Here is a 102,458-nt window from a genome sequence, read left to right as displayed (position 1 = left end):
TCATAAGCATTTAAAAGAAATTCTTCATTCAAAACCTAAGAGCTGTGGACCGAAACAACCAGCACTGATATGAATCACTATATTGTGAAAAGTTATATATATATATATATATATATATATATATATATATATATATATATGTGTGTGTGTGTGTGTGTGTGTGTGTGTGTGCGCGCATGTGCATGTGTATATTATATAATCATAATTTATTGACTCCATTAAACCTGTATTAGACATGTTTAAGTCTATGTTTATAGCTTCAAGGTCATTTATATGCTTGTGTTCTCCTAAAAGCTGATAAACGGTTTAAATATTTACAGTCTTCTTGGGAAACAGACCAAAAATATCGATGACTTATCAATGACTTATCTCACCCTCAGTGGCATATACAAATATTTACCCAATAAAATGCCGTCTCAAGCCACCTGATTCTGATTAGCAATAGCAAATGGCAAAAACAATCATCAGTGACTATTTAAAACTCCCTGTCTCAATAGGAAATAAATCAGGAAAGAAAATGTTGCCACTCAAGCAAGTCTGTTTAAAAATATTGATGGTATTATTAAAAATCAGTTTCTTTGAATTAAGTTAAATTGTGAAGGAACCCTTCTGCTGTGCCCCATGAATGTCCACATTTAAACAGAGGTATATTAATAAATTCTCCACCTGTGAGCAGTTTCACATTGTGCCCGAAAATATACATGCCTGCTTTGTTGAATCGTTTCTACGTTATATGTACCGTACAACTCAGGACAGCATGGGGTATGCTGACCTAGGCTGCGTAAAAACATCGCAGCCCTAAGAAGATTGTAGAACCGCTGCCACCAATAGTCTTTACGATAAACTTAGCTTATGATGCTTTCGAGAAACACAGTCCTGATCCTTTCATGGCCCCGTAACTGCTGCCCTCCCGATGAGGACACACACAATATAAGCAGGGAACGTTCTTGTTAAGCCTTTCAATAATCCTCTCACAAAAACCTCCTCAGTGTTTACACTGCAGCTCTAAATGAGTTACAGTGCGCACATATGACCCGAGGCGCACCTGATCGGTCCACATCCGCAGGGGTATGCAACTAAACCTGACATGGGCCGATTTAAGAGGGAAATAACACCTGATTCATTTACACATGCGGGCTTTCGCTTTGACATATGACCAGAGCACAGTCAAAGTATCTACATTTAGTGGGATAATGTTTTAGAAATGTACGTGCTTGGTTCTTCAAAGAACATTAGGTTCAACGTTCTTCTGCAGCTCTCAAATTTATACTCATCCAAAAACAGGGTTTCACTTCATTGACTTGGAGATCTGTTTTAGGTCTGTTCTTTACAAAAATATATTATGGCATCAGGAGGCATTGCTGATATGATGGTTTTCTTGGCCAAAGCAGCAGTTTGCATCACTTTGGTTCAGACAAAAATAAATGTATAAATAAAATAAAAAAAGACAAAAAAACATGGGACTTTTCTGTTGGTTTTTGCTTTTAATGCAGCAAATAAGCTCTGTGACCAAGAAAAGTGTATGAGTCTTATGGTTCATCACGACAAGCTCCACAAATGTGTGTGTGTGTGTGTGTGTTGGCATAAATGCAGAGCATGAATTCTGAGTATTCTGAGTCACCATACTTGGCTGTATGTCACTTTCACTTTTTTTTATGAATGTCTGAAGTCCAATTACAATCACCAAATGTATAAGTTCAACAAATGATTGTGTTATAAACGAATGACACCCAAGATCACATGACTTCAAGTCAGCACCATTCATTTCCAACAACTCGTTTTCTCTGAATGTTTCAGCTAGAATAGCTTGCAAGAGTGCAGTTATAAACATTGAGGCTGTGAAAGTGGACTAGTTCCTGTATGGTTTGATGTCCTTGATGACCTCTGTAGTCCCTTTTAGCAGCCTCTTTTTTTCAAGACAAGTAGAGAATTATTTCTGGTTTTGTCATAGAATAAAACTTGAAAATATCTTGAGCTTGTGTTCACCACTGAACTTATTTCAGGCATTTAAGCAAATCCCATTAAAAAAAAAACATTGACATTGAGGATAATGTGTTAAAATGCTAACTCGCTTCCATGTTTTGGCCTACAGAAAAATGTCACCCCTACAGCACTCATGCGAACCAGTTTTACAGTTTTTTTGTTTTTTTTTTTTGTTTTTTTTTTGATGCCGTTACTTTTAGAGCTTGACAGAAACAGTCAATGGAATTGGAAAAGTTGAAACGAGACATCAAAAGTTATCATTGTGTGATCCACAAGATTTGATGGTGAGTAAATAGTCAATTCATTTAAATTTTTGGGTGAACTATCCCTTTAAGTAGCATTTGTTGCCCAGCTGATAAGGAAATTCATTTCAGATGTTGATTGATACACTTCAAAGTTCTTGTGCTTTGTTGAATTTTATTCTTGGAATCATTTCAGGTTGGCTTCAAAAAAGGTTCTTCTATAGCATCAGGCTGTAAAATTCTTTTTGGTGCAATAGGAACCTATGTGAGAATGAAACTCCCAGTGTGACGCTGAAAGCTTTGTAAGTTTGATGAATGGCAGTCAAAGGATGGAGGCGAAAGCCTAGCATGCAAACTGGTTTTAAAATGAGAGTCAAATAGCTGGCAGATTTTGCATGACTGGAATCTATGAGCGCACATTTGACTGCTGAATCATCCCTGCTGCTCTTGCATAATCACCACAAAACAGTACAAACACGCACATGTTTCCAAGCAAATGCTCTGATCAATATCAGAATATTTACAATTCTGAGCCGAAAATCTCCTCTCTTGACAAATCCTCAAAGAACCATATTGTGCCACCATCCGTGTGTTTTATGTTTGACCTGTGGTGTATTATTTATAGCATTTATATGTAACATATAATAATATAACATATGTAACACACATGCATATAATTTTTTTAAATTTGATTATTCACATTTCATGCTGAGATACCTGACTAGTAGACTTTGAATCTGAGCACAGTTTGAGACATTATTAAAACTAACCAATGTAATCAATCTCTCAATTTTTTTTTTCCTTTTTTGGAAAGTTATAGAAACGTTATCATGGATTTTTTTTTTCTTATGCTTTTGGGACAAATGAGACACAAAAATTATATTTCTTGTAGTTTCTGTTTACCACTATAGAAGTTTAACTATGAAAAGTGAAAAGGCTGACCATTTCACAGACCTGCTGCCTGGAATGAATATATTTTTGCGATCTCTTCTGAAACTCAGTAGGACGCATGTGTGAAATCTAATAGCAGACTGGTTTATTTTATTTTAATTAATTTTATATTATATTCTTTCATTTTACATTTGTGGCACTGTGTACTTTTCTTCTAATTAATATTCTTCGGTCATACCTGTATATGGCAGGCCATAGATCCAAAAATGAATAAAGATGGCACAATTATAGAGGTTGTCTTGTATAGTAATCTGACCAAATTTGCGGTCTCTAGGACCAAATCTGTTTTCTTTTGTTTATAGCTTATGAACCCATTGTCACAGAAATGTAAAATAAGATTTGCTAATATAAAAATGTGTCCAGCAAACTAAAATATATAAGCAAACTGGTTTTATTAGTCACACATTTAATATGACTCGACTGACCTGAATAAATTTAGTTGCACCAACCAATTTCATATATTCAGGTCAGATCAGGAAGAAAACAACAGCATTATTTAAAGAGTGTGGGAAATGCAAAATGTGTTTAAATAGAATTGTAAAGAATTTCTTCCAACAAAACATCAGTCAGCATTTTCCAGGCTTTTGAAACATGCGTTATCGTCATAATCAAACACATTATCTCAGCTGACCCTGAACTTTCCTTCGCTCGGGTTAAGAGTTCTAGTTGCTATTCCGTTCACTCCCTCTCTTTCTCATCGCACTCTTTCACACTGCTGGGAAATGGAAAGAGAAACCCAGCTGGCTCAAAACAAACTCTCCCCCCCTCTCAAAGAACCGGATCTATTGAGTAATCTTACCATCTATACACACAGTTTGAACGACACTGAAACACTTTTCAAAAAGGAAATTGAGAGTGAGAATATTAATAAGAGTGTGTTGTTGCGTTCAGACGGTTTCAGATCTCTCCCGCACCTGCAGGTGTGTCTGTGTTTGGCTCACACACTGTGCACCTGGATAATTAGTCCCATAGAGTCAAGAGTTTCTGCTACACATTCGGACAAAGTCATTGTGCCCTCCGTTTGATTAAACCCTGTTTGCTTCCCATGCATATGTGTGATTGTGTGAGAGGCTGTTTGCTCACGTGCCCAGCTGGATCCATAATCCCATATTCAACTAAACAATAATCATGCATAATTGTCTGCACAAAACCTGCATTACTAAAGCAACATGACATTCTCTATATCATTAGTTGCTCTTGTTAAGGCATTACTTTCGCTGCGTAAATTATTTAAACAAAACCCTTAACCCTGAAGTATAAAAAATGTAATTAATAAGTATAACAAAAAAACTTGCATTGATAGAGGGACATAAGCCATATCTAGACACCAGAATATCAGTGCGACTTGGGCTGCGTTGTTTAGAAACTACCCAACCTAGAAACTGTGCAGCAACACCCTGGCAACCACGTATTAAATATTGTTAAGGTTTGCACGGACATCTCATGTTTGGTCCAGGTCATATAGGGCCCAGAATATTAGAGAGATATTCTCTTTGGACTTAACTCTTTTAGCTTTGTCCACTACAAAACCACAACTGGCCCTGTTATAGTTAGAATTTTGAGTTTTGAATAAGAGTAATATACAATAATAATAATAATAATAATAATAATAATAATAATAATAATAATAAAGTAAAAACAAAAAATCTTTTTTATTATTCTTTTTTATTTTTTTTAATTATTTTTTTTTGGTTTGTCTTGCTAAAATGATGACTTAAGCACTCTAAAACTAAAACATTATTTTATTTTAGGAATATTTATGAACATTTTATTTAAATTATTTTTTTTCTTATGTTAGTTTTTATAACCATGTTTATATTTATTTAATTTATTGGTATATAATTATTGGTATAATATTATTTAACAATAACACCACAGAAATTGTAAAAAAAAATGAATAAATGAATAAAAACAGCAACTTGTGAATGAATTAATTAATAAATAAATAAATTTGGGTTGTAAGTCATTTTACAGTAAACCGTATCTTTTTGTTTCTAAAATGCTGACTTTTAAAAAAAATTAAACATTCTTTTATTTTAGTTATGGTTATGAAAATGTATTTAAGTTCAGTTTCATTTTTCTTATTATATTAGGTTTAATTTAAAGAAAATTTAATTTAAAGAAACAGAAGCCATTCGCCATATTACAATCAGAATGATTTTGAAACTGATAGTTCAGGGTAAAATTATTCATACAATCAGAATTATAAAAAAACACTCATAAAAATACTGTACAACAACACTGCAGGAAACTGCCCTGGACATCCTGGATAGCAACACCCTAGCAACCCCTCAGAACTCCTTAGCATTATTGAGGCACCTGTTTAAGTTTTTTATTTTTATTTTTTCTATATTACAGTGAAAAACCCATTGCAGTGGTGATAAATGTTATTCATCACATTAGCATGCACAGTGAGCCTCTAAAGAAGTAAGTGTGTGTGTGTGTGTTTTAAAGAACTGTGGGAGCGCGCTCAGTGCTTCCAGGCCGCTCTTCCTGTGTTTCCAGGACTCTACGGAGCTGCTCGGATAGGAATGTGCCTCTGAGAACAACACAGACTCTTTTTCTCATCCAAATCTGTTTCTACCTGTTAAAGTTTTTTCTTCCAAGCCTTTGACTACCCAGCAATCCTTTCTCTGTGACTCACTCGACTCTCAGAAATGAAGTACAGCACACTGATCGCAGATCAGCCATTTGAGCTAAAGGTCATCAGCCGAGAACAAACCTCGGCAACATTCCTGTCCATCCACACTGGGAGGGCACAGGAATCGATATCCTGACCTGCAACTGCAAACATGCGGCTGTTGACAATCCCTTTGTGATTCATCCTTTGGTAAATAGCTGTGTGGCGACAGTCAAGTTTGGACAGATATGAGGGCCGGGACAATCTTGTGCAGTTATGAGGATGGTTCAGTGTGTGTCCTCCTCCCCAACAGAAATTACTCACTGGAGTTTGAGTGACTTGAGAACTCCACTGGAGTCAGTTCCCATGGTGGAGAATGACGTGTGGTGGGCGGCATTCGTGCAAACTGGAGATATGCATTGGAATGATTGGGAATTTGAGATTTGGGAGTAGAATTAAACCTCTAAATTCTTGTCTGTTTCTCATGCTTGGGATGAGAGATTTGAACAAACCTCTAACCCTAACCACTAAACTATTGCACATCATGCAACGTTTGTGGTACAATCATGAATGATACTTCGTAGACCAAACTTATGATTTTTTTTTGCATGCCAGACGACAAAATATTCAGTTTAGTCCCTTTTCTCCCATTAAAGTTATTTTTATTCATAAATGTCTTGAAACTACTACCAGTCACAAAGGGCAACTTTTGATGTTTCTTTCAATATTTTGTTTTATTTCACAAATGAAGAAAACATTGAATTGATTTTTAACATATTTTTTCCGTCTTTTTCTTTTTCTTTTTCAAGAAATTAGAACATCATAACTAAAATAAAAAATATAACCCCAGTGATATGTTTAAATGAATGTAAAAATATACATTCTATATTAAAAATATTTAATTATTTAATTGTATTATTTATTGTACTATTTACACTTTAAGAAATTAGCATATTTAAAATATATTAAATAATAGAAAATTATTTTTGTAATTGTTTTAAATTCTCAACTTCATTACTAATTTTGAAATTATTAATTTTATTAAATTAGATATTTTTTCAACATGGTGGAAAAATTAAAATTTGCACAAATGCCTCTTCTTTGTAGTAGTAATAATAATAACACCAATTTTATTTATTATCATTATTATATATATATATATATATATATATATATATATATATATATATGACACTTGGAAACTAGAAATGTCATCCAACAATGATAGAAACATGGCAAAACGTTTTAGAATTTCAGATGCGTCAACATTTTTTCTAGAAGTTTCATAACAGAGTTCATTATGCAACAGAAAAAGAAAACTCTTTGTAAACAGAGTTTACAAACACAAACAGTTTCCTTTTGTACATCTGTTGTAAGACCTCCTACATACCGTGACTTCCCATCAGCCCCTCCTAGCAGGTTTCCCGTAAACCCTGGTATCGCTTCCTCATTCCTTAGCTTATATCAGTCAGATATGAACAAGTGAATACTTGCACCATCTTCCTCTTTTTCTCGGCTGCATCTCACATCTCCCTCTCACATCAGGTGGCTTCATTATACAAACTATATACTGAGTACTTTAATGCAATAGGACCCTTCTACATGCCGCACTTTACATTTTCACAAAATAAGGGATTAATAGCAACTTTGTGACACATCAGCAGTTCTTCAAGGTTTTGGGTACACGATGATTCAAATGGAAACATGGCTCTTGTTTTTGTCTTGAACATCTCGTGTACTGATGTGTCAATATAGTAAAGTTGAGTGAGTTCATCTGATGGTCAGATTATGGTGCAAAAAGTATGTGGATGCCTAAATTGCATTTCAAAATGTCTGAATGTCATATCTACACTGAAAAATGGTGTGGGATTTACTTTGAAACCGTTTTTATTCAGAAATTGCTTGCAAATTTTACACATCATTTCAAATAAATGCAAGTAACATACTGAATAAAATGTGAAACTTTAAGTAAGACTAAAATAGTACTTACTTGGAAAACATACTCGTTTACAACTGAAAAATCCTATTTTACAGTTCATATTAAAGCCGTTTACATTAAAGCTTGACTATTCTGAGGCACTGTCCATGTAGGCCAGGTTTGTGCTCAACAAAGTGCTTATGTAAACACTCAGGTCTGAACGGCACGTGATGAGATGTTATGAGCTCTGGTATTGAAGTTTTTGCAACAGAGGCACTTAAAAGAGTCCACACTTCCCTTACTGGCATTATGAGGCAAAGGACACTGGGGCACAGTTTCTACTTCCTGTCATTTTGTGTTACAACACAAGAACATCTGAAACTGCACGAGGACAGCGTGTGGCAATGACTCATTGTCACCCTAAAAAAATCATAATATTACTTAAGAGCCGGCTTGATAAAAACGTGAACTGTGATGAAGAGGCAATGGCTGAGATCACGCAGTTGCAATAAATGGCATAATAAAACGACATCCTTTATAAAAGTATACAGTGAGATCTTTGGCAACACTGTACTTTAGCCTGCATGGGTCTTTGAGCAAACCATGCAGGAGTCATGACTAAACCGTGTAAAACTATTAAGCCATCAGATCAGTGTGTTCTTTTTGTGTGATGGGTGGGTGTTTCCACATGGTGTCTGGCAGATTTACACACTTGCACAATATTCTCATCCAAACTTACTTCTGATGAGTATTACATTATAAACCACTAAATAAATCGCCCCTGCTGAGAATGATTTGAGCCAACACCTTTAGAACACTGTTGACTGTAAAGTGTGTGGTAACTGTACTCTTCTGCCCTAGCTCTGTAGCAATACAATGGGATTTTTACACTGGAATGCCCTGAGGGCAGTGTACACACACACACACACACACACACACACACACACACACACACACACACACAGGCACATGTATGCATGTGTGTACACAGAGATGAACTATAAAAAAAAATGCATTTTATATTTTTTAAAAAGGTCAATAAAATAATAATAATAATAATTAGTAATTCATGTATTATATTTATCTACCAAATATTAATTATATATAGACATAATGCTACAATTAAAAATAAATTAATTTAATAAATAAATTATTATTTTTAAAAATATATATAAAATAGTTACTCTTATGCTCACCAAAGCTGTTTTTTATTTAAAAATACAGTACAAACAGCAATATTCTCAAATATTATTATATTTTATATAATTTAATATTATTAGCTATTTTCTATTTGAATATATTTGAATATGAATTTATTCCTATGATACAAAGCTGAATTTTTAGCATCATTACTCCAGTCTTCAGAAACTCAGAAATCATTTTAATATGTTGTTTTGTTTCTCAAGAATCATTTAATATTATTATCACAGTTAAAAACAGATGTGCTGTTTCAATTGTTTGTAAAAACCACAATTCACTTTTTTTTTCTTTGAGTCTTTACTGACTCCAGACTTTTGAACAGTAGTTTATACATGTAAAATAGTCATTCTTTTAAGTTTTCTTACATAAAAAGACACAAAGAAGACAATTGTTGACATACTAAAATACTGCACACTATGTTGAAATATTTGTGATTTATATTTTGCTTGCCTTTTTTTTTTTTTATCAGACTACTACGCTATTTTTTAATGTTCATCAGTGGAAGAACATCCTTTTTTATCCCCGTAATGGTGTAGTTACAGTAGGGTCAAACTGGACCATAAAAGAAGAAAAATCTGAAAAGTAGGACACTTTAAAGTCTCCATTTGTTCTGCATTTATTCTCATTGCTGCCTAGTCGAAACAACTAATATATTAAAGACATCTCATTTGTGTTTCACCTTCCGATGGGATTTTTTTTTTTGCTTCATTCATTCATATGATTGTTTTAAATATAGCACATCTCAGAAGAGGAGGTGGGGGGAGCTTTGGTTTTTCCTCAGTTCCTCTGCTCTTCCAGTCAGTGCTCTGCCGTTGTAACCTACTTCCTCTGCTCCATGACCCACTTCCTGCACTTCCACACTGACCTACCACTTACATCCGCCGGCAGTGCCAGTCTCAATTAGGCCTCTTGTATAACGTGCCGCCTGTGAGCGGTGTTCAATCTTAAGCTGACACACACACACACACCCTCTGAGGCGGATGGAGTCAGTGACTAACTCTCTCCTCAGTCTGTGGGTGGCGCAGAAGGAGACTACATGTCCTTGGCATGGAGCTATTGTGTTCACACTCCTCATGGAAGGCGATATCAGTGTGTCAAGCAGGCCTTGGGGCAGAACAAGATGCTCTCATTGAGGAGAAAAGAATCTGCTTTAGTTCAGATTTTTTTCATTAAGCTAATAAAATGAGCACAGTGATGGTTTTATGTTGATTCGAGACCTGTTATAATGGGATTTTATCAACCTCAGGTTTGAATGAACTGCAAGGACAGGTTGAAAGAACACATTGAGATGCAATAATGTTTTAGTTTGCATGTATCATTTACAGTCAATGCCACAATATCATAAATTAGTTAGAGAGTTATTACATTAACATTTATGCATGTGACAGAAGCATTTATCTAGATACATTTAATAGCGATGCTGGTAGTTTTTTTTATTTTTGGAATTACTCTATTTAATATTATTAGATTTTTTTTTTTGCATAAAAAAAAAACATTGCAAAAAAAAAAAAAAAAAAAAAAGTTGAGAGGAAGAATTTATTTCTCCAGAATAGTACTGAGATTAAAATGGAGAGCAAACTAAGACTTTTGCAAGTATCCCGATAAAAATAATGCAGTAATTTCACATGTGGCTATCATTAAATAAAATGTAAAATTATTACAAATAATTTTCAGTAATTTAACCGAATTAGCATCTGAAGGATATATAAAATATTGCCTTGGCAACTAACTAAAATAAGTTAAATTTGAAGTACCAAAATGACTAAAACTACAATTACATTTATTAAAGCTATATATAAAAACATTTAAACATTTAACCGCATAATTATATGATATGCAAAGATACTCAAAATTAAATAAAAAATACTGGAACTGAGAAAAATTGTTCGCTTTTGATTTGATATCAGTTTTCAGAACAATAAATAAATAAATAAATAAATAATGAAAATGAAAAAAGCAATGAAAAAAATGTAAATATAACAAGAACAACTTGAAAAAAAAATATATATATATATATGCAATGATACTCAAAGTTTGCACAAAAAAACTAATACTGGAACTAAGAAAAATGGTTTGTTTTTTATTTGACAACAGGTTTCGGACAGCTTTCTCTAAATCTGAGCAGAGCTGAGTCAAATCCATTTACCACAGGACAGATTATTGCACCAAATTTTGGTCATAACTCAATTTTGACTAAATTTGAACATGTATAAAAATGCATGATTCACCTTTGTAGAGTAGTGTGTTGTCAACACTCATTTTATAGCAAAATAATCTCACTATATGTCCACATGTGCATCTTTTATGCCTCAGTTAAGTCAATGAAAGAGCAACCTCTGAGCAAAAGCATTCTTACTCCGAGTGAGCTATGAAGTGCTTATGTGGAGTTTTTACTTATAAATTCTCTTCGGAGAGTGACATACATTCTGCTGAAGCAGGATATTGTCTTTCAAGTCTTCCTGTCTCAGTCTGCTGACCAACGAGACAGAACCACCTGGTGCATGCACTCGATAACCTGACTCTGGGAGCGTGTGGTGCAGAAGAACCAACAGCACATGCACACATTTGCACTCACTCAACACAAACCCCCAAACACAGGGGAATTAGGAGGAAAATAAAGCAACATTCCACAGATGCCATGGCTTCCTAAGGATGCTGGCAACGTGACCTTTCATCTGTTTGTTTCATGTGTGGCGTGTGTGTCCGACCCTCTGAATGAACTCAAAGGAAGTGTTTTAACGAGGGGGCAATTCTTCAAGCGGATGGTCTCAAACACAAACACAGGAGTGGAGTGAACTCATTCACACCATTTAGCGCTCATTTCCACATCCATCACAGACACATGCATAACACTTCCCTTGCAGCTTTTTGTAAATGAACCGATGAACTCGATGTTGAGAGTAAGGTTACTGTAGGAAGTTCTCTTCTCAGGTTAAGGGCCCTTGTAGAATAACAATAGCAAAAGTTATTTGAGGCCACAGGTTCTATGAATCACAAGCAGCGCTTTATTTTCCATCTATAGTTCACAGGAAGTATTATGTCCAACTTTCCACTACGGATGTTTGTGTAATTGTTATGCCTTAGGCATGTTTTTTCATCATGCATCTGCAGCTGTTGTTATTTTTAACCTTTTTTTTTATTAATAATTATTCTAATAAAAGAAACATTTAATACTGCATTCAGTTCTCAGTCAATTTTTTATGGTACTATTAATTTAAAACCAGTTAATAGCAATTTACTTTACAATACATAACAATACTATAAAAGTACCAAGCTGCTACCTTAATTTTATTTATTTTTTAATTCTAAGAAAAGTAGGCTAATATATATATATATATATATATATATATATATATATATATATATATATATATATATATATATATATATATATATATATATAATTATTATTATTATTATTATTATTATTATTATTATTATTATAACTATTGCCTTTCTGATAATGTTGTGATTTAACAGAAGAATACAGTTGTGTTTTTAACGTATGCTATCAGACAGTAAGTCTTCGCAAAACCTAATAATATGAAGATGAATATTGCAGCAATTACAGGCTTCAGTACAGTAGGAAACTGTTACTTCATGAATTTCATGCAGAGCTAAGCAGAGCGCCATACATTTATGGGTGACTACTTCCATCTAGTGTACAAATTGGGAAACTGCGTAATGACACTTTTACCAATGCATTATTATTCATAATTGTTAAAAAAACAATCACATTTAATGTGGAAAAATAAACAATGGTATTATTTGTGAAATATTTATTCATCACGGCATTATTTGGTGTACTGCTTTTATTTTATGCCCATTAAAAAATTATTTATCATATCTGTATCGCAGCAATCTAATGAGAATAATCATTTGGAATAATGGCAATTACAAACAAATGTCAATGGTAGCAGGAATTTGTGGAACTTTTGGAATACAGATACGAGGCCATGCATCAATCATGCAATATTAATTAATTTTCTGGATCCTCTGTATTACACTACTGTCCTCTTTATGTTCTACAGTAGGCTCTGTACATTCTAAGTCGTGTGCATTCAAAACAACATTACAAGCAAACATCATTACATAAAATATAGTTGTTGTAAAAATCTAAATATAACAAAAAATACGCGTCTCCGTCTATAAAACTCAAACCCCATTGGTCAGGTCCCATGCACCTGTTCGTCATTTCAACCAATCACAGCGCGACCTCAAGCACCTCCAAGATGGCGACGTCCATCCAGAACCGCTGTAGGCACATCCTGTGTTGGCAAAATCCCCGCTGTAACTAATTGAAACAAAGTAAGACACATGCGGCAATACAACTAATAATATCGATTTAGCCGTCGGATATATGCACATGTCGGGTGACAGCGTGGCGTTCGCTTTCATGGCTCTTTTTGAATGAAATTGGGCGTCCACTCGCCATGGCCACCGACAACAGGATTCATTTCTGGAGGAGAAACCCAAAGGTTCCCGGAAGGTGAGTTTAATCAGTTATTTCCTCTTTGACGTAGTTTTAAGTGTGTTGTTTTGTATGTAAAAGGCATTTAATTTTAATGCATCCACTCTGACCAGCTGATTTGATTACTAGATAACATGCTATGTGCCAAAACATAGTGAACGGTCTATTTTGACATCATGCTGGTTATCCTGGAGAGGCTTTGCGTTATTGCTCATGTTGTAAAATTAAAATTAAGATTATTTGTGCATTCAACGAAACCGCTGTTGTGGTGTCCAGTTGTGGCCATATGGTAGCGAAGTTAGTTTTGGTTTATGTTAACCCTTAGTAGGTACAACATGGTATCTATCATCGAAAGGTTTTATTGTTACTAATATAACACTTTGGTAACTTGGGTTTTAGCTACTGTTTTAATCTAAAGCAAAAAGCCTCTTGCACTGTATGACCTCATCATAATTTAAGTTACAGTAATAATTCTGTACTAACTATGCAATTCTATCTATGCACTAATCAGTGCTTGTCATGGTCATTTTTGTAAAGGAAAAACAACTGTTTACATATGCATTGTTTTTTGGTTGTTTTCAAAACCATATTTAATCAAATAGTGTTTGAAATTGTTAAAGCAGGCATGTAGGTTGGTCCAGTTTGTCCTTGCTGGCCTTGCTTTGTTTAGCCTGGACAGAGTTTGCTGAGTGTGCTTCATTACGGGTTGTTTGGATTTTCATGGTTGCAGACTGAATCAGTTCATCTTACTGTGCGAACGCAAGCTTGTGATGACTGGACAGTTTGCAGTAGATCAGATTATATATATCGGGCCTTGCGTAATTTTGCAAAAGAGGAACTCTCGTGCAGTCTTTTTGGATGATTTTCTGCTGTTGGTACTGCTGATGCACAGCAGTCACAGAAATACACTTAAAAAAAATTCTGTTAGAGGTAATGTACACACATGATGGATTGATTTTCAGGGGCATTTTAATTACTTTTTAATGGGGGAATATTGATTTCAAATTTTGTTAAAATCGTGTTTTATATGTTTTTGTCCACTAGTTTAGTTTTTAAAGCATATATTAGCCTGAGCTATATTCATGGAAGTTGTCATCAATAAAGTTAAAGTTCCAGATTGTTTGCTGTTATCTAAATATTATCTCTGTATTATCTAGAAGTTATTGCCTGTAGGTTTTATGTTGATAACTTGCCATTGGCTTTAGCCTTGGATCTTGTTATTTTTTACTCCTAGATCTTGTTCAGTCTCTGGATTGGAGGGGGGCTAATTTATTTGTATGCAACAATCTGTTCTACGTTTAAAGTTAATTTTTGTTATTTTATTATTTCATTTTATTTTAAAGCAATTTTAATAAGCTGTGATTGAAAATTACACAATCTACGACCTTCATGCAATGCATACTATTGTAAAGACTACAAGTTTATCTTGTTTTCACTCATTAAATTCAATACGTCATCTGACCTGAATAAGGTTTAAATGCTGATTTGCAGCTCAAGAAATATTTCTTATGATTTATTTTTTCAGAGTTCTTTTAATAATACAAATTCAAAAGAACAGGTTATCTTTAAAATATAAAAATTTTGTACATTATAAATGTCTTTATTTTCAAAAAATCATTCATATTTTAGATCAAATTAATCAGTCAGTTTTTAAATCAAATGAATGTGTCCTTGCTGAATAAAATTCTGAAGTTTTCTTTAAAAAAAAATTGTGTGGACCCTGAAATTTTTTAATAAAATTAAATAAAAATAAAATTATTTTAATTTTAAAATTATTTTTTTTCTCATTTTAAATAATTACAAATGCCTGAACTGTAATGCCTTATCAATTGACAAAAAGTAATGACTTTTTGCAAGCAATTCTCTTTTTTTTTTTTATCAGTTCTTTTTCTTTGAAAATTGAAATGTGATCTAGTTTTCATGTGCACAATGAAGATTATGTTGGAAATGGACGGGATTCCCCTCTGTGATGGGAAAGATGAACAGGTTGAGCCGAAGCGGCCGTTATTGTTTGGGTGTGGTTGTGATTCCAGATGGTTTGAGTTGCTCGTTCGTGTGAATTGGCAGCAGTTGGAGGACACGCAGTGGGTGTGATCCGCCTGTAACATGAGTGGACGAGAGGTGTGGCCTCTTTCCCACCATTTATCTCAGTTAACAGAAGGGACAGAGCATGCTAAAGTGATACTAGAGATGCCTTCACACAACCTTGGTGTCATCCTAGTCAAAATAACATGACCTACAGCTGTAGAAAAGCAGAGTGTGTCTTCATGTTAGTTGATAACTCAATTCTAGACCTGTTTGATTCATTATAATAGCAAATTCTCAATGGAAATTATTAATTACATTGACAGTTTTCCCACTCTGTTAGCTTTTGTATGTAGATTATAGTGTGGAAAAGTCTTGTGTGTGTGTGTGCAGCAGAATGAACAGCATACATTTAAGATAAGGCTGCCCTCCGGGAAACTGCTTGCATAGCATACTCAAACACACTCCTAACTCGCAGCCCAATATTTAATGTAAATGCGAGCAGCTTGCTTCCATATCTAGAAGTAATTTACCTTTTATTTTCTACTCGCATGAAAATTGATGAACCGTATTTCAGGTGCATTGTACTTTTGCCAGTTATTGGTGGTCCCATTTGCACATAATGCATTTAGTATTGTGTTGATTTCACCAGAAAAGGGCCTTGTAACAAGCATACTGTTAATTTTCCTTTCAACAATATGACCACACACCTATGGCCCTGTGTGGCCCGTAAAAATTCTGCTTAGCACTGCAGTGTTTGAACTTCTCTCGGCATTATGCAGGATATTGCACAGTTAATCACAATAGCCTCTAATATTGTAGAGAATAATATTTATATGTCGTAGTGATGCACCCTGCAGTGTGCTTGGCTTTTAATTTGAGATGTATTTTTTGCTGTCAGCAAGCACTTGCAGGTCTATCCTGCTGCTCTGGAGCTGTTTTAAACTACCTCTGCATCTCCAGATATTTGTTTTTCGCTGTGTGTTTCTAACAAAGGCTTTGGGGATATATTAAATATTCAGAGTATATAGAAATGTCATAATGATTTTACTGCAACTTTTATTTGGTTGTTACTTCTAGAGGCAGTGTTCGGAATAGCATAATGCAATGATATTCTTACTGTTTCTGCAGTATGTCTTATATAATCTGTTCATAGCATGCAACTTTTATGTATGCATTGCATACATAGCTGACAGATTATTTGCCAAACATCCAAAATAGTAAGCGCACTGTCTGTACCTCATAAAACAGTGTATTTAACTTGACTTTAACTAGACCATTTCTATGTGCTGCTGATTAGTTTACTTAAGTGGTGTACACCACTCAGGTTTAAACTCAACTCTAACCAATCCATTTTTGATCAGTTGAATGAATCTGAAAAATTGTTTCTAAAAAAAGTTTTTTGAACGGTAGTGTATGTAATGTGATCTGAAACTGTTGCATGAGCTATATCATGTGGAATGCAATAAATTAGTATTCTGTCATGAAAACACCTGTGCCATTAACCTAGTTTCACTATCCCTCCTATTCTTGTACTTTTATGGTGCCTTTGATCTCATTTTAAAAGTTGATGTTCTCACTCTAAAAGTGGCCTCGATATTCTTTAGATTTGTACCTTTTTTATTCCATAGAAGAAGGAAAGTCGTACAGTTTTGGAAAAGCATGAGACTGTAAATACGTAAATATTGAGATGTATGTCAGGTACTGTCTTTATGATAAGGTTTTAAAAAGTCTGGATCACCCGGTCCTGTTTCTGACTCTTTGTAGCACACATCAGCTTTTGTTTTTCTTAGCTTACAGCCTGTATATGGAGCACAGCACCCTCCTCTGGACCCACGCAGACACCGTCTGTAAGTGTTGCTGCTAGCTGTCGACTGTCTGTGGGCAAATCAGCCATTTGTTTTTCAGTTATTTGTGCTTTATGTTTTCTGCCATTCAGTTGTGGTCTGAATCCATTTGAACATGTTTGAGTGCAAGATTTGCATAAACATTTTGCAACTTTTTTTTGTTTGTTTATTTGTCTTGCATGATCCTTTCTAACTGTAGCCAGTTCATATGTTATAGAGTGTGTGTGCGATATTGACATTTTCAAAAAGCTCTTTATTTGTTTCCCTACAGATTAAAAGATACTCCAAAGGCCAGCAGTTTGAACACCAAATCCAAAAAACCTTCCACTTTCCACGAATTTGCTCGGAGCACCAATGATGCATGGGACATTGATGATGAAGAGGATGACGGTATGTTTAGTCTCAAACAGCCCTCATCTTCACCTGTCCAATCACGGTCCATGCCTCAAACACCATGCGTCAAATTCATCAAAGCCCCAGAGGACACCGAGTCACTGCCCCGCCCACTGGACAGGCAGGAATCAATCAGCACAAACCCCGTTCAGGATCGTCTGGATGACAAAGGCAGTCCAGTCAATGGCAGGGTGGTAAAGTCTTGTAGCGACGCCCAGCTGAGTGTTAATGCAGGTATTGTGTTAGCTGTTGTTTTTAAGCTGCACCATTGTAAGAACATGTTAAAAATGCATATAAAATCATCAAGGTGTATCAGATGTGTTTTTTCCCACCTACTTTTAATCTGAATTGCTGTTTGTTATATGCCTGGCATAGATGTATAAATTAGTTTTTAACCGTCCAGTCACAGACTGATTGCAAGTAGATACTTTCAACGTAACAAGGTCTAAATTTGTCATATAGGGTTTGGATGCCTAACATTTAAAGAAGGCTAACTTGAGCTTATTATCTTCATTATAATTGAAAGTTTGTGTTGCTCATGTTTTATGAAAATGAGACCATGGGAAGAGTAATTCCTGTCAACAAAAAAATCTGTTAAAAAAAGGCTGTGTGTATAATATTAATGGTCGACTGATATATTTTTCAAATATCGGCATCAGCTGATAAGTTTTTCTGTTTTGCCGATGTGTGCGAGGTGGGACTTCTACTTTCAACTTTAAACTTGTGATTTCAAATTATGCTGCGCTTTATGCATTTGCCCACTGTCATATTGACATAATTTTCTCTGTGTGCTGTATGTAAAATAAGTGTTACCTTGGCTTAATTTGAAAAAATATGATTCCCAGTGCACAAAAACCTGACCTGTTCATTGGATACAATGTCTTCTAACTTTTTTATTGAAGTATTTATTTGTGAAAAAAAAATCTAAAGTCAGTTAATTTTACACATTTGTTTTATAATCCATTCTCAAATGATTTTAAATTTCTTAAATATGAATAATAATAATTTAATTTAATAATAATAATCAGCTTTAAATTAGGGATCAGCCCCCCTGCTTCCCAGGAAATCGGCATCGGCTGTCAAAAAAAACAAAATCGGTCAACCACTATATAATATACTATATCTATATTAAATGATTATTAAATTATCATATATTTTTTATTTAATAGCACCTAAATTAACACATTATCATATAGGATGTTTTTTATAATTGTTAAAATATTTTTGTTAAATTATATTTAAATATTAATGTTTAATATATGTATTTTTCTGTCCTGTTTAGCTCGTAATACCCTGCAGAAACAGCAGTCGCTTCCTGTACGGCACGTCATTCCATTAGTTGCCCGCATTTCAGATCAAAATTCCTCTGGAGCTCCGCCCATGACCGTGAGAGAGAAGACTCGATTGGATAAATTCAAGCAGCTACTTGCAAGTCCCAACACAGACCTGGGTAAGCTTTAAGACAAACAATCAGCGATTTGTGCTAGCATTAAAAGGAAAACAAGAGATAAGGTCTGTTTTGAGCAGATTATAAAAGTGGCCACTTGTGGGTTATGTGTATAAGATATTAAAGCCCATCCATCAGGGACCATCTCAAAACAGAAAGCTGCAAAACCCTCACATGTGTTCACACCTCATTCCCTCGCCTGTTTTTCCGCCTAGCTGAATCTCTTTGCCAGGTGAGACAGTGTGGGATGGCAGAATGGTTGAAAAGCGTCCATGATGTTACCCTAGTCTTCCTGAGTTCACGCTGAGAGGCCCTTCTGTTCTCCCCATATTCTCCAACCACTCGTTTCTTCGAGTGCACCTGCGAGCTGGCGGAACAAAAACAAGTTCTGTGTCTGCCTTCTCTCATTTGTGTCCCATAATGATGCTATCAAAGAGACTCGCTATTCTTTGCCTTATAACTAAGTTTCAGCCTCCGCAGGCTCTGAGCTTTCTGAGCGATAGGCTGAAATCACACAGGAATGAGAACCATCAGTCATTGGAGGGGAAAATAATGCTTATGCACTTCTTTCGCAGTGCCTTATGAAAAATGTGCTTGTGATATAGTTGGAGGGGCTTCCCTGCACAGTATTCTGAGTTCATTATAGCTTCTGAGATCTTTCATCATCCTGCTATCATATGACTGTTGGCAGGTGTCCAATACCATTAGTATTTTAGGAGCGCTTGGATATCGGTTTCGTGTTTGTTCTAACTCAAAAACGACCCAGGAGCAATCTAACCAGATGTTTCCCAGCAAGTCTTCACAGACGTTGTAAAAAGCGGTTTTGCATTCGCTGATCACGATGACCCAGAGGGCTTGGCGAGGGTTTGAAAAAACAATCCTTTTAAAAGTTGTGTAGATCTGAGCATCTGGACGTATTGATGATATCTAGTCTAATGGCACCCACCTGCAAAGTAATATTTACTTCATAACAAATGACAAAACAAGTAATTGCGAATGGTGGAGTTGAAAAGCTCCATTCAAGAAAAAAATTCAAGGAGCAGACAAAGAGAATTGTTGAAGTTCACTATGATTCATCTGATTGTCATGACAACAGTTATCTTTGCTCTTTATTGTAAGACTCGAAAGTACAATAGACTTATTTCTTTGTAGTGGTTATAGCAAAGACAAGAGTCATAATTACGATCAGTCGCATTTTAGCATGTAACTCGTCCTGATTTGTTTACTGATACATCTGCTTTTGTAACTGATTGGAGCTTTGGGGTTATTTTGGCTCAGTGCTGATTGGAAATCACCTAGCAACCCCACAGAATACCCTAGCAACCGCATAGCAACTAGGGCTGTCACTTTTTATTGGATATCCGAATATGCATTTGAACATGACATGAAATATCCGTAATCGAACTATGAAAAAAAAGATTTAAAATGCCCTGTGTAGCGCATTTTTTGCAGTCTGTGATTAGACCGTTTGTTTTTTATTTTATTCTTTGTGATCTTGTCCAGTAGAGGGCGCTCTAGACGTATTGTAGCGTAGGCCCATGACCAAATCAAGCGAATAATAGCTAATAGCCACCCTATTTTGAAAGAACGGCCAGCCTGAGCGGACAATTAAAACCCCAGCGCATCTTAAAAGTAGTGTCTGTAAACATTTTTGGTTCTTCACCGTAGACGGTAAAATAACGTAAAAGATAAAGTAGTTTGCCGAATTTGCAAAAAACGGTTTAAGGCTGGTTCACACGGCAGGATAATTGGGCCGATTTTAGCCCCGATTCAGCCCTTCCGACAATCTTAGGATGCTCCGATTATCGTAAAATAATCTGATCAAATATTCCTGCCGTGTGTGGTGTGTTAAGACTAATCTCCTCTGCTCGGAAGAATGTCGGGACCGCTCCGATCTCAAATCGGGGATATCCAACATGTTGGATTTATTTTGCCCGATTTCTTCTCGTGTGTGGTGTCCCCCGAGGACAAACAATCACGCAGCCTGTGGACTGTGGCGTGTAGCCAATCAGAAAGCGAGGTGACGAGGCAGTGATAGTACCGGGAAACAAAATCAAAACAGCCAGCGTATATAATATAACAAATACAAATAAAGTCGATGGGCATAACTACATCCACAACTGCAGTCCACCAGAGTACATGGAAACTAATATATGAACGTTTATTTCAACGGTTATTAATCTGTGTAGTACGTAACAACATTTCTATGAGATAAAACAACAACTTATCTCCATATCATGATATAGCAAGTATAGTCCATGCTCGCGTCGTCTCCACCTCTTTGACCATCGCCTTTTCTTATTTTTCTTATGTTTTTTTCCCCGTTAAAAACAAAGCACAAACAATGGCCACTGCATCCTCTTTGTCCGCCATGATTGTTTACTCTAAAGTCACGTTTGATCTCGAGGGATTTTGCGAGATTTCCCGTCTGACCTGGGAATGCTCTGGAGTCAAATCGGTTCGTGTGTGATGTGTTGATATTGCCGTGTGGCTGCACACCACACACGGAGCGACCAAAACTGTTAGACCCGTGATTTTTTTATCGCCGTGTGTGGGGTCTCTCAGGTTTGGAAAATCTGCCGACAATTTTAAAATCGTCCCGTGTGAACCAGGCCTTACTTACACATCATCCACATCCAGTCTTCGTGCTCACCTGTCGAGTAACCATCCAAAAGAGGCAAACAATATTAAGAAATGAATTAGGCACGTAGATATTCGGATATATTAGAATGCATTGCGTGATATTCGATATCCGTTCGTTGATTTTTTTCAAAAGTGACAGCCCTAATAGCAACACATATCATAGCAGATATGGCAGACAAATTTTCTGAAGAAATTAAACTTTAATAAAAAATAAACGCAAATTATTGTTTAATTGCTAATTGTTCTTGGAAAATAGTTTTTCTTTGTGAGATTAGTGTTCATTTGTCTAAAGTATTTGAAATCAGTAGCTCCCAAATCTCTAAAGTGAAAGGTTACAGCATTTATTAAATTAATATATTTTTATTCAGAGACATAGTGGAAAATAAACTGGCAAAATAATTTTCTTAATTAGTATTCGTGTCTTGTTTTCCAGTCAAACATCCTTCAAACAAAACAATTCTCTTGAGAAGCAAAACTTAACAAAAATAATTCATAATGTATTATTAAACGTATATATTTTTAAACTCCTGCTTAATAACATGTCTCGAATTAGGTTTATTTTTCTTACCCATCAGCAAATGTTTTCTCTTCTTTTAAGCATAAATCTAACATAATTTGAGATTTATACTTCTAACAAGAAACCGACAATGCAATAAGATATATAAACTTATTTCAGGATATATTCGCTGAAAACAAGCTTTGATTTCTTATGCAGTTTTCCTTCTCTAGTAAATCTTCTTGTAAGGAAGTTTAGAGATTTTACTGGAAAACATGAAAATTATTTTTAAGGTGCATTAGGAGAGAACCAGAATTGTGAAATAATGAAAACCGAGTTCGAATGGGCATTGTTCACATGAGCACCAAAGGAAAAACATGACAGCAGGCCACGATGCAGATGCTTTTAAGCTGTTTGTCTAAATGTGCTCCCCAAACATCATGTTGACATCCCAAGCCATTGCTCCATCACCCATGAATCGTGAACTTCCCAGCCATTACTTGTAAAATCAATGTGCTGTTATGGCTTGGTGTCTTATTGGAGTTAGCATAATTCAAGGTGACATGGTTGTGAAAACTGAATGTGTTTGCTAATTAAAAATAATTGTGTATTGATTATGTTGATTGAACTATAAGTAAGAATGTCACCGGTCCTGTGAAGGCCGATGACTGTTGATTTAAAGCATGTTTTTCTAGTTTTCTACCACAGCATATGAACAAACATGTTTTTACTTCTGATTAAGGCTGTGTTCAGTTGTTCGGTCCATATACTATAATTCCAGCCCCCTCCTCCTACTCCAGGAGTTTTTTTTTTTTTTTTTACATTGTACTTTTGGGTCCAAACTGCAGTATGATTGTGTCATCAACTGGAGTATTAAAAGCAGCTGTTCACCACTGCAGCTATGGACCAACACAGCAGAAGATGCCAGTTTTGTCATTTTGGATTAACTTTGCACTATATTTTGTTCATGCAGAGGAGTTACGGAAGCATAGCTGGTCGGGAATCCCTCGTGAAGTTCGCCCAGTCACCTGGAGACTCTTATCGGTAAGTATTTACGAAAACTGTTGTTTATTTCATTTCTATATTTGCATTCTATTTAAACAAACAGCAATGGGAGGACAAGAAACAATGTGAAAAGAGAGAAGAATTGAACTGAAATAAGTTGTGAGCTGAATTTGAACTCTCATTGTTCCTAGGCCTCTAACCTCTAGGCCGTGGTTTCAATTCCTTCCAATATTTTACATTATCATTATATCTTAATATATCTGTTTTCATTGGGAAAACAATAAATTCTGTTGGGTTTGTTAAATATGTTTTAAACTATTTCTTGAAACATGTTTGAAATCAAGCCAAATGGATATTTATCTGAATGACTAATAGAAAATACTGTAATAAAATAATCCATTTATCAAGGAGAATATATATAATTCCATGCCACTTTCAGTTTAATGTATGCTATTGATTTGTTTTGCAATATTGGTTTTGCCGAGCACTTAATGTCAGCAGAATTGTGACCGTCATCATCATCTGAGGGGTAGTCTGTGTCATGTGTCATGCATCTGTGTCATGCATGCTTACACAGTCAATAACACACACCTACAAGGTAAGCTGTACAAGCAAATCCCCACCCCGACCCAGCTCCTCCAAGCTTTTACCGCTTCATGCAGTGTTTGCTGGGGGTTTAGACAGAATAATTCTATACGTATAAAGTTATACATGTGCTAAACAAATGCTAATGTGCCAAAAAACTAAATGTTTCATCTCCGCTTTTCATATTCAAATTGTGATCGTAGAGCAACTCTTGCTTTTTGATTTTGTTGGTCCACGTCAAGTTTGGATTATGTCAGCAAACATGAGTGTTTCCATTCGAAACAGGTTTCACAGCATAACAAAACTCACCAAGACCTTCTCAGAATCGCATTGGAAAGCCATTTTAAGATAATTTAAGTTTGAATTCTAAAGCCGTTATTAAAGTTTCCAAGTGCTGATGATGGGGCGAATCCAAATAAGCGGAATTTGTGTACCACTTATTTGCCTGAAGCACAGGACTTGAGTTGAATTCTGAATGTACGTTATCATCTATGTGTTCAAGCGCTTGGCAACTCTGTGTGTGCTCATTAAAACCAGAGTTGAGAAACAATGGGAGGGGAAGGCACTTTTAAAAACACCATTTTCTGAAACATGATGGAGAGTCATGACAACGATCTAACTGACAGTTCAACGCCTCCACGTCTGCTCTACAAATAGCCTGCACTTGTTGTCTGCTCTTTAGGGAATCATCTGTAGCTACTAAGTATGTACTAGCACGATTGCATCCTTTCTGTGTGTTAGTTTAGTAACTACATGATTATTATTTTTTTTTTGACTTTTGAGATCTGAGGTTTGTGCTCTGTATTTTCAAGAGTGTTTCTTAGTTAGTGGTGTTTGCTCAGGCAAGCATCGTTATTATCATTTCTCATACTATTATTGATTGTATACTATTATTGAAGCAATTACTTTATGCAGTCTGAATGACAAAGTTTTCTTGATAGACAATATAACAGGCAAAGTTTTGCTCTAAAGGGCAATATAATGAGCGTAAAAAAAATTAAACATAGACTTGCATTGAAGTAGGCACCTAATGCTACAGTTCAATAAATGGATCAAAAGAGACCATAATGAATGATTTATGATTTACCAAAGATTCCTAATAAATCATTTTCTTCTGGCGTTTCTATTCATCAAAGAATCCCATAATGCATTATCAGAGTTTCCACAAAAAATATTAAGCAGGAAATCTGTTTTCAACATTGACAATAGAGAGAAACTAGATTAAACCGTTTGTAGACAATTTTTAAGTTGGCTTGAAAAAGCCTAGCTAGAAAGTCTGAAAAAGTTTTAAAAGCTTTCAGTCTGAAAGTTTTCAGTATAAAGTAGTTTAAAGTTTGAATGTTTTCGAGGCAATACAGTTGATCTGAAAAACAGATAAGTATAAAACATATTGCTAAGGTGGGGTGGTTGCTAGGCTGTGTCTAGTATAATTAGCATGTTGCTAATGTGTTTTAGCATGATTAGCGTGTTATTAGCATGTTTCTAGCATTATTGGCATTTTCTTAACATGTTTCTAGCTTGATTAGCATGTTACTAGCATGTTGTTATCATAATTGAGAAGTTACTAACATGTTGCTAGCATTATTCAAGCATGATTAGCATGTTACTAGCATAATGTTAGATTTTGTTAGCATTATAAGCAAGTTTAACAAATTACTAACATTTCTAGCATGATTAGCATGTTACTAGCATGGTGATAGTATGCTTCTAGCATTTTTAACAAGTTGCTATCATGTTTCTAGCATGCTTAACAAGTCATTATGTTGTTAACATGATTTTAGCATGATTAGGAAGTCACTAGCATGTTGCAAACATGATTAACAAGTTACTAGCATGTTGTTAGCATGATTAGCATTTTACTAACCTAGTGTTGACATGTTTCTAGCATGATTATCAAGTTGCTAAGATTATTCTCGCATGATTAGAATGTTACTAACATAAAGTTAAGATTTTGTTAGCATGATTAGCAAGTTACTAGCATGTACATTTCTCAAGCCAAATTCAGCTTTATCACAGGAATAAATAACATTTTAAAACACAGTAAAATCTTCAATTATTTTTAATTGCAATGATATTTCACAATATCATTATGTGATTTTGTTGTATTTTGCTCAAATAAGTGACTTCTTACTCAGCCCATTATTTCTTTATATTTTGACTTGCAAGCAGTAAGCAGCTACCCAGAACATCCTAACAACTGCCTAGCAATGCTTTAAAAGCCATCTGGACACCTCTGAGCCACCCTAACATTTAAATGATAATGCTCTTTATTTTTCATTTAAGCACTTTGGTAGGAAAGCATTAGGTAAGAACTTGAGAATTTAGGTGGAACTTGTCTGATTTGTTTCTCTCATAAGAAGCTTTCTGAAAAGTGCAATTTGTATGAACAGCAGCAAAAAAAAAAAAGACGGTTGCATAAAATCAGTCAGATAGTACTCTGAAAGGCATTCATTAAACATCTGACTTCATCATGATAAAGAACCTCGTCTCATTGAAATGATCCAAGCTGTAGATTTAAAAAAGCTGCATGGATCTGTATCTGTTTTTAATATATTTTGTTTGCATTATTTATAGGTTACATTTTGGTTACAGGGCAAGATACAATTGGAAGACATGGAGAAAGTGGGTGTACAGCAGTTGTTTTCTGAAAGCTATTAAATGAACATTTTCTTCTTTCCATGTGCTTTCTCTCAGGGCTATCTTCCAGCCAATAGGGAACGAAGGGATCTGGTTCTCCAGAGGAAGAGGGAGGAGTATTATGCCTTCATCGAGCAGTATTACCACTCCAGAACAGATGAGAATCACAGAGACACATACAGACAGGTAAAAATCAAGCCGGCCTGCTTCTGAGTATGTTCTCAATAGAAAAGGGGAAGAGTTGGCTGAAATCGACCAGTTCCTTTCTAATCCTTTCTACACAATTTCCAAGAGTAAGAGAGCACTTTCATCAGTCCACAAGTCAGTTGTCAAACAGGAAATGCATTGTCAAATGTATGTCACGAATGCCGTCCATAGATACTATGCTGAAAGCAGCCCAGAATATTTGTTTAAATCCAGGTTTAGTTAGTTGGAAACCATCCTAATATGTAAATCTACTGTTTGTTATGACATGAAAACAGATAATGCATGGGTGAATTTCAGTGGAAAAGGATCTTATCAGATCGTTTGCAAGATAACATTATGTTTTTAAATTCCAGATGTTATTTGTTGAATGTCTGTTCATTTTGCTATCACAAGGCTGCATTGCAGTGTTCGTACATCCTTCAAAACACATCTGATTTGTGTTTTGTGAACATGACCGTAAACCCGCTTAATTGGACAGGGCTTCTTTAAGACAGACTGTTGATTTGGAAAAACCATGCAAAAAACTTCTATTTGGGGTCTGTGAAAATCTTATACTCATTAAGGCTGCATTTATTTGGTCAAAAATACTGTGAATTATTATTACAATGTCAAACGGCTCTTTTCTATTTGAATATATTAAAATGTAATTTATTCCTGTGATGCAAAGCTGAATTTTCAGCAGCCACTGTACATTTCAGTCTGTTCCTAACACCGACCTCATCGTATGACTCAAGACTTGGGTAGTGCACAAGACATTTGGATCTTTTTTTTGGGTGAACAATCCCTTTATCCACTAGGCTACACCAGACGCCAATCTGTTGAGGAACCTGATCCTCTCTGCAGTGAGTCATTCAGTCAAGGTTACACCTTCTTCTAGAAAGCTATAGTAGTAATACACCCAGATTTTTACCTGCGTGTTATTAATGTGGACGAAGGGGGGATCAATATTCTTATGGGCTGTAAAGCTCAGGTTAATGGTGCAGGACTGGTAGTCGATTGCTATGCGCTGCCTTCTCTCCTCTCTTGTCCGGTTCCTCAGGGCTTACTGGCTCCCAGCCCCTCATTTCGTCTACTGCAATACAAATCGGACACAGACCTTTAAAAGGATTTATATGGTCGTACAGGACCGTTGGACTGGCCCCTGGCTGTCTGGGCAGGAACACTAAATGACCTTTTAGCGTGGTCACAGTCTGAGAGGGCGAGGAATGGCAGTGAATACGAGCGAACCGCACTTCGCTGGCCTTCGAGTGACCTGCATTACTACAAAGCCATTTCGTCAAACATATGATGGAAGTTGAAATAGAACGAGAAAAAATAAGAAGGGAACCGGATGAAACGAAAGTGTGACCACCTGTATGTGCGGCTGGATGCTCCCGCTGTCCGCTTTCCAAGTGAATTCATGCAGGTTTTGTGTGTAGCTTGTTATGAAACCTGATCGATAGCATGTTCAGCTTGGGCCCTGATGGCTTTCCTCCATTTACTGGAAGGGAAAAGGCACATAGAACTCAATTTAGTGCTTTTGGGCCATATTGATTTAATCTTTTTTTTTTTTCCTGTGTTCCTTACACGCTGATTCTGTAACTGGTTTGTGCTTGTGTGGGTGTGCATTTGAGCTTACCTGTATACACCTGTGTGTGTCTTTTCATAGATTCACATCGATATCCCGAGGACCAACCCTTTGATTCCTTTGTTCCAGCAACCACTGGTGCAGGAGGTAGGTGATCTTCTGAGACGGCAACACCTGTGACAGACCCACCAGAAATCATAAAAATAAGAGAGTGAATCACACACACAATCATGTCCAGGTCACATTTCACCCTGAAATCAAAAGAAAAGAAAATGTATATAATTTGTATTTTTTATTTATTGTGTTGTGACAGTTGTTTACAAGACAAGCACAAGTTATCATTACCATTATGACGCAATGTATTTTGTTTACAGCGCTATATAAATAAAGGTGATTGATTGATTGATTATGCATTCATTTTGAGGTTTTCCCCTCATTTTCTCATAGGTGATTGATGAAATATAACTTAAAATATAATTTGTCTGTCTTTTAAGACATATTCTTGAAATATTTAATGAGATTCACGTAAGAAAAGAGCTTGCGATTTCTTTCCTTATCAGTGTTTATTTTTACGTACTTGTGTTTATATTCAGAGTTTTTAGAGATGAGCACATTTTGTCATTAAACAATGACTTTAAGCACATTTTTCTTCCAGTTCTGAGGTAAATAATAACTTGAGGCAAAATATAATTTGTCTTTCTTTTATCTTGGTGTGAAGTAAGAGCAGGACATATTCTTTAAAGGTTTCATGAGATTCACTCAAAAAAAGAGCTTACTATTCCTTTCCTTATCTGTGTTTGTTTCGTACTTTTGTTTATATTCATAGTTTTTTTTTTTTTTTTTAATCTTATTTCTTATATAGACATTTTGTCATGTATGTATGTATGTGTGTGTGTGTGTGTGTGTGTGTAATGGTATTTTATAAAATTTTACCTAATAAAATGTCATCATTTTAGTTAATATTAAAATTTTTGCACATAATATTTGCACATAAATGTATAAACATGATATTTTGTTTGATCTGATGTATTTTATTATTATTATTATTATTATTTGTTGTTGTTGTTTTTTTTTAATCCATCACTTAAAAAAAACTTTTATTTTTGTCTGTAATTTCGCTGATGATGATCTCTGGTTAGGTGTTATCAAGCTTTGTGTCTTTGGATGCTTACCAGCAGGAGGTGCTGTGGTGTTTTAAACTTAGAAGTGTGCAACACTTGTAACCCATAAACAACAAGGAACTTGCACTAATGCTCTTGAAATGCAGCTGCGTTTGGAAAGGCAAGCCTGTTGCTCTGTCAAGAGTGAATTAAGCAACATCAGTTACCAAAAGTCTGCACAACAATCACAATTGTAACGAGAAATAAATTATTTTTGTTAAACAGTGAAAGAGATTGTCTTGTTTTTCAGGTGTTTGAGCGGATTCTGTTCATCTGGGCCATCCGTCACCCCGCTAGTGGATACGTGCAGGGCATTAATGACCTGGTCACTCCCTTTTTTGTGGTCTTCCTCTCTGAATTCGTGGGTAAGTGTCTAATGACCTTCCACATGGATCACTTGGTCTGCTTGACTGATTCTACACCTCTCTGATTGTGTCCTTTTGGATGAGCACATCAGTTGTGTTTGCTTCACTAATAGTGCACTGAAGTGTGTGATATGCTGGAGCCAGAGAGATGCAGACAAGCCTGTGTCTGACAGATGATGCTCGGGACATGATGGTGTAAATGTAAACAAACTGACAATATCCCGTGAAAATGTCAGACGCAAAAATACAGAATATCAATTATCTATGAAAGGAAGTCTGAAAGATAGACAGTGAGCGCGAGAGAGAGAGACAAATGGTGAAAGAGGGAGACGGATGGAAAGAGCAGCAGACAGAATCAAACGGAGATGGGAATAAGATGGGCATATGGTCAGAGAGAGAGAGAGAGAAATAGAGAGAGATAATGCAATGGACAGATTGATAGAGAGACCGATGAAGAGAGGGATCTATCTATCTGTCTGTCTATCTTTTGCTCTATCTGTCAATATATCTATTCTGTTATTATAGCTCTAGTTATCTCTATCCATGTCTAATGTTCTGTTTTTCTTTGTTTATTCAGTCTAATGTTATATCATTCTATCTTTCGCATTTTAGCATTCTCTCTGTTCATCTTTCTTTTGGTCATTCTTTATGTTCTATCTATGTTCTATCGATTGTTCTGTCCATCTATCACTTCTGTCTGTCTAGAAGAATAGAATAGATATCTATAGAATAGATAGAGGGAGGGAGAGATGTAGACAGACAGATAAAGAGAGACAGACAGGGAGGGAAATATACTCTCCAGCTCTGGTCCTCATTGCTATTCTCCCTCCACCCGCAGCCTTCCCCTCCCTTCCTTATTTATTTCCTGTCCTCTCATGTGAAGGTTAATTACTTATGGATAGTTAAGGATTACAGAAGAACAATAGGAGGCTCATTGATCTCTCCGGTGTGTGCCGCTGCTGCAATGTCACCAGTGCAAACACCGGGACAAACCCACAGATTACCTGGATCACCAATCGATTTCTCTTTTTCTCTCTGTCTGTCTGTCTCTCTCTGGCTGTCTACCTCGCCCGCCACTCTCTCTGTCCCTCTGTTTCTCCACAAAGCTCATTAAGCGAAAAGCTGATTTTTCATACAGATGCTTTTGTGTCATTCTGCAGGGCCTTTCTATATCTAATTTGTTAGTGGGCCTTGTGAATATGTGTGTGTGTGTGTTTGGGATTCTCGGCGTGTGTGAGCGAGCGACTCAGTGCCGCAGGTAGAATGAGCCGCATTGATTGGCTGGATATAAGTGTTTACAGAGGCTTGAGAGGGTGCAGAGCACACGGTGGGGGACTCGACCCACTGATCGATACATCTGAACGAACTTCATGATCCCAACACGCTGCCAGCAGGAGATAGAAGAGCGAGGTTAGCGCATCCTCCCTGTGATGTGGGTTTCACCCCCATCGTCGATGTTTGCAGGCTCTAACGGCTTCGCCTGCTCTCATACGCAGCGTTTGGCCAACTTTCACTGTGCTGTTTCTCTTGGCCGACACGCCTCACTGGCTTTCTAGGGCTCCTCTGCGAGCTTTTTAACTTTCTGCTGAGACTGTCCTCTGAGAGAGACGGTGTAGGAGAGTATCGGCGCTTCGCATTTAGCTCAATATCAGCGAGTAGCGTTTTAAAGAGTAGCCGGCAGGAAGGAGAGTCACGGCGCCCTTCGGTTTAAAGTGTTGGTATTGATGCGCCGAAGAATTTGAAGTGGAGAGAGAGACGTGGCAGAGAGAGAGAGGGAATATTCTCAAAGGGTAAATCATCACATTTATCCTGACAGACAAAGAGGACAGTGGGGAAATCTCCTCTGTAAAGCATCAACGCCCTGTCTCGGTCTCTCAGCTGTCCCTCACACACACATTGGTTTTTTATTACTGAAGAGGGTGTGTAATATTCTCACCTTATTATTTATTGCCTTCCTGGTTTTATGGATTGTTATTTGGGCCTTCATGGTGCAGTTTTAGTATTTGATGGATGGTCTGGGTGAGAATAGTTTGTGGTTTGGTGAATGGTGGTGTTGATCAAAAAGATGCAAGAGGGTAAAATCACAAATGCACCGCTATTGTGACTTGAATATGTTCAACAAAAATGTAAATTTTTCATAAAATAACTGTATTGTTTGTTTTATAAACAGTAGGCTATTTATAGTTGCTGTTTATTGTCGACAAGACTATTTAAAGGAATTGATCATTCAAAAATGATTATGAAAATGAGCAACCTGAATGAGTTAGTGAAGAATGAATTAGTGTCTCTTTTTCATACATTTAGCAACAGGAGCTTTTTAAGTAAAAGAAAAAAAGCCTCGTAAAGAAGTCAGTACGGCTCTGTTGGGTTGAGCACAAGACCCAGATTGGTTTAAATTTGTGATTGACTCAGACCAGTTTTGTGAACTGAATCAACTGATGCATCAATCTAATTGGTTAGGGATCAGACATGGCCTCTTCTCCTGATGAACATGCCAAGTAGAGCTAGGGCGAATGCCTAGGATCAGTTCATTATTGCGGTCTGTTTGTCAAACGAAAATTGTATATGGCTTGACAGATTTAAAATAAAGTGCATGAGTCCTATATTAGCCTCTTTAAAGATAATTTTTTAAAGCTGAAATCTCCAGTCCCTGTTTATTGCAGTTGTATGGAACATAGCAACCAGTTCAACTCAAATTACTCGTCCTTTTCCACCAAAGAAACAAAGTCATACAAGTTTGGAATGAAAAAATCTTGGATTTTGGGTTAACTATACCAGTAATAAAGAATTCAGTTGAAGTGCGATCACCAGGTGTGCGCCTGTCGGCTTATTTTATAACGGCTTTGAACACGGCTCATCCAATCCGCTTTTAAAGTCTGAGCTCAATAATACGGATCATTTAATTCTCAACCTGAGACGTGCCGGAATGACCTGAATGAGCAGTGATTTGTTTCACGAGTTGCAGACTTAACTCATGATTACTGAATGATCTCTCAGGTCGCTTATTTTCGCACATGGCACAATAACCCCCTTTTTCTCCATGGGGTCAGAGAACATGGTGGCAATGCCTCTCTTTGTGCCACAAACAGGATTTCTCCTGCATTCTGTAAATCTGCTTTATGCTGTGTGTGTGTGTGTGTGTGTGTGTGTGTTTGTGTGTGTGTGTCCGAAGCTTTGGAGTGATGTGGAAATGTGGAGAGCTAAATGGATCAGGAATCTCTTCAGTGCTGTGGCCAGTGACATATGGCCCATGACCAGTAGGGCACTGCATGCTTCATTTGTGGTCAAAGAGGGTTATTGGCTTTCCTTTTACACCCCCCCCCCCAACCCCCTCCAGCTTTTTCCTGTCGTTCTCCATCCGTCTTTTTTTACTTGAATCCCATCTCGGCCCCACATCAGCTGTTCTTCCTGCTGCAATGCAGAGGTTTACTGACAGTTTGCTCTGAGTTTGAGCAGAGAGGTTTTTTGCTAGTTGTTACCTGCTATCAGTCTGGATCACATTTGTGGATAACATTCATTAAATGCTAATTTCTGTGTAAATTGTTTGTAAATACATTTTCTGTGAATTGATTAATTACATTTAATTCAAGTTTATTGGTATAGCCCTTTTCACGATACAAATAGTTGCAAAGCAGCTTTACGTAAAATTATTTTCCTACAATATATTTAGGATTAGCTTATTAGTGGTGACTGTCAGTTAATGTACGTATGGCAGAAATATATGTTGTTCATTGTCAAACAGACAATATAACCTATAAGTTGCAATCAAACTTAAAGCTAAATTTGTTAGTTCTGTATGTTGTTTCAGGGTTGGCATCATCTAATGTCCTCTGAGGGTCAGCATCATCTCTTCTCAGGTGTTCTGGATCCAGCCTGAGGCTTCTGTAGCTTCCTAGTTACCACAGGATGTCAATCTTGTGGCAAAAACAGAGAAACAAATTGAGACATAATTAGCGTAGCTGAAATTGCAGAATTGATTTGTTTAAACCATGCTAAAGAATAATAATGTGCTTTGATCAGATATAACTGCAGTACAAGATTATGAGATGCATTATTTGAATGCTTGGCCAAAGAGATGGGTCTTTAATCTAGATTTAAACCGAGAGAGTGTGTCTGAACCCTGAACGTTTTCAGGAAGTCGGTTCCAGAGTTTGAGAGCCAAATGTGAAAAAGCTCTGCCTCCTTTAGTGGACTTTGCTATCCTAGGTACAGGTACTACCAAAAGTCCAGCGTTTTGTGACCTTAGGGAGCGTGATTGATTGTAGTGTGGTAGAAGACTAGTTAGCTAGACACTAACCCATTATGGGCCTAATAGGTAAGTGATTTTGTAACTGGTATGGAACTTAATAGGTAGCCAGTGCAGAGACTGTAAAATTGGGGTAATATGATCATATTTTCTTGACATGGTAAGGACTCTAGCTGCTGCATTTCGGACTAACTGTAGCTTGTTTATTGAAGATACAGCACAACCACCTAGAAGTGTGTTACAATAGTTCAGTCTTGAGACTGGAAGAATGCTGTTTTTGTAATATGGGAAATATGATTTTCAAAAGACAAGTTGCTGTCTATTATAACACCCAGATTTTTGACTGTAGAGGAAGTAACAGTTTTTTGGTCCAATAAGTAATATCTCTGTCTCATCTGAATTTAATAGTAGAAGATTGGTCATCCAATCTTTTAAATTTTTAACACACTCGGTTAGCTTAGATAATTAGGGGCATCTTTGGCCTAATGGTTAGAGAGTTGGACTTGTAACCCGAAGGTTGCAGGTTTGAGACTCAGTGATGGCAGGAGTTGTAGGTCTCTTCCACCCTCAATACTCATGGCTGAAGTGCCCTTGAGCAAGACACTGAACCCCCAGTTGCTCCCCGGGCGCTGGATATTTAGCTGCCCCATGCTCCGGTTGTGTTTTCACTGTGTGTTCTCTTCTCTCTGCTGTGTGTGTGCACTTGGATGGGTTAAATGCAGAACACCAGTTCTGAGTATAGGTTACCATACTTGGCAAATGTCACGACTTTCACTTGTTCGTAATATAAACAAGTGAACCTTTCACAAACCTTTTGCGCTGTTAATGCAATGCTCTACCACTGAGCCACAGGAACCCCAGATCTATGAGTTGAATGCAGCACTAAGATCAAGTAAAACTTGCCGTCTCTGTGCTATGGTGTGGCCTGAATCCTGACTGATATTCTTCAGAGATCTTTTTTTTTTTTTTTTTTTGCAGGAAGAAGCTCAATTGAGCAGACAATTATTTTTTCCTAAAATTTTAGACCTAAACAGAATATTTGAAATGGGTCTGTAATTTGCCAGTTCACAAGGATCTAGTTGTTGTTTCTTAAGAAGCTCAATAACCACCAGCTTGAAGGGTTAGGGAGGTGACCTAAAGATAACGTTGAGTTAATAATATTAAGAATCTGTTCTTCTGCTATAGTTAATAACTCTTTCAGTAATTTAGTGGGTTAAGGATCTAATAAACATGTTGTAGGTTTAGATACAGTGATAAGTTTATTTAGCTCTTCCTGTCCTGTGGTTGTAAAGCACTGCAGTTTATCTTTGGGTGCGATGGATGAAACTGAAGTATTAGACGCCGTAGAATCTGCATTTGTTAATGTATTGCTTTTCTTATTAAGAAATTCACAAAGTCATAACTATTAAACTGTGAGGGAATTATTTTGGTTATTTTCTGCTAGTTTGCAGGTATGCTCGGCTCTGGCAGTTTTTAGAGCCTGTTTATAGCTGGACATACTGTTTTTCCACGCAATTCTAAAAACTTTCAAGTTAGTTTTTCTCCATTTGCGCTCAAGATTTAATATCTTTAATCAATTAATCAATCAATTAATCAATTAATCAATTATTCATTCATTCAATCATTCATTCATTCATTAAAGGTTGTCTTAATTTACAGTTTTTTAACAGTATATTTTTGTCACAACTGGTGGAATTGCACATTTCAGTGTTTAAAAGGATAGTTCAAATTTCAATTCAGTCAACATTTACTCACTTTAATATCAATTTAAATCTTTATGACTGTATGGACTACTGAAATACTCCATAAATACACTACTGTTGTAAGGTACAAACATTTTATTTATGTTCCCTCACTGGCCCTGGACAAGGTTCATAACACTGTTTAAAAGTTTAACACGGTTGTGTTTTTTTTTTTTTTTTTTATGCTCACCAAGGCTGTATATATACGTGATTTTAAAAAAATACAGTAAAAACAGTAATGTTGTAAGTATTAACATAGAAAACGGTTAATTTGAATTATAGTGATGTATAAAAAAAAAATTTGACCTTGTGATGGCAAAGCTAAATTTTCAGTACCATTACTCCAGTCTTCAGTGTCACGATCCTTCAGAAATCATTCTATTATGCTGATTTGATGTACAAGAAACATTTTTCATTATCATCAAAGTTGAAAAATGGTTGTGCTGTTTAATAGTTTGTGTAAACTAGATGCATGTTTTTCCAGGACTCTTTGATAAATACAATTTACAATTTATATTTTTTATTTATTATAAAAAAAAACAGCATTTGTTTTTTTAAATACAAATGTTTTGCAACATTCTAAACTTAACTGTCACTTTTCATCAACTTAATGCATCCTTACAAAATTATTACGGTAATTTGTTAAAAAAAAAAAAATCTTTCTGACCCCAAACTTGTGAACCGTAGCGTTCATGCATTTATACGTCTGAAAGTTTGCTGTTGACAATCGGTTTGATTTTGTCTCTAACCACAGACCTCAGCAGCAGTTGTCAGCACGGTCTCCAGTATGTGGTCCTCAGTTGAGTATCTGCGGTCCTTCAAGAGCATGAATTCTTCATTGTGTCTACGACCTTGGACCTGACCTTCTTCTTATCTATATTTCAGCTCTCATGTTCTGCAGTAACAGTCGCGTGATTGACTGAATTTCTTTGCCGATGCACAAGCTGCATGCAAACATGCCTAGAGCGCGCTCTCTCTCTCTTTCTCTTTACTCAGTGCTTCATCAAAATAGCTCCTTTTCCTTCCTTCCCCTCCCCAATCCATCCATCCTTATTGAGAAAAAAGCAAGAATGAAATCAAGAGATGTAGGACTACATTAAATGTGCAGTAGGTGCGTGGAGTGGCACACAGAAGTCTCTTGCAGCCAGGTCTGGCTCTCTGGGGCATAATGTGTGTATCAGCATCATTTAGCACATACTGTTTAAAGAGTCAGGAAAGGTCATGGCTGTGAGGGGAAGCCTGCGGTGGGAGGGAGGAGGAGGGGTGAGAAAGTGATTTGATTAATGTGTTGAATAAAGAATGCAGTTTGCCGGCTAATGATCTAATGGCTTCGTGGTGTCTGTGCATACCACACGCGTCACACACCAGAGCTGCTGTTGCCTGCAAGAAAACACAGACTGCTGAGAACACCTGCAGCATGTATTTTGGTTTGATCTGCTGGTGACCGAACATAAATGTGTGTGTGTGTGTGTGTGTGTGTGTGTGTGTGTGTTTGTGTGTGTGTTCTTTTCCATAGAGGAAGACGTGGAAAATTTTGAAATGGCAAGCTTGCCCCAGGATACACAACGAAACATTGAGGCCGACAGCTTTTGGTGCATGAGCAAATTGCTGGATGGGATACAGGTATTTGATTCACTTGAGGTTTGACTGGTTGGATGAGAGATCCCATAACCGTCTTTCTCCAGTGATGGCCATTCAAAAGTAGCCATTCATTATAATTATTTAGTTTTTGCACAAGCAGTTTAGAAATTCTAACTTTTTAATTTCACCCTTGTTGTCGTTTTCTTTTTCTTCATCTTCATAATAATAATTATCTATTTTTGTTACTCTGAATATTTTATATAATTTTTTTCTAAACGTATAAATGAATGTATCATTAAAGTTAATTCATGCATCAGTTTTCATATTTATTTGTCTTTTTATTTCTACAACTTTTCTAATAATCATCATCAATATCAAAAAAATTTGTTACTATTTTTATTTTATTCAAAGGAGGCAAAATTCTTCATTTCTGCTTCGTCATCATAGTAATATTATAAATAATAATATTTTTGTTACTGTTAACATATTATTAATTGTTTTATAAGCATATGTAAATATATAGATAAGATAAATTTATACAAAACAAATATATATATATATATATTATAATATAAAAATATACATCTCAAAAAAAATAAAGCAATTCAAAATAATTTAATCTCTTTTTGTTGATGGAATGTTATTGAATAATTATCAAATATATATTTCATTAAATGGCATCATCTTTATTCTTAATTCTATTATACATTTCTTTATACTTATTTTATTTCATTTTTTTTATATTAAGGAGGCAAAATTCAAATCCCATTCTTCACAAAATCCAAATGAAAAACATTATGCACCAGCCAAGCTACTGTCATTAAGACAGTAATGGTAATCGCTTTCTCCAGGCATTATAGACCTTCTTGGTTCATCCTCAGTTTCCTGAGGACAGTATCTCAGTGTCATCTTCATCTCTTCTTTGTCTTTTTATTAAAACTAAACCCTGTAGTGGTCATCCTGTCCCTTTGTTCTTTTCCAAAAGCCAAAGACAAGCTGAATGCAGTGCGATTTAAAAAAAAAAAAAAAAAAAAAAGACAATTTTCAGACAAACCGAAAAAAGGCACCGACTTTGTTGTGCTTAAGCCCCAGAGGATAAGACACTTAGCCGCATAGGGGAGAGAGACATAAAAACTCTGAGAGGAAGTTGAAGCTTGGACTTTTAAGCTAGGGGAATTCAGATCCAGGCGGTGTTCCTTTGAGAACGGCCCTCTGTTAGAGTGAGGCGAGCATGCTAGGGCACTCATCTGCAGGCGGGGGCAAGGGTCAGATGCAGGCCACAGTCAGGCTGTCCTGTGGGCCGCTCAGTGTTGTGCTCATTGGGTGAGTGGAGCCGAGCTGAAGGGCAGAGCACACGCATGGATCAGAACGCAGAATGTGTTTTCCCATGCAGTCGTCCCCCTGGGCTTAAACACGAGCCACAGCACAGCAGACTGCCACTGGCCCTTACTGACCCACAAGGAATGAGGAACAGAGATGGAAATACATAAGTTACGAATTAACTAGGAATGTGATGTTATAATGCCTACAGTTCATTACACTTTCTTTTTTTGCACAAGCAGCTTGCAAAATCGAACTATTTGATTTCACCTTTGTCGTTACTGTTTTTTGTTTTCTTATTTTTCTATACATATTTTATTTTATTATTTTTTTTTTATTTAATATGTTTTTTTTTGTTTCAACTCCTTCTTTTCAAACTTTCAGCGTGCAGGCAAATATTTTTGTAAACCGTCTTTAATTGATAAAATGTATTCGTTTTTTGGTTTGATTTAATTTTTATTGCGATTTATTTGTTTGTTTGAGTGCTCTTAAAACATTTTTACAGGTTTAGTTTTGACAATTACCACATAAGAAAAAAATGAGCATTTCCAGTACACTAATTGCAGTGCTTTTCATGTGTTGGTGGCTTTTCAAAGTGGCGCATGATGCTTGTGTGGAGCGATTTAAGCTCTTATATAAGTCATGTGAAAGAGGCTTAACAAGTTGATAGATCAATTATTCCATGTTCTAAATACTTCCTTTGTTTTTCTGTATCAGGACAACTACACATTTGCCCAGCCTGGGATACAGATTAAAGTCAAGGCGCTGGAAGAGCTCGTTAGCAGAATAGATGGTAAGATCATGTTGACAAACACATCATCTACCAATTCCCTTTTACACTGCATAGAATTAAAGGAATTGTTTGTAAAAAATATAAATTCTGATAATACGCTCATTCACATGTTATCAAAAATATATATCAGAACTACTAAATAATGAAAAGCAAAATTACATTTTATAAAAATTCAAGATGCTAAGATTATTTCCCATTTGAAATCGAACAGCCACAGATCAAGAGCAGTGTGAACATTCCATAAAATATCTAAAAAATAAAAATAAAATACATTTGCAGCAACATTAGAATGAGTAAATGATTACAACATTTTAGTATTTGGGTAAAATGGTTATTTAAAAAGTTTGGTGTAGTTGGTCCTGGTCCCAAACAGGTAAATCACTCTCTTTTTGCACTTTGTTTTTGACATTTTAACAAAGCTTTACTCTTAGATGTATTTATTTATTTTGTCAGTTGTTGTAGTTGTTGAGAAGCCTAACATTTTTGAAAGGTTTCTATGAATAGTTCAAATGTAGTCGTCAAAGCTGCTTTGGGCCCAACCGTGTGCCACTTTTTGCGACATGTCAGATTTTTTATTTTATTTTTAACACCCTCAGAAGCTTCAGCACAAATAACACTCCATGACTGCCAGAACAAAATGGCAGAGTCTGGAGTCCCTCAAATGATCCCATCTATTTTGCCCTTTGCCCTCCAGAATGATGTGAGCTAGTTGTCTCGAACCTTAAATAGCAGTGCAAAATGTTCAAAACAACAAGGAGTTATTTTTCTGCCAGGGTGCGATCTTGTTCATCACCTCGGAAAAGTTGTTTTCCCATGGTGTTGGCCGTTTCGGTTTCTTGGAATCACACGTTTCCATTATTCCACTAGTCCGCCTCTGTTTTTTTCCTTGAGAGTGTGTATACCATCTGGACGCCTACATCCCTGTTTCACAGTGTTTGGTGTGATAAGCTGAACAACCCACACTGAAACGCTCAGTGAGAGCCGCCGCGCGCCTCTTTCCCATCCATCAGCATCCACCAGCACCGTGAGCAATAGCAGACCCCACAGTCTCACCGGGGGGCGCAGAAGAGAAATAAATTCCCCATAAGCCCCTGTGATTAGGGTGTGAAGGCACATGGAAGTGAGCTTGAGAGGAGAGACGAATGGAGTGGACTGAGCGAAGGGAAAACAAATCACACTTTGAGAAGACTATTGAAAAAATTCACTAGCAAGTACACGTTTTTTTTTTTATTAAATAAAAATTAAATAAATGTATGTATTTAGCAGACACTTTTAACCAAAGCGACTTATATTGCATTCAGGCTAACAATTTTCTACAATCATGTGTTCCCGGGGAATCGAACCCTCAACCTTGATATGTACATTATTAATTTTAACTGAATAAAACAATAAAAAAATATAGATGTAACAAAACTCACAAACAAGCAAAAAAAGAAAATAAAGAATTCCGAAAATGCAGTATGTGTTGCCAAAGCTACACAGAAAATGGCAGCAATTTTACGCGCCTAGACCCAGTGACGTTCACACCAAATGCGAATAGAGCGTCTGGTGCGAATTATTTCAATGTTAAGTCAATGTAAAGACGCGTTTACACGCGTCTGGAGGTCTCGCGGTGCGAATGAGGGGTTTAGCGTGGCGCGGTAGACGCGAATTCACCTCATTCGCGCATCTAGTTACAGGAGATGCTGAGTTATGAAAAAGGACCATTGCAAGCTGACAGCGACCGGCTTTTGTGGTGGAAAATTGGCAGTAATACCCCCACTTTGCGCAGCTGGCAATGAAGTACCTGAGTGTCACTGGGACATCAGTGTGGTCGGAGCACGTCTTCTCAACAGCTGGACATATCAATATAGTGAATCCTCTGATTCCTCGAAAATGTTGATTGACTTGTTTTCCTGTCCAATAAATTTGTAAAGGCCCTAGCCTTTTTGAGAATTCCGGTTACATTTAAAAAAAAAAACACACATGGACTGTTCTCAAGTCCATTTAAAGTTTCATTTTTTGAAGAGTTGTTTGAAATGGATGGAATCATTATTTAAAATAATGTCGGAGATTTCGTCCCCTCTGCATATGTATATTTTCGAGAATGTTGCACTCCAGTTGCTGTTTGTTTTTCTGCATGAAACTCCAATAAATAGGAAATATTGCTGACATGTTTCCAGCGCTCTCTTTACATTCTTCCGTTATTTGACGTTATTTTACAATCGATTCAATGAACACTTATGTCTTAAAAATCGGAAATGATTTTTTCACAAAAGTGACAGCCCTAATATATATATATATATACATACATACACACACACACACACACACAAACACTGTATAGTGTCCTCATATTTGAACAGTAAAGACAAAATCGCTTTCTCTGCTGTGGTGTCAAGACATTTGCAAATATGATTCAAATATGAATATGTTTTGGGCTTAGTTCCTGTCTTTAGTCTCCTCTTCAGCTGGTAAAATTAATGTTCAATCGGATTTAAATCTGGAGATTGATTTGGGCAATCTAAGACTTTACATTTCTTTGCCCTGATAAAGTACTTGACTGAACTGGCAGGGTGTTTTGGGTCATTATCCTAATATAATATCAAGTGCTTCCTAATGTGTTTTGTGGCATTTTCTTGAATATTGGTAGCCAAGATGATTTTGTACCCTTCCAAATTAATTCTGCTACTGCCATGCCACACAAGAGGTCCTGTTCTAGAGACAGCCATGCATGCTCATGCCATGACACCACCTCCACCAAGCTTTACAGATGAGGTTGTATGCTTAGGATCATTTACAATTCCATTTTTCTCCACACTTTTGCTTTCCAATCACTTAGATCAAGGTGAATCTTTGTCTCATTGGTCCATCAACTCCAAAACTCTACTGGCTCACATTTGTGAAGAATCTTGCCTTTCTATTTTTGGAGCTGATCAGAGGTTTGCATCTTGCTGTGTAGCTTCTGTAATGCTGTGTCCAAATCTCCTCCGGACTGTAGATTGACAGAGCATCATCAACTACTGTGGTTTTCCTCAGCCAATCAGGTCATCGTTGGTTGCTGATGTTCTGGTAGTTTCCAAACTCTTGATTTCTCTATTCCCTTTGTTTTTTCTATAGTTCGAACTGACTTACTCTTTTCTTTTAGCATCCAAATTGCTTGCCTTTCTTTCAGAATCGGTTTCCTCGTCTTCATCCTGGTTTGTGTGTGTCATCGTCAAATGCAAGACTTAGAATGGAAAAGCAATGGATATAACTGATAAGACACATTCCCTGCTTTTATTATCTGAAGAATGAATGCAAAAGGACACAGCTCAACACTTAGAAAGACCTGTGAGGCAACCAATACATATGCTCACATCAGATAGGGAGATGAAACTCTAAAAGTGCAGATCTTCTTAGCTGGTAAAACATCTTTGTGTTGAATCACCCAATAATAAAATGTGACATTCTGTAGTTTTGTCTCATATTCATCTTTTAATCATATTTACAGATTTCTTGACTCCACATCAAACAGAACAATTTTGTCTTTACTGTTCCAATACTTATGGAGGGCTGTGTGTGTGTGTGTGTGTGTTTGTATGTATATATAAGGGTGGTAACCATCTTTTTACTGGCTGAAACAAACACTTTTTTTTACATGCAATATATTTTAGGTGCTATAAAAACAAACCTGTTGAACATGAAATTAAATGAAACATATCAGCTAAAAGGGGCCCTTTTGAATAGGTGAACATATAACATAAGGTTGTTAAATATTTCATGAAACTGAAAATCTTTATCCACTCCTTATGGTCTCCTGGTCCACATTGCATTGATCCAATACACATTTATCCACTTAAAGTGTCTTTCTAGAAAACAATATATTTTCTTACAGCCTCAGGTGAATTCTTCTGAAACATCATGAATTGCAATCACTGCAGGGTAACCGGTGCATTAGAGCTAACATTAGCACCAAACTAAGACTTTTTATAATGTGAATGAGTTTTTACTCAAATCTCGCTTCAATTCAGCATTGAGTGTTTGTAATAACTTTATTTATAGTTTTACAGCGTGGCATTTCACATGAAAACTTTCTTTATTGTTAAGAAATCACCAATCATCAAGTCTTATTAAAATACATACAAACCATATACTGTTTTAATTGTGTGTTAAATATAGGGCCCTTTGAAATCTTTTATTTTTTCCCAAATTATTTTCACATTTTTCTAGAATCCTTTTTAATGGTTAGTTTACACCGTAATATCAAAAAGCATGTCTAATTAATTAAAATCATGAAACTTATACAATGTCACCTCAGTTTGTTGAAAGTTTAACAAAAACGGCATGTTGAGGGCACAATGAAATATTTTCTTTTCCATCACCAAATGTTTTATTGATACCAAGTTCTGTGTTGTAGCATGTCCAATTATTTGAATGCATAAAAACATTTTAACATCTTAATTTCTTCACATTAATTCTTAATATAGCCTTATTAAATGTTTATTTTTCCTCAGAAATTCTGTGTTGTGTATCTGGTTCTCAAATGACGGCATAAAACATTTAATTTATATTTAAATTACTATATATGTTAGCCGAGGCTGAAATTATTTGCGGTAAAATACAATAAAAGCAGTAATATTGTTAAATAGTGTGACAACTATTTTAATATGACAAATGTTTTATGAAACTATTTTAATAAATCTTAAGTCATTTATTGCTGTGATTTAAAGCTGACTTTTCAGCATCATTACTGCAGTCTTCAGTGTCACATGATCTTTAAGAAATCATTCTTATATGCTGATTTGCTGCTCAAGAAACATATATATATATATATATATATATATATATATATATATATATATATATATATATATATATATATATATATATATATATATATATATATATATATATAAAACATTTATAAACCATTATAAAGACTAAAACAATTGGAATGCTGTCCAAAACATTTGCTTTTGGGTTTTTTATTTATTTATTTATTTACTTTTATTTACTGCATACATTTACTTTGCAAATGTTATTTAAATTATTATTAAAACAGTTGTGAATAAAGTAGCATTAGGGCCTTACAAAATATTGCCATTTAAAATATGTACCACAAAATGTATAAAAAGGTGCTACATGTATGTCCTCTTTTAAGTACAATGCAGCAATCATTTTATTTTTGTATTATTATAATGGTTATCTGAAAAGGTTTCTCTTGGAGGACCAAAAAACAGAGATCTTTATAGTATATTTCAGAAAATTACAGTGGTTTCAATTATGTGGCACAAGAAATTGTTTGCAAATATTTTATGCTTTCATTTTGTTTGCTAGAACTGGAATCATAAAGAACAAAGCTTTTTTTTGTGTGCTTTTTTAAATGAGTGGGATTACGAAAGAAGTGAATTTGTGATAATGTTCAATCCTCACACCAGTGACTCACTCCATTAGTTGAGTCCATTATGATGCAACCATTATGTAACATCTCGAAGATCATTCATTGTTAAAACCCTTTTTTTTTCTTTTTTGTGAAAGGTTTTTGCTTTTATTCGTGGCAGTAAGAGTTTCCATTTTCCATCTGATAGGTCCGACTTCAGTTCTCAGTACATTCAGAGAACCATCACATTTTCTCCATCAGTATTTATCAGGAGTCTGGTCAATACAGCCACTTTCGAAAGCCATTCTTATTCTGGTTAAAGGCCGAACGAGAGCTTATCAGAAAAATCCCTCTCTCAATGAGCTAAGCACCAGGCCTGCATTTCTGTATCTCTCTCACTCTCTCTCTATTCAATCGAATATAATTACACACGCGCTGGGGGTCTATAATGTTAGTTCAGTGAAACAGGTGTGGGGAGGATTCAACAATAGCTGGTGATCTTACTTCAGGGCCAGAGTGCTTCTTTAAACAATGGGGGTCTTTACATGGCTTACAAAAGCTACTCCCAGTGCAGCACTTTGCCGAAAGTACCAGCAAATAGATATAACCCCCCCCCCCCCGTGCTTTCTCCTCTATCCCCACAGAGGATGTCCACGTGCACTTTCAGAAGTGTGAGGTGGAGTATCTGCAGTTTGCTTTCCGCTGGATGAATAATCTGCTGATGCGGGAGCTGCCGCTACGCTGTACCATTCGCCTGTGGGACACCTACCAGGTACAGCAGCACCAGCACCAGCCAAAACATGTCCGAAAAGCCTTTACATGTGCTTTTGTGTCATTTATCTGATGATTTTAATCAAAGTTGCCCGGGGTTAAGTGTCTTGATCAAGAACAAGGAGGATGGTTCATGGATCAGCTATGTGTTTTAACCTGCAACATTTTGGTTACTAGCCCAAAACCTGAACCTCTAGTAGGAGTATAATTAATTGTGCTTAGGGTTTGTTTTTCAATTCAGTTACTTTGATATACTTCATAATTATTTTGAATAATATGCCGACTACTCATTTCGCCTGTGATTTAAGCAGGGGTGTAGTAAATGTTGCTAATACTAGAAATGTCGAAGTTTGCTCTTCCCTGACTTTTTTGAAATAATCATTATATTATATAATCAAATATATTTATTCATATTTTTGCTGTACTGTTATATATTATACATAATCAAATATTTAAACCACATTTTTAAATGACAGTATTGTCACTTTTAATGAACTATTGCATCTTTGGATTAAAAAACAGCAAAGAACAGCAATTTTCATTAAAAAATAAAATTAATTGTTTATTAGGTTTAAAAATAGTTTATGAATGCAGTTACAAAAACAATAATAATAATAATAATAATTTCTCCATTTCAGAAGATGATTTTTTTTTGTTGAGCGCTTATGTATTTATTTGCATTATATCTTTAATTTAGTATACTTTAATTTTGTTAAAGTAATAATTATTGATTATTCAATTCCATAATTGATGCCTTTTGACAGCCCTGTGTCACCTCTCATTACGTGGTTTCCTTGAAGAATGCACGCTCTCATGAATGATTGCTGATCTTCAAATAATATTTGAAATGCTTGTGGGTGATATGTCTTTGAAGACCATGCTGCTCATAATTTTTTTTTTCTTGTTAAAATGGCAAAAGGTATGAACTGGTCATATTCCTGTCATTCATTAATATTCTTTTGAAGAGTTTCCTTCTGATTTCTTTTCGTGTCTTGTCTGCATGTCCTCTCTCAGACTTCCTTTTGATATATCTCCTTGCTCATTTCTTTGTCCTTTACATCTGCCTTTGTCTATCTGCCGCTTCATCTCTCATGCATGGCGTTTTGACATGGATCCGTTTCCAAAAGGTGGGTTTTATTGGATAGGGGAATAGTTGTCAGGTGACAAGTCCAATCCGACAGAAAGTAAATGGCGAGTAGTGAACCATTATGCAAGCTTGCATGTCATTTGCTTCTGTTCATTTTGAATCCGTGATGTTGCCAAACATTGAAGGGCATTTTGGATCATCAGCCCCTAAAAGGCAATAGGCATATAGAACACCTTTAACACATTTTGACAAATTTTTCTTATACATATTTGTAAAATTTTATGGGGAAAAAAATACTGAATGTACCTACTGAATGTGACAAGAACAGGTTTCCTCTGGTTATGTTCCATCTGTCTTTCTTTATCCGTTCCAGCTGTTTTTTTTTTTTTTTGGTCTTTATTTCCTCAGGCTTTTTTCACAGCGGGGTCAGGGTCGGGGCGAGCAAGAAAAGTGGCATTCACCCCCCTCGCTGAGGTAAAAGCGGGAAGTGTGTCAGCGAGGGCAGCCTAACACACAGAGAAAACTGAGCCATGGTGTATATGTTTTCAAGGTTAAACCACCCTTAAACTATCCATAATCTACCCTGCCGCCTTCACACATCAATGCATGCAAATTTAATGATAAATCAAAGAGAGGCATGCAGATCAATTGTTTAATAAAAATAAATGATGTTTTACCTCCGAACAAATCCTTAGAAAGTGTCTAGATCCTGGACATTCACAATTGCATTTAATTTGAGTAATGTGATCTATGTCAGAATACAAAATATAACAATGTTCCATGGGAGAATAATGTGTTTCGGTAATGTAAAAGTTTGGAGTTAATTGTTTTTGTCTAATTTATTTGATCAGAAATGCAGTAAAATGACTGTAACATTTTGAAAAATTATTATAATGTTAAAGAACGGTTTTCTTTTTGAATATATTTAAAAATGTAATTTATTCCTGTGATGGTAAAGCTGACTTTTCAACAGCCATTACTCCAGTCTTCAGTGTCACATGATTATGATATGCTGATTTGCTGTTCAGTTATCTGTAATTTTTTTTATTATTATTATTATCAACCTTTATTTTTTTCAGGATTCTTTAGATAGAAAGAAAAATAAAGAAGCTTTTATTTTAAGGAGAATTCTGTTGTAACATAAATGTTTTTTATCAATTAAATGCATTCTTGCTGAATAAATGTATTAATTATTGAGTAATGTCTAGTGGAAATGTAACTCTGTCATCACAGGATGTTAAAAAAAAAGTTCTTTATAAATTGTCTTTTTTAAATTACAATATTACAATTTTATTGTATTTTTGTTCACATAAATGCAGCCTTAGTGAGTGTAAGAGGCAGAGATGTATAAGAAGTGCAACCTGAATTATAAAAAAAAAAAAATGACAAGCAGTGTATATTATATTCTTTCTTTTCACTACCTACAGTTTTGACTCATAGAAGAACAAATACTATGGACCTGATCTCCATATCAATATAGATTTGTTTTTTAAAAGTTGAACAAATTGGTAGAAGGTTGTGTAAAATATAAAGTAGCTTGATGCTGCCCATAAAGCAGAACTTGAGTGTATCTGAGCAGACTTGGCTCATGAATATGTATGAATTCTGGCGGTCCAGGTTTAGTATCAACATGTGCATGATCCAGTTAATATTCATTAGCTCACCCATTACTTATTGTGGCATCATAATGAGCTTCAAAACCTTTTGTATTTTTGGTCTTTATGATAACCTGAACTGATGAAGCGTGCACAGTAAGGCTAGCAGTTTGGGGACAATTTGATTTCATGTTGCCATCAACCATTAATAACAGTCCCTTTAATTATCATTTTGTATTAAACTACCATTGTTCAAATGACACTTTGGGCTTTTCTGATATCACTGCATAATATGTTTCTGATTAATTGTTAATGAATACATTCCTTGGCATACTCCAGTGAGCAGACACATGTTGCGTGTTCGGCGGACCAGAGCAAGTTGATTAGATGATGGTGTTTTGTCCAAAAAGACAGAAGAAACCGCCTCAACTTCTCCTGGGCTCCTTTATCAGGTCACTCCTGTAATTGAACATTTGGCACAAAAGACTTACTCCTCAAGATCAATTAGAGGTGCACAAAAAGCGCAGGCCAGAAAGAAAGAGATGAGGGCGAAAAAAATAAAGGAGAGAGAGAAAGGACTGTGAAGACAAAAAGGAAAGTCATGTTAATGTCTGACTGATGTTCGGAAGCATCTGCATCTCACGTCCCCTCCATTAGTGAGATGGGTTCTGTTGAGAGGTGGAGGAGGGAACGCTTGGCTGTGAATAACCCAATGTCGGATGCCTTCTTAAGAAGGAGGGCTCAATCATGAACGCTTCTTTATTCTGCTTTTGTTTGTCAGTCTTCAGTTCTCTTACTTAGCAGTCCTTTCAGTCTTTTTCTTTCTTACAAACAAACAAGTGCTCTGTCAGTTCTGTAGTAGAGCGATAATGTCATACATGTCAATACTACGGTACTTGTAGTATATTTAGTCCACTATTAGATTGAAAAAGGATAAACAATATACTAACCGGCAAACTACCTTTCAAAAGTTTGATAACTCTAAGATTTTTTTATTTTTTTATATCTTTATTCACCAAGGATGCATTAAGATGGTTAAAAGTGACTGTAGAAACATTTAAACGTTCTATTCATCAAATCATGGTTTTTACAAAAATAAGCAGCACACCTTTAAACTTTTTCAACATTCGAAATAATATTTTTTAAACAATCAGCAAATAAGTATATTAGAATGATTTCTGAAGTATTAAAGCTGCAGTCGGTAACTTTTGACGCTCTAGCGGTTAATAAACAGAACTGCTTGCGTCTTGCAGAAGAACATTGTAGCCGGATCTACTTCTCTCTGTTTATGTCTATGAAGAATCACAAAGGTACTGGGTTACTCCGCCGCGGTACCCCCGAAGCAATCTAAAATAGTCCGAATATAAACACTTATTATAGGTGCACCCTAGTGATTCAGGACAAGCCAAAAACAGTTTGGAAAATGGATTCATGGTGTATTCGCTTATTATGTTCATTTTTCTACATTTTGTACTCAAAGAAAGTTACGAACTGCAGCTCTGATTGGTTGTTTCTTACCGGGAGCGGTGTATTTCTGCAAATGGCAATAGGACCACTGGGAGGAGCCAGAGGAGCTTGATTTTTTTCACAGATTATCTGTCTCATATTCTACTGTCAGGACATAATGACAGGTTTAACAAATATGTAAAAAAATATATTTTTACAAAAGTTACGTACTGCAGCTTTAAGTGACACTGAAGACCGGAGTAATGATGCTGAAAATTCAGATTTATGTATTAAAATAGAAAACTGTTGTTTAAAATTTGAATCATTTTAGAATATTTTTACTGCATTTACTGCACAGTAATTGGTTTTACTGCGTTACTGCATTAATTGGTTTTACTGCATTACTGCATTTGGTAGAATTACTTGTGTGCTTGGGGTCGTTGTCTTGCTGCATGACCCATTTTCTCTTGAGACTCAGTTCACGGACAGATTTTTGACATTTTTTTCCTTTAGAATTTTCTGGTACAGTATAATTCAGAATTCATTGCTCTATCAATGATGGCAAGCCGTGCTTGGCCAGATGCAGCAAAACAGGCCCAAATCATGATATTATCACCACCACAGTTTCACAGATGAGATTCTTATGCTGGAATCCAGTGTTTTCACCAAATATAACACTTCTCATTTCAACCAGAAAGTTCTATTTTGGTCTCATCTATCCACAAAACACTTCTCCAGTAGCCCTCTGGATTGTCCACATGATCTTTATCAAACTGTGTTTCTTTTTAGCTTTCTCCTTGCATCTCTGCTATGCACACTGTGTTTGTTCAGTGTTCTGATGGTGGACTCATGAGCATTAACATTAGCCAATGATCAAAGGCCTTTATTTGCTTAGAAGTTACTCTGGGTTCCTTTGCAACCTCGCAGACTATTGCACGTCATGCTGTTGGAGTGATCTTTGTTACTCGACCCCTCCTGGGGAAGGTAACAGGGTCTTGAATTTCCTTCATTTGTACACCGTGTGTCTGCCTGTAGAGTTTGGGCTCTACAAATCCATAGAGATGGTTTTGTAACCTTTTCTAGTTTGATGAGCAACACCAACTCTTTTTCTAAAGTTCTCAGAGATCTCCTTTGTTTGTGCCATGATTCACTTCCACAAAAATGATCAGACTTTGATAGATCGCTCCCTGTTCTTTAAATAAAACTGGGCAGGCACTGACACCTTATATTCATCTCTTGAAAACACCTCTGGACAGATGGACTTTAATCCTAGAGATTCACATATTTTTACCACTCTCAGATATGTAATATTGGATCATTTTCCTTAAAAAATGTTTTTTTGTTTTAGTTTTTTTGTCTCATTTGTCTTAGAGTTCTCTGTCTACTTCCAGAATGTGAGAATATCTGATGTTTTGGATCATTTTTATGCAGATAGAAAATTCTAAATTCTAAAAAAAATTTTAATGCAGTTATTTTCCAGATAATATTTTAATTTTCCCAGCCTGTATTAACAGTCTCACTCTTGCATTTTTTTTAAAGGGGCTTTTTAGTTCCTGAGGCTGATACACAGTACGTATATCTACTGACAAGTTGTTACTTTCAGAAAGATTAATTGTCAAGATTCGAACACTGTGACTCGTCACATATCAAGCTAGAAACACCTCTGGACCAACACATCTCATCATTTGAGAAGCTATAAACTCAACTCCTAGATTTGCTCTGATTTTCTTTGTGCCTTCCTAAAATCCAACTTTTAACTTCTTGCTCATTCTCTTCCTCTTTTCTCACTTCAAGAGGGACCAACAGAAAGAAAGTAAACAAAGCTATTTATAACCGCTCGCTGTCTCTCAAGCGGCTGAATGTACCACACTGTACACATTACAAGTAGAGGGGGATGCTGGGGAGAGAGGAGGACGAATGAGGAGAGGAGAGGCGAATTGGGTTGTGTCTTCTTTAGATATGTTGGGAATAACTAACACGACCTAATTCCCTATCCAATAAATTAGATAGATGGTATAACTATGTTAGGTGCTCTGTGTAGGCGCTCGACTGTAGCTGAATAATTTAACAAATAACATGTGTTGTCTTAAAACTCTTATTATTCATGATGGAAATAAACCGTTGTTTTTATTTCTGGCTAAAGGAATGTGCAGTCATTGGAGCCATGGCAAAGCCAACTAAATCTATATATATATCCCAGCTTTAACTGGGAGATGGGTTTAAATCCAGCCCATGCTGTGACCTGATACCCCTCCCTAATAATGTCATTGTGCTTGCTCTGCCATGCTAACCATATTCTAAAGGCAGAAATCTTCTTGCAGATCGTGGCTATACAGCTACCATTCATATTGTCAATGTTTATCAATGTCCGAAAAGGCAAATAAAAACAAAAAAGGCATAATGAAAGTGGCTCATATGAATCGTGTGCTGTCTCCTAAGTCTTCTGAAGTCATAATTCACGTTTGTGGATTCAGTAGTGTTCTTTTAGTATTATGTAATATTATAGTATTTAGTAATATTCTGAATTAGCTTCTACATTTTCAGTTTCCATTTTAATTTACCATTATGTTTTAGTCATTTTATGTGCATTTGACCAGTTTGAATATTTTAGCTAATTATTTATTTGTTTTCGGTTTTAGTAATCCAGCTTCAACATCATACATTATTTTGTCCTCACTTTCTTACTTGTAACTCTTCCCTCTCAGTGACACAGCTGACTGAAAGGCTCATTATGCGGGCCTCTGTCTTCTCAGGTGTAAATCACAATGATATTCATGATAGTTGATGCCTACTCGTATATGACTTTTACCAGCAAAAAGTGTCTTAGAAAATTTAAATCAATATATTGTTTTCTGTGAGTAAACAACATGATTTTCACATAATTTAGAAAGAAAAATTCTAGGCTACAAGCCCCAGTTCTCAAAGGTCAGTATGTGTTTGTATGTGTTTTATGGCCTTATTCAAGTGGTTTTACACTAACCACACATAACTTTTTTTTTTCTCAAAAACACAATCATGTACATACATGCTGCTCACATATTATTATAGCGCAGTTTGTGCTGATTACAGTGAGATTAGACTTAAGCCATTTAGATGTGTATAGTGGGACGTGGCCTAATGGAGGGTTGGACTCCCAATCGAAGGGTTGTGAGTTCTAGTCCCGGGCCGGCAGGAATTGTGGGTGGGGGTAGTGCATGAACAGTTCTCTCTCCACCTTCAATACCATGACTTAGGTGCCCTTGAGCAAGGCATCAAACCCCCAACTGCTCCCCGGGCGCCGCAGCATTAATGGCTGCCCACTGCTCCGGGTGTGTGCTCACAGTGTGTGTGTGTGTGTGTGTGTGTGTGTGTGTGTTCACGGCTCTGTGTGTGTGCATTTCGGATGGGTTAAATGCAGAGCACAAATTCTGAGTATGGGTCACCATACTTGGCTGAATGTCACTTCACTTATTCACTTCACTTATAAGAAACTGATAGAAAACACAAATGTCAGGGCATGACAAAACTTCTTCAGGCCCCAAAAATACCATTAGACCTCAGAGGGTTAAGGTAGGGTGACCATATGCGCCGTTCATACAGAACACATCCCAGCCAGGATTTTAGTATTGCCTAAATTATCCAGGTTTTGGCTATTTGCACTGTTTAGGTTGATCTTGTTTAACATTTACGAGAGCTATAAAGAGCAGAGCAGACGGCTCTTATATGCTTTCGAATCGCTTTCACGTGTTTGTTCGTTCGACTTGAAGCATTGTGGCGCACTTTTTATTTATTTATTTATTTTTATTTTTGGATTTGTGGGCAGCGACGCATTAAGTCAATCGAACGAACAAACACGTACGCATATTTGAATCGCTTTGATCGTTCCCTTTAGATCTCACTTTCTCACACGCAGCCCCACGATTGGTCGATTATGTACTGCATGGTATTGGTCAAACTGCTCTGGATGTTTTAGGCATTATTAAAATCCTGGCTGAGAAGTGTCCCGTATGAACGGCGCATATGGTCATCCTAGGTTAAGGTCATGTTTCAAATTTTGTATGGCTTTTTTTTTTTAAGTTGAAGTTTTTCATACATCAACTTTATTTTGATTAACAAAAATGATTGTTAATATTTTTTGTTGATAACAACAGCACTGGTGAGAAACTGAAATTGTAATCATTTGTTGAAAATCTTTCCTTTTGTTGCTCTCAAATCTTTTTTTATGTTCATCATTTTGACACTTTCATGTTGTTTTTTTAAATAAACTGCTGTTGCAAGGAAAGCAAATGTGTTTTTGTTATTTAAATGCATATTTTAAAGCAGTTTTCAGAAAATAACACCCTAATTATCAGACGTCAGCAAGTCAAACATGACTATGAGGAAGATGTTCAGTTAATAAGACAAATTCCTTAAAAAAAATCCTTAAAAGGAAACACAATGGTTGGGTGAATAAATAATGGCAGAATTTTGGTGAATTATTGTTTTAAAGTTCAAAACTGGTAACTGGAAGGTTGCTGGTTCAATCCCTGCATCCTCAAGCCATCATTATTTTGCCCTTTGAGAAAGGCACTTAACCCCAGGGGTCGAGTCTCTAATAAGTGTGCAGTATGTCACTTTGGATAATCATCTGCTTAATGACTGCTTACTAATGCAAGCATGTGTGTTCTACTCTGTGTCTCTTTTGATCTCCAGGCCGAGTCAGAGGGATTCTCTCATTTCCACCTCTATGTGTGCGCTGCCTTCCTCATCAAATGGCGTAAAGAGATCCTCTCCACGTTGGACTTTCAGGTACCGACAATCTCCCGAATGTCATGTGTGCCACAGCCGCTGAGCTTTATGAAGAAGCATGTGTGGTTTACATGTGACCGCCTGCGCATCCCACACATGCATACCTCACTGGAAAGCGTCCCGACCGTCACTTACCCCGAGAATATCGGAATAATTGGCCCTCCAGTGGAGCAGCCTCGGCTGTAACGAAATTTCACAGGCCAGTGGATTCACCACACCTCAGCGGCCACGAAACAAGAACGTTCTGTTATACGCTCCCCGTTCTCACTCTTTCACGCTCTCTTTCGGAGGATCCCCACGCCTTAGCTCCATCTCTGATTCTCTCGTTTATTATTTGCCTCATTGTCAGGTCGAGTAGAGAAGGGTTTGATGAACAGTCATTGGAGCGTGTGTTTATACTCGGATTGTCAGTGGGTTAAAATTATCACATTTAATCATCTGTGTACCGATGATTATGTTCACATGATCACATTCAGAAATTAGATTTTTTTCTGTTTTGAAAATAACATAAAAAAAAAAATTATTATATCACTTTCACAGATGTTCTTATTTGATTTTAAATATTAGTAATAACATTGTGTTCACAATTCACAATATTTTATTAAATATGAATCATGTTAATATTAATAATAATCATTATCAACAGACACAGGATAGCATGTTGAAAGTGAGTTTAATTTGTAGCTGATAATTCAGACTTGTTGAGCTTTGATAGAAATTAATTTACAGCATGCAAAGACAAATGTCCCATCTGGATTTGATTTATAAAAAATTAGCCACTGCCGATGTGTCTCTCCATTATTTACTGATAAATAAGCTTCTGTTAACAGGATTATTGTTCCTGGGAATTGAACAAAGACACCTGTGCTCTTGACAATTCAGACGGTGCTTATAAATCGCACAAACCATTGTCATGTAGAATTAGCTTAATGTCATAATGTTTTGAAGTAAATTGAACCGTGTTGAACATCTTTAATTAGCCTCTTTAGTAAGTTTATATTCGTGCACACACGTGATGTAAATATATTCTAAAATAGGCACCATATTTTAACCCAAAGCTCAAAGCCACGCTGGTTAGCAACTTGAAAATCAATGATTTTCAGCTTCATGCTACTGTGTTAAAACTCCTATATTGAAGAACCTGAGAAACTGAGAAAAGCAGATTACTATAGATCTGCTCTTGTGCACTTATAGCAGCTGTAGGTGCCGGAAAGCCCATACACATGCCTGCATACACACGCTAAATGCACAATCATGAATCACATTATAATCATGCCGTGACTAACAAGCATTTACAGTTCAGAGTAAAAATTAATTTCAAGGAATATATAAAAGCCAGGAAACAGTATTTTTAGGTGGAAAGTCGCTACCAGCACATTGGCTGAGCTCTATGAAAGACACTCAAATTATTTGTTTTTTTCCAGAACCTGCTAATGCTCCTGCAGAACCTTCCCACAATACACTGGGGCAACGAAGAGGTGGGTTTGCTACTGGCAGAGGCCTACAGACTCAAATACATGTTTGCTGATGCTCCGAGCCACTACAAGAGATGAGAGCCTGTAAGCTGACCACAGCATGACCCTGCAAAACCCAGACGATGATCTGACCTAACAATGGGATCGGTCCAAACAGCACTCCTTTGCTCGGTTTAATCTGACACAGCGAAGATCGAGCTCACCAATTTTCTCCAATGTCATCAAATTTGTGTCATCGTCTGTTACAATTCACGATCAAGAACAGGACGGCGTAAACAACCATGGACAAAACGGATATTTCGGAAAAAAAAACTCCCAGAGATCTTGAAAGCTGACAGTTCAATTTGCCTGCAGATGACTTCAGAAGATAGCTGACAGTGAGATGCCAAGAGCAGAGGAACAGAAAGCGCTTATGTGAGCGTATCAAACTAAAAACAGAAGGATGTGGCATCCTAGGCTTCCCCACATCTTCCTATATTTGTTACCTCAGATGTGGAGAAACCACCTCTCGTTTTTATTTCTTGGCAGGTCTTCATTTTTTATTTTGTTCCCTCTATGCCGGTGTTCTCATGGTTTGTGTTATTAGACCATAATGTGATCTCCTCGGCCCTTCTGCTCATTGCAACATTGATTGTACCACACACAGGTGCACGGGTCGATTCCCATCCGTAATCACTCTGCGTTATTGAAGCTCTGCAATACATGAAACTATGGCAGCCATAAAGGGTCATTTCTCAAGAGGCACGGCTGAGCGTTCCGGATTCGAAGAATCAATATGCAACCGCGTGAGCGATGTGTTTGGGTTTTGTTTTGGGGGTTTTATGCTTTTATAGAATTGTGAGACTGTGAATTTGAACAATCCTGAACCAGTGGCTTTGTGTGAAGCCCGTGCACAATTATTTCTTAGACAATTAGAACTTTAGCTTTAGTACTTGCATTCGACTACTACTGAGATAACGTTTCAGCAAAGATAGCTGAATCAAACTGCGGTGAAATATTAATATGGCTTTATAAAGAATGAATCAGTGTGATATGAGGTCAGCCTATGAGACCACAGGACTGCAGTCGTGTTGAAAGGAAACTACTGACTTCGAAGCAGACTGAAGGGTTTTGGTTTTTAACTGCGTGGTACTGAAGAGTGGACGGGGGCGATACCTGACAGACACGCTTCTGCCATCCTCACGTGCATTCAATCTCCCAGGGCAACCGAATTATGCAGATGTCTATGCTAATCAGATGTAGATGATCTGATTATCTCCTTTTTTCCCTTTGAGTCTTCTTTTCACCTTTCGGTATATTTATTAACTGCAGGGCTGATACATTTTGATCGGTGATTAATTGTTCACCTTCTAAATCTTTCCAAACTAGATGTGTAATCTTTATAAATCAGCGTGTAATGCGAAATGAATGACTCCGACTTCTCAAAAGCAGATGTTTTCATTAAAATCTCTATTCGTTTCATTTAACTCGGACCAAACCCTGCATGGATAATCTGAATAATAAATTAAAGAAGTGTCTTTCTGCTTTAATTATTGAAGCGAATGGAGTGTATTGATTAGATGGAGGTGTCCGAATCGGTTAAAAGTGATGCCGTTGTGGAGTTTGCTGATGTTAAATGCTTGAACAGTGTACATTTTGTCAGCTCGCTGTCCTTATTCATCCATCAGAGACATTTGAAACCACCTGCGCCATGCAGTCTCACGATCTTTGATGAGGCATTTACAGTGCTGCACTCTTATTTTGAGGTGAACTGGAATGTATTTTACTTAATTTTTTTCAGTGTATGTCTGTCTTTTCATACATTACTGAGCTCATATTCACTCCAGAGATAATTAGTTTGCTCGTCACACTTTAAAAGTGCGCTAATGAAGTGGTGACTTGAGATTGCTGACCCTGGTGAGGAGATGGAGCAGTGATTATTCATGAAGAAAGTTTGAGTGGACTTCCAGATTAACTCCAGGTTTTAGTCTTTTGAATGTTGTAAATGTCTAAATTGATTGATTGTATTAATGAATCTTGTTCAAGTCAACATGAAATCAAAATGAACAGCATTTGCTTCATCAATGGTCTTATTGTGTGCGGTCCATCAGGGCACACAATAATCTTCTGCCTCTGAATCAGCTTTTTATTTCTCCTGCTGTCATTTAGGCTATTGAATAATGTTAACCAGGAAGATGCTCTTGAGGGGGAAATTGACCATCAGTTGACCTCAATGTCCGGCTCTCAAGATATGGGTCTTGTGCAGAATTGTCCACCTTTGTCAGTGTCTGATCAAAACCTTAAAAAAATTATCTCTTGAGCTAGTTTTTCTTAATCCGTTAATGCAATGCCAAGTTGTTAGTTTGATTAATGAAGGCTAACTGAAAGGGAAATATTTATTTGAACCATTTTTTTAAATATAATGATATATCATTTTTTTATGATTAAGAATAAATAATGTACCGTTCAAAAGGATTTTTCATTGTCATTAAAATAAGTCTGTAATGCCCACCAAGGCTGCATTTATTTGCTCAGAAAATGCAGTAATATTGTGAAATATTATTACAATTTAAAATAACTATTTTCTATTTTAATATATTTGAAAATGTAATTTATTTCTGTAACGCAAAGCTGAATTGTCAGCATCCTTATTCCTGTCTTCAGTGTCACATGATCCTTCAGAAATTATTCTAATATACTGATTTGATGCTCAAGAAAAATGTATTATTTCTTTTTTATTTGATTTTTTTTTTTTGGAAATCATGATGCATGTTTTCAGGATTGTGTGTTGGATTAAAAAAAGTCCAAAAACATTTTTATTAGAGCAGCCCTTCGGCCAGGGCTTTGAGGATGGAGATTCTGCAGCAGTGTCGGATCTGATGGTGTTCAGGACCACTGTCCTTTACAATCCATTCATTCTCCTACAGTATGCAACTCTCACTCTCCATCATCCAATCGATTCCTGCTGGATAAAATATTAAAGTGCAACCCTGCGTTTTGTTTGTGAAATATTTTGTTCCACTTAAACTGGGTGCTTTCATGTTGACTTGTGCTCTTCTGGACATCTTTCATCAGGAACGTTTTAAAAAGTCTGGATTTCTCGAACACATCTGATTGTTTTGCATCTATTGCTTATATGTGCATTCATACCTTGTTTATCCAAATACACATTAAACCACAGGTTTTTGATCTGCATATGGTACAAACAATGAGTACTAACATAATGTGAATATATTACTTTTTTGTTTTGTTTCTGCCCTTTAAATTTTGGACGCGTCAGCTCTGCTTGGTATACTTTGTTTTTTTCTGTTTCCATTACTTTTTTTTTTTTAAAGAAAAGGAAAAGTGAGCGCCCTGCTGGTACCGCCACTATCCTATTTATAGACATGTCCTCTATGTCTTGAGTTATTTGTCTCCTTCCCGTGACTTGTCCTGGGATTTTCAGCTTTTTTTTTTTTCTTCTCTCCATTTTGGGCTTCTCGCTTGGCATTATTCCTCCTTTCATTTATCCATTTCATCCATCGGGCCTGTGTTTGAAAGATACGCTTTCATTCTTTTTTTTTTTTTTTTTTTTCTTCTTTTTTTTTCAAAATGTATTCTCGAATTTTAGCGTCAAATATTTGCCTTGGGTCTGCAAACAGAAATGGTGCTTCTCCCTGTATTAGTCATTCAGCTTGTGGAGAGAGTAATTTTTTGATAATGTAGATGTGAAAGAACAGTGCTGTGGTTTATGCGGCTCATGATTGTGTTCACAGTTTGCAATGCAAATGAGCCTCTCTAGCAGCTTCATAGTGCATCCTAACGCCAGGGCTCTTTTATTTGTGTGTTCCTCTCTGCGTAAAATGGCCAAATCCTCAAGTCATTGGGTTCTTCTTGCTTAATCAGTGCTTTTGTAGTCCACACTGCTTTTAGCCTTAAAGAAAAAGAGGAAACGTGGGAGTTTCCTGCTGTGTATTTGATTTTTGGATTCTATTAAACTGTTGGTACTCTGTTTAAATTTCATTGTTGTGTGTGTGTGTGTGAGTGTGTGTGAAGAATGACCGTGTCCTCTTGATGAGTCCAGACAGCTGACGCTCGGAAGCGCCCTGTGGAAATGTCAGCTGTAATTAGCGCTTGTTAAGCAAATGGCGGGGTTAATGACCTCGTCGTCTCCCTGCCCACAGCCACAGTCTGTTGACTGTTGACTGACTGCGACACAACCAGCATTAAACATTTATTATTCAATTTGACCGCTACGTCCAAGGTGTTGATGAGCACTCCTGGATGCTGCGGATTTCGGGGGCAATTATGGGACACCATAATGGCTAATTGTGCAGTTCGGTGCTTATTTTTAGCTGTCCTGTCAAAGATCAGGGAAAGGAACCGAAGGACAAAAGGTGATTTCACAGGCACTCCGATACTGGGTGACATGTAAGTCCGTGGAGAACTGAGAGAGAGTCTGCTGACAGACCGACAGGGAGAGGGTTTTGGGACTCTGCGGTATGCTGTCCTCGTGAGAAATGAAGGAAGATTTTCAAATGAGTCATTTTGAATTATGTGGAATGTTTGGCCTTTACATGTCAGCAGCTTCCTGCTTTAGGGGGCCTTGTGTTAAAGAGTCCTGAAGGTAACGACGCGCAAACAAATGCACACAGTCACTGAATAACAGAACAAGCTACAGCTGATCTGCTGATGTTTAGGCATTGTCCCATTTAGTCAAAAAACATATTCTTGAATGGCTTATTGCTTGTATAACATGGTAGAATGAAAGAAAAAAGAAAAAAACACAAATACTAATAATATATATATATATATATATATTTTATAAGTAACCACAGTAAGTAATTTCAGTAAGTAATATGGGTCATTATCCTCACTGCTATTTACAACAACGTAAGTTTTTGGAAAGTCTTTTTCTTTTTCAGATTAATATTACAGTCTAAATAAATGTTGTTTTGTTGCTGCTAGGCCAGTTTTTCCTCTGTGGAGTAAAGAACTATTCGTTTAAGGCATATCAAGCCATTTATATTTTGACACTATTTTGCAAAATGATCTCCTTTAGGGTGATCCTTGATCACCCTCATGGGCTTTTGTGTGTGTGTGTGTGTGTGTGTGTGTGTATGTGTGATTAACCAACTGACTGACCTATTTCATGAATACTAAGTATACACACAGTACAGACCAAAAGTTTGGACACACCTTCTCATTCAAAGAGTTTTCTTTATTTTCATGACTATGAAAATTGTAGATTCACACTGAAGGCATCAAAACTATGAATTAACACATGTGGAATTATATATGGAATTATAAACATAACAAAAAAAACAACAACTGAAAATGTCATATTCTAGTTTCTTCAAAGTAGCCATCTTTTGCTTTGATTACTGCTTTGCACACTCTTGGCATTCTCTTGATGAGCTTCAAGAGCTAGTCACCTGAAATGGTCTTCCAACAGTCTTGAAGGAGTTCCCTGAGGGATGATTAGCACTTGTTGGCCCTTTTGCCTTCTGTCTGTGGTCCAGCTCACCCCTAAACCATCTCGATTGGGTTCAGGTCCGGTGACTGTGGAGGCCAGGTCATCTGGAGCAGCACCCCATCACTCTCCTTCTTGCTCAAATAGCCCTTGATGCCTTCAGCGTGACTCTAGTCATAGTCATGAAAATAAAGAAAACTCTTTGAATGAGAAGGTGTGTCCAAACTTTTGGTCTGTACTATATACATATATATATATATATATATATATATATATATATATATATATATATATCCTGAAATGTAGTGTGCTGGTTTATAGTGTGCTGGGGTAATAGAAAGTATTATAAGTAAATAAATTAATAATAATAATAATAATAATAAACACCTCAAAATAAAGTTCTGAAAATATAAAATCCTACATAGCACTGATACTTTCATGTCTCTCACATCCCAAAGAACAAGAATGACAGACACAAAAGAGCCAGATACAGCAGAAAACAATAATTTATCTAATAAATATCTAATTAATATTTTGATTTTTATCATTGCTATATATATATATATATATATATATATATAAAAACATTCAAAATTTTTTATATTTAAATGTTCTGTTAATATTTTCAGTATTTTTCACTTCAGTCTGCTATCATTTCAGTTTTATTATAACGATAAGGCACACTGTTGTGGATTGTCTATATGTGACTGTAATAACAACATAACACAGCTGCTTCATTTTCGATTCCAGCCTACTTTCTACTTCCTGTCGCTCTCCATCTCTCTCTTTCCGCTTGGTTTGCTCTCATCCACAACCCTATTTGCAGGTGGACCATTGTGATCTGTCTAAATATTACCTCGGCCCCCAGATCTCACATCCCTCAGGAGGCAGGAATGGTTCTCCCATGCAGAAGGACTCGGTCTGCGGCTGAAATATTGATCACAGTGGCTCATGGAAGAGCTGCCACCCAAAGCCCGTGACAGCACTCGGGTCACTGTGACAAAGACAGAGGTGAGTGATTTTCTGTGATTAGGCATAGCCAGAGGCACTCGTGGCATTTTCAGTCTCGAGTACGCTGAGAGGGATAGAAACAAAGCGCACCGGGGGGATAAGAAAGAGAGAATAAGAGACAGAGACAGAGGAAGGGAACCTACTTCTAGATCCTTTCAGCCAGAGTGCCATTATTCAAGGAAGCTGATTCAGGAATTCAATAATGGATGGAGTGAGCTGCAGAAGAGTAAAAGCTTCCACTGAAAGGTCATTGATGCTTCTTTCTCTCACTGTCTGTCTCTCTCTATCCTTATTTCCTCCCGGTACCCATCCAGCAGCTAATCAGTAACTGACAGCTCAACCCACGTTCTCTCTCACTCTCCACCGGTGTGTCTCACTCGGTCTGTCTCTTATCTGCGGATGGAAGGATAATGGTTTGATTGTTGCTTTGAGTAGTCATTGAACATGTCTGAGGGAACAGAACATTAAGACATCCTCTGTTCTTTACACAGCCTGAACAGAAGTTCAAGAAGTCGGAGTCAACGTGTTCCATGTGACCGTGTTCTCGCTCGCGTCTGTGAACATACGAGAGGTTTACGGGCAGAGAGCTGCTTTCACGTGAAAATGCAAGAGCTGGCTGAAATCTGGAGTTACAATCTGATTGGTTGAGATCTGCTTACTTCCAGGAACTGGTTAGGCTGGGTGTGCTGCCTGACAACAACACAAAGTTTGGAATAAGAACGATTATTTTAAATTTTTTAAATGTTTGTAAAGGAATGTCAAAAGCTGCATTTATTTGATCAAAAATACATTAAAAAGCATAATTTAAAATAAGGAATGCACCAAAATTAATATTTTGGAAGCACTTGGCCAAAAACCAAACCGTAAAATGCTATGAAATAATTATTTATTATTTAAAAAATATATGACATGCCATATATTTTCAGCTGTTTTTCCTCTTTCGGACGGAATATGAAAATGCCATTTTTGGCTGATAATCTTTGGTGTTTGAAATTTAGGTGCATCCCTATTTAGAATTATTAGTAGTATTATATTATTATAAATGAGAAGTACAGTATTTTGCAAATTTGGTATTAAAGCAGATGGAGGATAGCAAAACTCATGTTAAGTTTGATGATTTTTCATCTGCTTTTAATTTCTAATAACTTAATTACTAATTTTGGGGTTGCACTTTATTTTACAGTACGTGTACTAACATGTACTTATAGTGTACTTACAGTGTATTTATCTAAGAAAGTTCTTGGAATACAAGGTAACTAAATGGGCTAGGGTTAGGTTTAGGTGTAGGTTCAGGGGTAGTACCTAGTTATTACATAGTTATTGAAATTACTATAATAAGTACATAGTATGTACCTGGGGAACAGGACTGTAAAATAAAGTGCTACCAATTTTGGTCTTGATTTTAATTTAGTGGATTAGATCTTAGATTTAAAAGAAATCTGACAGAACTCAGAGAGTGAGAGTCAATGGTAGTTTTTCAGCCCCCTTGATAACATCTACAGGAACTCTTCAAAGCTGTGTTTTGTCTCCTTTATTACATATTTTATATACAAATGATTGTAAAAGTAAACACATAATAGGTATTTTCTAAAGTTTGCAGATGATACAGTTATCGTGAGTCTACTGGAAAATAATGAAACCTGTCTTGATTCAGTGTTTGATGATTTTGTGAAATTGTATGTGATGATGCTTGCAACTGAATATATCTAAGATATAATTATGATTGATATGATTATCAACTTGTGAACAGAAATACATTCTACCTTTATCAAAGTTATAAATATCTAGGAAAAAGTTGTTAATAGATCGTGATTTGATGTGAATACAGTATTACTGTTTTTGAACAGTAATTTATTTTTAGCAAATAAATGCAGCCTTAGTGAGTATAAGAGCCTTCTTTCAAAAACATTCTAATAAATAAATATATTCCAAACTGGTAGTGTATGTTTCAGTGCAACCCATTTGCATTTATTCATTTAGCAGATGCTATTATTCAGAGCAAATTACAAATTAGGCATATAAGAAGCAATTTATTATATGAGCAGACAATATTTGCAGTAAACAAAGAAATTCCAAAATAATAATAATAATAATAATTTCCAGTTTTTAATAGAACCTGAAAGGGGTTTAACATTTCCACACAATGGGGTCCCTCTGGAATTTCCTATGGGGTTTTTAAAGCATCACTTTTTGATCTGAAGTGAAAAGAGATCTTCGATTAATAGATTGTTATTACATCCCAGCCCTTTAATGTGGCTGAAAATCCAGCTTTACCATCACAGGAATATATTACATTTTGAAATGTATTAACAGTTATCTCAAATGGTAATAATATTTTCTCAGTATTTGTGTTATTATTGTATTTTTTATTAAATAAGTGCAGCCTTGGTGAGTATAAGAGACTTATACTCTTACTGAATGTATGGTGAAAACTTGTCTGGTCACACAAGTAATGTAGGTGGAGATTACCTTCCATATTGATCTGAATAGCTCCACTCATATATTTAATCCAGCAGTGTCCTTTGAGATTTGTGTAAGTGTTGATTACAAGAATCAAAATAAAAGAATGTTTTCCCCTTTCTCTCTGCAGATCTCATATCTGCAGAAGCTGTGCTGTTTGGAGGGTGTTATGTAATGCACAGCTCGCTCAACAAACATCAGATGCACATTAGGCTTGAATAAATATCACAAAGGCAGCTTCATATCCATGAGCTCATGTCAGGAAATGCGAGAGGTCAGAGTCTGTCCGTGTATCTTATACACTCTACAACTGACAACTTTCTGCCAGTTTCTTATGAATCCAGGATTGTTCATGAAGTGTTATATGGATGTGTTACATGGAGGTTTTTTTTTTTCTTTGTTCCCACAGATGGATTGAGATATTTCACGCCTATACCTCCTACATGATTCTCAGTTTGTAATCAGCATATGTTGTGCACACCTTCAAAGACGTGATAGTTTGCACATAATAACTTCTGAGCAATAAAAAAAAAGGTGAATGTTGGCCAAACATGGTAGCAGACTAAGATGAAATGAAGATGAGAAGTTTGGCATTGTTTGCATTAGCATGTACATGGAGACGTATTGCACCAAGATTAATGTTCAATGTTCACTAGGTTAGTTGTGTTTTGGGGCATTGAGATTTGAGGGATATGGTATAGGAAAGGAATTTTAAATTCAGTGTTGTTCCTCACACAAAGCATAAAAAGAATAACTTTTTAATTATGTTTTGGTTAACTACCTTAACTACACATGTATATGTCCAGATGCTGGACAATAAAACTGAAAAACCTGGTTTTAGACCACAATAATTTATTAAATTATTAAATTATTATTAGTATTACTATATTATTATACTATATTAAGTATTATTTTAGTTATTTATACTATTCTATTATTTTCATTTGTAATTTTTTATTTTTGTATTTTAATTTCTAATTTTAATTTGAGAACATCTTTTTAGAGGGTATTGCTATTTTTAATTTTATTTGTCTTTTAACCATTTCTATTTACCTTAGGGATTTTTTTTCTTCCAATTTTGTTATATTTAACTTTTTGTATTTCAGTTAGTTGCCAAGCTTTGTTTCAAATAACAAAACCATTTTTAATAGTTTTAGTTCATAACAAAAAGAAAAGTTTCAAAATTAACTTTCCCCAAAAGTGCATGGAAGTAAGAAACACTTTGTATGTAAATGAGTAAATGATGTCATTTTTTACTTTTAACATACTGCCATATATTTGAATTCATTCACTATAAAAGTGAATATTATTACAGAATATCTGATCTTCTCAAACTAATGCTTATCTCTTTGATGGTCTATGGAAGGTGCCACACTGGCTTTATGAATGTGTTATGAGGTTATGAATGCGGCAGTTCTGAACCTGAAGTCATGATGAAGGGATGAAGATGGGTTTACAGCTTTAAACTTAATCCTAAAGAGGAGGGTTTCCTTCCAAACCCCCACATGGCCTGAATCTCTCAATAAAACATGAGAGAGGCAGCAGAGCAGCCTGAATACATATTTAAACACGCCATTGAATATAGAGAGAATGTGTCTTTGTGTTTAAATTTGTGTTTTACCAACAGTGTGTGTGTGTGTTCATTTAGCAGCCTCATTGTCGAGGCACATAACTGTTTTTGTGTGTGTGTGTGTGTGTGTGTGTGTGTTCCTTTCAGGGTTGCTTGAATTTCAAACATGGACTGATTCAAATATTCCCTTTTTCTTCTTCAAAAATGCATAAAGTACTGATAAATGGTTTGAAGAGAGAGGCACTAAAAGGATGAATTCCATAAGAGACTGAACGGAGCGAGTGTGGTATCAGGCGTGTAAATGTGAGTGTGGCCAGGCCTGTCAGTTGTGTTGGATAAATGATGTGACAGGTGAAAGTGTGCTGGAGTGTTTGAGAGGTGGATGAGTCTGTCTCACTGATTGATTTTCTTTCTTCGAGCGGCACAGGCGCTGACGGGGAATGCAAACAAGTGGCCATCTCACTCTCCACCATCTGCGCTCTGAAGACAGCTTTGTAGCGACCACAAGTATTCTTCAAACGCTCTTTGGAGGCCGGTTTGGAAAGTTTGTGCTCGTGATATGTCTCTGTTTTAAACTCTAAAGACTAAACTTTGAAGCTGAAACTTTTTTCAAAGGCTTTTAGAAGCTGGATCTCTTGCTTTTTTTGTGAACTATGGCCTTACGCAAGTATTGTTACTTCATACTGTAGCAGTGACTTTACTACAGTGAACAAGAGGCTTGCTTTTAAAAGTCTGCTCCATTAAATTAGACTATTCACGTTCATGTAATTAATTAGAATAATGTTTGCAGTGTTATGTGAATAGTCCATATAAGTATTTTGTCACTTAACACACACTTAAAAATCTCTGTTATGTGTCTATCATTAGCAGGGTTATTTTAGTATTGTTAGTTAGTATTAAATAATAGTTTGGATTAGCATTTATTTATTTAGTTTTCATTTTAGTTTTAATTATTTTGTGTTTTTTTTTAGTGCATTATTAAAAAAATTTGTATTTCTATTTAGCTTTATTTTTAATTCAAAGTTTTTGTTAATTTTTGTACTTAAAAATACTTAAAAGTTAAATAAAAGTTACAGTAAATAACGTGTATACGGTTTTTGCAAATTACTCAATTTACTCAATTTTAATTTTTAATGTTTTGATATTACAGTAATTATTTTAATTACAGAAAAATGACTGTATTTTTACGAGATGGTTATTTTCTGGGGGTTTTCTAAAATGGTTTTAGTTTCAAACAATCAAATGATGCTGCATTTTTTTTATTTTATTTTTTATTTTTGATGTCATATTGTAGGATATTCGTGCAGGATATCTGACTTAAAACCATAAAGGTGTTCCGCAAGTGGCAATGCTTTACAAGCGTTAACTGTCAGCAAAGAAATCTCCTAGCAACTAAATTAAGGAAAAATGAGGCAAGCCAATGCAGGGAGAAAATAATCAAGAAATAATTATAATAATTATCAGAAATGCTAATTTTGCACACCTACCTCTGCAAACAAGTTGTATTATGTTGGAATTTTTCGGCTCATTGTTGCATTTCATTTGCTTTAAAGTGAATGTTTAACATTCATTGTGCATATCTATGGAAGCATATGGGTAGCAATATTCAATTTGGAATGTAATATGCAAAATTACAATGCAATATGTAAATTGGCAATGGATTTCTGTATTTACATTTACATTTTCCAATACATTTGTGCATCGTTTGGTGCAATTAAATTACATAATAATTAAATAATATTATATGAATAAATAATATTATAAATATTATAACATAATAATAAATTACAACATTGAATATTGCTATCCATAATGCTTCCATACATATATCGCTGGGTGCTGCCATGTTCATGTGATATCATAAATCTGAAACATGCCGAAATCAAATGAAATGCATTAAAATTCGGACTTCAAATGCCATTCTATTGCACTTTTCCAGTAGTAAGTTGGGAATTCTGAGTTTTAATCAACCAGTGTTTCGCCTATTGAATGATTTTGGTTTGAGGTGTTCTAATTTGCATCTCAGGTCCCTAGAAAGCCTTTTCTACAAAAGTAAGATAAAAACAATGAATAAAACTACTACTCATAGAATAAAACTACCACAATATGTCCCTTACAGACATTCAAATATACCTCCCTGAATTATACATATAAGAGAGAGAGAGAAAAAAAAAAAACTTTACATTACATTGCACTTATACATACAAAATTCTTACATTTAAATATGCGTGCATTTCTGGTTTATTTTAAACCAGCTTTTTTTTTTTTTTTTTTTTTTGATTGATTTGTGTTGGCTTGGGTTTTTCTTTTCTTTCTTCTTCTTCTTTTTTTTGGCAGTTTTGTTTGTTTTGTTTGTTTTCAGTTGGTTTTGCAGTTGTTTTTGTTTTGTGTTAGGTTTTTTTATGGTATGACACTGACATATTTAAGTGTCCAAAAACTTTTCGGTTCACTGAAACATTAAAATGCGACATATGCCAAGTGCAGTGTCTGTAACGGTTCTTTCTTTTCTTTTTTCTTTTTTCTGGGAGATCTTCCATGAACTGCCTCAGGATGTTTATCGCTGCTGTTTGTCGGATGAAAATACCCTCAGTACGGTGGCCAGCATCCTCCTGCCCTCTGGACCACACAGCTCTCTCTCTACAGCTGGAGGTGGTACCCGCAAACATGCCTTTCTCTGACAGGCCTCTCACAAAGATGAATTCATCGCCAACACAGGCTGAAATACTCTGGCCAAAACAAGTAATTTGATTGCCCCGGCCGCAAATTAAGTTAGTGTGATTCAATTTTCGATTTGGAGCTATCCAGCAACCATACATCACAGCAGACATATTTCATTACCCAGCTAAAGCAGGTGGGGAGGCGGGGCCATGGGTGCAAGTCTCCACAGCCACAGGAAGACATCATAGCATTGTTATGGCTCACGTTCAGTAGCTCACACTCCCTTCCTTCCAGCTACAACGCGGTTTTTATAACACGCAAACACTTATGGCTGCCACCGCACACACTCGCGAGCGCATCAGATATATCCAGATAATTGTGATTGTCCCTGTCCGCTCGGTGAGAGATGATGTAAACAGCATTATCGCCACTGTTTCAGAACGGAAATGTGTGTGTGCGTGTCTGTAAGACAAATGACGGGCTGTTGTTGCGTGCGAACTGCCGGATGACGCAAAACAGCACTTCTCGCAGTTTAGCCTCTGAGAATTGTTGTCCGTTTCCTTGGTGACTGGCCGTCACACGAATAATATTCTGAGTGCTGTTTGTAGTTTAGTCAGGGCGAGATGAAATGTTTATGCGCCTCCATTTCTGCCCTGCTGCTTATTGTTTTATCATTAGCAGCAAGATATATATATATTTTTAGTATTACTTACATGCAGTTGTATTTATTTATATTTTTAATTAGCTTTTTATTTTAGTTTAAGCTTAGTAATTTAATGTGATTTTGTCTATTGTAGTTGTTTTTGTTTGGTTTTCCAATATTTTTAACTTAAGTACTTAGACTTAAACTTAAAAATGCAAATTAGAAATGTGACTACCAACCGAAATGAATACGTTTTTCATCATTGTTTATATTCTATATTTCATATTTTGTGTTTAATCTACTTTATTACTTTATTTTGTCTTTCAATTACCAAAAAGGGTTTTTAATATTTAAATTACCGACAATTATGATTAATATTTTATTTTTTTAGTTAACAATACGAACACTTATCTTTAGCTATCAATCCTATCCCTTACTTTCGCAAATTTTAATGTATTATATTTTGGACTTAATTTTAGTAAAAATTGTCTTGGAGCTACTTGTTTTTCATCTAATTTTATATTTATATTTATATTTATATATATATAAATATATATATATATATATATATATATATATATATATATATATATATATATATATATATATATATATATATATATACAGTACAGATGTATGTGGCATTGTGCTGTGTGATAAAACTGCACATTTTAGAGTGGCCTTTTATTGTGGCCAGGCACACCTGTGCAATAATCATGTTGTCTAATCAGCATCTTGATCTGCCACACCTGTAGGGTGGATGGATTATCTCCCTAACACAGATTTAGACAGATTTGTGAACTATATTTGAGAGTAATAGACCTTTTGTGTACATAGAAAAAGTCTTAGATCTTTGAGTTCAGCTCATGAAAAATGGAGGCAAAAACAAAAGTGTTGAGTTTAGAATTTTGTTCTGTATGTATGTATACACACAAACACACACACAAACAGTGGGTATAAAAAAGATTCACCCCCCTTTAAAATAATAACATTTTGTCATTTTGCAGCCTGAAATGAAGATACAGTTTTTGTTTTATCCAGCTGTATTTACTCAATGCAACTTCTAAAGTCCAAGTGAAAGATATAACACCAACATGGCAAAAATAATAATAATAGGGTCTTAATAATATATATATATATATATATATATATATATATATATATATATATATATATATATATATATATATATATATGACAGGATCAATGAGTTGGAAAAGGATCAACCCTTCTTAAAAATGACTTGTAAACTCAATCATGTGTAGCTAACCACCTCAATGTGCAAGTGCACAGATTTATTTATTTATCAGTTTGTTCATTTATTTTTAATTCAGTTTTGTTTTAGTAATTTCAGTACTTTGCACTAGACTTCATTTCAGTTAGCTGCCAAGGAAACCTTTTTTTTTTTAATTTTCAGTACATTGATGGTATTTCGTTTTATTTAGCTTTATTTCAGTAACCGAAAACAGTTTTAGTTAACAAAACCAAAATTGATCATTAGCTGTCAAACAAATATCCAAGTAGCAAACAAATGATGGAACAGCTTTTCTCAGAAGAACAGCTTTTTCGATGTCATATTATTGGATATTCTGTTTACCTGCAAAATGGTAGCGGATTCATGCATTGTGACAAATTCAGACTTTAATGCTCTTATTCAGCATGCTATCTGACTTTTGAATAGTCACTTGTGGAAGGTTTTCTAAACAGAATATGGTGTTTACGTCTGTTGCCCCTTGAGCCGAACGCCACAATCTCCGTGGCAAGATTGGGCTGTTGAAGTGGATGTAAACAGACTGCATTATATTTCATTATCCTGATCATTTCCCACAGATGTATCTATGAAAACATTGATTAAAATGCGTATAAAGAATTTTTATAGCTCCGGGAAAGAAAAAAAAAAGTGGTGTCTACATCACAGCTGAGGCCGTATTGAATCTGCAGTAAATTAGGAAGATGAAAACACATTTTCAGAGCACATATTAAAATAAGAAGAACTCAGTAAGGGGTGAGAGCTGTTTCTGCATTTCTAGTTTGTTAGAGGAGTCTAGTGAGGAAGTCTCACAGCAGTCCATGCTGCTAACCGCTTTAAATACAGCACGAATTTCCTGCGGATCTCGGCCGGTGTAATTGGAAAGGCGTGTTATTGATTGCATTGGAGACTATGGCTAATGAATAGATTTAGCTTGAGTTTCCGCTCCTGTTTTTCGATCTCAGTCAATGACAGCGGTGCCGCAGAGCAACAGGCCGAGATTACTGTAACAATCCTGTTATTCTGTCCTCCAATTAGGACGGGTCAGTCTATTTACCGGTATGATGTAATTCATGTTGTGAAAGGAGCTCGGTCCATTTGCGCTCAGTCATTATTATCCGGTTTAATGGGAATGTCGAGACAGGGTGTTTTTCTGGATCCGCAAGGTGGTGATGTGCGAGGCTCTTTAAAGACAATTGGACTTATACTAGACAGAGATATGCTTGGCTGGTTCACGGCAGCTCTTGTTGTCAATTATATCGAGCACCTGAACCTGTTAAACATCAATACTCCTGTCTCTCAACTGACACACTATTCTTCTTATTAACAATCTCTGTTGGCATATATACTATGCATGAAAAAGAACAATCAGGGAAGCAGCCTGCAGTTTTTTTAGCCAACCAGAAATGCCCTCTGCTTGTCACTTATGTTATGTGTTTGTGTTTCTGGTGCCGGATTGGGTGACTTGTCTTAAGAGGGTGGGCTTTTGGAGAGGGAGCAGTATGGTTGATGTTAAAGCATAATGGCTGAAATAGAAGTAACAACACCTTTGTAGTTTCTACAGTAGTATAATTTTGTAAATAATTATACATTTATTGAATGTTTGGATGGCCTCAGCATGGCTTGTTCAGTACTTTGAGGTAGTGTGGTGAACCTATTAAGGCTCAAAACAAACTCTTTAAAAATATTGAAAAACAAGCACTTCTAGCTCCGCAAACATCCAAATCCAAATCACACTGATGAATCAATATGGATCAGACTCAAAACTTTCATCATATGAACAACCAACAAACACATACAATCAGATTTCTGCAAACTTGATCTTAATACAAATAGTTGGATCTGCTTAGAGTCATTCAACCAGGTTTGTCGTATGTATTTTTATTTATTTATTCCTTTGTTTATATTAATGTATTTATCATTTTAATTGTATTATTTAATATATATATATATATATATATATATATATATATATATATATATATATATATATATATATATATATATATATATATATATATATATATTGTAGTGTTAGACTATGAACAATTAAATACATTTTCAGTTGGATTTGTTTAATTGTTACATTTATATGTTTAATTGTTTATTGTCTGAAGAGTACGAACACATGAAATTTCGATTTTTACAAACTTGATCATGAAAAGAGACTACAAATAACATTGGATTTGAGTTTGCTCCTTTTTGATGATCAGGTTTGTAAAAAAAAAACTTATTTGCTGTTCAAAATATAAACAACTAAACACACGAATTTAAACATCCAATTCAAATCCATTTAATTCTTTGCAGTACGATGTAGTACTAGTTTTGTAGAATTCAGACTTTCTTTATTTTTTTTTCAGACTTCAAGCAACTAAATGGATTTGAGTCTAATGCATTTGCATTTAAATGTTTAGTTGTGTATAGTTTGAACAGCAAATCAAATTTTTCAGATCCAGATCATTAAAAAGGCAAGCAGGAGCCAACTCAAACCCAAACCCAAAACAAAGTCCATTAAGTTTGTAGAGTAAAAATTTTTTTCTTTGTTTAGTTGTTTGTAGTCTGATTAGGAAAATTCTACATAGTTTCATAACAGAATCTTATATATATATATATATATATATATATATATATATATATATATATATATATATATATATATATATATATATATATATATATATATATTATTATAATTTTTTTATGACAACATTTTTTATTTTTCCACTGCGTGTCTGAATAAAGCCACTGATCTGGGGTTTGTCTGAGATCTTGATTGATGCATTTGAGCAGCAGTGATCTAAAGGAACTCTCGGAACATTCTCCTGCAAATGATGATTGCTCTGCCTCTGTGCTGAGGCAGAAGCCCTTGCTGGAATACCAAATTATATCTGTACGTTTTGTAGATTGTATTCACGCCTGATTATGTCTTATCTTCTCCTCCTCTTTCTGTCCCCGCATCGCATCGCCTCACCTCTCCCTCTCCTCTCACTCATCTAGTCTCTCTTTAAAGCAGTTAGATTAGTTCTACTGTTCTTGTCTTGTCTCATTATTTAGTTAGTGCCGGAGGCGAAGAGCTTATGCTGTAACCTCAAGAGACGGGGGACACTTATTTAAGTCGGCCCTCGTCTTATGTCTTCATCAGAACACCGGGCTCTCATGTCTTCAGTTTCTCAAACTGTCCATTTAGGCGCTTTAGCCTTAATGCAAGATTAAGACCTGTTTGGTAGGAGCCCATATGCAAAACAGAGGCATCATATCAGTATGCATGAGGTTGTCACATCTTTCTGAAAAATTCATCGGAGCAAATGGAGCTACAATGCAAATAGTTCCCCCCGCTGTGCAATGATTTCTGTGCCATGCCAGGTACCCTGTTCAAACAAATGTAAATGAAAAGAAAGCAAAGGTTCCATTATGACGTGGAAAACAGCGAGATGTACTTGGGCCATGCATCCGGTTCTCGACGTATAGTGTGTGTATGTGCTGAGGAGGAATGTGGGACATTCTCTGCGGTGAAATTTCATTGCACATTTACATCTCATCCTTCTCTGTCACTGATGGAATTTTGATGGGAAAATTATTTAAATGTTAAACCAAAAACTGTCACCTAGAGCATTAGATGCATTCATAAATATTCATAATAAGTCACAATATGACTTATTTACTTCCTCTCTGCAGCTTCCTCTCTACTTTTTTCTTTTCTTTTTCTCTCTTCTTTCTGCTCTGAGTTTTGGAAGCCACCTAATGATCAACTATTTGAAATGCACTTAATTGACAGTGAGTACACTTTAAGTTTTTTTTATGGAAATGTTACAATTGAGACCTTGTGATCAAACTTTTAGGACATAACATCACAACTATGAAGTGATAAATGTCTGATAATGTCTTTAACAGCAGTCGCAGGCATTGGAGACTAGTGAAATGCACAAAAATTGTACCAACAGGGGTACAACAACAGCTTGTCAGCCTTTCTTTACCACTAATTATTCTTAATGGTACATATTACTACCTTAAGCATGCATATGACTACTCCACAAATACATATTATTACTCTGTGTAGTAAATATTAGTACACACATACTACTATTATGAATCCTTCAGGGTTAAAGAAGATACTTTCTGAGAGTGCTAGGTGCTTATGGGAGGAAGAGCCAGATCACTAGCAGCCAGGTTCTAGGCTCTAGAACAGTCAGGGGGTGAAAGTGGAGGTGCTGATTAGGCAAGATATAACGTAAACTCACATGATGCATGAAGCACAATGGTTAATGTGATTCATTTAAAACTAAACATTTTAAAATGACATATTTATAATTAAGAGTGAATACACTGTAAAGTGATTTATATAATATTAATTTTTAATAAGGCACTGAACAGAGAACAAAAGGTTGTCCTTTAGCCAATGGAAATGCTTTGAGGAAGCAGGATAACTATGGATTTTTTTTTTCTTTTTTTTTCTGATTACTACATACACACACACACACACACACACACACACACACACACACACACACACACACACACATATATATATATATATATATATATATATATATATATATATATATATATACATAAATTTGATCAAAAATACAGTAACAACAGAAAAAGATTTGAAATATTAATACAATTTCAAATCAACTGTTTTATATTTTAGTGTATGTAATTTAATTCTGTGATCAACGCTGAATTTTCAGCTCCATTGCTCCAGTCTTCAGTGTCACATGATCCTTCAGAAATCATTCTAATATGCTGATATGCTGCTCAAGAAACATTTCTTAGTATTAAATAACAAATATTTTTGTCACTGTAAATTTAATACATTTTTGCTGATTAAAAGTATTAATCTGATGATAAAATGTATTGATTTATTTCTTTCAAAAAAAAAAAAGCTTACTAACCCCAAATTGTAGAATTGTCTAGTCAAGCCAAGTCTCCTTTATTTATATAGCTCTTTGAACAAAATACATTGTGTCAAAGCAACTGAACAAATTCATTTGGAAAACAGTGTGTCAATAACGCAAAATGACAGTTAAAGGCAGTTCATCATTGAATTCAATGATGTCATCTCTGTTCAGTTTAAATAGTCTCTGTGCATTTATTTGCAATCAAGTCAACGATATCGCTGTAGATGAAGTGACCCCGACTAGGGAAGCCAGAGGCGACAGCGGCAAGGAACCGAAACTCCATCGGTGTTTGTAGTGTAGTCAATTTTAGTGTGTACACAGTCTTTTTCATATCTGATTTATCTGATTTATTCATATAAGTAACCTTTTGATAGTAGTACATGTTTTAGTTATGTTTATTCATGGCTTCTCATACCATATTGCATCAGTGTATTTATTGTGCACTGGGTCATGCTGCTGACTGTGAGAGGCGCACCAGATCATTGACTGTGGCTTGTGGGTTTATGATGCATATTGATACTTACAGTCAGGATCCCTACTAGGAAGACACCAGGCTCTGAAAGCTACTTCCTAATGGCACAGTTTTGCACTCTGAAAATCCAGTGAGCTGTGCTGAAGCTGGAAGTGGATGAATACTGTATGATAAATCTATTTTGTAGCAGCCAAAACCCTAGACGCATGAATGAAAACATGAATCAGAAAGATTCATGATGAGATGTGCACCAACAGGCTCTAAGTGCAGTTTTTTGATGTTTAACCAGTTACGCCCAGTAGTTAGCGGATATGCTCAACACACTTTCTGTGATTTCACAAAGTAGGACATGTTCCTGGATCAACAAATCGATGCAAATTCACTAATCATGAGTTAGGCCTTCAGTTCAAAGCGTGCATTTGATTTAGAGTAATTTTCAAGCTTGTGCTCCTTTTCCATCTTTAATGCTGTTTGCAGATCCTCTTGTGTTTAAAGCCAGTTAGTTAAATAGTTTTTAATGCATTAGTGCCACAAATTGCTCTAATGTAGCTGTAGCTGAAGTGACTGCAGATTTGTGACAAATCTAAAATCTTATTGGCTGTAATTTTTTATGTTTGTTAGTATAGAGATTTCAGGAAGTCATTTGTAACACACTTTAAAACGAGTTTTGATTTTGTTAACTTTAATTAATGAACTAAGAGTGACTGGAAAAAAAAAAAAAGAAAAAAGAAAATATCTGTCGTTCTGTCATTGTCATTCTATCTATAATTCTATCTATCGTTCTATCAATCATTCCGTTGTTCTATCATTCCATCTATTATTCTATCTTTCTGTCTGTCGTTCTATCTATCATTCTAATGATCTATTGTTCTATCCAACATTCTACCAATCATCTGTGACCCTGGAACACAAAACCAGTCTTAAATCGCTGGGGTATATTTGTAGCAATAGGCAAAAAAACAACAACATTGTATGGGTCAAAAATATTGTGTCCCATGGAGGAGATGGAAGGATATAAAACTGGAGCGATGACAGTGAAGGAGGAGGGAGGACCAGGCCTGGGCTTTATTTTATGTTTTGGTTTTTATTTGTGCACATCAGTTCACATTGTTTTGTGTTTAAATTGAATTATTAAAGTTTCATTTGATTGTCCGGCGGTTCCCGCCTCCTTCTTCCCGATGATTAGGAAGTTTTTAATATGACAATTATGTTCCATGAAGATATTTTGTAAATGTCCCACTGTAAATATATCAAAACTTAATTTTTGATTAGTAATGTGCCTTGCTAAGAACTTTGGACAACTTTAAATGTGATTTTCTCAGTATTTTTTCAGTATCAATTTATTTTTGCACCCTCAGATTTCAGATATTCAAATAGTTATATATCTCTGCCAAATATTGTCCTATCCAAACAAACCATACATCAAGGAAAGCTCATTTATTCAGTTTTCAGATGATGTATAAATCGCAATATTGAGAAATTGGCCCTTATGACTGGTTTTGTGGTCCATATATTCTTTAATCTCTCTCTCTCTCTCTCTCTCTCTCTCTCTCTCTCTCTCTCACACACACACTTTCTCTCTCTCTCTCTCTCTCTCTCTCTCTCTCTCTCTCTCGCTGCTTTAAAATATGTTATACTGTATGTAATGTGATTACTTTTTCAAACAAACAAAACATTATTAGCAGAAAAAAATGGCAATTACTTACTTTTCTGAATTAACTAGATTAATAAATGCAGTAAAATATGAAACGTAATGCATTTAAAGATATAATGAAATGTCATTTAAAAACCCTCTAACACAATGACTTGGTGCCACATGTCTGACTTGCAACTTTCGCTCATCTTTCAGTCAAATCTACTGTACCATCCATTAAAATGGAACAATAGCCAAAAAATAATAAATAAAAAGGACTCAAAGCAGCTGACATTAACCTAACAGACCATGAACTGAATTCACCCACACAATGTTCCTTTTGTGGTTTCTGCTCTATGTAATTTCCAGCTGCTTTAAGTCACCAATCAGTATCCAGCATCCAGCAAACAAAATCATGCTGGCAAACACAATTGTTTAAAATACACTATATAGCTCCTGTCAACATAATTTAATAGTCGATAAAAGCACTTTATGATTTTCTGCTTGGTCACAGTCATGTGATCAGACTTCAGGTTCTCTCTTCATGTTACAGTACGTGGTTATCGTCAGAATCTGCCCGTTGCTTAGCAACCCCACACTTTTCATTTTGTGAGCTGGTATTCACCCTGTCAGTGGAGGATAATGGTGAGATCTGATCATAGACTCTGTTTTCATTTCTCTGCAGCTTATGCACTCTGATTTAGTATTTTTTTTAAAGAGTGTTAAGCTTGGAATAATGGACAGGAAAAGTACAACTCTGGAATAGAAGTCTCACGCAAGTAGAGACATCACAAGGCAGTCGCTAATCACTCCTCGCTGTCATTCCAGAGACACGTTCAGGTCTGTTGCAACCGAAGGCATCTCACAGTGCTATCACTCACAAGCCTGATCTGAATGGGGAGAACTTTCCACAACAAAAGAAGCACAAGCCCAGAGAGCAGACAAAGGGTGTCTCGAACACGGTTACGAAACCAAAGTCTGCACAGGTTACACTTCTCAAAAGTCAAAGACACTGTTTCTGCCTCTGCGTTCCCCAGAGAGCCACAAATAAGGAGAATGCTAGTTAAATGAGAGAGAAAAACCTGCAGATTGCAGGAAGACATGTAGACAGTACCAGATTAGGACTCCTTGGCTTATAACAATAGCAGAACCATTCCATATTTACTGCATAGATGTGTTTATATATACAGTCTTGTTCAAAATAATAGCAGTACAATGTGACTAACCAGAATAATCAAGGTTTTTCGTATATTTTTTTATTGCTACGTGGCAAACAAGTTACCAGTAGGTTCAGTAGATTCTCAGAAAACAAATGAGACCCAGCATTCATGATATGCACGCTCTTAAGGCTGTGCAATTGGGCAATTAGTTGAATTAGTTGAAAGGGGTGTGTTCAAAAAAATAGCAGTGTGGCATTCAATCACTGATGTCATCAATTTTGTGAAGAAACAGGTGTGAATCAGGTGGCCCCTATTTAAGGATGAAGCCAACACTTGTTGAACATGCATTTGAAAGCTGAGGAAAATGGGTCGTTCAAGACATTGTTCAGAAGAACAGCGTACTTTGATTAAAAAGTTGATTAGAGAGGGGAAAACCTATAAAGAGGTGCAAAAAATGATAGGCTGTTCAGCTAAAATGATCTCCAATGCCTTAAAATGGAGAGCAAAACCAGAGAGACGTGGAAGAAAACGGAAGACAACCATCAAAATGGATAGAAGAATAACCAGAATGGCAAAGGCTCAGCCAATGATCACCTCCAGGATGATCAAAGACAGTCTGGAGTTACCTGTAAGTACTGTGACAGTTAGAAGACGTCTGTGTGAAGCTAATCTATTTTCAAGAATCCCCCGCAAAGTCCCTCTGTTAAAAAAAAGGCATGTGCAGAAGAGGTTACAATTTGCCAAAGAACACATCAACTGGCCTAAAGAGAAATGGAGGAACATTTTGTGGACTGATGAGAGTAAAATTGTTCTTTTTGGGTCCAAGGGCCACAGGCAGTTTGTGAGACGACCCCCAAACTCTGAATTCAAGCCACAGTACACAGTGAAGACAGTGAAGCATGTAGGTGCAAGCATCATGATATGGGCATGTTTCTCCTACTATGGTGTTGGGCCTATTTATCGCATACCAGGGATCATGGATCAGTTTGCATATGTTAAAATACTTGAAGAGGTCATGTTGCCCTATGCTGAAGAGGACATGCCCTTGAAATGGTTGTTTCAACAAGACAATGACCCAAAACACACTAGTAAACGGGCAAAGTCTTGGTTCCAAACCAACAAAATTAATGTTATGGAGTGGCCAGCCCAATCTCCAGACCTTAATCCAATTGAGAACTTGTGGGGTGATATCAAAAATGCTGTTTCTGAAGCAAAACCAAGAAATGTGAATGAATTGTGGAATGTTGTTAAAGAATCATGGAGTGGAATAACAGCTGAGAGGTGCCACAAGTTGGTTGACTCCATGCCACACAGATGTCAAGCAGTTTTAAAAAACTGTGGTCATACAACTAAATATTAGTTTAGTGATTCACAGGATTTCTAAATCCCAGAAAAAAAAATGTTTGTACAAAATAGTTTTGAGTTTGTACAGTCAAAGGTAGACACTGCTATTTTTTTGAACACACCCCTTTCAACTAATTGCCCAATTGCACAGCCTTAAGAGCGTGCATATCATGAATGCTGGGTCTCATTTGTTTTCTGAGAATCTACTGAACCTACTGGTAACTTGTTTGCCACGTAGCAATAAAAAATATACTAAAAACCTTGATTATTCTGGTTAGTCACATTGTACTGCTATTATTTTGAACAAGACTGTATATATATATATATATATATATGGGAAATTGTATCAAAATGACAAGTGCTTTGGGAACAGCTGAATAAATTAATAAATGATAATTGACAATGAACATGAATAGATAATAATGTTTTTGTGAATGGGCAATTTGAATCAGAAACCCTAGTCAGAATAGAAAACTCTTGCAATATGTTCAAATCAAAAAACTCAATATCACTGTCATTTACTTGATTGGTAGGATGCCAGATATGATTTGGCAGTTCAAATGTTTAGACTGTGTAAGAGTGGCACCACATGCATGTTAAGAGTGTGTTGACGGTCTGTGTAGAGGATGGTTGAGTTCCAGAAAATCAGTGTCAATGAGGTGGCTTTGAATTTTTTTTTGACAGTTACAGATTTAAAAACAAAAAAGTAGGAATAAAGAATCCTAAAGACTAATGCAAATAACTATTTTACCATAAACAGTTCTTTAGAATGACATGGATCTAAATAGAACTGCAGGAAATTTGAAAGTGCTTTTTTATGGACAAAACGAAAACAAAGAATGCCATGAAAAGAGAATCGTAATGCATAACACAACCATTTTAGCATAAAATGGGTCTTCAGGACGAAATGGTTTTAAACCGAACTGACACTGTGTGTAAAGAACTTCTAAAGAACCATCATTTTTTAGACTATAGTTCTCCAAGGCCTTGGGATATGGTTTGCTCTGTACTGGGCTGGAATGTACAGTATTTGATGGTGGATTTGATGTGTGTAAGAAGGACATGTTAAGAATGTGTTGACAGTCTGTGTAGTTGGATGGTTGAGCTCCAGAAAATCAGTAATGAGGCAGTACGAAAAGATTTTTTGACGGTTACAGATTTAATAACAAAATAGTGGGAATAAAGAATCCTAACAATCATTTTAGCATAAAACAGTTCTTCAGGACATTAAGGTTCTAAATGTTTTGTGTAACGAATCTTTGAGCTGTTAATTGTCACCCCGTCCCGTATACAGGACACCTACGTTTACTTCACTATATTACAATTAAATCCTAATCTAATCATGACAAACTATATATCGTTGGAAAGGTCTAAGACTCCTAAATAGATATTTTACCAATGTTTTTGGTTAAAAATTATGTAGGAGTAATAGATTAATGTATGGCAAGAGTGCACCTCAAAAACCTACATCATAACAGGAGTTTTGACCTTTGTCAAAAAAAAAGTCTTCTTTGTTGCCTTTTTCTCTATCACACTTTAGAAATCATCAGAAATGATATTACACTTAAAAAAACTTAAAATCTCAAAATTCATCCCTTGAAACCCTTTTTAAAATCAAACATTGCATTACCATGAAAACGGTACATTAAAATCATGTTACAAAATGTTTCCAGTCATGAATTATACAAATTTAGGTTTGGATCATGCACTTTCAAGTCTATGTTCAAAAATGTTCTGGGAGATATTGATCCTTTTCTTTATATTGTACTGGGATGTAAGAAATTTGATGGCATCCAAAAGTCAAACACAAATAACCATTTTAGCATAACACAATTCTTCAATATGAAATGGTTCTAAACAGAACTATTATATATAATGAATCATCCTTTTTAGAGTGTAGTTCTCCAAAGCTCTGGAAGATTATCTGCTTTATACCGGACTGGGATGTACGGTATTTGATGGCCGGTTTGATGCGTGTAAGAAGGTTAGGGTTTCGGCTTGTGTGCGCAGAGCTTGGAGAACCGTGTTCATGTGAGGTTCTGATGGTGTGTGTAGTATTCATCATTCAGGGAGAGCGGCGTGATAGCCATCTCTTATCAGGATTGCTCTAACAGAGCCAAAGCTTTACCTAAAACAGTATCTCTACGGTAGCCGCTGGAAAGGAGCAATGCATCACGCCGCAGGAGCGTTTGTTCGAGAGCGATGAGCCTAAAGCACTGAGCACGACTTCTTACATTCGACATAAGAGCATCTCGGTGGCTTACAGCTCTGTAGCAACTTTAACCTATGTTTTAAATATGAGGCATGTTGGAAAGCTAGTCTGCTGGCTTTGAGACTGGACTTGGTGTCTTTTAGCACATTTTTATCTATTCTTGGAACTGCTGTCCATCCAAAACAAAATCAGTTTGTATTTAAATGTTATTCTGTTTGCCCAGGCCACTTGCAGAATGCACATAATTTCCCGACAGGGGCCGATTTTTCAAGTGTCTTCTGGCTCCCTGGGAAAACATCCCACTGAAAAATGGATGTTTTGCTCCGTTCTACCTGTGCTTTGAGTTGGCCGTGAGCCGGGGAACATTCCCGCCGCTGTCAGGGTGAAGCTGCATTAGCGAAAACGACAGAGACAGCCGGGCGTTCTCTCTTTCGCTTCACCGCCTGACAATCTGACAATTCTTCACAAGCTCTTCGCTCCATCTTTTATGTGCTCTGCTCTCCAGACTGGCCTAAAGTTTTTTGGGGGGCAGTGGTGTGGATGCACTGAACAGACAGACCTGACTGTGAAAGGGCAGATACTTCAGCGGTCGTGGTACAGCTTCAGTGTTAATCTTTGTTGAAGAGACAGATATTTGTAAGTTCTCTTGGTACAGAGCGATGTTGAGGTGTCGCACAGGGGAGTGTTCACAGCAAACAACAACAAAGCAAATGCATGAGATTATTGGACTGCATTATGCAAGAACTGTGTCTGTTTCTGTGCTGTGAATCACTTCTAAAATGAAACGTCTGTCCCAGGGCTTTAGAAAACAGTCAAAGATAATAACAAGCATCGTGAAAACCCATATTAGCCTATATTTTTCTGTTATAAATATGGCTTAAATTCAGTGATGTCTGTTCAGGAGAACAGAATTTTTGTGTAACTAATTTTATACATTATTTAACATTTTGATGCTATTTTAATGACAGTAAAACAAGTGTGTGTGTGTGTGTGTGTGTGTGTGTGTGTGTGTGTGTGTGTGTGTGTGTGTGTGTGTGTGTGTGTGTGTGTGTGTGTGTTTTCTTTCTTTTTTTCCTTTTTAGTGATTCAGATATTTAGATAATGAAGATTATTATACATTAAATATATATTTATCTAGGTAATATGCTTAATCTAATCATGAAATATTGCAAACAAATGTTGATAATATTATTAATTGTAATACATTATTATATTTATAACTATTTAGCATAAACATTATTTATGTTTGCATTAGGATAATGTGCTTAATTATTATGGAAATACTTTCACAATGCAAACATGCTAATATTACTAATTTAAATGATTTGGATTTTACTAAATTAATTTCTATGTCATTATATATTTACAAATTATTTCGAATTATCATTATTTTTATTTGCATTAGGGTAATGTGCTTAACTGATTGCATTTATTGTCACAGTAAAGTATGCTTTATTTTCTTTAAGCCAGAAAATACATTTTTATAAATGTCAAATTATAAATAATGTTTGTTTGTTTGTTTTTTCTGTGCTTTGTGTGAATTCTCTCACCATGTTTTTTTACTTTTACATTGTGTAATTTGAGCAAAGCCGCTAGCAGCACACAATGGTAGACATGCAGTGCATCTGGCTATTCATCTAGCAGAATCCTCCGTTAGCATTGAGCATCATGATCTGTAGGTGAAGCGAGGACAGTATATGCGCTTTTCTCTGCAGATCAGTGTACGCTTGAACTCCCTCCATGAGCAGTACTAAACCATTTTAAGGCTGTCTGTGTGTGTTAGAGACTGAGACCAAACCGTTTACTTGGTGGAGTTGGTGGGGGGTATCCACAGAGACCAGTCTGTGCAGAAATGTGTGTGCGTGCGCATGTTTAAGAGAGAAGAAAATACACTGTTTGTGTCTTCTGGGATCACACGTGAGATGTTATGATTCTTAAACTGTATTCACTCATTCTATTCCTTTTTCAGTGGATTTCCTCTGAGAATAGGAAATCAGTTTTTTTCTGAAGCCAATGGTTTACTTCCTTAGCTATATGTGACCCTGGAACACAAAACCAGTTTTTTTAGCAATAACCAAAAAAACATTGTATTGGTAAAAAATATAGTTTATTTTTTTTATTTTTTATGTTTTCGGATGTTGTATAAATCTCAATTTCAAAAACTGACTAAATGGACACCTAAGACTGTTTTTTTGGTCCAGGGTCAAAGATATATATTTATATTACAGTAATATTATGAAGTACAGTAAAAACTGTAATATTATGAAGTATTATTACAGTGCAAAATAACAGTTTTTGTTTGAATATATTTTACAATATAATTTTTTCCTGTGACGGAAACCATTAGCAGAATCCTGTAGTTATACACATACATCATCTGATGACACTGGACACACATTTATTTGCATAAAGTTTTGGCCTAACATCTTTTTAACCATATGAAGACTATTAGACTTAACAGTGCTTGTTATTGTATCTTATTGCTATATATATATATATATATATATATATATATATATATATATATATATATATATATATATATATATATATATATATATATGTTGTAAAGGACTGTGATAACAAACAATGGACAGTGAATGCTATTGGTGGGCTTTTAAATTGACAGTTGAAACTACAAATCAGTACAGCTTTAGCGTCATCGGAAAGTAGTTCCGCCACAGGATATAGAAGTGTGTTGCATCAGAAAGTTTAGTGCGGAGCTAATGAGTGTTCTCCAAAAGTTTATTTCAAGTGTGTGCGTGCAGCTAGAAGTAAGTTTAAATGTTCTTATCTTTGTTATTAATACATTTGTGTATTGTTGCGGTTTAATTTAATCACAGACTTCAGATATTAATGGCAATACTGTATGCGTGTGTACAAAGATTCAGCAATTGCCATTCCTTTGTGTGAATTAATGTAATTATGATAGTTCATGACAGCTGTTTATATGCTTATCAGACCCGTTATGTGGATTATATGCTTATTTGCATGCGTACCTATAAATGCCTCAAGATTAACGTTCTAAAATTGCACCGTCATTTGTTTACATAAGACCGCCGGAATGGCGCTAATAATGTTACGGCCGCGGGTTCGAGTCCCGCTCAGAGCAGTCTGTACATAATGTTGATTTATTGTAATTATACATTGAATATAGTTAATCCTATTTAATGCCTTTGTAACTATATAATATTGTTGTAAATTTTTATTGTTGTTATACTTATTATTGTGTACCTTTTATTTACCATTATTGTGTGTATCCTTTCAGAACCACACATACCCATCTACAGTGGAGAATAAAAATTAAAGAAGAAACATCAGAGTCATTGCATTCTAACCGGATGTGCCATAGTGATTGCAAACCTTTACTAACCAGCCCCAAATAAATACCTCAAAACAATATATATATATATATATATATATATTATACTAGGGTAATAATTAAATCTGCTCTTGCACTATAAGATTTTCTTTGCTTTGTTCAATATTTCCTGTTTCATGTTAAATGTTTGCTCCAAAGTAACTAGAGAAGCATTTTGTTCTCGTTTCCACAGTAGATGAGCATTAATAAACCTTTGATTTGACACCTTTAAAACCTTGAATTACCTTTTAGTTTTATCATGACAGAATCTCCCCTTCCACTCAATATAAATCAAACCTTTTGTGGGAAAGTTTCAGTACAGATTAAAAGACTGCTGGAGACCATGATGATAATATACACAGCATGCTTAATAAAACTGAGTAAAATGGACCCAGTCAAACAGTGTCTAAGTGAGCTTGGTGGACAGTGTGTTTATATATTGAGGTTAAAAAGTGATTTTTTTTATTGTTGCTCTTAGTATCTCTAAGATCCCCTCCAGCACTTTATAGCCATCTAATTTTTATTTAATTTTTTCATGTCTTCTGTTTCCTATATCCACCCTCTGTTTAGTTGGGTTCACAGGAAGCTGAAAGTTTTTTCTTTCCGATCAGAAGCAACAGACAATTTTTTTTTCAAAGTTTCAGTGACTCATTAAGAGTCCAACTGTTGTATTAATCTCACCAGCACATATTAAAAACACTTGTAGAATATGTCCTGGACTGTAGAGTTGTTTCATAATGCTGCACCAGCACTTGGTGCTATATAATTATAAAGTTTAGAGATGATTTAACGATAGGTTTGAGCTTGAGTTTGGGGATGTAAGATTTGTGAATTTTAATGCAAATTCTATATAATAGAACTCATTGCCTAAAATAGTGCAGCTACAAAGTTTGGGGTCACTATAATTTATACGTATTTATTTATTTATTCATCTTAATAAATTAATACTTTTGTTCAGCAAATAATACTTTAAATTGTTATTATAAATATGTGTATAATGTTACCAAAGATTTCTTTTCTTTTTTTTTAAGCTGCTTTCTGTTCATTAAAGAATTCTGAATATGACATTTTGTTTCTTATAAATTTCTTAAGCAGCGAATTAGCATGTTGAATGATTTCTAAAGACTGGAGTAATGATGCTGAAAATACAGCTTTGAATTAATTAATAAAATATATTACAATATGAACTGTTAAAAAAAATACTGTATCAAATAAATGCAGCTTTAAGATTTTTACAAATATTTTTACAAATCCTACCGATCCCAAACTTTTGAACGGTAGTGCGGGTTTTTGTCTATTAATGTTCATCAGCTGAAAAAGAATGTTGTTTCAAAGGTGGAGCAGGTAATCAAGTATTGATGATTTTTCTTTCTGATGAATAGTTCATAATAAAGCCAGGAGTGTGTATTAGGAAAGTCAATAGAGTGCATTCTGATTTTATATTTACTTTGAGAATGTGAGATACATGCAGCGGAGTGTACTGTACATAGTATAATTTTCTTTTCTGTTTCAGTACAAAAACATTTGAGGAACAGTGGTGTGTTATTTTCAGATATGCTGATATTAAGTTCTTACTTCCAAGGGAAGAAAGCAATGATCTCCAAGCAGAGCTGATTATGAGCTTTTTAATTTCCTGTCTACTTGGCTGCACAGGTACCTGAAGATCTCAGTGCAAAGGCTTGCTCTTTTCTGCTTTTGTGTTTCTCTTTTATAGATGTTCAGCACACGTGTGAGTAGAGTTGATTTTCATTTATTCCTGTCTCGTATGTCTTTATCTGTAGGATCTAGGAACTGAGTGCTGACTTCTGAGGTCTGACTGTGTGTGCACGTGCGTGTGTGTGTGTGTGTGTGTGCACGTGCATGTGTGCACGTGAATGTGTGTGTGTGCATTTGCGTACGACTGAGTGAGTCAAGAAGTGATTTACATTTTTTTATTTCAAAAATTTTTGGGGGCCTCTGTTAAGTATACAGGGGGGTTCAGACATCTGAAACCAAAAAACTTTGGATTTATTAGTTTTGGATTATTTATTTATTTATTTATGTACATTTAATGGAATAATTCACCTAATTGCTCTAAATACTCATCCCCACGCCATCCAGTATGTTGATTCTTTTCTTCTTATTGATTATGTTTGTTACTTATAAAATTTATTGAATTTTAGAAGTACGTCAGTTGCTCACCAATGGATCCTCTGCAGTGAATGGGTGCCATCAGAAAAAAGATTCCAAAATATGCACAGATCAAGAACAAAAAGAGAAAGATCAAAAACAGTCCAGAATGGTTCTGAACAAATTTATCAGTGATTTTGATGTGAGAGTACGGGAGGGGATGGACTTCTTTACTGGAGGAAGTGTTATTTGAACAATACTGGATTATGGACTGCTATATTGTCCAAAAGTGATGGCTTAACATTAAAACACCTTAATGATGGGTTTTTTCCCCCTTCTTACAAACAAAAAGCTTTTCACTTCACACTTTGATGGACTGGAGTCGTATAGATTACTTGTGGATTATTTTGTTGTTTTTATCAGTTGTTTGAACTCTCATTCTGACGGCACCCATTCACTGCACAGGATCCATCAGTGAGCATCTGATGTTCCTCAAAATCTTTCCGGATGAAAAAAACAAACTCATCTTTGATTTTCAGAAAATGTTCAATTCAGGGTGAACTACTCCTTTAACAGATATCATAAAAAGCTTCTAGACTCATTTTATTTTTTTGATATTGACCAAGTAAATCAGATTTCCAGTGGTGGACAGTAACGGAGTAGCTTTACTTCGTTACTGTACTTAAGTACATTTTTCAAGTATCTGTACTTTACTGAAGTAGTTTTATTTTGAGTAACTTTTACTTTTACTTCACTACATTCCAAAGCATAAGATCGTACTTTTAACTTCACTACATTTCATAAAACATATCGTTACTCCCTATAATATATCACGTGCTCCGACACGCAGAAGCGGTGTATGATTCATGATTCATGAGTCTTTTCAAAATAAACCTTTAAATCGGATCGCGAATCGCACCAAACGATTCGTTTACGAATTAGAATGATCCGATTGCAGCTGTTCTGGAGTAGACCACTCACTGATTCAAATGAACCGTTTAGTGTGAGTCTACAGAAGTAAGAACCGTGAAATCTTGTGAGCGCGTGCGTCTGATGTTGCTAAAAGTAAGTTATTAATGTTGGAATTTAGGATTAATTATTGTAACTGAAAATCATATTTTTTTATTATTTATTTTATATATTTTATTTTGATAATTTAGAATTTTTACTGAAATACAACCTTTTTTTTGTTTCAAACAGTTCATTGAACAATAATAAATGAAGTACCTGAAGCTGACAATGAAGTAAATGTATAATAATTAGCAAAGATGATTAATTTAGCGCTGTAAACGCGCGTGTGAGGGGCCGAGACGCGCCGCGGAGCGTCAGATGCGCTTGAGGACCAAACACAGCAGAGCGGTAGGAAACTTCACTCCTCTTATTATTTCTCTTTTACTATAGCGATTTATTTTTAGATACGTGATCTGAGTCTTTCATAGAGTTGTAGAGTTAGAGTTATTAGAGAAATATAATTATTTTTTACATTCTTTGGTCGAAGTTTTCAGATCGGCAATTCGGAGCCTGTTCGCGACTCTGTTGATTCAGATCGGGACTTCGGAGCCTGTTCGCGACTCCGTTGATTCAGATCGGCACTTCGGAGCATGTTCGCGACTCGGTTGATTCAGGTCGGGACTTCGGAGCCTGTTCGCGACTCGGTTGATTCAGTTCGGGACTTCTGGACTTCGGAGCATGTTCGCGACTCCGTTGATTCAGATCGGCACTTCGGAGCATGTTCGCGACTCGGTTGATTCAGATCGGCACCTCGGAGCCTGTTCGCGACTCGGTTGATTCAGATCGGGACTTCGGAGCATGTTCGCGACTCGGTTGATTCAGATCGGCACTTCGGAGCCTGTTCGCGACTCGGTTGATTCAGATCAGGACTTCGGAGCCTGTTCGCGACTCGGTTGATTCAGATCGGCACTTCGGAGCATGTTCGCGACTCGGTTGATTCAGATCGGCACTTCGGAGCATGTTCGCGACTCGGTTGATACCGATCGGCACTTCGGAGCATGTTCGCGACTCGGTTGATTAAGATTGGGACTTCGGAGCATGTTCGCGACTCGGTTGATTCAGATCGGCACTTCGGAGCCTGTTGGCGACTCGGTTGATTCAGATTGGGACTTCGGAGCATGTTTGAGATTTTTTTTTAATTCAGATCTCGAAGCAGGAAGTGTTTGTCAAACAGTTAATTGGTGATAAATGAATATTTGAACTTGAGGCTTTTTTTTAGACGAGTAACGTTAGACAGACATGAATGTTTATTCAGAACGGTACTGAAAATAAGTAAATATTGTAGCTGATGCTAAATGTCTAGCAGGCTTGCTGGTCCTAACTTGAGGTAATTTTTATAAATAATGTCCAATTTTTATAAATAATGTCTAAATATTTTTATTCATTTCAAATATTTAAATATTTTTCCACCTATATATAGGTGGTTGAATAAAAATATTTGGACATTATTTATAAAAATTACCTCAAGTTAGCACGTGGTTATCTATAGATATATAGATTACATCTGGGGAGAAAAGAAAGGATGTGATGTTCAGAACATGGTAACCAGCAGCGGTTTTAGGCACGGGCGAACCGGGCAGCCGCCCGGGGCGTCATTTTTTCGTGACACATTGGGGGGCGGCAGCACGAGCAGATAAACAAAAAATCCTCTGTGTCGCGAAGCGGTTTTTCATCATTTATATAATTTCACTGTGTGTGGAATTGGCAAATTGGCGCTCCCTGCAGCTGCCGGCGCCCCTGCTTGCTGAAAATGTACACTGAAAATGCAAACAGAAGCTGTGTATTGTGAGAGAAGTGTAAGGGGGTGGGGCGAGAGGCGCGTGCGACCTTTCACCTCTGGGTCTCTCTCAAATGGAACGGACAGGGCGGGGGTTATTATTAAATATAATTAATAATAGGCTAAAGTCAGTCACACACCTCGACTTTCTTCCAAATAACGCACATTTCATTCATAATGTTATAATACAGGCCTATAGTTCCTGCAAATGAAACTAGGTAATACAAGACGATTATGCGGTCGTCAAGGTGAATTGGTTTAGTCTTGACTTCTGGTCCTGAGTGACAGTTGGGGGCATGGGAAATCTGTTGATTGTCAAGTGCCAAATAAACAGAGATGGAGAAGAAAAGATCAGAGCCATCAGGTGCCCAGTTTCGAAAAGAAGAAGAGGAAAAACGAGCAAAAGATAAAGGTATGCAACTATTGTCTCTGTATCATTACAGTATCCATTTCATGAATGAAGGGCTAATGTTAATTGGTGGTGGGTATAACTCTTTGTTTATCCTTTTTGCTATGATGCTTGATATGCTTATACAACAATAATTTGGTTTCAACTCAATCACGAGATCTAATTTATAATATTGTGCTTTGCAATAAAACTGTTACAAGTTCAGTTATCATTTCCATCATTTTTTTAACGTTAGGCCCTGTAAATAACCAACGGCATTTTCAAATCTGTAGGTTAAAGATGAACATTTGCTATTTATTTGCTACACAGTATGCTAAGTATAGTTTCCTAAATATAGTTTTACAAGTCATAACTAAAAGTGTGTCATGCGTATAATTTGAGGCAGTAACCTAATGGCTAATGGTACCTCCATGAAAGTTAGATTAACATACAAATTTTGGTTGAAAAATATCCTGAAACCCAAAATGTTTATGGTGATTAAAAAATAAAATCCCATTGTTTTTGCCTATACATATAATTTAAAGTCATTTTATTTTTTTAAACAACTGAGTCCCAGTGACCATAGCATAACATGAATAAAATAGAATTTTTCAATATATATATATTTTTTTTACTACTTGTTTCTATGCTCTAAACAATGTGATGACATGGGGGGAAAAAATAAAATAAATAAATGTTTGGGTGTAGAACCGGGATGTAGAACCGCCACTGATGGTAACTACAGTAATTATCAAAGAGAGGAAGAGATGCACCCAGTTTGGCCAGGGGTGTTTTTACACCGCAGACAAGGTTTGAGAAGGAAAAAAATCATTAAGAAAATATAATTATATTTTCCTTAAGATGTTCTTCCTAACTTCAGGCCTTATTATCTTGTCATATATAACTGTGGTGTTCTGTAAAACCACAAACTTTAAAATACTTTTTTCTTACTGGTGAAGATCAGATTATCATCTCTGTTTTCTCTCAGGTACATCACAGTGGAAGCTTCACAGTGAACATTACTCTCGTAAGCGTAGTCCATATCAACAACAAAAATATATCTTGACTCCATATAGTGGTTATTTTGGAAAAAATCCCAGGTATTTTGAGCAGTAGGATTATAAAAAAAAAAAAAAAAAATGTGCTAATATAAAATTAAATTAGCCTATATAAAATTGCAAACATCTATCTTTCAGTACTTTTTTACTTAAGTTCATACAAAATTGAGTACTTTTGTACTTTCACTTGAGTAAAATTGAAAAATGAGTACTTTTACTTTTACTGGAGTAATATTTTATTATTCGTATCTGTACTTTTACTCAAGTACTTGATTTGTGTACTTCGTCCACCACTGCAGATTTCCTAGCTTTCATTAAATCCCAAGATGCTCTTTGGAATATCTCAGTTCATGTTGGAGAACACTTTCATCAGGTTTTATTTATTTCAGCTCCATTGCTTATTCTTGTTTTTGTTAGACTTTTTTATATTGTTATACTGAGAATATCATGCAATGAGGAAAAAAAAGTATTCAATTAGAAAACAGAAGCTTGTTTTCATACTTTTACTAATCACCAGTAGCATTTTTCTCTAATGATAACTGTTGCTCAGAGCAATAACAGATCATGCTAATGATGCTTACCATATACTCAGTTGCGTATGTTTCTCATTCCAGGTGAAATCTGGAGAAGATGAAATATGGGTTTGATGTCGTCTGGAGGCAGCTAGCTCTTGTTTCCCTACAAAAACCCTGATGCTATTTCAGTGGCCGTATTGGGATAGAAATACCACAGGATCACAAAGAACATTGGTGCAGGGCCGATGCTGCATGCCCCACATTGTGTAGGAGTAAGGATCTGGATCAGCTTGTTTTGTAACATTTAAAACATAAAGATATAAGGAATAGACACGGGGAAGGAGATAGAGAGAACGAGAGAGTAGAAATGGTTTACCTGAAGTACATTAGCATAAATGTGTGTGCTAGTGACTTTCTTTCCCCCTAACACAAAAATCATTTCATCTCCTGTCGCAGATGAAAGGCTTTTTCTCAGAGGTGGAAAATTATTTTTATAATGTTTGAGCTGCTAAAACTCCCAATTCCAGGAAGGCTTTTATTGTTGTTATTGGTTGTGGAAGAACCTTCATCCAAAATCTGTTGTTCCAGCACATTCTGGAAAGTAATGTAGTCAGTGTGTCGCCTCAGGCCTTTAAACCATTAAAGCAAAGTAAACCAGAGGTGTCTACAGCCAGACCTGCTGATAACAACAATTCAATTTAAAACAAAGACACAGAAACCTGTTGTGCTGCATTTTGGAGGTGGCATTGGGTATATGCATTAGAAGTATGCAGTTTAATTACAGCAGTATTTGTGGAAATATAATGCATTTGTGCATGTTTTATCTTTATATTTATTTATTAATTTATTTTTTGAACATTTACATCCTGGAGATAACTTTTGCTGCATCCCATTTTCAGCAAAATAACAAGTCAGAAGCAATAGGTGAGGTTTGTTTAAGAAAACCAAGCAAGTTATTAAAAATAATTACAGAACTGATTTACAAAATGTTGATTTCTACCATGTGTACAGTACCATTTTACAGAGTTTTTTTTATTTTTATACCGGTTTTATAAGTGTATATAGAGTATAATATATTTATAAGAAAGTATTTTTGTTTAGCAGTTGACTTAATTTGACCTTTTTTAATAGAATGTTGTATAATATAATATAATATAATATAATATAATATTATTTTTTATTATAAATGTAAAGAAAATATTTTTACTCAACAGTTGAATTTATTTATTTGACATATTTAAGGAATGCTTTTTTTGGGGGGTAATTATATTTTATTCAATTCAATTCAAGTTTATTTGTATAGCGCTTTTTACATTTACATTTACATTTACATTTACATTTATTCATTTAGCAGACGCTTTTATCCAAAGCGACTTACAGATGAAGACAGTGGAAGCAATCAAAAACAACAAAAAGAGCAATGATATATAAGTGCTATAACAAGTCTCAGTTAGGTTAACACAGTACACGTAGGATGGGTTTTTAACTAATATAATAAATAGAAAGAAAACAGATAGAATAAAAAATAAATAAAAGAATAGAGCAAGCTAGTTAGAGGTCTTTACACATACACACACACATACAATTGCATAATAAATGAAAAGAAAATAGAATACTAAAAGATTAGAAAGGTAGTTAGATTTTTTAAAGAATAGAATTAGAATAGTGAGTGTTTAAGTTAGAGGGTCAAATAAAGATGGAAGAGATGTGTTTTAAGCCGATTCTTGAAGATGGCTAAGGACTCAGCTGCTCGGATTGAGTTGGGGAGGTCATTCCACCAGAAGGGAACATTTAATTTAAATGTCCGTAAAAGTGACTTTGTGCTTCTTTGGGATGGCACAATCAAGCGACGTTCACTTGCAGAACGCAAGCTTCTAGAGGGCACATAAGTCTGAAGTAACGAATTTAGGTAAATGGGTGCAGAGCCAGTGGTAGTTTTGTAGGCAAACATCAATGCCTTGAATTTTATGCGAGCAGCTATTGGAAGCCATTGCAAATTGATAAACAGAGGTGTGACGTGTACTTTTTGACGTGTACTTTTTGCAGAGGTGTCAAGTAACGAAGTACAAATACTTTGTTACTGTACTTAAGTAGAAATTTGGGGTATCTATACTTTACTCTAGTAATTATTTTTCAGCCGACTTTTTACTTCTACTCCTTACATTTTCACGCAAGTATCTGTATTTTCTACTCCTTACATTTTTAAAAATTGCTTCGTTACTGCTATTTCATTTCGGCTTGTTTTCATTCCGGCTTGTCATCATTAAAAAAAAAAAAAAAACATATCCAGATAAATCGCGCCATCCGGATGGAGTAAATTTGATTGTGGTTGGATGGGAAGTATAAACATATACCATTCCGACACCCTATTGGTTTGTAGGCGATCCATCGCACCTGCACATGACACAAATCCATCCACATGACATCACACTCCAGCAAGGACATAGCCAGTTTTGGGTTCATCAAAAAATATATTTCTTAAAAGTAGGGTTGGGTATGGAACCGGTATCCGATCGCCTCAGAGTCAGTCTGCTTAAATTTCATATGAAACCGGCGTCAGACCGGTCTCTTCTCCGTCTTTCAGCGCGCTCTTCAATCCGCAGACCGCGGCGGAGCAGCGTGAGCTCAAACAGAGACAGAGGACACACACAGGTGTGTGTTTATCGATAGATTGTTAGAATGTATCTGTGCAGTTCTTTGTCATAAATACAGTTTACAAAAGGTCACGAAGAAGCTGTCGGTTTCTCATCTACTGTAAAGTTTTCGCTTGTCACACCACAGCCGTTTCCTCCAGCGACTATCTAGCCCTTAACACAACGAACACATACTTTAATTACACTTATTTAAATATACTTAATTTAATCATACGTACTTTATACATACACTACTGTGCAAAAGTCAGGCACGTTAGTATTTTCACTTAAAAGAATGGTGTTCGGCTATTTATATATTTTGCTGTAGTGTGTCAGTAGAAAATATCAGTTGTCAAACTGCTTGTGCTTTCAAAATAGCACTAGATTATTATTAAAATTAATGGCAAACTGATATTTCCTACTGACACACTGCAGCAAAAGATATAAATAACTGGCTTAAAACCCTTTTTTGGGGTGAAAATACTATTTGTTCTTTTCCATAAGACTTTTGCACAGTACTGTATTTTAAAAACGACATTGTTGCTACTTTATAAAGAATGACCATACAGTAATTCACAGAACTGATATAAGACAGTGACAGACAGCACTCATCTTAACTAAATATCAGAGTGAGTGACAGAGATACAGTAGAAACATTATGTGTGCTTTTGTATTAAATAATGACCCAGATTGTAAATGACATTTATTAGCCTTAGATTAAGGGAAGCACAACTTGGGAAATGAGAGCATCCAAGGTGAAAGTTATGGATTTATTTTAAATATTTGTAATGTTCTGTAATGTTATCCATAGTTTTTTTTTGTGGTTCTTTTTTTTTTAAGTATTGGTTTAGGCACCGTTTAGGCACCGGTACCATTATAAAAGTATCGAAAAGGCACTGGACCTTACTTAAAAGTTATTATTTCTCACTGGCTCATTTACCAAATGGGTGTTTTCTCTTCTTCCTCCGCAAATTAAGCTACTGTAGGTAGTTCGGTAGCGAGACATTTTAATAAATTATCGTTTGCGATTGATGACGCGATTGACAATGCTGTGATAAGTAGGCTATACCAACTTTGTAACTCGTTACCCCCCAACACTGGACATAGCAGACGTATGTACCAAATACAAGAAGCTATCAATCAAGAAGGTATCAGGATTATGAGTTAATTTTCATTTTTAGTTATTGATTAATCACTTGGATTAATCATTAATTTTGACAGCACTATAATGTTTATTGTAAATAGACAACGATACAAGAGTAATTGTTACTAAGCCTGCACCAATGTTCTTGTCTATTGCCCTCGCAGATTCCTGCAGCTAAGCTTGGATGTACATTTACATTCCATTAAAGGTTATTGATGACATGCCTCTGAAGTTTGACTTTTTGCACCATAACAATACTTACTGGCAACTAGTCATCATATCTCTAGCTCTTTAATGTATTTGCATTGTACTAAAATGTGTTCATTTTCAATGGGCACATATGTTGCTGAAAGAGGTAGCCTATAGTGCATCCCAAATTTTTCAACATTAATATTTTAATATAACATTACAGTCATTATGGCCTTTAGAAAAATGTTTTTTTGAGGTGGTGGGGTAGTGCACAATAGGCCCCTGTGGCACGGCCCAATGGCCATAATGGCATTTTTTCCCTTACATTACTTTTACTTTTATACTTTAAGTAGTTTTTTAAACCAGTACTTTTACACTTTTACTTGAGTAAAAAGCTTGAGTTGATACTTTAACTTCTACAAAAGTCTTTTTTAACCTTAGTATCTATACTTCTACTTGAGTAATGAATGCCAATACTTTTGACACCACTGACTTTTTGTGATGTTTATTTTTACAATACAAATCGTTACAAAGCAACTTTACAGAAAATTATGTTTCTACAATATTTAGTAGTAGCTTATGGTGCTTATGGTGACTGTCAGTTTGTGCACGTTTGACAGGATTTGTAGAAAAATCATACAAGACGTAGTCAGCCAGACGATGAACATTATTAACATTATTAATAATTAATAATTATTATATGATGGAGTCACACTTGTAGCGGTATTTGTTAGTTCTGTTTTTGATTCAGGGTTAGCATCATCTGAGGTCCTCTGAGGGTCAGCGTCATCTCTTCTCAGGTGTTCTGGATCCAGACTGGAGCTTGTGTAAATCCTAGTTACATCTGTGGCAAAACATAGAAACAAACAGAGACATCATTAGCATATCCAACAAAGTCAAATTAATTAGTTTAACCCGAGCTAAAGAATAAGAATACAAATTTGATAAGATGCAACTACACTCACAATTTAAGAGATACATTATTCGAATGCTTGGTGAAAAATATGCATTTTTAATCTAGATTTAAACCGAGAGAGTGTGTCTGAGCCCCGAGGGGAGAAGTTGAATCTGGTCTCATTGAGATATATAGCTGAGTATCATCAGCATAAAAGCGGAAGCTAATTCCGTATTTTCTAATAATATTACCAAGGGGCAACATGTATATTGAAAATAGAAGGGGACCTAGGATGGATCCTTGTGGCACTCCATATTTTACTGGTGATAAATGAGATGACTCCCCATTTAAATAAACAAAATGGTAGCGATCGGACAGGTAGGATCCAAACCATCTTGGACCCTGCCCTTGAATACCTGTATAGTTTTGTAATCAATCTATGAGTATGTCATGATCTATGGTGTCGAACGCAGCACTAAGATCAAGTAAAACTAGAAAGTGTTCAGCGTTCACATACAGACTAGATAAAACTTCATCATCTCCAGCAGCACCATGTGACCTTGAGAGCCGACTGCACGTTTTTTCTTCATCCCCTGTGATTTCGTGAAAAAAAGAAAGAGAGTTATCACAGACCACTGAATCATTGCATTTTAATGAGCAGTTCTGGAGCGTTTGATGAGCATATACTGTCAAGTGTTTCTTTCTTCTGTTAAGAAATTCCTATTTATTGCTATTAATGCAGCTGTAATTATTCACTCCCAGATTATTCACTCCCAATACTTCCGCAATAACAAGCTCAAGAAGATTAATGATTGGATGGCCATTGTCTGCAAAGTACGTTCACTAATCATTGGAAGTGTAAGAAGAAGAAAAAAGCTATTAAACAATGCAAATCTAACCACATTCCTCAAACCAGCTCGGTTCCAGTGTTCAGGCTGATAGTGGAGAAATTGAAGATAACTCCATTAGGGGGAAGAATTGAAAATAGGATAAAGCAGAGAGGCTGATGTATAATGTTTCCTCTGGCTGCAGGTTCCGATAAAGAGCTCATTTCCAATGAAAGAAGCTCTTGACAGAGGCAATTTTGCTGTTTTAACGAACACTGTCGTTAACAGGCATGAGATAAGAAATACAAGTGATTACCCATAATGCCATCCTCAAAACCCATGCTATTATGCTCTGTCATTAACAAAAATCTCATCTGTGTGATAGAATCAGTGGTGGACGAAGTACACAAATCAAGTACTTGAGTAAAAGTACAGATACGAATAATAAAATATTACTCCAGTAAAAGTAAATGTACTCATTTTTCAATTTTACTCAAGTGAAAGTACAAAAGTACTCAATTGTATTTCAAATTGTATGAACTTAAGTAAAAAAGTACTGAAAGATAGATGTTTGCAGTTTTATATAGGCTAATTTAATTTTATATTAGCACATTTTTTTTTTTTATATAATCCTACAGCTCAAAATACCTGGGATTTTTTCCAAAATAACCACTATATGGAGTCAAGATATATTTTTGTTGTTGATATGGACTACGCTTACGAGAGTAATGTTCACTGTGAAGCTTCCACTGTGATGTACCTGAGAGAAAACAGACATGATAATCTGATCTTCACCAGTAAGAAAAAAGTATTTTAAAGTTTGTGGTTTTACAGAACACCACAGTTATATATGACAAGATAATAAGGCCTGAAGTTAGGAAGAACATCTTAAGGAAAATATAATTATATTTTCTTAATGATTTTTTTCCTTCTCAAACCTTGTCTGTGGTGTAAAAACACTCCTGGCCAAACGGGGTGCATCTCTTCCCCTCTTTGATAATTACTGTAGTTACCATGTTCTGAACATCACGTCCTTTCTTTTCTCCCCAGATGTAATCTATATATCTATATATCTATAGATAACCACGTGTTAACTTGAGGTAATTTTTATAAATAATGTCCAAATATTTTTATTCAACCATAGGTGGTTGAATAAAAATATTTGGACATTATTTATAAAAATTACCTCAAGTTAGCACCAGCAAGCCTGCTAGACATTTAGCATCAGCTACAATATTTTCTTATTTTCAGTACCGTTCTGAATAAACATTCATGTCTGTCTAAGGTTACTCGTCTAAAAAAAAAACTCAAGTTGAAATATTCATTTATCACCAATTAACTGTTTGACAAACACTTCCTGCTTCGAGATCTGAATAAAAAAAAATCTCAAACATGCTCCGAAGTCCCAATCTGAATCAACCGAGTCGCCAACAGGCTCCGAAGTGCCGATCTGAATCAACCGAGTCGCGAACATGCTCCGAAGTCCCAATCTTAATCAACCGAGTCGCGAACAGGCTCCGAAGTGCCGATCTGAATCAACGGAGTCGCGAACATGCTCCGAAGTGCCGATCGGTATCAACCGAGTCGCGAACATGCTCCGAAGTGCCGATCTGAATCAACCGAGTCGCGAACATGCTCCGAAGTGCCGATCTGAATCAACCGAGTCGCGAACAGGCTCCGAAGTCCTGATCTGAATCAACCGAGTCGCGAACATGCTCCGAAGTGCCGATCTGAATCAACCGAGTCGCGAACATGCTCCGAAGTCCCGATCTGAATCAACCGAGTCGCGAACAGGCTCCGAGGTGCCGATCTGAATCAACCGAGTCGCGAACATGCTCCGAAGTGCCGATCTGAATCAACGGAGTCGCGAACATGCTCCGAAGTCCAGAAGTCCCGATCTGAATCAACCGAGTCGCGAACAGGCTCTGAAGTCCCGACCTGAATCAATTGAGTCGCGAACATGCTCCGAAGTGCCGATCTGAATCAACGGAGTCGCGAACAGGCTCCGAAGTCCCGATCTGAATCAACAGAGTCGCGAACAGGCTCCGAATTGCCGATCTGAAAACTTCGACCAAATAATGTAAAAAATAATTCTATTTCTCTAATAACTCTAACTCTACAACTCTATGAAAGACTCAGATCACGTATCTAAAAATAAATCGCTATAGTAAAAGAGAGAGGAGTGAAGTTTCCTACCGCTCTGCTGTGTTTGGTCCTCAAGCGCGTCTGACGCTCCGCGGCGCGTCTCCACCCCTCACACGAGCGTTTACAGCGCTAAATTAATCATCTTTGCTAATTATTATACATTTACTTCATTGTCAGCTTCAGGTACTTCATTTATTATTGTTCAATGAACTGTTTGAAACAAAAAAAGGTTGTATTTCAGTAATAATTCTAAATTATCAAAATAAAATATATAAAATAAATAATAAAAAATATGATTTTCAGTTACAATAATTAATCCTAAATTCCAACATTAATAACTTACTTTTAGCAACATCAGACGCACGCGCTCACAAGATCTCACGGTTCTTACTTCTGTAGACTCACACTAAACGGTTCATTTGAATCAGTGAGTGGTCGACTCCAGAACAGCTGCAATCGGATCATTCTAATTCGTAAACGAATCGTTTGGTGCGATTCGCGATCCGATTTAAAGGTTTATTTTGAAAAGACTCAGTTCGTTCATGATGAATCATACACCGCTTCTGCGTGTCGGAGCACGTGATATATTATAGGGAGTAACGATATGTTTTATGAAATGTAGTGAAGTTAAAAGTACGATCTTATGCTTTGGAATGTAGTGAAGTAAAAGTAAAAGTTACTCAAAATAAAACTACTTCAGTAAAGTACAGATACTTGAAAAATGTACTTAAGTACAGTAACGAAGTAAAGCTACTCCGTTACTGTCCACCACTGGATAGAATAAAGATGTAAACCATAAAGTTTTTTTAACATCTGATATTTGTTATATGCCAGCTTGTGGGTTGCAATCTTTTTGGTTTTCTTGGTTGTTTATTCTGACCTTGAATCACTTTATTTCTCTATTTATTGTGCACTTAGTTTTCCAGCGTTTCTGTTTGTTTTTTATTCCTCTCAGTATTATTTGTGGTAAGGAGGAAGCCAGCTGAATAGAAACAGAAGTAATTCTGCAGTTAGTCACTGCTTGAACCAAATGAGGAAGTCACTGTGGTATAAAAATTTTTTCATTAAATGGGATTTTGTCTGTTTAAATGTGTTGACATATAGGTTGAAAATGTTTATTAAAAATATAATTGATGACTTTATAATAACGTCCAGTAACTGTAGTTTATTTCTTAATATTTATTTGACCTTGGAAGCTTTATTCTGTGGTTTGTCAGCGCTGACAGTCCGGATTACAGTTCCCTAATAATAGATGGGATGCCGCTGTCATATTATCATCCCTTAATGAAAGTCATAATTCTAAGTAAATGACAGACCTTTCATATAAAGCAGTATGAATGCATTATAAATCCTAAATGGTCATTCATATAATTGCTGATACAGATGGCCAATACAGAGCCCTGTTAATCAAAACCAATTTGCATCTCATCCTACTTCGTGTGCTGTGTTGTTGATGAGTTTCATAGACTTGACAATAGTTTGTTTCTCAAATCTAAATAGAATAAACATTCAACATAAGCACACAATGTGTAAACTTAATTTTGTTGCTCATTGTTACCAAATTTTGTTTGTCTAATGTATCCCTACAGCTCCATCAGTTATTATTTTTAATTTAACTATATTAAAATAGTTAGTATTTTAGTATATTATTTTTTATATTTACTGTATATTTATAATGCCAGCATATTTAGAGACAAACTTACTCTACATTAGTATAAAAATGTTTTATTACAGTT

At 35.8% G+C, this 102,458-nt stretch overlaps 1 protein-coding gene across 4 annotated transcripts; it reads left to right on the top strand.

Annotated features, from left to right (window-relative positions):
- Nucleotides 1-13,118: 13,118 nt before the first annotated feature.
- On the top strand, nt 13,119-58,526 carry LOC113074138 (TBC1 domain family member 22B). Of its 4 annotated transcripts, XM_026246878.1 has the most exons (13): nt 13,119-13,403; nt 17,204-17,260; nt 17,529-17,884; nt 18,933-19,100; nt 23,210-23,280; nt 26,521-26,649; nt 28,319-28,384; nt 29,648-29,762; nt 37,267-37,373; nt 39,369-39,444; nt 45,430-45,557; nt 54,356-54,451; nt 55,876-58,526. In XM_026246878.1, the coding sequence occupies exons 1-13, from the start codon at nt 13,348-13,350 to the stop codon at nt 56,002-56,004; spliced, it is 1,554 nt and encodes a 517-aa protein (XP_026102663.1). In that variant the 5' UTR covers nt 13,119-13,347; the 3' UTR covers nt 56,005-58,526. The 4 variants fall into 4 exon arrangements, with proteins under 4 accessions (XP_026102663.1, XP_026102665.1, XP_026102662.1 ...); XM_026246880.1 differs by lacking the exon at nt 45,430-45,557 and having other exon boundaries at nt 55,876-56,007; XM_026246877.1 differs by lacking the exon at nt 55,876-58,526 and having other exon boundaries at nt 54,356-54,870.
- The last annotated feature ends 43,932 nt before the right edge of the window (nt 58,527-102,458 follow it).

Source organism: Carassius auratus, unplaced genomic scaffold (genome assembly GCF_003368295.1).
Source record: "Carassius auratus strain Wakin unplaced genomic scaffold, ASM336829v1 scaf_tig00013767, whole genome shotgun sequence".
In the NCBI taxonomy this organism is placed as follows: Eukaryota; Metazoa; Chordata; class Actinopteri; order Cypriniformes; family Cyprinidae; genus Carassius; species Carassius auratus.
This window is presented reverse-complemented; position numbering and strand designations above follow the sequence as displayed.

What these genes read in the sequence shown, in the direction of transcription:
- LOC113074138 (XM_026246877.1), top strand. Translation starts at nt 13,348, where the DNA reads ATGGCCACCGACAACAGGATTCATTTCTGGAGGAGAAACCCAAAGGTT. An exon ending in AACCCAAAGGTTCCCGGAAG is followed by an intron (nt 13,404 to 17,203) that starts GTGAGTTTAATC and finishes TGTTTTTCTTAG; the next exon opens with CTTACAGCCTGTATATGGAG. An exon ending in AGCAACCACTGGTGCAGGAG is followed by an intron (nt 28,385 to 29,647) that starts GTAGGTGATCTT and finishes CTTGTTTTTCAG; the next exon opens with GTGTTTGAGCGGATTCTGTT.